This window comes from Nymphaea colorata, chromosome 1 (assembly GCF_008831285.2).
Source record: "Nymphaea colorata isolate Beijing-Zhang1983 chromosome 1, ASM883128v2, whole genome shotgun sequence".
In the NCBI taxonomy this organism is placed as follows: domain Eukaryota; kingdom Viridiplantae; phylum Streptophyta; class Magnoliopsida; order Nymphaeales; family Nymphaeaceae; genus Nymphaea; species Nymphaea colorata.
This window is the reverse complement of record NC_045138.2, coordinates 18,183,819-18,327,997: the sequence shown is the minus strand read 5'-3', so window position 1 is coordinate 18,327,997 and position 144,179 is coordinate 18,183,819. Positions and strand designations below refer to the sequence as shown.

General features: G+C 36.9%; 5 protein-coding genes and 1 long non-coding RNA gene across 14 annotated transcripts; all 6 read left to right on the top strand.

Annotated features, from left to right (window-relative positions):
• Window positions 1-501: 501 nt before the first annotated feature.
• Window positions 502-4,384, top strand: LOC116259106 (uncharacterized). Its single transcript, XM_031636750.2, has 6 exons — window positions 502-736; window positions 1,349-1,501; window positions 2,468-2,560; window positions 3,318-3,443; window positions 3,851-3,943; window positions 4,111-4,384. The coding sequence occupies exons 1-6, from the start codon at window positions 610-612 to the stop codon at window positions 4,176-4,178; spliced, it is 660 nt and encodes a 219-aa protein (XP_031492610.1). The 5' UTR covers window positions 502-609; the 3' UTR covers window positions 4,179-4,384.
• A 2,126-nt stretch (window positions 4,385-6,510) lies between these two features.
• LOC116259116 (PITH domain-containing protein At3g04780) lies at window positions 6,511-13,448 on the top strand. The gene is made up of 8 exons (XM_031636762.1): window positions 6,511-6,661; window positions 6,744-6,830; window positions 6,913-7,036; window positions 8,650-8,698; window positions 8,809-8,866; window positions 9,027-9,073; window positions 9,172-9,249; window positions 13,076-13,448. The coding sequence occupies exons 1-8, from the start codon at window positions 6,623-6,625 to the stop codon at window positions 13,122-13,124; spliced, it is 531 nt and encodes a 176-aa protein (XP_031492622.1). The 5' UTR covers window positions 6,511-6,622; the 3' UTR covers window positions 13,125-13,448.
• Window positions 13,449-17,246: 3,798 nt separating this feature from the next.
• LOC116259095 (ALA-interacting subunit 3-like) lies at window positions 17,247-23,785 on the top strand. Of its 2 annotated transcripts, none has more exons than XM_031636732.2 (9): window positions 17,247-17,494; window positions 20,924-20,982; window positions 21,143-21,217; window positions 21,331-21,447; window positions 21,537-21,607; window positions 22,082-22,382; window positions 22,510-22,799; window positions 23,409-23,465; window positions 23,557-23,785. In XM_031636732.2, exons 1-8 carry the CDS (start codon window positions 17,410-17,412, stop codon window positions 23,461-23,463), a joined length of 1,053 nt encoding a protein of 350 aa, XP_031492592.1. In that variant the 5' UTR covers window positions 17,247-17,409; the 3' UTR covers window positions 23,464-23,465; window positions 23,557-23,785. The 2 variants fall into 2 exon arrangements, with proteins under 2 accessions (XP_031492592.1, XP_031492602.1); XM_031636742.2 differs by having other exon boundaries at window positions 23,545-23,785.
• Window positions 23,786-58,678: 34,893 nt separating this feature from the next.
• On the top strand, window positions 58,679-61,298 carry LOC116259153 (uncharacterized). Of its 2 annotated transcripts, XR_004173871.2 has the most exons (3): window positions 58,845-60,424; window positions 60,652-60,809; window positions 60,899-61,298. It is a non-coding gene; the product is annotated as an uncharacterized LOC116259153 (long non-coding RNA). The 2 variants fall into 2 exon arrangements; XR_007572320.1 differs by having other exon boundaries at window positions 58,679-60,809.
• Window positions 61,299-71,899: 10,601 nt separating this feature from the next.
• On the top strand, window positions 71,900-135,458 carry LOC116251974 (uncharacterized). 7 transcript variants are annotated; one of them, XM_050077215.1, is made up of 4 exons: window positions 71,900-72,232; window positions 72,325-72,498; window positions 73,110-73,205; window positions 135,089-135,458. In XM_050077215.1, the coding sequence occupies exons 1-4, from the start codon at window positions 72,175-72,177 to the stop codon at window positions 135,127-135,129; spliced, it is 369 nt and encodes a 122-aa protein (XP_049933172.1). In that variant the 5' UTR covers window positions 71,900-72,174; the 3' UTR covers window positions 135,130-135,458. The 7 variants fall into 7 exon arrangements, 4 of the variants coding, with proteins under 4 accessions (XP_049933172.1, XP_031481953.1, XP_031481952.1 ...); XM_031626093.2 differs by lacking the exon at window positions 135,089-135,458 and adding an exon at window positions 74,923-75,333; XM_031626092.2 differs by lacking the exon at window positions 135,089-135,458 and adding an exon at window positions 74,401-74,699.
• On the top strand, window positions 132,592-140,220 carry LOC126409969 (pentatricopeptide repeat-containing protein At5g15300-like). The gene is made up of 2 exons (XM_050077212.1): window positions 132,592-132,954; window positions 138,680-140,220. The coding sequence occupies exon 2, from the start codon at window positions 138,861-138,863 to the stop codon at window positions 139,446-139,448; it is 588 nt and encodes a 195-aa protein (XP_049933169.1). The 5' UTR covers window positions 132,592-132,954; window positions 138,680-138,860; the 3' UTR covers window positions 139,449-140,220.
• Window positions 140,221-144,179: the final 3,959 nt, after the last annotated feature.

Genomic DNA, 144,179 nt, shown 5'->3' with positions numbered 1-144,179 from the left:
GATTTGCTTGAATAAAATCGAGGAACATAGCAAAGTCGAAGTAACAAAAAAAAGAAAGAACAAACTTACGATATTATCTGTTTATTTATTATTTTTTCTTTCATTTATACTAACTTGATAAACAACTTACGGATCAAACAGTTTTTACTTTGATACAATTCAAAAGATAAGTAATAAAATAAATATCTATATGTGTCTATGTACGCATATGTAAGGGATACGTTTAGAAATCTATAAAAATTAATATTAATCTTACTAACAGACATGGAGATATTATCAATATATTTTATGGAAAATCCTTATTGATTCATTTTCCTTTTGTTGTCAATCCACTTTATGATTGGAACTTATGCAATTGACTTAAAGGACATAATATTGTCATCCCAGACAAAGCGCAATCTAGCGTCAATAAAGTCGGCATATTTCACGAAATATTAACTAGAGATGCCACTGGCTTCCCCGCTATAAGATCTATCGTTCGTACGCGTCGATCTTGGAACCCCAGTGCTCCATCTCCCCACCAGTCCTCAATTAATTCTCCGCGGAGAGCAGGATTCCCGTCCTTCTTTTTAAGGAATCCTTCTCCTTCGTCTTCTTACTGGTGAGAGGATGGGGAAAGCAACAGCGATGCCGGCGACAGTGCTGGCCGGAATCTGTTTTCCGGCGTTCTTCATCCTTCTGTGCTGCGCCGCAGGAGCGCTAGGCGCCGAGTCGCCGATGTTTGCTCCTTTTATCGGTAATCTCTCCCTCTGCGCCTCTCGCTGTCTCTGTTCCTCTTCTTCTTCTTCTCTCGCTTGCTGATCATAATTTTCTGCCGGAGTTCGGTTTCCTTGTCCCGCTGTCCATCTACGAAGTGGACGGTGGCGATGTAGTCCCCGATGGTTCCATTTGCGTCCCATGTTTGGATCGTTATACTGCAAGTCAAACCGGACATCTTGGAGCTGTTTGCGGGGAAAAATGATTCTGCGGTTTATATGAAACAAGAAACACTACATGGTGATGTTAGATTTATTTAAAAAGTGAAAGATATTTGATCAACCATGTGAAATTGGAGTTATATATAGTTCTAATCAAAGGTATCTCTGTCTTCATGTTATTCCAATTCTAAATGAAACATGTTATTGAAATTTTAAATGAAAAGTTTGACATAAACGGCTGGGCTAATAGTTGGTAAAAGTGAAGTCGCTGGTTCGGTTCTTGATGGCGTCAACTCTTTACATAGCTCAAAGCAGGCGTGTAGATACTGATCGAGATCAAATTCGTTTTTCACGTCAAACACGAAGCAATATTTACTCTCCTGGATTTTTTTCTCATTTTTGTGTTGTTTTTTTTTCTTTTGTGGGGGCAGACAACGTGTGTAAAGCCGTGAGTTGTGGGAAGGGAACTTGTAAATCCTCCAGCAGTAACTTATTCATCCCATACGTCTGCGAGTGCGAAGATGGGTGGAAAAGGATGGTCAACACCACCGGCTTTGAGTTCATGCCCTGCATCATCCCTAACTGTAAGAAAAACTCCTCTCTCTCTCTCTCTCTCTCTCTCTCTCTCTATATATATATATATATATATATATATATATATATATAGTTTTTCTATGTGAAAAATTAAGCACAAGCAAGACTTTCTTAATTATGTTTCATTTTTCATATGAGATTAATTATTATTCAAATATTAAATACATTTGTTATTGAAAATATACTTAAATTACCATGTGGTATCTATGAATGTATGCATGCCATAGCATGGTAGGCAAAGGTGGTTTGTTTTCATGGATCATTTTCAACTGGATTTAGAGCAACAACCTAGGTCTAATTGGGCTGCTCCATATAATTGGATCCAATCCAATGTGTAACTGGACCCAGATCCAATATGTAAATTAAGGCTTCCACAGGTCTCTGCCCCTATTGTTAGGTAGGGTTTGTATCAATGTACACGAGAGTGCTGTTCATAAATCTTTTCAGATTTGGGCCCAAAATTGACATTTATTTCATTTTGCGGCTTTATTCCACACTTTCTGCCAACTGTTTAGCAGCAGAGATATACGTTTACCAGAATTTCTTTAATTCAGATGAGGGCGACTTGCCACCTGTTGTTCTCAGATGGTTACATAGCTTTCCACCGTCATAGATGGAATTGCCGTAACAAACAATGAATAGTACTCATAAAACCTGCACATAAATTTCTAAAATTTAAAATTGTCTCATGGAGATGAGAAAGTTGCAGGCTTCTCAGATATCTTAATCGGTAACCTTTTTTGGCGTCTTAATGTGTAAGAGGTCAGTGATTGAAATTTAGTAATTATTAAGTGTAGTGACGGTGGGCTTTCCAGAATGATTTTATCGTTCTGCAAGTTCTAGGTAATCCACGCGTTTCTTGTCTAAAGTTTCAGCATTATATACCCGCTTGACAAGTTTCTTTTCTTTGGCCTTTGTTTACTCAAGACTGATGAAACTTGTCTACATGATTTCAGGTACTGTGGACTATTCCTGTAATCAGCAGTCTCCACCTCCTCCTCCGGCAGTAGTACCGCAGTTCCAGCTTCCAAATTCTTCAATTTTTGACCGTAATTTTCTCTCTTTTTGTTGTTTTCTTCTAGTAAAATATGTATGAAACACATTCACATTGTTTATTTTATGGGGTGATGGTTGCTGTAACAATTTGAGCGTACGCATAAGCTTGATGTATAATGTGCATCGGCTAGTCATTCTCTATTAAAGCTATTACCTTCATTGTCAGCAAGATCTAGTACTATTAAATATAACCACTTAGTTCCTGTCTATGTTGCTATGCTCCTCAACATTATGGAGCAACTCATTGCAAAAGTGCAATTTTAGTGCTACCATCGTTTTGATAATATGTGTGAAAACTATCACCATGAAAAGCACTCATCTTCATGTTGACCAGTGCTGCAACCATCCCCAGGACGTCACTGGCATATATATGATACAAAATGATTTAGGCATGCATCCTAAGTGATTATGTACTCTTTCCTGCACTTGTTCATCGCACATCAACAAATACAATCTCATCAGCACCATCACCATCATCGTTATCATCATGAAGAAGAATTGCAGGAATCATTGACAGAGACAGAGCTTCTCACTTGATTCTATAATTTAGTTTTATTTTTAATTTAATTGGTAATCGTTCTTGAATCAAGGGGATTTATCCATAGATATTTTTATTTGAGTTGAGTTCATAATTGTTCGATATGTGTAATCTTCAATTACAGACATTGTCCTCAAAAGTGTTCCTTCAGATGCGTCTCATTACCAAACCAATGTATCAGCTGTTAACGAAGAATTTTTTGCTTCTTGCAGCATGCAAATTTGCTTACTGTGGAGAAGGAACATGCATGAAGAACTCAACATTTGGTTATACTTGCCAGTGCAAAGAAGGTGCTGCCAACCTTATGAAGTTGGACAGCCTTCCATGCATGACTAAATGTATGTATCCATCTCTGTTGATTATCTCTATGATGCTGTTTTGCTTCTGTACCTCTATAATATTTATGAATCCATTATGAAAAGTATGAACATATAGGCTTAATCAGTCCCTGCAGCACCATTCCCATATGATTGCAAAATTCCAGTAGCTGCTCTGGTGCCCTCTAATTGCTGAGATGCATTATGCAAGTCCAGCTATGGCGAAGCCATTTCTGCATACACTCTGCACACATGTCTATTTCACCGTGCCTCTGAAACAGTGCCCAAATTGTTATTCTTTCTAGGCGGCCAACTTACCTGAGATGAAATTTTGCTATCATAGACAAAACTTTAGTTTGTAACGATATGCAGTGCAAGGTCGTTCTTTCTTTATCCATTTGCTAATCTATTGGCTGCATTTTATGCAGGTAATCTTGGAGCTGACTGTTCAGGCACTGGAATTGCAATTGGTAAACAACCGCCATCATCTGAACCAGTCACCAGTCCAAATAGCAGCAAAGGTTAGTCATACACTAACATAGTGCCATACATTGTTCCCTGTATTTTCACCGCATATCCAGTCGATGAATATGTTATTTTCATTACAAGCTATCGATGTAAAATAGCATTCTTGGTCCATACCATTGGTGAAAGATGCTGACGGTTCATATTGTTGCAACTGATTTAGGCCTGTCAAGAAGCGTGAAGTGGTTCATTACATGCGCACTGGTTGGACTCATGGTTCCTGCTGTATGAAAGTGGTCATTATCACTCGTTCTTGTACAAAATTGTGTCACCATATTGTGAGAGATGGCTTTTGCTAGTGCCATTATCATGTCTTTAGTTTTTACAATTGAGTTTTTTTTACCATCTTGAACAGGCTTGCCGCACCACATAGAGAGCATCTGTATTCTGTTAGTTTGGTCGCATAAATGAGTTCATTTTTGGGTTCTTTTCGGAAACCTTCGACCTCTCTTTTCTTTTCCTTTTGTGTGTGTGTGTGTGTGTGTGTGTGTGTGTGTAGTATATTCTCCGGATACATCTGGTGCCCATCTCATTTCATAGACCAAATATGAAGCTAGAAGCCCTTTCGCTTTTTCAAACTTACGGAACAACAACCTCTAAAATAGCCCCTTGCAACAGCACATGGTTTCGCTTATTCACTGTGCACCGTAATCGCAAAGCTCACCACCATGACTCCCTTAGTTGTGTTTCACAAAGCTTGCATTCGATTGACTTCAAAAGTCCACAGCAACAAAAAATGAAAATAAAGTTCCAAGAAAAAAGATTGTCAAATAGGATCCACTTTGCCACCATTTAGAATCTAACTTGACCAAATTACTTCAACAAACATTACTTGTCTAAGAATATGTATCTCGACCATGACTTTGCTCAGGCTGATGTTACAGCAATGACTAGCCTTTAATAAATATGGCATAAATTTGTCTAGGATGTAAGGTTCTTCAATGCCCTGATTGATGGTTAAAAATTTCAGTTGCTCTAAGCAAAAGAATTGAAGGTACTTCCAGTTTAGATTCGTAGAAATCAGCCAACTTGAACTGTGAAAGTAGCCAACTTGATAAAGAGAGATCACAAAATCAGCGGTTGGATGTCGATTGCTAAACGATCAAAAAGCTACCCAGTATAATGCCCCAGAAGACTCAGCTTACTGCACTCTCATCTTCCCAAATGAATCAGAACCCCAGGGAACAGCAGAAGCAGAGAAACATTGACATGGCAGTAAAATGAGAAAAAGAGAAGATGGGCATTGACCAGAAGGGATTTCCAGAATGCTTTTCATGATTTAGCCTTGCAGGTTATTTATCCGGTTGAGATTGTTCAAAGGGGATGACTTCAAATGAAGGAACTGATGCTCAATCTGGGACCTGCAATTGAGAAGACTTTGAAGAGTACTTAATATTGCTATAAAAAAAAAAAATTAAAAGTCAAAAGAATGGGAAAGAACCAGGTCATATAGTCATATTACATAGTGTTCCCACTTTCTCCACAGCAATGTCAAATGTCATATGGGCCATTTGTTTCCTTTATAAAATATGATCATGGTGCTACTTTGACAAGACTGTAGCATACATGATATTCATTGCTAGCTGACTAAGAAAGGAACTGGGTGTCCATTCATTTCATCTCCATGTTCTTGCATTTCCATCAGTTTACCGACTACCAAGAGTTGTGTAAGAGAATGATCTGACCGTCGTCGATAGGTTCGTCTTCATTTACAGTCAAACGTAAATTGGTTGCTCAGCATCTTATGTGCTGTGCAATAGAAACTACACATATACTCATTATAGGGTTGTTAAAATAGCTTAATTGGCATTTCAAATTATAGTAAAAGCATTGAAGACTTTGATCGACACTCGATAGAATAAAGATAGTAATAGAGATCTAGGCATTTTAACTTCTTCTTCATAGGGTTATTGAGATTTACAGTTCTACATCGACTCCATTTCCATTCTCTAACCATTTAGATTGGAGTTTTCAAACATTTGTAGAGACTAAAGTTCACTTGCAAAGAATTTCGGTTTCGGTAGGTATGACAAATCTAATATCCAGACGTTGCATGCAACTGAAAACTGGTTTTCCACTGGCACAAACGAGCACTGCTGTCTCTTTTAGTGGATCGGCAAGACAATCCGGATTTCGAAGAAGTTTGTGTCCTTGCAATCCCATCCAGTATCTTCATGCTTAGAAATTTCATGATCCAATGCAATTTGCAAATGGACAATATAACGGAGAAGATACTCGAATAAAACTAAAAGTATCATTGATGCTAAAAACAACATATTTCTATTGAAATATTAATGCAACTGAATGTTTTGTAGGATTCCTGCATCAATAATTGTATTCTTATGTATGTTATACGCTCAAATTGTTTTAACAAAAATAAGTAAAAAAAAACTTTTCTGTTTTCCCCGTGAAAAAGAAGAAAAATTGGGAACGAGCTTAGTACCCGTTGTTCCGAACACCGGTGCAGTTTTCTTAGTCGGATCTGGATCTGGTACATAGAAATGGATTTAGGGACCATATCCGAGTAGCTTTGGCCAGTGAAAATTCGTGTAGGAGCAAGGGACTCGCAAATTTGCGTTTGGGGCAATAGAAAAGCACGTCACGTTTGTGGGCGGCAGAAAAGCGAGGGAAAAGATTCTCTCTCTCTCTCTGTGCTGCCTTCTCCCTCTCCCACCATGTCCGTCGAGGCCACCACTGCATCCCAAAAGAGCCAGGTGACTGTCTTCTTCTCCTCTTGTTTGCTACAAATCGCTCTCTCTTTCTCTCTCTCTGAAGTTTATTCTCTCATTTCTGTAGGTTGATTTGTTGGATTTCGTCGATTGGAGTGGCGTCGAATGCCTGAATCAGAATACCTCCCGCTCTCTAGTCAATGCCCTCAAACAAGTTCTCTCTCTCCCACTCTCTCTCTTATGGGGTGTTTCGCGTGTTTTGGTTATTTGTTTGTTTTCCCGATATCGGGTGGCAGGAATACAGGGAGGCTGATGAGTTATATCTGGAGAGCGACGCAGACGAGCAGCTTCTGATTTACATCCCCTTCAAACAAGTCATAAAATTGCATTCCATTGTTATCAAAGGGCCAGAAGAGGACGGTAGGGGATCTGAGTCTCCTTTTTGTTTAGCACGTTGTTTGTTGCCCAATTAGAATTATGTTCCCTTTCTGTACCATCTATATTGTGTTTTCCATTAATTACCTTTTGTTGTTTGGGTCAGTTTTTGCCCATTTGATAATGGGGATAGTGGTGGTCAGCAGATGGATTAATTGATTTTGTGATGCTCTTACGAAGACAGGATTCTCGAGTAGTTGTTCTCATCTTCCATGTTTAGAATATACTCGGGTTCCTTTAAATCACAGGATCTCTTTCTACCAGAGCTATGTCTTTTGAATGAGAAATGATTTTCAATCTCCTAGCATTTTCCCTTGCACCCTTGACTATTTCAGGGAATGTACTTTCTGATAACTGAAATCTGGTTTGGGTTCTCATCTACCAATTTAATTCTTGGTCTAATCGTAATAGCTTGGTGAAGTCGGTATGAATGTGGGAAAGACTGAGTGTTGTGTTTGTATTCTCCTACTTCATGAATATTTGACCCATAAGAATGCTGGGTGATCGATCATTGTCTTTTTCGTTCTATACTTTCGAACATTAGTTGCTCTATGGAGCCGTACCGGCCAGGAATGTGGGGTGTACCCGTATCGACTTATGTCTGGTAACTATTACCAGCTGCATGTAACTCTTTTGAAAGGGAATAGGACGTTTAAGAATGAATGCTTGGTTGCATTTAAGGATATTTAGAACATGGGTTAAAAATTTTGAAGCCCGTTTGATGTCAATCTTTTCCAAGCTCATCGTCAGTTTTCAAGTGTCTTATGTTTCTAAGAGCATAAATAACAAAGTCTCTGCTCTCTGGTTGAAGAGCACCACAGTAATCTTAAGTTTCAGAATTAAAAGCTTTGAGTAAGAAATTGCTGCTGGTTCAGTTGCTCCGATTATTCTGCTATTATCTTGCTTTTTTTGTTCAAAATTGTTCTTATGTGTTGTTATGGTGTGATCGATTTAAAAGGAACTTGTGCCAATACTATTACACCACTTTTCAGTTTGGGTACATCGCTGAATATTCGGATCTAGTGGTGAGAGTGTTGACATTTTCAAACACACCAATTGATGTTCCTAGTGACATTTCAAAGTTTTGATGGAGTCAGAGACAGATCTGATCTCCAGATAAAAAGATCTTCTGGATGTTGGGGAAATGATTAGCATATGGTGAAGCTGATAGCAGCTAGAAGAGCATAAAACATATGAACAGTTAAGGCAATAATTATGTCTGTGGTGTATCTGCGTTCACATGGATTATGCTTACATAGCTAGGTGGCAAAGCTACTAAGTCAATGCAACTTGATTTACTATTTTGCTAGATATTGTAACTAGAAGTCTTTGTGTTTCAGTTCTTGCATCAAATCCATGAAGTTGTCTTGCTGGTGCTTTTTGACTTTTTGTCTTTTTTTTTTATTCTTCACTTGTCATATCCTACGAGAGTTGTGATTAAAAATTTAACATGATGAAATATTGTTTATTCTCCATCAAAATCTAGCATATGGAACAGAAATTAGATAGATTTCAGTTGCTCTTTTCCTTTATACTTGTGTTAGAGTTTCAGGTGAATTATTTTGTTTTAAGACAGACCTTATGTTTTGGATGAACAGGTCCCAGAGTGGTAAAGCTCTTTGTAAACAAGGAAAACATGGGCTTCAGGTGAGTGGTGCTTCTTGACATGGTAATCAGGATACAGCTATATGACTATCGCATGTGATAGATTCCTACATTATTGGATGTGAATTGACAACATGTTCGATTTTCTGCAGCAATGTCAATGACTTTCCTGCCAGTGACTCAGCCATATTGTCGCCAGATAATCTTAAAGTAAGATGGCATGGAAGGCTTGGTATTATTTTAGTTTAACATAGAGACTTTCATCACTCACAAAATGGTGTCGAGTTATGAATGGAAGTATTTTTTTCATTATTGTGTTTTTTATAATCTTTATTTGTAGCCTTATTTCTTTTTGCATTTTCTTTTCCAGGGAAAACCTGTTACCTTAAAATATGTCAAGTTTCAGAATGTACGCAGGTAAGGATTATCTATGGCCAATGATAAAACATTTTGTTGGTGATTTTGTGGCGTTACTTGAATAGAAGTGATAGGCTAATTTAAATTGCGTGTTTCAGCTTGACGATTTTTGTCGAGAATAACCAGTCTGATGCAGACATCACCAAAATTCAAAAGCTTGTACTCATTGGGACAACGTGAGTTTTTTATGTTTTTCCTGCTTTTAGTTTGTAATGCTTCTTCTTGAACTCCTTCATAAATCTGGTCTATTTTTTGGTTGATGCGTATTACTTTTTTGGTCTTTTCTGGTTCCTTTTGTATTTTCAGTTCTTCTGTAATACTATTTTAAGTATTTGACCTCTAACACCTGTGACTGCACATCCTAATAAAAATTGCTTGGCAGAAAAGAAAAAAGACGGGTATGAAATGTACTGCTTCATTTTTGAGTTATCTTATTTCTTTTTTTTTCCTCAAGGACATCTTGTTGTGTCACGATTACATCCTATCAGATTATTTGATTATATACGTTTTCCTAGGCTCCACTTTGGAAGTTTTGGCCATCAGAGCTGTCATATTTGATCATGAATGTTTTCCTTTACTCCATTTTTAAGGGCAGTGAAGTTGTGGCCATTAAGCTATCATAGGTCCCATTCTGCTATTTGGTTGTGGCTGTTGTTGGCCTTTTCTTAGGCTTCATTGTAGTATGCATGGGCAAATAAAGAATACATAATTGTGATCTCTATCTCAGCTCAAGTTTAGTGTTGGCTGTTTGAAAAAATGAATTTTTTCTAGCCTGTAACCTTTCCAGGTTTCCCACAAGAAAGTTTATCCTTCCAGGTGTTTCTGCAGGTGTATGAATCTTTTTATTCTATGGATCCTGTTTTATAAGGAATAACTATGAGTTAGCTATTCTGTCTGAATACATGTACATGATGGAAATATAATCTGTTGCATATACTCATGTCTGGAGAGCCTAGTTGGCGTTTTGTCATGATTGAGTATGTTGATGCCTGGGGTGCTTGAAAGCCATGGATCCTAACGATATCTATTTATACATGCCTCAGAGCTAGGATCCAATCATCCAACTGTCCAAGGCTTCATCCAATTAAAGTATCTCAGTTTTGATTACATGGAATCCTCTTTATAAGCTAACTCTCCCTCAGACCTACTGACTTTTATTCTGGTTCCAGGGAAAAGGGGTGGGTCAAGGTTGGAAAGGAATCTCCATATTCTTAAGATCCCAAATCTGAGGGATGTACATACATTGTTTGATAACTGGATTAAAATTATGATGTTTTGATCATGTTATGATGTCTCTTCTGATATTTGATCATAATATGCTATTGTAAAAATAAGATGCTTGAAGGAATTGGAGATGGGAAATATGGCATAATGAGGGTTGGCATCTTGACACAATAGGAAAGAGGAGAAGAATAGATGCTTCAGATCAAGTTAGGGAGGGATGTTCTGCTTGTTGGAATGGATGCTTATTGACCTGGCAAGTTTCTGGTTCGTATTTGTGGAAAACCTCATCCATAAAGAGATGAGAGATCTTGGATTAGTTGGTTAGAAGAGTACTGTTTCTCTTTCATTTGTTTTTTTTCTTTCACTGGGTGATAATTTTTAATTTTTCTAGATAATCATAGACTTGATGTGGTAGTTTTTTCATGAATACATTTTTTTGTATAATTTTATGTTAGCCTGGAAAATGAATGATCCAGTTCCTGAATGTCTGCTGCCTCAGGCAAGATCAGTTCAAAGATTGATTCTACAGTGAAATGGTTTAATCATGTCTTTGATCACCTTGAAGATGGGACCAATTTAGCAGAAATTGTATAGCTTGCAAGGCTCAATGTTGAGGAGGTTGAGACTTGAGAGGCTGTCCAACTGATGTGACTGAAATCATGAGATGGGGCAAAATAATAGTTTTCAAATCTTTAGCTATGGATAGTTACCTAAATTTAGTAACTACTAGCATAGATGAAAAAAGGAATTCAACGTAATGAAGTGGGTCCTATGGACGTTGTTCTGCTTTTTTGGTTTTGCAACGCGTCGTGATGCAATATGCAATTAATGAATGTTTTGCTCCTTCACGAAGGTTGTGGATTCTTCACTGCACTGGCTCATCTTCCACTAGAAAGTGTTGGAGTTAAAGAGGCAGCAAATGCATATTATTAGGATTTGGATCTCTGTTGCAGAATATTTTTTATATTCTAAGTCACACAAAGGAGGAGTACCTGTATGGTACCGGTACGACACCGGTATCGGTACGGTTACGCCACTCGGTATGCCTAAGGTGCTGCATTGACCGTACCGGGTACAGTCAACGCACCGAAGGTCATTTTTGACCTTTTTTGGACACGGTCAACTTTGACTGAGTCCAAATGTGTCATTTTTTAATTTTAACGATTATTAGATTTTATCATTTAAAATCATTTTAACGTTAAAAAAACGAAAGTTCAAAACCCTTAAAACATGTTTTCATTTAAGGGTTTCTCTGTTCTCTTCTCACTGAGTGACGACAGCGGCGACCGGCGACGGCAGCCGGCGATCGGCGATGGCAGGAGGCGAACAGTCACAGTAATTTTTTGTTTATGTCCTTTTTCTTTTCATTTTCATCGGCTCCACCCCTGCCTTCGCCGCTGGCCACGACCGGCGACGGAAACAGCGACCTTGTGTCTGTTTTTTCTGTTCCCTTTGTTCCTCATTATGGTTTTAGTTTCTATTTTCTATTTTTGGTTCTAGTTTTTGTTTTTGTGTGTATTATCGATGTTTGGTTCCACCCCTAGGCTGGCGACGACCAGCGATGACAGACGTCTGTTTTTTCTGTTCCCTTTGTTCCTCATTATGGTTTTAGTTTCTATTTTCTATTGTCGATTATAGTTTTTGTTTTTGTGTCTATTATCGATGTTCTGTTCCAGCTTTGGAATTATTCAATGTGTTGATACTTGATAAATGTGTTTGGCAACCGGTTTGAGTTTCCTCTTGCAGATTTATCATCTCTGCGCCTTCCCTAGTTATTGGTGTGATATATCATTTCGTGAGAGGTTTCTTCTATTTGGAATGATCCATTTTTCTATTGGTTTTGTGTTGCGGCTCTTTTGCTAGGTGTGAATATGTTATCTTATTTGAAATTTTTTGACATATATACATGTGTGTGTACGGCCGTACCCCCGTACCCAAGTTTTTTAAAAATGGTCCGTACCAGCACCGGCACCCGTACCCGCACCCGTACTCGTACCTATGTGACATAGAATTATATTGGTATTTTAGGTAGTGTGAATATGAAAATATAAATATCTATGCTTGTTTAAATATTTAAATTTCAATATCAGAAGCCTAAATGGTAAACATGTCTCACAGCTTGCTAATTAAAACACAAAGCGGTGAAGGATAAAATGATATTCTGATGGGCCTAAATGGTAAAATTGTATACATAACTGATTTATACAGATGGGCGATGTCCATTGGTTAGGATGTGGTTTTATAAGTTTGATGTTTTAAAGCTACATTTATGCAGAATTGGAGCTATGAGTCAGATTGCTGGGATATCCATATCTACTGGTGTTCTCATGAATGTGGATGTGCTGCGTTATCCACTAGTAAAATAAAAGCATATTTAATTTCTTGAAGCTATTTGGATAAAATAAAAGCATATTTAATTTCTTGAAGCTATTTGGACTAGGACAGATCCTTGGGTTCTTGAAATTTCCTTTCATTGAGCTGTTATGAAATGATTTTTTTGGAAAAAATTTTACTAATTGGACCTCTTGAAATGTTTATGGTATATCATCATTCATTACAGATCCTAGGAAAAGAAATGTGGCCTGTATTTCTCTGTCAGATCTATTCACATGATCACTAAATATTCGTTGCTCACAATTCAGATTTAACAATGTGTTGCTTGATGAAAGTGGCCATCTTGTGTTTATTGAACTGATATTATTGACCACATGCTGTCTATTGGTCTTTTCGAGAATCATAGTTAAGCAACGTATAACTTTTGTTTACAATTTCTTTCAGGGTGGAGACAACTGACATGAAGGGGCTGAAGAAGATTGAAGAACATTGATTGCACAAAAGAATGCATTATACTCAAAGCCATACTACCGCAAAGTCAAATGTATTGTTTGTGATATGAAATTTCAGAAGGAAAAACGATCATATACTTTTGAAGGTTTGCTTTGTCAGCTGAGATGCAATACAAGTATATACATTTACTGGCATGGAATTGTCCTTCAAATTGATAGAAGTTTCCTTCTCGTTTGCTCGATGTATTCAAAACAATAAATGTACTTTATCCTCCTTTGTCCCATAAAAGACATGTTGACTTCTGTTGGAGGGGCATGGATGTGAAGATGCATTGACAGAATTTTTCTGAATTTTTGACAGAACACATTGGTGTTTTATTGATTAATCGTCAAAGGTGCGTGCATCTTTGAAAATTATATCATGCAAACCTGTGTTTTGTTGACTACTGGAAATTGCACGACGCTCCATATAGCAACTGTTAAGTTGGATGTCCTTAATATCTTCTTGTGTTTTGTCATTAGACAACTATGTTGGATTTGCTTCCTGCCGTTTACGATATGGATGGTATGGCACTTCTTCCAATTCCGTCGAACGATTGGATTTCCCCGGTGTCTGAATTCAGGTTCCGCTTGGGATTTTCTTGTGGAATCTGAGTACATGTTCATTTTCTAGATCAATCCTTCGTTGCATCTTCTGTTAAGAAAAAGGTTTTCACACAGAAATAAAAATTATGATATATATGAAAAGAGCTGCTCTGAAGTTTCAGTTTTGACGGCCATAATTGATGGGTTTTTGCCACCAGCTGCATGCGATAATTATTGTTTAGAGCTACGGAAATAGATCATTATCTGTTTAAAGCTATGGAACTAAAATAAGCATGTAAATGTCTTTTCTAGAGGTACTCTTGACGGGCAAGGAATGCTTGGAGATGCTTCAATTCCTTTGTATTTCTCCCTTTTTTCCTTTTTATTCCTTCTTTTCACTCCCTCGTTGGCGTGAGATGGGAAGCCGGAATCAGGGTATGGAATGTTTTAGTTTGTCGAAGTGAGATCCTGTCAGGGCCCTATATTTGTCCTGTGATGGTTTGTCATCAATATACTTTTCATGCCTATCAAAAGCATGTATATGTTGTATAAAACGCTAAAAGCATGTATATGTTGTATAAAACGCTAAAAGCATGTAAATGTTTTATAAAATATCAAAGAAAGGTGTTCGGTAACAGGAAGAATGCGTTCTTTATGTTAGGAGCGTGGTGTTCCAAAGAACCAGCATTTCTGTTACCAAATGCCGCCTGAACGACTTGGTTCTCTTCGACCATCAGATGGATTGATCTAGAACAGTGTTGTAAACTATCGGTATGTATGCCAATTCAGACCTTTTCTGTCATTGGCCGATGCTGGGCTGAATCAGACCATAAAAACCAACATTTTAATAAAATAAATGTCGATTCAAGTGTGTGCATTTGCAGATACAGTGTATTAATCAGCTTCTGGACACGAGTTGAAAAGCTATGAGATTCATGCAACATTAACGCAATGTTTCATGAATCTTTTCTTTCCCAATTTTTGAAACAGATTCATGAAATAGTAACAAACTATTCTCATTACCAAACAACCCTATATTATCTATCTATATTAACAATTTTTTTTCATCCATGATTCTTTGTGGCACATGATATACAGATGTTCATATCCAAGGGTCAGATTCAGTTAGATGTTCTCACGGATGGATGGCTGTGGATGGATGGCTGTGTAACCAGTTGAGAGCTCTACCTTGGGCTGTTAGGTGCACCAAGGTTGTATTGATCATCGTCACCTTTCGCTGGATCCAAATCGCCCTATACATGATCCGTATCACCTTTCGTGTGGTTCTTACCAGAATGCTAGGTGGATTTTCCCGTTATTTCTATATCTGGTAGATTAAGCACCCTTTGGTGCTAATCAGGCCCCATTTCAGCTTCCTTTGCAGGCTAAGCTGATTGGAACGCAAAACGAACCGACAAACAGTGTGATCCAAATCCAAATCCCAATCGGCATCGAATTGAATATGATGTTATAGGTCCGACACCTATTGCTTTGAACTAACAAAAAATAATAGTAAAAGAAACGAATCCGTTGCATGTAGTCTGGATATGTGGTGCAGATCGAAGAAAACATAGGTCTGAGATTGAATTTCGAAAGAAATCCAGAACTGAAGCCCACCAGGATGACTTTGAATCCATGTCTTTGGAGTCAATTTGGATCTTGACCCTAAGCCACCGGCAGTTCTTGAAACGCAGAAGGATTTTTCGAAGTTGAATAGAAGATTTGAAGGCTGAGAACTATTAAAAAGATAATTAAGAAGAGGTCAAAAAATATCCATTGTCTTGATAAGAATGTCGACTATCTGTTACCCTTGGTTCTCAGATCTGATCTGAAATCCAGGTTGCATGGAACCCACACTTTGACCGAAGGTATTGCTTCTGCGGCGTTGGCCATAATGGTCGTCACTTACGATCGTTGCCCATCGGTTGAAGTGCATATATATAATTCAATGCTGGAAAAGTCTTTCAAATTCATTCTAGAAGAGCGGATCCCTGAAAGAGATCCAAACAATACAGACCAGGAAAAAAGTTTCAGCTTAAGATTATGGAAAATTTTGAAAAATTCAAATGAAATCATAATTGCAATCCACTGAGATTTGGATCCATTTTATGTTTCGGAAGTTCAAATCTATAGGGATTTCATGCAAGATTTCCCCAAGGATAAAGTAACATCTTTTTTTTTAAAAGATAAATATATTTATTGAAAATCAAAGGCCTTATTTTCAAAACCATATTGGCCCAATATGATGGTTCTCATTTTCCACCACTTTTCTGAATTTCATTACTCGATGTATTTATTTTTTTCTAAGAATTATTATATATTTCTACATCGCTTTTCGAATCTTTTTCATTTTTTGATAAGTAATTGTATACTTCTAACGAAGGGAATTCTAAGGACGCGGTCTTTGAATATATGGCAACTAAGGCTCATTCGGAAAGGCTTCCGCGGCAGAAGCTTCCCTCTTCTCAACATTTATTTAATTCTTCAAGGTGGTCAACATGGACATGCTGATGCCGTCTCTTGTGTTTACCTTTATGCCATTCCCGTTACGGCAAATGACATTTCTAACTTTTTTCTTTGAAACCCCTTGCGAGAATAAAATATTCAGAATGCTGCCAGTAATATATAATCTTGGATCCTCAAAGGAAAGGGCAGATATTGTTAAAAATTTTCTTTTTGTGTGTGTGTTTGTGTTTTTTTTTTTTTTTTGCATGTTAGATTAAAGTTAAAGTGATCTCAAAGTATGACCTAAAGAAGGTTCATAATAGTCAGAGTAGAGGCTAGTAAGTAGTTAGTTTTTATTTGAGTTTCCAAGGCATCAAAGTGAATGAGACATCAATACACAAGTTTAAGCACCTTAGATGCAGTATCCCAACACATCAAAGGAGAACCTGTATCTTAATAGGATAAGAAATTGGGTGAAAACTTTATTTGTGAACACTAGAATTAAATAATCCTTCTACTCACTCAAGAAAGTTGTGTTATGTGTGGCAGTTTCTCTATATTTTTAGTGGTAACTTTTCCATCCTGGCTATTGACCAAAGCTAGAGGGTATAAAACAAAACACTTAAACGCAAAGCCTTTTAGTGTAAAGGATATAGTTAACAATTTGTGATTCCAAAGTTCTAACTTAAAACAATCACGGGTTCTTCCTTAGAAATTTAATCTAAATATTAAAGGTTAATCTCCAATGGAAAGGCAAACTCTTACCTGTTCATGGCAAAAAATATACACCATCAAAGCTTACACTCATAATTTTCTTCAATTAAAAGTCTTAATTTTAAGCATTTTAGCTAAGTAAACTGACCATCATCAGAAAATTTGGTACAACTTACCAACTAACTGGATACAACAAACTTCAGATTGGTCGAATTTTTCTTTTTTAAGGAAGGGTAAATGTGGAGACACAGGGAGCTATATGAAATAATTAATCAATTGAGACTTTTTATGGAAATGGAAATTTGGCAGCGGGAATGTTACAAGGAAAGGAACGACGAGGGCATCTCCAGTCATTTTGGGTTGTCAGACGGCTTAAACGAAAGGTCAAACAAGGCACCAAGAAGAAAATATTTACAATAAAGAGTCCCCATGATCTCCGATTTCTGTCTCTCCGTCGTACTTGTTTATTCGTTCATTTCGTCTCTGCTGTTTTCTTCCTTCGCCGGGGACCGGGACTTGGTGTTTCCGGCGAGCACCCGTTCTCCCCATTTTCAGATTTCGGTGGAGATCTAATTGGGCGGGATGAGCGCGTCAGGAGCTACAAGCTCGGGGAGCAACGGGGCGGCCGATCCCTCTGGCCCCAGGCGCAACTCCAAGAGGCCTAAGTGTGAGTTCTCCCGCCATAAAAGCTCTAATTGGGATATTCCTCGAATTTTTGTTGTTCTACGTTGACAATTCATTTGGCCTGTGATGTTCCTGACCTTTTCTGTTTTGAAATTATTGCTGATATCATTGTTTCCAACGGGCAATCTAGGGTTTGTGGGAGGATTTTTTTTTTTTTTGTTTTCTTTCCAGCCGATTTTCTTTTATCTTGATGGAGGACGAAAGAGTTTGATCTTCTGTAGGTGGTTTAGGTGAAAAAGGTCTGGGATTTGTACTAGAGAGGATCATTTGTTGATTTTCCAGGATATTAGAATAAAGATGACGAAACCTGCATCAGGAGGGTTATATGATATTTTTCCTGGCGATTTTTTTGGTTCCTTTGGCATTATATCGGTCATAAGAACCGAGTAAAGAAATTGATCCCGCTGATACGGTAAGACTAAAATAATTGGGAATGCTCAGATCAGGCGAATGGGACGTAATACCAAAAAGGTTTTGAACTTGCAAATTGTTGTTCCATATGCCTTTCGGTGAAAGTGTGGAAAATAATTGTGATAAGTGAATTTCCGATAACATGATTTATTAATTTTATTTGCGGTATTTCTAAGTATTGGAATCAAGCGAATCGAATTTCATGGGCTAGTCCAAAATGCAACCTTTCCTTTCTTATCGATTTCTGGAGATATATGACAGCTTAGGAATAAGGGGAGCTTCGTGATCAACTAATTGATTGGTCTAGAATCTAGATATAAGAAACGGAACTTCCAGGTTAGTTTTCATGCTCTGGTGTAAAAAAAGATATGCTTAACAAGTCGTATAAAGTTGCTCAAATTTTAAGTGAACGGCTTATAAGATGTGGCATGATTTATCGATTTCTCATACAACTTAAGTTGTCAAAGTTGGACATGAGCCAAGGCTTTGAAAGAATAATTGGAATTGGTCGAGACTGATTAATTTTTGGGTTGATCTCAGTCAGTCTACTAAAATACTCAATATAATATAAGCGCAGCTTTTAAATTGCCAAAACTAATATATATATAGACATTAGTCATTCACTTGTAGTGAATAGTCGGCTGCCTATGCCCTACCAACCATGTGGCTACGAACTAGTCAGCTGGCTACGGACTAGTTTGACTAGTTGAGTAGGTCAACAACACATATACAATTGGACGTGATTTTGTAATGACTCAAAAAACATGATAGAAATTTCTGCAGTCTTTAAGATTGCTATGTTATTCCAGTTAATCTTTGGTGAGAGTCCTTATGATCACTGTACGTTGATTAGATTTTTCGTTCCTCCTTGCATTAGAGGCTATTTGAGACCGATGTGTTGTTTTACATCATCATGTTACCTCCAGTAGCAAAGTCATCTGGTACCAGGTTCAATTGAATTACTTACATTAAATTAAAAGTATTCATTTGGAGGTTGTTTGTTATGGTGGCAATTAATATTTGAGCCTTGCCAGTCCTTCTTTGTGGTAAAAAATTTGTTGACAGGCATGTCTTCATTGATACAAAAGTTCATATTTGAATCATATTACCAGGACATTTTACCTTTTCATTTGGGAAAATATGGTTGGTAGGTTTTATGTGCATAATTTTGGAATCAAAATGAAATCCTAAAGGTGCGATCTGTTGGATTCCTTGGAAGCCATATCAAGATACAAATTGTCTGTGTTACCTCCATCCTTTAGGTTGTAGAAGTAGAGAACAAATTAGACATCATCTAACAAGGCTAGTTCATGAGGAAATCCTGAACAATTCAGGGGCTCAGTCGTATAACAGTGCGATCTTCATGACATTCTTGGCAAAAAAGCATGTGATGAAAAGATGCGAAAGATTATCTTAAAATGAAATACAAGCCTATGCTTCCATTCATGCTGTTGCTGGAGGAACATGTTCCTCTTTTTAGTTTTAATATATAATAAATGGATGCTCTGCCTGAATTTCCTATAATGGTGCTGAAGTAGTTTATCTATCAATGGCATTACAACTTAAAGATGCTATGGTATCTATATGTGGATCTGCAAGTTCCATCTACTATGCTTGACTGCAGTTTTTCAAGTAGTACTAGAAATATTGCTTGTTGGCTAAAGTAGCGATATTGCTTGCAATTAAGCTGGATTCTCGATTATCTATTTTCTATCTTACCTAAAAATCAAAAGAGAAATTGGTCCTTGGCTACAGGTATATTGTATATTTGAACCTTGAATTCCTTGTGTATCGAATATATTTCTCTGTGTGTATGTGTGTGTAGTGCTCACTTGTAAGTCCCTTGAGCTTAGAGCTCGTAAAGAATTTTTTGTAACCATGATGACCATTAGAGGGGAGGTAAATAATAGAGAAGGTGCCCGCAATCGGGGAGAGTGTGATATAGAACTCTAGATAAAATCTTCTATTCAATGAGTATCTTATGCCCATTTAGAGCTCTAGATAAAATTACTAGTCAGGCATATACCATGGACTCCATAAAAAGACATAGCGGAAGCTAGTCAGTCCTGTTCAACAAAAGAAAAAGGAAAAAGTTAAATATGGGAAAAAAGAAAGGAAAATGTCAAAGTGGGCATTTAATGACAACACTTGGTCAATATGCTGGAAGATAGAACAAAAATTGAACTTTTAGTGTTAATATAAAAAATTGGGGATCTTGTAGGTACCTCAATGTAGGTGTGTAGGTACAGCCAGCGCCTCGCCCCAGCATAGTTGCACTGTTAACTACAAAGATCTGAAGTTGCATGTATGGAAGTACAGACCAGGGTATCTCTTAGATGTATTGAGCATTGAAATACAAGAGAAAAGGTGTTGATGTATATTTGATGTTATTTTGGAATTCCCTAGTTACATGTAAACCCATAGGGTGGTTTACTTTGATCTGTCATATCAGAGTGACTAGAGTAGGTACTTGCTATTCTTCTGTTATTAGGCATTAGGAAGAGTATATAAAATTCATATGAATATGACAAGAAAGTAATTGAAGCATCTTATGTGTTTTGAAATCATAAGATGCTTTTCGTTTTTAGATGGTTGTCAAAATTAATCATAAAGGCATGTTCGCAGTCGGGAAATGAAAACTGCACAGTGCACAAATTTTTCAGGGAATCTGTAAATTTTTCTCATTGGCAATCGTTTCAGACATTGTAGCTTCATGTGTGGCCTCTGGATATTGGTGAAAGGTCCAACTAATTTTCAGAATCCAACCAGCTGTTTAAGATTAGTAGGTCCTTTCATGAGGGCTGCTTTGAAATTTTAAATTCAGTATCTGGAGACACAAATATACATTTTAAATACTTTAAACATTAAAGTTTAAACTTTAAAGTAGGTTTTGTTGCTTATCATGTATATTTGGTAATGTTTTGTAGAAATCCATTACTTAAGATGAGTTTGCTATTGGTAATCTTACTGATGGAAAGATATACTCTCCTGCTTTTTTCAGATTCAAGGTTTACTCAGCAAGAACTTCCTGCTTGCAAACCTATTTTGACACCAGGATGGGTAAGCTCAGCTACTTGTAGTGTTAGACTTCTTTTTAGTTTATCCAGTCTTTTGTCGTTGACTCATTACTTCCTAATAAAAAGGTTGTCGCTGTCTTTAATTGTGTTTAGTTTGCAGGTAGCTTTACCTGAAAGTTTTACCATTTCATTATGTTTGACAGGTGATCACAGCTTTCACATTCATCGGTGTGATCTTCATTCCAATCGGAGTTGCTTCATTGTTTGCATCACGTGGTGTAAGACAGTAATTTTGAGCTTTGATCTGCATCATCTTTTCCTGTGTTGTGAAAGCATTTACTTATGTTTTCTGTTTTTTACCCCTTCATATAGAATCTTGTTTGTGATTCAGGTTGTTGAAATCGTGTACCAATATGAAACTGCTTGTGTTCCTCGTAACTGGACAGGGAATGAGCTTAGTTTCATCCAAAATGGCAATGCTGACAAGACCTGTACTGCAAAGTTGACCGTGAGAACTTCTTAACCACTCTGCCCCTCTATAATTTTTATTTTTATTTTCTCAATATAATAATGGTGAATTAAATGAACTCCCTTCAGGTGCCGAGTAAGATGAAAGCACCTGTCTATGTGTATTATCAGCTGGATAACTTCTACCAGAACCATCGCAGGTCCTCGTTTGTTACTTTGTTGCATTTTCCATTATTTACAGAAAAGTGATGTCTTAGGTAGAATTCCTTTGAAGCAGAATCTTGTGGATGCCTTTAGCTGAAATTTTAGTCCCTTGCACTTTGAGTCTTGAAGATTAGTAATTGTAACTATTGACCAAAATATAAAAGGATAATTCACGAAGTGCTTCCCATATAAGTTTGCAGGGTTCCAGGTCTGTGCATGGCTGCCTATTTGACACCTCTTGGAGAGAGAGAGAGAGAGAGAAATAATTTTGCCTTAAGATGTTTGAGAGTGTTTGTATTAGAAGTTCATGCAGACTTAAAATCTGAAATTAAGAAATGATTAAGAAAGGTCAATTTTTTCAGGACTGCTTTCAGACTTTCAGTGGTTTACTGTAGGGCATAATATTTTTATCGGATCTCTTTATTATCATGTTCAGTTATTTATTGACTTCCAAATTCATGGTTGTTCAGGTATGTTAAGAGCAGGAACGACAAACAGTTGATGAGCAAGAAATATGAAAATACTACTACTAACTGCGACCCTGAAGCTAAGGGTTCAAATGGCCTTCCTATTGTTCCTTGTGGTCTCATAGCTTGGAGCTTGTTTAATGATACATATGGGTTTTCAATCAATAGCAAATCCTTGGAAGTCAATAAAAAGGACATATCTTGGAAGAGTGATCGTGATCATAAATTTGGAAAGGATGTTTATCCAAAGAATTTTCAAAATGGAGGTCTAATCGGCGGTGCAAAACTTAATGAAAGCATACCTGTATGTGCTGTGCATTTATTTATTTTTATTGATTGTGCATTTCCTTTTTTTTCTAGAATTTTGCGTCCTAGCGTATGGGCTTTGCAGAAAGCTTGGTCTGTTCTTGAACCTTATGCTGTACATGCAGTTGAGTGAGCAAGAAGACCTTATTGTCTGGATGCGAACAGCAGCCTTGCCAACCTTTAGGAAGTTGTATGGGAGGATAAATGTTGATCTCAATGAAAGTACCACGATAGATGTGGTCATACAAAACAACTATAACACGTACAGTTTTGGTGGCAAGAAGAAGCTGGTGCTTTCCACTACTAGTTGGCTTGGTGGAAAGAATGACTTCCTTGGTGTGGCATACCTTACTGTTGGTGGGTTGAGCTTCTTCTTGGCTCTGGTCTTCCTTGTGGTATATCTTGTCCACCCAAGGTTGGTAAAATTGTTATTTCTCATTTATACATTTGATTGCCTTTGTGTATTCTGCTGGGGCTTGCTCAATTGGTGCACTTTGAACCTAGAGATTCACAGAGAACTGTTGGTTTTCTTTTATGCACCTCGTTTATAACATTTGTAAGTAACTCTGATGGCTTAAAGGTTTATCCTCCTCGAGTATTCAAGGCATTAGCGACCTTATCTTTGAACATCTACGGATAATATCTTTCAACTTTTTTTCTTGAAAGGTGGTTTTCAATTTCTATGGTTTGGTGGCTTTCAGTATTTGTTTACTCCCTATTTTTGCTTGTCCATTAAGAAGGCCTTTGAGCACCATGAACGGCTTTCAGGTAGTTCATGTGAGCTGCTATATTTTTGAAAAGTAGCAGTTATTTTAATAAGACTTTCTGAACCAGGAAAGGAGTGCTTTATTCTCGCATTTTCTTTTTTCAGTTACTTTGGTTCCTCCAGATTTGTTTATTCTTTGTACCTGTCGCAGGAACAATTACCTGCTGTACTGGTTCACTGATTCATCATGCTGTGATATTCTCTTTCTGCATATCTTTTCCATGTTTGTGTGGATATCTGACGGTGATTTCTTTGCAGGAGTCTGGGAGACCCAAACTATTTGTCTTGGAATAGAACACCAGCATCCCATTGAAGGTAACTTCTGAGAGACATGCCTGGGGATGTGCATTTTTATGTCTGCACCAGTTACAACGCTCAATTAGCTTCCTAATAGACCATTGTGCAGTGTTTCCCAGTTCGTGGGCCTCTCTTGCTATGGACGGTTGGATGGGTAAAGGTGTACTTTATATATTTTTTTGTAACGCTGAAACACCATTATCACATGTGTAAAGGAAAAGTTCTAATCTTATAAATCCTTGTGAAAAACTTTGCGCTTCTTTGATATACAAACTGCCAATTGTACTCATGACATGAGGCGGCCATCCAGTTTAATGAGGCCTAATTTCTTTCATGTACTGATGGGTGTTGCAGTTTAGCTAGCCTGAAGCTAGCCCTGGATTGTTTATGGCATTTATGGTTTGCTCCTAAGGAAGGGCAAGATCGGGTGTAGCTTATATGAGGCGAATATGCAGAGTATTTAGAATCAATTGAAAAAAAAGAATCTTGCCTAGGCGAGATACATACACCTGACCAACCAAGCTAGACGATGGCTCAAAGACTTCCGCCAAAAGGAAAAGAAAAGGAAGGACATTTCCTTGTATATTAGGGCTGCATTGACAAAGATGGGGAACTTTGTCGAGCTGGATAAATTTCCACGAGTGGGCTACATAAAATACTTGTTTTTGTATTGACATTTTAAATTAAAATTTTATTACTAATTCTCTTTAATAAAAAAATTTCTAACTTGGCCCCTCGTTGTATATAGCATTGGTTTTTAGACGTTGTATATACATTGGTTTTTAAAAGGTTGTTCGACCGGGATTGCAATCTCTAATAATAAGATGCATGTTTATACTGCAGGTATTCTATCACCAATCACATGCAGGTATTCTATCACCAATCACAGGAATAACAACAAAAACGCACCAATTTGATTCCCAAGATCACACGATTTCATAAGACTAACTTAAAAGAGCACAACGCACACTTTTCAAGACCCTAACAAAAACAATAACTGAAAACAAACAACGTTCTTTCTTCTGAGATTGTCGTCGTGTACATATAGCAATGTGAGTTACGAACTTATTGCCCGGCATATATATATATACATATATATATATATCATACACACACACTCTTTTCTATTCCTTACCTATATATATATATATACTTTAATACTTTTAAGGGTACTTATATATATACACAAACACATTTAGGAACTTATTTTCCACCGGACCCAAGCAACTCGAGCAGGTGGAGGAATAGGTTGATGATGTCCATATAAAGGACACTGATTGAAACCCAACTGTCATCGTCTCGGCCGTGTGTTTTGAGGAGGTTGTTTGTATCGTGCATGATATATCCACTGAAGATGACTGTCCTGAGAATGCTGAAGATTATTGGGGAGATTTTGCCGTAGGGAAAAAAGATCTGATAAAAACAAAACACAACTACAATTCAACGCTTTGCAAAATAAATGAAAAGAAAATGGAAGGAAAAATTTTAGTTGTAGGCATACCGTGAGGATGCCAAAACAAATAAGAGACATCAAAGAAAAAAAGAGGAAAGACCCTTGAAATTGGGTGTCACTGCCCCAACTTGCTGCCCAAAATACATAGAGAGTGAAGCTCACAGCCAGCAAGACCGTTATACTCGCAGCCTCGAGGACGACCCTGCCTGCTCCAACCAACACAAAGGATTCAATGAAATTTTCACAAGAAAAGTTGCAGAATTTAACTCAAGTAACATTGATGATATGTGGCGATTCGAGGGTAGATGGTACAGTTCATGAAGAAAAACCTATAGTTGGATTGTAGGCCACACTTTTGTGGATATAGAATACTAGTGGACGATTGGGGGGGCATCCATACCTCTTTTCAATCACGACTGCCCGTTGATATAATATTGTGTGATGCATCAATGAAAATGGATCATGCGGCATGTTGTGAGAGACTATATATATATATATAACACTACAATTGTTATGAAATATCTTGAGTTTTGTATTACCAAAATATTGATATTACAAGATCTGTTATTTTATTAAAATAACATATTTCAGCTAATAAAATAATCAAGATAATATATGTTTCCAACAAATCATCCTTAAGATCGTACATCTTTTACCCATAAAGTATGTGATTTCCGATATACCAATTATATATATATATATATATATATATATATATATATATATATATATGATTATTAAAAGACACTCAAAAAATTATTTTTTATGCACTTGGCTGGACAGAGATTCTAATTGAATTACCGAGCGGAGCAGGCGCTCGGTCAAGCTGAAAATGGTCGTATTCAATCTCGCCATACGTGATCAGATCGTGATTTACTTTGAGGCCTGTTTGATTTGATGCCTCGAAAATTGACTGTAAAGTCAGAAAAAAAAAATTCAAAAATCGTAAATCCATCCTTGTTTATCTTTATCGTAGGTAGGATGGAAAAAAGTAACTGTTGAGCTCGTTTCGGGAAATAAGTTTCCGCAATATTCATGACGAGATTTCCAAGATGAAAGAGGAAAAGCCCGTTAGTTCTCGCCCAACCTGAAGCCTGTGCCACTGTAGCCTCACCGCAGTCGCATCCTCATCTCACCGATTCTCGGACGTCTTTGAATGCCATAGCCACCATTTTCCACCTGTCATCACCGTCCTCTCTCTATCTTCCTTTCACATTCCTGATTATGTGCCACTGCTTACCGTCATCTTTTCTTCTTCATCATCATCACCATAGCTTCTTCTTCGCAGGAGGTAAGATCAGGCCCAACCGTAGCTCAAACGACCTTTTGCTTTTCCTCGCAGCAGCCACACCTCAGGTATTTTGGGCCCTTCTCTGTCTCTCTCTCTCTCTCCCCCACGGACAGATGCCTAATCACTCCCCTGCAAATAGCAGGTTTTCTCTCAGTCTGATCTCTCTCGCTTTCTCTGTTATGGGAGAAGATGAGAGATCTCGTATTAGTGTCGTGCCAATCTATTCCCCAACAATCCTTCTCTTCATTGATATGTTTCTCTCTTTGGGTCTGATTTTCAGCAGTGGGTTGTTTTTTTTCTCATGTTGAAGAGAAAACAAGGAAAGAGGCGTCAAAGATTCAGATAAAACCGATCCATAAACCCACATAATAGATTTGATCTACTCCAAACTGAATCTTTCGAATGACACCAACATAGAGAAATACCCTCAGGGTTCCTTTTCCACCAGTAAACACAAAAAATATCACTGTAAAGAAACCCCTCCTTTGTATCAAGCATAAAAAAAACTCAAACAACTAAGATATTTCCGATTTAAAAGGGTTTCTAGTTGATATATGGTTTTTTTTGGGTCTGTTGTAGGACTGAAATCCACGTTGGACTGTCTGCAACAAGGACTTCAACAGACTGTTTTAAATTGTTATTGTTGTTATAATTGTTAGTATTAATGGTGCTGGTTGTGGCTAAGCTGTCGTTCCAGTCTTTTGTAGTCATACATTGCAGTTTTTGAGTTGGCTTGTGATTGTTCCAGCGTGGTTTCTCTATTATTTGTGTGCTTCCTCCAATAATATGTTGCATTGACAAAAAGGATGGTCCAAGTTTTTCTGTGCATGCCTTATAAGTAGGAGTGTACAAATGGTTATCCAAGGCCAAGGTTTCTGAGGTTAGTTTATCAAGAGGATTGAGCCACCGTCATGTTGTTTACAACAGCAATTGACCTATTTCAGAGCAAATGAATATTGAATATAGTGGATCTAAGTGCATGAGATATTTTTAATTGTCCCATGTGATGGAGAAATTTAGTAGGATATATCATTCTAAAACTATTTGTGTTTTAGTAGTAAAGAATATCATATGTAATTTCTGTTGGGAATATGAGTACCTAGAATTCTATAGACGTTGCTTTCCCTGCATAGAAGGCAAAAACAGGGACCTGGGTATAATAGTTTTCCATATTTTCCTATTTCCTGACGTCTTTTCTGGTTTCCAACGTTTTTTCATTGGTTCACGTTTTCTGGATCAAATTCAGACTCACATATCATATTTGGATTAGGATTCAAAGGGGACTTTTCTTTGTCTGTTTGCAAATCTGAATTCAAATTTGAATATGTGAATATATATAAAAAATGGATATCGTTAAAAGCATCTCTGATTTGAATCCAATCAATTCACATTCTGCACAACAACAACCAGAGAATAATAAAATCAACGAGAATAAAAAATTGCAAGTTTACAAAGTTCATGGAGAGAGGGGAGTTGGCTTACCGCTTATGATGGCACATGTCAATCCCACAGTGAAGCTCATGGAGACCGTGAACAAACTGAGAAGAAGAAAATTGAACACGTGCTTTCCGCGGCAAAACTTCACAGGGAATAAAACTGCATGCACCAAAAAGAAAGATTTTGATAAATTAAGTTGATGATTTTTCGGGAATCGAGAACTAGCATATGATTGAAATCTTTATTATTTCAAACTGTTTATGTGTACAAGATTGTCAATGGAGGTAGGTAATGACCAAAATACATTGGACAATGTAAAAAAGAAATATTTTTGGAAAGAATAAAAGGAGATTATGAAAATATTAAGTCTAAGATATATATATATATATATATATATATATATATATATATGTTTAAAAAAAATCTAAAAATACTCCAAACCCCAATGTTCTTGAGTGTGTGTTTTTTGCATGCACACCCGGAGCATGCAACTACATCTTGTGATTATTTAACAATCAAAAACTTTCGTTGGAAATTCCTTTAAAGGGAAGAAACTCACTGAAGAAACGTGTAACGAGGCTGACAATGCATATTGCCGATCCGGGGGTCATTGAGGGCAATAAGTCGGCGACCCGATGGACGGTCACGATAATCGAGCAAACCAAGAGATTGACGAGGAGCTGGAGGAAGAGGATTGAGTAGACCTTCATGGTGAATGGCCATGGAAGCCCACCGTCGCCCATCACCTGGTTGTCTAGAGTTTGTGTCACACTTACCTCGATGTCGTCACCTTCCATGTTGGTTGTCATCTCTACCATCGTGCTGCTACTTCTACCCTGATCATGAGAGTGATCGAGGGAGAGAGTGCTACCCTGATCATGAGAGTGTGTGCGTGTATATGAGAATTCATTAATAAAAATTGAGTGATGACTGATGAGTAGTCACGAAGAAGTGAAAAAAAGAAAAGAAAAGCAAAGAAAACAAAACAAGCAACGAAACCATAAAACAAACAGAGAAGAGAACACAAAACAGGGAAAGAATGAATATCTAATCTGCGGCCGACCGCAACGGGTTGAGATACACGCAAGTGTTCATCAAGTAGGAGAGAGTGCCGGTACGGCTGTGTTTCTGAACACCGTGTTGTTGTGCTCCTCTTAGATTCACCACTAACAACTGATAAGCAGTAACTGTAAAAGGGAGAAGAAGGCGCACAGTGAAAGGAGAGAGCAGAGCTGTTACGGGGAGAATGTGGCAGAATCAGCAACCAAACAAAGAATACATTCGCTGGCAAAATGAATGGCACTAGAGATGGTCAAAGGTGTTAGTATTAGTATGACTTGCAAGGATAAGACAGGCAAAGGCAGGACAAACAAGAGCATTCAATAGAAAAGCCAGGTGTGAAAGGGCCAAAGGAGGCAACATCGCAAGAGAGAGAGAGAGAGAGAAAAAAGATAGTATAATTGGGTTTAGTTTTAAATAAATATTTTATACTCAATGCTTTTATATTATTTTGAACATTGGCTACACTTTATTTAAAATTTTGATTTTGATTTATATATAAATGTACAAATGAGGATTAGATCACATGTAAATTGTGAAATCAGATTTCACATTCTAACTTGGATTCAGGTATGACTTTTTTTCTTTGGTTTGCATTTGACTCCAAATTTTAATATGAAACAGAAATATGACTTTTTACGTTCATATCTAAATTTGAATCCAAATTTTAGGTAAAGTGGCCAATTTTCAAATACAAGAACATTGGAGGGTAGGGAAAGCCTCGGCTTCTAGGGACTATTGCTTACTCCACAAACAACTGCTAGATGGTAGGCCTCCAATCTTTCATTATCACAAAAATCAAATGAATGTGCAAAAAATTGTGATTGCCAACTACAAGAAATTGTGAAACCAATTTAATTATGTGGTCAATTCAAAAGTGTCTTGTGGTTAAGTACTGTGGTTAAGTACTGAACTAAAATTTTATACTTATGTGCTTTTATATGTTATTTATTCATTTATTTTTTACATAATCTTTTTAAAATTAAGAGTTTTAAATAAGGGTAGTTATCCAACGGGATATTCGATTGATATAAAGATAATGGCCAGGCCCAACTTGCTTAAGCTGCCAACAAGTTTTCCAGGCTTGCTGGAGCCGGCCCACGCGTAGTCCTAATGAAAAGGATGTTTCCCAATAACTATCAACCTAATGGAGGATCGGATGAATGGATACGATTCCGCTTGTTATGTCACGATCCGAGGACCATGAGCTGACGGGGGGGTGCCCCACCTTCACCCTCACGACGTAGTTCTCGGAGGTGGTGACGCGGAGGCCGAAGGCCACCAGAATAGAGCGACTACCATCGGTGATGGTGGCGAGGCGAAACGTGCCGTTGAAAGCCATCAAGATGCCGGTGAAGGCGAAGGGGGAAGCATTTGGAGTTGATGTGGGGGAGGGAAAGGGTGGTGGAGCCATCGGCGGCATGGGATGCGGTGGCACAGGGGTCAGAGGCGGTGACCTGGAGAAGAGGTGGAGGAGGACTACGGACGTTAAGAAGACGGCCACCACTGTTAACAGAGAGGAAGAAGGTCGACGATCTTAACTGTCAAAGGAAAAAGCTTGACATAGCTTATATAACGTGAGCAAGGAAGGGTGGCAACAGAAACAAAAAAAAAAAAAAAGAAGACATGCTTATATGCTCATTACTGGAGATTAGTTAGGCACTCGGAGTTCGAATATGAAACAAGGGAAAAATGCATAAATCTGAGCATCGAAATTTGTACCATAGGTGGCGGGACGGCGAAGGTAGAGGGGCCGGGGCAGGCAGCGCCGGCGCGAGGGGAGATCTGCAGTAGGGTGAAGGCTGAGGAACCTCGCCAGTAATTGGTGGGCAAAATGCGTTCCCTGGCGACGGCGCGGCGGGAGGCTGGGGTGCAGTGGAGCTAAGGGCAGGTTTCGACGCTACTCCAAATGGGTTCCATTTCACTGTACGTGTACGTGAACATGGTTGAGATCGAGCTCGCGTTTGGTTTAAAATATTGGTGAACAGCACCAGAGACGTATCGACCAGTGACCCAATTGGGCTGCCGTCATGGTGATTGCGACAGCCACTTTAAGCTAACACAATTAGCTTTTCAACCTAATCAAGCGCGCGATTTCCAAACACCCACTTTATAATTAAAAAATATTAAAAAATTAACACATAACGTTAAGAAATAATAAAAGTGAAAGAAAAAAAAATCTCCCCAGTTATTCACACGCGTCCTTTGCTGCCATGGCTTCTCACGAGCCTTGACCTTCGCCATCATGGCGAGGAAGGTGCCCGGCAATTGCGAGTTTGCGAGGTGGGTTGACAGCGGCTTTCGAACTATGGCGAGGATGGACACGTCTACCAACTCTTTAGAGTGAGAAACGAGAGCTGCCACCTTTGACAGTTACTCCGACGAGAGCTGCCACCTTTGACAGTACTTTGCGTGTGAACAACCCTGCGAGGGATGGTCCTAAAAGATGTTTTTGTTAAGCAAAAGATGTAGGAGAAAAAAATTGGTTGCCAAAAACCATAACCGGTTAGGAAGGACTTCAGCACATAAGACTATTACAGACAGGGGCAGACTATTACAGCACAAAAAATTCTTGCTCCGTACCTCATTACAAATGCCTAAATAAAAGACAGTTGTGTCAAAGAAAGGGTTCTTGCCAATGATGAACAGGTGAGAACGGATATTTCCAATACCGTGAAGAGGTTGGTCCTTCGATATCCTCTGCAGCCAATCTTTGTTGTCGGCCCCTACGGTGGGCAGGAGTTGGAGTGACTACCATTTGGCCCAAAACGAAGCCACATTCTTGGGAAACCCTGATTCATCATCCATGCAGATCTTTCCTTGACTTACATGTGATGTGAAGTGGAGACGACCTTGATGGAGTGAGCCATTAATCTCTCTTGTCTCTGCTCGACCGACACCACTTGTAACTAGATTGTCAACGGATCCACTAGCCTCCATCTGCCAGGAACAATTCTGGTGAGGAGTCAGGCCCTTAGCTCCTTAAGGTCGTCAGGTGAGAGTGCTTGGAAACCTTCCACACAGGATTTCCAAGCAACTTGAGCATCTTCCACAACTGAAGTCACCATCTCAGAGTGAACATTGGAATTCCTGGTGGTCCACAGTTATGACAACATGTTTTATTGTTTACATAGAAAAGTCTAGAAAGTTACCATGATAAAATAGTTAAATGTTTTTAAATAACTAAAAATTAAGTTACACATAAAATAGTAATCAAATTCTTTACCCCCTTTTATTTCGATGCGAGGCTACAGGGAGATGGGTCTCCCAACCTTCATTAATAAAAAGCCAGAGCTGTACAAAAAGAATGAACAATCAAACCAAGAACAAAAACAAAACCTAATACGCTACTACTGTAACAGATAAAAGGAAACAACATCAGATCTTAAGGCGATACTAGGTGCAGAGGAAAAAACATCGCTGGACAGTCACAATAGAGCATCATTAGCAACAACACTATCTATAATTAGCATATCTAAGTAATCTTGTTTGTGCATATCTAAGTCCTCCTCACAGTTTTCCTAATATTAAGTTAGCCGCCATCCGTATGGTTCCAATGATGGTGTGTATAGGATTTTGGAAAAATCTTGTCAAGCCAAAAGTAGGTCAAGCCTCGTGTTTAACCATATTTTTCCATAACAAAAAGTCACGACTCTTTTGACCAATGGTATCCCCGTTAAGATATTTCCTTTCTCTTTTATTCAAAATCGGAAAGAACTCGCTGTCAAGAAAAAAGGGAGAGCATGGAGGAGTCGATGGGAGACAGTGGAGACGGATGCTTATCCGGCGGCACCGGGACCGGCGCTTGGCAACAACCGTAAAGGAGATTTTAATTTTTTGTCCAATCTGTTTGCTATGATTTCACACACGGGATTAATTTTCCTAGATTTTGGATACCAAAAACATTTACTTTTTTTTCGGACAATTTCCACCAACATTACATTTCTTTTTTATGTTAATATAATTACAGCCAGGAGGTTATGATATTTGGCAGTAAAATAATGGATTTATGCAATGTGAAACTTTATGAGAAACACAATTCTTTAGGGAAAATAAAATTTTAAAAAAGTATTGCTATTATTTGTAATACGGCTGAAAATATTTCAACTTAAAATGCACTGGGTATACATACGACAACGTATCCAACCAAGGAAACTAAAACGTATTTGAAATGAGTAAATGATCCATTGTTTAATTTTTTTTTGAAGTTTGTAAATCAATGACCTTTCAATTTTTTTTTCTCTGACTTGCTTATATTTGCAAATATCACAGATTTTGTATGCGGTTTGATAAGTGATTCTAAATCTCATTCCCATATCCAACTGAGATCCACCAATGATTCAAATCCCTTTACATATTATTTGCTTTGCCACGTTTGTTTTTAGCCACAAATGAATACTATCTGCAATATGAAGATCCCACTTCTGTTTCAGAATTACTTCCACATAAAAGTGCCAAGTGTCTACTTAAATTGTCTTAACGGACTTCTTCAGGTATATTCAGCAGCTAACTTTCAATTTTTCATATGATAAGAATGTAATTTACAATTGATACATGCATTGTATATTGACGAAGAAGGATTCATATATGTTGGATGCTAGATAGTTTGTCGGATAGTTAAGAATTATAAGTTAGTTATTGAAAATAACTTAAACCTTTAGTCATTGGACAACTTTTTGACATTTTTCGGGTTTGAACTCTTTTAATAACGTAACTGCTTTTCCTTCCAAGAGTATGAGGTTTATTTTTATGGCTTAATGTGACACCCTTATCATGCTTCAACTTGCATATCGATGTCGCCTCCCTTTTGCACCCAATCAAAGTAGATATGGATCGTCAATGGATTGGATTTGAATCCGATATACCCTTAAGTGAATATGGAAAGGTCATAATTGAATGCGATCTGAACCTGATTTTTAGGTTCAAATCAAAATTCAAATCTGAATTTTGAATCGAAGTTGACTCACTTTCAAAGTGTAAAAGCATTGTATATATATGATATTTATTTAAACTAAATCTGATCCTAATGGGAACTTAATGAGATGCCATTTTAATTCCCCATCCAATTTCTGGTTTCTTAATCATATATTTTTTTTCCATTTCTAATTTAGATCAAATATATATCTGATCCAAATCAAATATAATAACATCCTTAAAAAAAACCTACGTGCATCAACTCAACCGCCATCCATTGCGCCAACTCAACCGGAATACAGATTTCAACTCTGCAATTAAGCGATATTTTGAAGTGCCTAAATTTTCCGTATTATGAGTAGAATCGCGCCAGCCAGCACACCAGATGCACCGACATTCGCAACGCTGGTTTATGTCGGCGCCCGCGGAAGTAGGAAGGCGACCGAAGCTTCATCGGCAGCAACCCCGCAAAAGACTGCCTAGAATTTCGCACAACATGACGTCATGGGTATATGGGACCAGTGACGGGCGCCGCTCCGACTGAAAATGACGTCATGGCTAGCAACGAAAATGCCAAGCGTCTAGTTTAATTGTATCAATTGTCTGGTAATCCACGTTGTTGATGCTCGGACATACGCTTCAGTATCTAATCCCACTCTTGTGTTGCAGTAAATGAATAACCTTCCGTCCATGTATGGACTAATTGAGTGAAGTAAATAAAGTATCTTCAAACTCACTTTTGATCAATATCATTGAGATTTCTGCCCAAGCTTTGTATTTTCTTAATTCGAAGTGTGCAGTTCCACAATTGATTACTTTTTTTTTTTCTTTTCTTTGTGTGCTTTTCTTCAGTATGTAGAGAGAATTGAAGTTGGGAGCCCAAGAAGACGAGCTTTGACAAGGCCTCTTCTTTCGAGGAGGTGAGCAGATTTCTTCCCTAGCCATTCTCGATTCTTTCCCGTTTCTGGAGAAACATTACCATGATAGTTTCAGAATTCTCCCTGACTGCCCTTTCATTAGTCCACCTCCTTTTCTTCCCCTAAGCCAACGGTCGGTTAACCTTCTTTTCAGTTGAATCGTAGCCATCAATCAACCCTCCTTTCGCGATTGCATCAGGCTGCTCGGGTCCGATGTAAGCGTGAAAGGAAGGTCGATGGATGGCTGCGGTTAAACTGAACAGCTCAATAGACGGCCATTGGTTCCTGGGAAAAAAACGCAGGTGGACTTATGGGATGACATGTAGATTGCTTCATGTTGCGACTTAAGTTAAAATCTTTTATTGTAAAACAGGAAATATATAAAATCTTTGATGCATTTTTATCCAAACGATATTGTAAAACATTCTATAAGTGCATCAGGCTTGCTTCCATTAGAAACCCACTTAAGTTAATTATTGCATGTAGATTGTTTCTCTCTCGACAACATGTCATAGATGAGTCTGGTCTTTATCCAAACTTCGCAATCCAGTTCAGCATCAGCATCCCTTTCTAAGGGTCTTGGAGATCTCCAAGTACAGATTTCAATTGTAATCCCTATCTAACCTTACATGTTCATGTCATCGATGAATAACTTTTTTTTTATAGGAGGAAAGGTAGGAGTTTCTGCTTTCAATTGGGACTCTTTTATGGTATTAATAGTTTGTAGTAGTAGTAGTTGGAGATTAAAGAAACTGACATACAAACTTCTAAAAACATGTGTTTGTTTTTCTTCCTAATATGCTTTCATATGTTCCATTAGAGAAGGGCCTAAGGGTAAAATCATGATTTTATTTTGAGGGTCACGTGATTCTATGGGGAGAAAGTTTTTGACCAATGAAACAAACTTGCATGGGTAGCACCAGTCCTCTTTCTTCTGTCAATTTAGACTTTATGAGAAACTTAGGACCATTTTGCTGAAAATATCATCCATAAGAAGAACTTTTCATCAGCAGCAGGGATCAGATATTTGTCACCAACAGACATCATATTCTAGCATTCAAACATGCCGCGGAAAACTTCTCCCCACATCATGGGGGATCAGCCATGAATTCTCCTTCCTTTTGTGTGACATGGAGGAAGGAGAGGCAGAGGGGATGAGGGGGTGGGGGAAGAAGGAGAGGCAGATGGGAGGGGGAAGAAGGAGGATGGGAAACCGGAGGAGGAAGATGGATGGGCAGAGGAGGAGGAGGGTTTGCAATTTTTTTTTTAAAATATTTTTTAATATAAACGGGCCTAATCGGGCTGACCTGGGCCGGCCTATCGTAAAAAAGTATTTTTTTAATCAACCAAACTTTACCCTGTGTTTTTCATTAATTTTGGAAGAAATTCCAACCCAAAAAAGTTGGACCTAGACTGTCCTACTTTTTTCCACGGTAATTTTATCATTTTGTGCATCGTCCTAACAACTGGGAGCAGGGAGGAGTCGATGAGAGACATATGCTTACCGGACGCGCCGAGACCGGCGCTTGGCGACAACCGTAAAGGAGACTTTAATTTTTTGTCCAATCTGTTTGCTATGATTTCACACATGGGATTAATTTTCCTAGATTTTGGATACCAGAAACATTTACATTTTTTTTGGACAATTGGCACCAACATTTCCTTTTTTATGTTAATATAATTACAGCCAGGTGGTAATGATATTTGGCAGTAAAATAATGGATTTATGCGACGTGAAACTTTATGAGAAACACAATTCTATAGGGAAAATAAAAGTTAAGAAAAGTATTGCTGTCATTTGTAATACGGCTGATTAGATTTCAACTTAAATGCATTGGGTATACATGCATCAACGCATCCAATCAAGGAAACTAAAACATATTTGAAATGAGTAAATGATCCGTTGTTTAATTTTTTTTGAAGTTTGTAAGTCAATAATTTTTTTTTTCTCTAACTTGTTTAAATTTGCAAATATCACAGATTATGTATGCAGTTTCATACGTGAATCCAGACGTTTTATGATAAAGGATGGAAGATTAAGGAGCATTCCATATGTGGGCGAATATCAGGGCAAGTTGTACTTGTGGATTGTTCTATAAAAGTACAGTTGGGTGCTCCTTCGAACACGGTTTACTTGTATAAACAAAAGGGGGAAGACAACACCTTTTAATCTTAATGACGAAAAGATTAATAGAATGTGATCATCTTCCATTAGGCATCAGTTTAAGTGTTGAGTTTGTTAATGATTCCATTCTGTTTTATATACATTTTGTACAGCCTCTGATTTTGTAATTTTTTGGTAATATTATTCAGAGAAATAAATAAATAAATAAATATATATATATATATATATATATATATATATATATATATTCATGCCCAATATAAACATCAGGGACAAAAACCAGACTTTTTGATTTTTTTAGTTAGAAATTTAAATAAAATATAAACATCCTAATATATTTATAAAAGCTACTTTGATATAAAACTTGCTTTGACGCAAGTTTTTTTTTTTTTTATGAAAAATGTGGAATTTTCATTTATCAAAATATTGATGCTATGAGAGCCATTCATTTATGCTTATTATAAAAACACAATTTAAAATAAAAAAAAATGATCAATTTAATATATGTTTTGCATGAAGACCATACTAATAAGATAAGATTGCCAAAAAAAAAATCCTTAAGCATCACGTTTAAACAATCTGGTTTTACCTAATGGTCTGTTTTCTATCAATTTCTCATATATATATATATATATATATATATATATATCAGACCAATAGGTCAGAGATAAAAGCCTGACCCTTTAAATATTAAATTAAAGTGTTTTTTTTTAATTTAAAATTACCAATGTGATCTTATGCACAATATATAGTAGGTTGATTTTTTTTTGTTTGAATAGTGTTTTATAATAAGCAAAAATGAATAGCTCTCATAGCATCACATTTTGATAATAAAAAAATTAGTTTCCTTTGAGTTTGAACGAATCCTAAGATTCTATCAACCTGATCACCATTGACCTGTAGTTTATTGATAAAGGAAATAAAATATAACCAGCTCAGTTACAAAAGATAATTTTAAAATTACAAAATAATTTTTTTGAGTATAAATTATATTTTAAATAATAAAATATAACCTGGACAATTAAAAAAATATTTATAAAATTATCAAATAAAATATTTAATATAAATTATAATTTAAATAATAATATATATATTATTAAATTTAAAAAATAATAAAATTTATTTTTTTTAATATTACAGCACCTAGCTGGGAGGGCCCATCAGGTCCAAGGCCCCGGCTGGCGGCCCGGCCTAGCGCCAACCTCTAGGAAAAACCTGGGTCCCCTTTTCCACTATTTAACCCAAAAAAGATCACGGAAAAAAACTCCCTTTTTTGAATCAAGCACAAAAAAAACCTCCAACAACTAAGAGATTTCCTAAATATATATAATATTTTTTGTCTAGGACTAAAATCCAAGTTGGATATGAATAAAAGTATATCAAGAGGGAGAGAATGATCTTCTTGCTTCAGCTTATTGGTTGCCACGTAAAAGTGCAATATTCATAATTTTTATGTATTTTTATTAAGTAATTATTGTTAAGATACCATCCGAAGTATTTAATGTTTAGTTTTTATATATATTTGTTTGATTTTATCCAATTCACAAACAATTTCTGTTTAATTCGACTCAACCAATTGGCTGACCCATAAGTTTTCCATTGGATTCAGAGAACGATTTGAATAACATCGAACTGAATAATCATTTCTACCAGAGTTGCTGGAAAATTGGCACCTAATTTGTGGCTTATTCATGCGATTTAACAAAAAATCGGCCCCTTTCTTAAGGACCACAATGGGTCTCCTTATCAAATGGAACCTAATTCAGATTCAGCCCGAACCAGACAGCACTGGTAAATTCGCTTTAATTGAACATACAAGTTCCTTTTACAGTATTGACTCCGCCCATTTCTGTTCCTCCAACCGAGTCCGATATCTCAAAATAGCAACACACTCAAATTTCATGATTTCTCGATGACCAAACGCCGACCTCCAAAGAACCCAAACGAAAACAAAAACCTAGATTTTGCTATTAAAAAAGCCTCATGTGAGAAACTACTTATCTTTTTTTTTAAAAAAAAAATGGGAGTTAACAAATTTTCATGATTTCTCGATGTCAAATATTAGTAATTTCGTTTAGTATACGAGAAAAACATTGGTCCATTGCTTTATTCACTCTCAAGTTAACAACAGCGTCATCTCAACTAATTGAAAAAAAAAAAATACACTAATTAAAAATTGTTTCGTTAACCCTTGGCTAAAAAAAATCCTCGACCCTGACGCTCCTCCTCCTCAGCCCTTCGTCCTCTCCCCTCCTCCTCCTCCCCCCTTCGTCCTCTCCATCAACACCACCACCAGTAGCCGGTTTGTTCACTTCCTCTATGCCTGTAGGGCGTTTCCCTCACCTTCCCATCTGCGCCAGACCCCTCCAAGCACAGAGGGCACCGAGCCTCCTCATTCTCCACCACCACGCTTGCCGACACCTCCACAACTTCCTAAAAGGAGGACGAAATATATCATCGTCCAAACAAGGAGCCCCGTTGAGCTGCTGAGCGATTCATATAGAACAGGATCCTGAGTAATGGTTCGCTCTTTGGTGGCGGTGAGCCCTCTTCTTCTCCGGCCTCCAAGGAAGCTTGGAGGCATCGGCAAGCGTGGTGGTGGAGGATGAGGAGGCTCTGTGTGCTTGGAGGGGTTTGGTGCATATGGGGAGGCGAGGGAGACGCCCTGCAAGCATAGGTACCACGATGACTGCATCAACACCTGTCCTGTCTGTAGGTTTCAGATGCCGGTGGAAGCGAACAAGCCTGCTCCTGGTGGTGGTGTTGAGGGAAAAGAAGAAGGGGAGAGGAGGAGGAGGGGAGAGGACGAAAGGCTGAGGAAGAGGAGGGTGAGTGTCAAGGATTTTTTTTAGCAAAGGGTTAACCAAACAATTTTTAATTAATGTATTTCTTTTTTTTTTCAATTAGTTGGGATGATGCTGTTGTTAATTTCGGAGTGAAACTTCATGTTCCATTGTCGGCCAGCGCTGTTGGAGAGACGGTGATCGATGAGCTCGGGTGATTGTTTGCAGTTGTTCGGCAGAGCATAGATTTGTAACCGTGGAAGGATGAGCTTTTTCATGGTCGTGTGGGCAGGAAATGGCTTTCCGTTCCATTGGGAACGCTTACACGTCCTTCCCCGTGTTTGCTCGGGCTGCGTGTTCTGCCCCACAAAACCATGTGAATGGTGCTCCCCTTCTCTCACTGCTTCACCATAGCACCAGTCACATGTATACAGCTACCTTGGATATTTTTCAAAAGCATGTTGTCTGATTAATTTATTTTAACTTATGGGAAAATGGTAGTATCTTCAACTTCTTATAAAAATTAAGAGTTGAGTCCTAAATATAATCTCTTTTTCAGGTTTAACGTTTTCATGGACTTGGGTTAATATATATTCTCTCTCTTTCTCCTTTTTTCTCAAAAAAAAAAAATTAAAGAATGAAATGGAGCAATTAGCTAAAAAAGTTATCTTAAATAAAAGATAAGCATCCTAATATATTTATGAAAATTATTTTGATATAAAACATGTTCTGAATCTAGTTGTTTTCATGAAAAATATTGATTTCTTTTACCAAAATGTTGATGCTTTGAGAGCAATTCATTTTTGCTTATTATAAAACACTATTAAAACACAAAAAAAAAAAGTATATTATGCATCAACCTATTGTTAAGATCACATCGGTAGGGTTAGATTTCAAAAAAATACTTTAAATATGATATTTAAAAGTAGAAGAGAGTAGATCCTTGGATGAATGCCCAAAGAAGCTTGAGATTCTCTATTGTCCCTGTAAATAGTGGTGGTGCCTGGGGTAGATTTTTTATTTTATAGATGTATCACCAACTTGTTGAATTCCAATTGTTAATAAGATTTCTTTCTTAAATAAAAGACTAATAAATTGTTTTTAATCCTATATTTTTTATTTCTAAATTCTAATAAGATTTCTTTCGTCAATGAAGAAATTCATAAATTATGTTCTATTTTTACATTTTCATTTCCAATTTTGATAAGATTTCATTTCTAAATAAAAATATTCATAAATTATCTTTTAGTTTTACCTTCTACTTATTAAAATAAGATATTTCAAATAATAAAATGATCAGCATTATATATGTTTCTTACAAATCATTGTACAACTTTATCCCTAACTTATATGTCGTTTCAATTTTATCCTATATCTTGTAGTAATTTCTCATATACCAATTATATATATATATATATATTAAAAGATACAAGGTTACCTAACGTGGCATGAACTCACCAAAAAATTATTTTTTTATGTACTTGGCTCGGGATTCTAACTGAATTACGATTACGAGCGGAGCAGGCGCTCGGTCAAACTGGATATAGCCATATTCAACTTCGCCATTTGTGATCATGATTCATATCGTGATTTACTCAAGGCTTGTTTGATGCCTCGGAAATTACTGTAAAGTCACAAAAAAAATTGAAAAATCGTAATCCATCCTTGTTTAATTGTTTAATGTTTATAACTTTATCTACGGTAGGATGAAAAAAAGTAATTTTTGGGCTCGTTTCCCAAAATAAGTTTCCGCTATTTTCGTGACGAGGTTTTCAGGATGAGAGAAAAAACAAAAAAAAGTTGGGGCTGATCCGGATCTTCACCATCGCTTTATCATTTTCTCCCCTAACCTTAACCCTGTGCAGAGAAGCCTCACTGAAGTGGCAGCCTCATCCCCCCGATTCTCGGACGTCTTTCAATGCCATTGCCACCATTTTCCACCTGCCATCAACGTCCTCTCTCTATCTTTCTCTCACATTCCTGATTCTGTGCCACTGCTCACCGTCTTCTTCTTCTTCTTCTTCTTCTTCTTCTTCTTCGCAGTAGGTAAGATCAGGCCCAACCATAGCTCAAACGACCTATTGGTTTTCCTCGCAGCAGATTCACCTCTGGTATTTTGAACCCATTCTCTTTATCTCTCTCTCTCTCTCTCCCTCCCCCACGGACAGATGCCTAAACACTTCCCTGCAAATAGCAGGTTTTCTCTCATCTCTCGCCCTTTCTCTGTTACGGGAGAAGATGAGAGATCTCGTATTAGTGTCGTGCCAATCTATTCCCCAACAATCCTTCTCTTCATTGATATGTTTCTCTCTTTGGGTCTGATTTTCAGCAGTGGGTTGTTTTTTTTTCATGTTGAAGAGAAAACAAGGAAAGAGGCGTCAAAGGTTCAGATAAAACCGATCCATAGACCCACATAATAGATTTGATTACTCCAAACTGAATCTTTCAAATGACACCAACATAGAGAAATACCCTCAGGGTTCCTTCTAAAAGTATATGTGTTTTAGTAGAAAAGAATATCACATGTAATTTCTGTTGGGAATATGAGTCTTAGAATTCTATAGACGTTGCTTTCCCTGCATAGAAGGCAAAAACAGGGAGCTGGGTGTAATAGTTTTCCATATTTTCCTATTTCCTGACGTCTTTTCTGGTTTCCAACGTTTTTTCATTGGTTCACGTTTTCTGGATCAAATTCAGATTCAGATGTGAAAGTAAAAATGGAAGTCAGGTGAAACTCAAATTATGGAATCAAATATCATATTTGGATTAGGATTCAAAGGGGACTTTTCTTTGTCTGTTTTCAAATCTGAATTCAAATTCGAATATGTGAATATAAAATAAAATGGATATGGTTAAAAGCATCTCTGATTTGAATCCAATCAATTCACATTCTGCACAACAAATACCAGTGAACAACTAAGAAGAAGAAAATTGAACAGGTGCTTTCCGCGGAAAAACTTCACAGGGAATAAAACTGCATGCACCAAAAAGAAAGATTTTGATAAGTGCTGTTACTTCTACCCTGATCATGAGAGGGAACGAGGGAGAGAGTGCTATCCTGATCATGAGAGTATGTGTGTGTGTACGTGAGAATTCATTAAGAAAAATCGAGTGATGAGTAGTCACGAAGAAAAGAAATCAACAGAAAAAAAAGAAAAGAAAAGAAAACAAAATAAGCAAGAAACCATAAAACAAACAAAAAAGATAATAGAAAACAGGAAAATAATGAATATCTAATCAGCGGCCGACCGCAGCCGGTAGCCAAGGCAAAGTGCGAGATACACGCAAGTGTTCATCAAGTAGGTGAGAGAATCTTTCGGAACGGTTGTGTTTCTGAACACCTTGTTGTTGTCCTTCAACTGACAAGCTTTAACTGTAAAAAGAAAAAGAAGGCGAACAGTGGAAGGAGAGAGTATGAGCTGTTACGGAGAGAATGTGGCAGAATGAGCAACCAAACATAGAATACATTGGCTGGCAAAATGAATGGCACGAGGTGGTCAAAGGCAGTAGTATTAGTATGACTTGACAGGCAAAGAATGACAAACCAGAGCATTCGATCGGAAAGCCAAGTGTGAAAGTGCCAAAGGAAGCAACGTCGCAGTAGAGAGAGAGAGAAGATAGCATTTAGTTTTAAATAAATATTTTATATTCAATGGTCTTATATTTTGAACATCGGCTACACTTTATTTAAAATTTTGATTTAGATTTATATATAAACGTACAAATCAGGATTAGATTGGATGTAAATTGTGAAATCAGATTCTGACTTGGATTCAGGTAGGACTTTTTTTCTTTGGTTTGTATTTGACTCCAAATTCAAATATGAAACAGAAATATGACCTTGTACGTTCATATCTAAATTGGAGGCCAAATTTTAAGTAGGGTGGCCAATTTTCAAATATAAGAACGTTGGAGGGTGGGGAAAGCCTCGGCTTCTAGGGGCTATTGCTTACTCCACAAACAACTGCTGGACGGTAGGCCTCCAATCTTTCATTTATCACAAAAATCAAATGAATATGCAAAAAATTATGGCTTCAAGTGTCAGTTGCCAACTACAAGAAATTGTCAAACCAATTTAATTATGTGGCCAATTCAAAAGTGTCTTGTGGTTAACTACTGAGCTAAGATTTTATACTTATTTGCTTTTATATATTATTTATTCATTTATGTTTTACATATAATCTTTTTAATATTAATATTAAGAGTTTTAAATAAGAGTAGTTATCCAACGGGATTCTCGATTGATAAAAAGATAATGGCCGCTTAACCTGCCAAAAAGTTTTTCAGGCTTGCTGGAGCCGGCCCACTCGTAGTCCTAATGAAAAGGATGTTTCCCAATAACAATCAACCTAATGGAGGATCGGATGAATGGATACGATTCCGCTTGTTATCTCACGATCCGAGGACCATGAGCTGACGGGGGGAAGCATTTGGAGTTGATGTGGAGGAGGGAAAAGGTGGCGGAGCCATCGGCAGCATGGGATGCGGCAACACAGGGGTCAGAGGCGGTGACCAGTCTGGAGAAGAGGTGGAGGACGACCGACGTTAAGATGACGGCCACCATTGTTAACAGAGAGGAAGAAGTCGACGATCTTAACCGTCAAAGGAAAAAGCTTGACATAGCTTATATAACGTGAGCAAGGGTGGCAGCAAAACAAAAAGAAAAAAATGATATGTTTATGCTCATTGCTGGAGATTAGTTAGTCACTCGGAGTTCGAATATGAAATAACGGAGAAATGTATAAATCTGAGCATTGAAATTTGTACCATAGGTGGCGACGGCGAAGGTAGGGGGCCGAGGCAGGCAGCGCCGGCGCGAGGGGAGATCTGCAGTGGGGTGGAGGTTGGGGAATCTCGCCAGTAATGGATGGGCAGAATGCGCTCCCTCGCGACGGCGCTGCGGGAGGCTGGAGCAGTGGAGCTAAGGGTGGGTTTCGACTGCACTCCAAATGGGCTCCATTTCACTGTACCTGAACATGGTTGGGGTCGAGTTTGGTTTAAAATATTGGTGAACAGCACGAGAGACGTATGGATCAGTGACCCAATCGGGCTGCCGTCATGTGATTGCCACCGGCACGGCACCATGCTAAGGTAGCACAAATAGCTTTTCAATCTCAACAAGCCCCCGATTTCCAAACACCCACTTTATAATTAAAAAGAATTAAAAAAATTAACACGTAACGTTAAGAAATAATAAAAGTGAAAGAAAAAAAAACCTCCCCAGTGATCGCACACGCGTCCTTTGCTGCCATGGCTTCTCACGAGCCTTGACCTTCGCCATCACAGCGAGGAAGTTGCCCGGCAACTGCGAGTTTGCGAGGAGGGTTGACAGCGGCTTTCGAACCATGTTGTTGCTACCAACTCTTTAGAGTGTGAAGCGAAAGCTGCCACCTTTGACAGTCACTCCAGCGAGACTTCAACATTGGGCCCATCTTGCGTGTGAACAACCCAGCGAGGGATGGTCGCAAAAGATGTAGGAGAAAAAAATTGGTTGCCAATACACAAGGAAACTATAATCGGTCAGGAAGGATTTCAGCACATGAGACTATTACAGATGCCTAAACAAAAAGGCAATTGTGTCAGAGTCAGGGTTGTTGCCAATGATGAACATGTGATAAAGGATTTTTCCAATATCGTGAAGAGGCCAAGGAATCTTTCTTGGTCCTTGGATAATCTCTTGCAGCCAATCTTTGTTGTTGGCCCCTGACTCCCATTAGGCCTGAAACAAAGCCACATTCTTGGGAAACCCTGATTCATCATCCATGCAGATCTTTCCTTGACTTACATGTGATGTGAAGTGGAGACGACCTTGATGGAGTGAGCCATGAATCTCTTTTGTCTCTGCTCGACGGACACCACTTGTAACTGGATTGTCAACGGATCCACTAGCCTCCATCTGCCAGGAACAATTCTGGTGAGGAGTCAGGCCCTTAGCTCCTTAAGGTCGTCAGGTGAGAGTGCTTGGAAACCTTCCACACTAGATTTCCAAGCAACTTGAGCATCTTCCACAACTGAAGTCACCATCTCAGAGTGGACATTGGCATTCCTGGTGGTCCACAGTTATGACAAAATGTTTTATTGTTTACATGGAAAGGTCTAGAAAGTTAGGATGATAAAATAGTTAAATGGTTTTAAATAAATAAAAATTAAGCTACTCATAAAATATTAATCAATTTCTTTGCCTTTGCTTCGTCTTTTATTTCGATGCGAGGCTGCAGGGAGATGGGTCTCCCAACCTTTATTAATAAAAAGCCAGACCTGTACAAAAGGAATGAACAATCCAACCAAGAACAAAGGCAAAAGCTAATACACTACTGTAAACAGACAAAAGGAAACGACAGCAGATCATAAGGGAAAAACGTCTCAGTACAGTCAGAGTAAACGAGTGTGTGTATTTACAGATCTGTGAGCATCATTAGCAACAACACTATCTATAATCAGCATATCTAAAGAATTTTGTTTATGCTTAGAAGTCCTGACAGTTTTCCTAATATTAAGTTAGCCACCGTTCGTATCATTCGAGTCATGGTGTGTATAGGATTTTGGAAAATTTTTATCAAGCCAAAAGTAGGACAAGCCTCGTGTTTAACCATATTTTTCTATAGCAAAAAATGACGACTTTTTTGACCAATGGTCTTCACATTTACATTAAGACATTTCCTTTCTCTTTTATTCAAAATAGAAAAGAACTCGCTGTCAACGGAAAAGGAGAGCAGGGTGGGTGGAGTCGATAGGAGACGGTGGAGACGGATGCTTACCGGGCGGCACCGAGACCGGCACTTGGCGACAACCGCAAAGGATATTCTAATTTTTTGTCCGATCTGTTTGCTGTGATTTCGCACACGGGATTAATTTTCTTAGATTTTGGATACCAAAAACTTTTACATTTTTTTTCGGGCAATTGGCACCAACATTTCCCTTTTATGTTAACATAATTACAGCCCGGAGGTTATGATATTTGGCAGTAAAATAATGGATTTATGCAACGTGAAACTTTATGAGAAACACAATTCTATAGGGAAAATAAAAGTTAAGAAGAGTATTGCTATTATTGTAATACGGCTGATAACATTTCAACTTAAATGCACTGGGTATACATACGGCAGCGTATCCAATCAAGGAAACTAAAACGTAGTTGAAATGGGTAAATGATCCATTGTTTATTTTCTTTTTTTTGAAGTTTGTAAATTAATGGCCTTTCCAATTTTTTTTCTCTAAGTTGTTTAGATTTGCAAATATCACAGATTATATATGCCGTTTCATAGGTGAATCTAAATCTCATTACCATATCCAACTGAGATCCATCAATGATTCAAATCCCTTCACATATTATTTGCTTTGCCAGCACCAACCAGAAAGGGGAGGACACCTTTGTTTTTAGCCACAAATGAATGCTATCTGCCATACGAAGATTCCACTTCTGTTTCAGAATTACTTCCACACAAAAGTGCCAAGCGTCTAGTTTAATTGACTTAACTGACTTCTTCAGGTAATATACAGCAGCTAACTTTCAATTTTTCATATGATAAGAATATAATTTACATTGGATACATGCATTGTATATTGACGAAGAAGGATTCATACATGTTGGATGCTAGATAGTTTGTCGGATAGTTAAGAATTACAAGTTAGTTATTCAAAATAACCTAAACCTTTAGTCATTCCACAACTGTTTGACATTTAATGGATTTGAATTCTTTCAATCTTAAAGCAGAACAGAATTTCTGTGTTTTATCCTACAGACCAACAAGAGAGCCGAAGCCTTACCTTTCCTTCCATCCCTCTGGAGTATGGGGCTTATGTTCAATGACTTAATGTGACATCGTTACCATGCTTCAACTTGCATATTGATGTCGTCTTTTTTTTGCACCCAATCAAAATGAATAAGGATTGCCAATGGATTGGATTTGAATCTGATATAACCTTAAGTGAATAAGGAAACGTCATAATTGAATGCGATCTCTGAACCTGATTTTTACGTTCAAGTCTAAATTCAAATCTGAATTTTGAATCGAAGTTGACTGACTTTCAAAATGTAAAAGCATTGTATATATATGAGATTTATTTAAACTAAATCCGTTCCTAATCCGAACCTAATGAGATGTCATTTTAATTCAGCATCCAATTTCTGGTTTCTTAACAGATTTTTTTTGTTTCATTTCTAATTTAGGTCAAATATATTTTATCCAAATCAAATATAATAACATCCTTAAAAAAAAACTACGTGCACGCAACTCGACCGCCATTCATTGCGCCAATTCAACCGGAATACAGATTTGAACTCGGCTATTAAGCGATATGTTGAAGTGCCTAAATTTGCCGTATTATGAGTAGAATCGAGCCAGCCAGCATACCAGAGGCACCGATCTTCGCAACGCCGGTTTATGTCGGCGCCCGCGGAAGTAGGCAGGCGACCGAAGCTTCATCAGCAGCAACCCCACACAAGACTGCCTAGAATTTCCCACAACATGACGTTATGGGTATATGGGACCATGTGACGGACGCCGCACGGACTGAAAATGATGTCCTGGCTTGCAACGAAAATGCCAAGGGTCTAGTTTATTTGCATCAATTGTCTGGTAATCCACGTTCGTGATGCTCGGACCTACGCTTCAGTATCTAATCACAATCTTCTGTTGCAGTAAAAGAATAACCTTCCGGACTAATTGAGTGAAGTAAATAAAGTATCTTCAGACCTACTTTTGATCAACATCATTGAGATCTCTGCCCAAGTTTTGTATTTTCTTAGTTCGAAGCGTGCAGTTCCAGAATTGATTATCATTATTATGATTTCTTTGTGTGTTTTTCTTCAGTATCTAGAGAGAATTGAAGTTGGGAGCCCAACAAGACGAGCTTTGACAAGGCCTCTTCTTTCGAGGAGGTGAGCAGATTTCTTCCCTAGCCATTTTCGATTCTTTCCTGTTTCTGCAGAAACACTACCTTGATAGTTTGAGAATTCTCCCTGACTGCCCTCTCATTACTCCACCTCCTTTTTTCCCCTAAACCAACGGTCGGCTAACCTTCTTTTCAGTTGAATCGTAGCCATCAATCGACCTTCCTTTCGCGATTGCATCAGGCTGCTCGGGTCCAATGTAAGCGTCAAAGGAAGGTCGACAGATGGTTGCGGTTAAACTGAAAAACACATTAGACTGCCATTGGTTCACGGGAAAAAATGCAGGCGGACTAATGGGATGGGAGTGAAGGGTCTGGAAATTCAAAAATTTAAAGGAAATGATGGGACTGTTTGCCGGAGAATTCTCAAACTAGCATGGATGGTCGGGTGGAGTTTACATGGAAACGGAAATGAATGGAGAGTGGCCGGGGAAGAAACCCGCCAACTCCTCGGAAAAAGAGGCCTTGTCAAAGCTCGCCATCTCCCGCTTCTAACTTCAGTTCTCTTTGTAAACTGAAGAGAAACACGAAGAGAAGATAAGGAATCAACTCTGGAATTGCATACTAAGAACAATTCTCTCTATAAACCAAGAGAAACACAGAGAAAATAAGTAATCAATTTTGGAAACTGCATACTTTAAATAAGTCTGGAATTGCATACTAAGAACAACTCTCTCTATAAACCGACGAGAAACACGTAGAGAAAAACAAGTAATGAATTTTGGAACTGCATACTTTAAATTCAGAAACTATAAAAAATGGGCAGAGATCTCAGGATGCTGAAAAGTAATCTTAATCTGAGCTTAAACAGATACTTTATTTACTTCACTCAGTTAGAACATATATGGGCTGAAGGTTATATAGGAGTGTGATATTTAATATAATTGAAGGAGTATGAAGTGGGAGTTATATGGATATAGCTCTTTCGATCGGATCGTTAGCATGTTCAATTCGTGGTTGAACAGCACTGCATCAAAAACCCGTCTTGGATGAACAGTCACCCAAGAAGCAAAGCCAAAGACAACAAGACAATAACATGTGTTGAGGGGCTTGGAGATAAATAAGGAGTTAAAAGAAGTTGGCAATGTGGTGTAGGTTCGGATCGGGTATTTGGTTGAACCAATTTCAGTCGGGGCTGGGTTTGGTGAACCACTTTGGTGAATTTGCGTGGTTGAGCAAGGGATTCCTTTCAACGAACTGTTTGTAGATACCCTTGGAGGGATAGAGCAGATTGGATCACATATCATATGTCATCCATTATCGATTTGGATCGACCCTAACACATTATCTATATATCATCTTATCTACCCCTTTAACGATTGCTGAACATATTGGTGAAATACTGGACTCAATTTAACGATTTGGATCTGATATGGTTCGGGTCTGAACCCGAAGATTTTATGTATTTCTTATTTGGAACTCGGAGAAAGTTGGCGTTGTCAATGTGGGTATGATTTTTCGTATAGGAAGAAGGAAAAAGATAGAAACCAATAAGAAGCGAGAAGTCAAGCAAAGGAGAACTTGGCAGCCCTTGAGGCATAAATGAGGAGGTCCGGGTCCCATCTCACGTACCGCCAATGGCAACTCTTCTTCTCCAACCATACCGTGCCCACACTACCTGCAAAGCCTACAGACTGAACGGCCAGGATGAGCTAAACTTCAGATACAAAACTACAAAAATGGGAAGGAGGTCTAAGGTGATGCAGAAATGTAATTTTAATAAGAGCTTAAGAAGATACTTTATTTAAGTTGCTCAATTAGTCAATATATGGACTTAAGGTAATTCATTTACTACAGCAGAAAAGTGAGATTAGATACTGAAGTGTATGTCCGAGCATCACCATAATTACATGAAAATTTGAATATAAGGACTCAAATATTTTGAACCTATATATGGCAGTCAGTGTCTAGGCAAATATGAAAATTTTGGACGCATTCATTTTCCAATAATGAAGAAAGGTAAGTTATATAAAGCTCTCGAAGAATGGCTCACCTCTTCCTCCTTATGAATATCAAGGCTCAACATATGATCATGTCTTCTAACCTGTCGGCTTTCCTTCTTCTTATTATGCTTGAGCTATCTTGAGCTAGAGCTCAAGCGCCAAGTTTTCCTCCTTTAAGGTATCATTTGATTATTTTATGAAAAAATGTTTGGAGTTAAAATCTCTGGTATTTAATACTGGTTCATTTGTGCGGTGGAACTAAAAGTTTCAGGTTCCATAACCCAACGTCTGCCAATACTTGATATTTTTCATTCAGACCTCTTATTTTCATGTTTCATTCAATGCGGTATAAAAATTGGTTGTCTCTTGACTGTTGAAAAAATTACGAGCTAGCATTCCATCAATGCATTTTAGTAGGAACTCCCATGACCAGTGGCGGAGCCACATGGTGAGAGGTATGGACAACTGTTATATATATATATATAAACACCCCACGAGATATACTCTGACACTGTTGACAACAATCTAGTAACTTCTGCCCATGATCACCATATTTAATGATCTTAATTATTGGACAGAACCAATCCCACCCCTGCTCCAAAGAAGAAATTATCAATGGGAGAAAATTTTCACAATCAATTTTAGCATAAATAATTACAAACATTTCCATCCCATGCGAAAAGAATTCTCAAGAAAGATTAAACAACAATGACAATCCCGAATGAAGTTAAATAGAAAGAATGTTTTATATCAAAATAGTTTTAATAAGTATCTTAACATGTTTTTATTTTATTTGAAATAATTTTTTTAAGAAAAAAATTAAAGGGTCTAGTTTTCATCCCCGACCTAAGTGTCTCACTTCTACCAGTTTCTCTAAATATATGGGTGATTGGTAAAGGACAGACCGATAGGCCAAGGACAAAAACCAAGGCCATTAAATATGATATTTAAAGTGATTTTTTTGAAATCTAACCTTACCAAAATAACCATAAGTATATGTTGATGCAAAATATATATTAAGATGATCATTTTTTTGTTTTTGATAGTGTTTCTATAATGAGCAAAAATGAATGGCTTATATATATATATATGTCACCCAGGAAAATAGATGCAAAAGACATTAGTCATTTCTCTCCCTCTCTCCAGACACACACAAAAGATATCAGTCCCTCTGTTTTTAATACTTTCACTTTCTCCACTTGACCTTATAAATAATCACTAAATCTAAAATATGGTGAACTTATAAAAAAAGATGTTTTTTAATATACAATTCTATAATGATTTAACTCATCCTATATGCAATGCGCCCAAGTTTCAAACCTGGTGTTTTGTATATAAAAAAGAAAAAAAAACAATGAAATCAAGTTTAACAAACAAAATTATCATGTTATTTGAAAGGGAAAAAAAGGAAATTAAGGTAAGGATGTCAATGTATCTGATTCGGATTGGGGATATCCAAGAAAACCATTGTGAAAAAAATTGGATATTGGAAAAAAAGTTAATATCTGATTAAAAAATCGGATCAGATTCGGATTTGAGAAATGACATCCCATTGAATTCAGATATACATAAATATCTGATGGGATTTAGATATGGATTTGGATTGGATTTACTTTTAAACCAATATCATATATCTAATTCTCTTACACTTTGAATGTAGGCCAAATTCGGTTAAAAATTTGGATTCCGATACGATTTTTCTCCATTTGTATTTGAATCTGAAGTTGAATCTGAGTATGTGGATATCGAATAAAATGAATACAGTCGAGGGTATGTAACTCATTCGACTTCGATCCATTGACATCCCTAGATTAAGGACATCAAAGATCAACAAATAATATTGCACAAAAAAATTGGGATAGTAATTATTTCCAAAGGCATGATCGAGGTGGACATGATTTCCAATAAAAAAATTATGAGAAACTTATTTAGTATAAAATCAGTTAAGTTGTTTATCACCATCTTGAGGGTGTCTTTTTCTTACCATAAAACTTTGGAGGTTAACTTGGAGTCTACTTCCTTGTGTGTGTGTGTGTGTGTGTGCAATTAAACTTTAATGAAATTCACTTTTCTCTGACCTAGCTAGGCCATCCAACTCCGCAGCTTGTGCTGCTATTTGCAAATCTAATTGCGTGAGAACTTAAACCCTCTCTTCTTTCCCTCGCCAATAAGGCACAGAGTTGCATCCGCGTTTGATGTAGCGACAACATTGTCAATTAGGTACCTCGTTTTACCTCATATGGTAGCGATGTCAATGCATTTGATTTGGATTAGATGTCCAACAAAGCCATTCCAAAAAAATCAGATATAATGGAAAATTTAGTATTTGATTAAAAGAATAGGTCATATTTAGATTTAAGAAATGACATCTGATTGCATTTAGATATAAATTCAGATATAAATAAATATCCTATTAGATACATATTCGAATCGAAATATTTATTTTTAAACATATATCCCATATCCGATACTCTTACATTTTTAAAGTTGGTCAAATTCGGTTCAAAATTTGAATTTGGATAAAAATGTAAAATTCAGATTCAGATTATGAAATTGCAGGTTCGAATTCGGACGTGACTTTTCTTAGTTCATATTAGAATGTGAGTTTGTGAATATCTGCAAAAGTGGATGCGGTGAATGGTATATTTCAGTTGAATCTGATCACTTAACATCCCTACTCATACACCATAGAGATATAATGCTGGCTAACAATGGAAAACCTCATTTACCAAAAGCTTAAACAACTAAGTTAAGCCCTTTAGGACAGTAAATAAAGATAAATCTTAAAGCTAATTGTGAATATTTTCATTTAGGAATAAAAATGTTATTAAAATTGAAAATGAAAAGGTAACAAAAGAACATAATTTATGAATCTTTTCATTTAGGAAAGAAATCTTATTAGAACTTGGAAAAAAAATATAGGATTAAAAAAATAATTGATTAATCTTTCATTTAGGAAAGAAATCTTATTGACAATTGAAATTCAACAAGCTGCACATACATATATAAAATGGAAAATCAACCGAGGCACCACCACTATTCCTAAGAATGATAGAGAATCCCCAGCTTTTGTGGGCATTCCCACTCCACTCTTCGTGTCTCGTATCACTTTCATTTCCTTACTGGTTCATGCCCCTACTAAAAGCTTTCATTAGAGAGAAAGAAAAAAGAGTAAAAAAAATGGCTGAAAAACTAAGGACCACAGATTAGTTTTTAAACTTTAAAACTAAGGTCCGCCCTGGTGCCATATGACATCTTCCGTTGCGTAGGGTGGTGATTAAAGCACGCAACATAAATAGCTGGACAATGAGGTTGGTTTTTTGGATTGTTCCAAGAAAGGGATTATCACTTGCATGCACAAGTTTCTCTCTCTCTCTCTTTCATTGTTTTTTTTATCGCTATGAACATGGGGATTTTGGGTGAGGATCGGGATTGATGTTTAAGCTGGGATAAAATACTTCTCATGCTCATCAATAAAATTTTCGTGAACAAAAACCCTTTTGTGTGGAGTACCTTCCTCATGAGAAATTTGCCATTTGGTTCAACTTTCATGAATCAAGCTTTATAATGTATTTGAAGGGTGTTTGGAAAATGAAAACAGTCAAATGTAAAGAAGGTGAAGATTGCCCTGAGGGATTTTGGCGTCGATCATGGTCCATGCTAAACCATATACTCTAGTGCTTCATTGGTCCCCCTCAAAGCAACCAAAGCCATTTTTTTCAAGGAATAGGGCTGCCCTGAGCATTTGCCTTGCTTTTAAAAAGGCCATCAAGCAAAGCGCATAGTCAGGTTATATGTCAAACCACTTTGTGTATAAAGGAAGATCCTTCTTGTCCCTTGGTCTCGTATATTTTCAATGGAAAGCCCAACAAGCACATCATTAACGTTCGTAGTGGCGACCATTTACTATCGGAAATGGACAATGGACATATATGTTCAAAATCAGATTTTCTCACCGCCTTCAAGATCTCATGTTTTTGAGGTTCAACCATGGGAAAATTGCAAGTACTTCCTTCTAACCTCGCTCTTTATCGAAGTACAAAGTGGACTAGCTCAGCCTCAGACACTTTTGCAGTGGTCGATCTTGTTTCGGAAATAAAGGACTGTAAAAAACGTCATGCCGAACCATGTACTCTAGTGCTTCATTGGTCCCCCTCAAAGCAACCAAAGCCATTTTTTTCAAGGAATAGGGCTGCCCTGAGCACTTGCCTTGCTTTTAAAAAGGTCATCAAGCAAAGCGCATATTCAGGTTATATGTCAAATCACTTTGTGTATAAAGGAAGATCCTTCTTGTACGAAGAGACGGCGGAAGCAAGAGCGAAACGAGTTCAACGTCCCCATGCCCTAACGGATGGTATCTTATCTCAGGCGACGATGCCTGCATGCATGTTACGATTGTTCCGGCGAGTGGAGCCAACGTCCGTTAGGGCATGGGGACGTTGAACTCGTTTCGCTCTTGCTTCCGCCGTCTCTTCGTACAAGAAGGATCTTCCTTTATACACAAAGTGATTTGACATATAACCTGACTATGCGCTTTGCTTGATGACCTTTTTAAAAGCAAGACAAGTGCTCAGGGCAGCCCTATTCCTTGAAAAAAATGACTTTGGTTGCTTTGAGGGGGACCAATGAAGCACTGGAGTATATGGTTTAGCATGGAAGTTTTTTACAGTCCTTTATTTCCGAAACATGATCGACCACTCGCAAAAGTGTCTGAGGCTGAGCTAGTCCAATAAGATCCGTTCGGGGTCCAAGAAGGATCTGCCTCAGTTCCGATTGGAGAAGGAAACCTCCGCCTGAATCTTCAAAAAGGGGAGGAAGGTGACGGTACCCTCCTTCCCTTTTTGATAGTTATCAAACTTTTTAAGATGTGAATGACGTGTCGTTGGCTTCCTAGATCGTTGGCTTTATAGAGATTGGACTTTAGGGCTGCAGAGTGTTGGACCCATGCAAAGCTGGTGGCCCACCGCGGGAGAGTCGCTTGACCGGACGACATATCTGATGCGGCCACTAGCGTTTAATTTCACTCTCTATCTATCACAAAAACCAACTAGTAGTGCCCACTTATGATCACCGTCAGCTTCAATCCAGACCACTGGTTCTCACTCTTCTTCATGGTGGGTTGGGTGGCAGCTGCGGGGCTCCTTTCTCCCGCCATATTAAAATAGGGGCGTCCTTATTGCACCAGACTCCCAAACGTCAACGTGCAGTCCCGAAACTCATAAATTATGATTTTCCGTTGTCTCCTCCAGCCGGAGCACAAGCTTTGGCGTAACGGACAAAAGGTCCCGATCATTAATGGGCCCGGAACAATCGTAACATGTATGCAGGCATCGTCGCCTGAGATAAGATCATCGATCCGTCACAGTTGCAGGAATGTAGGAAGAGATTACATCTTCTGGAATAAAGGCAAAAGAAAGGAAGGTTCAAAATGTAATAAAAGTTAGTTCCTCCACTGGACACGCTTGTAACCTTGTTGACCTCAAAATAAAATAAACCAGGACGGAGTAAATAATAAATACATCCATAATAGACCCTGTCAAAATCAACCTCCTCTATAAATGAGGAAGGTTGGGGGATGAAAACGAAGAACCAAGAGAGAGAGAGAGAGAGAGAGAGAGAGAGAGAGAGAGATCCTTGTGCTTGTGCTGGGAAATGATGTCAGAAGAGGTAAGAAGACAATCTAGACTTGACAATGTTGTGCTCCAAGTTTTTTCTTTTGTTTTTTTTCCTTGTCTTTGATTGCACTATCTTCCCTAGATCTCTTGCGAGCTTAAAATTTAATTAAGTGATAGATTAACAGCTTTAGCTTGCTCAAAGAGAGAATTGCTTTTAGGAGACAAACTCTCACCCTTCGCATTAATGAATATCTAGTTATCATAGCCTTTCTTACGAAGGTGGAAGATTGCAGTGAATGTGATTCACGGTCTTAAATAAAACTCAAGCTCAGTATAGTATAATTGGGATATTGTAATATAGTTTTAGCATCAAATTTTTATGGTAGAACCTTGAAACAGTAATGATCTGCTCCTATTGTCAAACGGCCTCTCCTCTCTTTCGTGCTAATAGGGTATAACACCTTGTAACCTAACCTAATGCTTATACAAAGTATACGAAGGTCAATTTGGCCACACCAACTTTTCTTCTTGAAGCCAATCTCAGAAAATGAAGGTAGAATGAGAAAGCAACATGAAAAGATGTAGGCATCTAATTTGCACCAAGTAGGGAACGTAAATTTCATTGATCATGAATATCTAGCTGAATTTCTTTAGTCCACATTATACGAAGAAGACAAATTCAACTTATTGCTAACTGGAGGAAGCCATTTGGGCTAACTCGATATGTAATGGCGGTTTCCGAAGCAAGTGTGCCAACTTGCGGGCTACCATCTTCCGAAGTGTTCTGTCTGGAGACAGTGACCTTCAGTTTTCTTTTTTTTCTTTTTTTTTTATTATAATTACTTGATTTTGTATGTGATTTTGTATGGTTGGGGCTGACGCAGGAGGGGAGCATCAAGGTCTATTTCTTATATTTTGGATTTTATTTATTATTCTCATTTGTTTGGATCCAGATCCAAGATTTGTTTTTAACCAATTTACAGATGGCTTTTTATCAGGGTAGAAGTAACAGCACGGTGGTAGAGATGACAACCAACATGGAAGGTGACAACGTCGAGGTAAGTGTGACACAAACACTACACACCCAGGTGATGGGCGACATTGGGCTTCCATGGCCATTCACGATGAAGATCTAATCCATCCTCTTCCTGCAGCTCCTCGTCAATCTCTTGGTCTGCTCCATTGTCATGACCATCAATTCTGTCACCGACTTCTTATCCCCAGTGACCCTCGGATCGGCAGCCTACAATGCCAGCCTCGTCAGAAGTTACTTCGGTGAGTGCCACTCTCATTTTCCACTTTGCTCCCTTCGAAGGAATTTCCAATGAAGGTTTCTTACTGTCAAATAATCACGAGATCGAGTTGCATGCATCTCGTTGCATGCAACAAATACACCTAAAAGAAGGGGTTGAGGTATTTTTAGAATTTTTTTATAAAAAATATATATTTTGGACTTAATATTTCATAATCTCCTTTCATCCTTCTAAAATCTTCCTTTTTATATTTTTTCTGATATATTTTGATCATTACATACCTGTGCGTGTAAATTGTGCACAGGGGTGTAGACTAAATAACCCACATTTCACAAAATAGATTCATCCTGAATCATATACTAGTTCACTCACATGGTAGTTCTTGATTGCCGAAAAATTCATCAACTTAATTTAACTTCTCTTTTTTGCTCGTGCAGTTTTAATTCCTGTCAAGTTTTGCCGTGAAAAGCAACTGCTCAATTTTCTTCGTCTCAGTTTGTTTACGGTCTCCATGAGCTTCCCTGTGGGATTGGCCTGTGACTTCGTCAGCGGTATGCCAAGTCTCCTCTCTTTCTGAACTTTGTAAACCAGCAGTTTCAGTTTCTCGTTTATTTTCTTCTCGCTATCAAATGTTAGGCTTGTATTGCATATTCATTTGTAATTCTTTGATTATGGTCTTCGTGCTTGACTTTGTAACATGTTGTTTTGGTTGAAATGTAAATGCATAATGTTACTATCTTACACATTTATTCTTGTCTTAAACCCATCTGTAGTGGTCATTGTCTCATGCTTAGCTGCTTCTCAATGTATAAGTTTAAAATCTTGGCTTCAGGTGCATGCATAGATGTTTGAATCGTGTTTGCGTTGAGGGATGTTCCACAAAACTTTCTTTATTGCTGCATTTTGATTTTGGCGATTTTCTTTTCCTTTTCAAAATTTCTCCTCCTGTTATTGTTTCCTAAGCTTTCTTCTCCTATGTATGAAGAGTGTGTGATTCTTGTCGATGTGCCTCCTCTAACCAACGACATTTAATGGTGAATTAGACGTTCTTCTGGTGTTTGTTTCCATGGCATAGAAAACTTTGGGGTTCTTCCAGTGAGCGAGGGAGAGAGAAACCGCGAAAAAGGAAGCGGTTTATCAAACGAAACTGCTCATTTTTCTCGACTTAGCGGGCCGAGTGGGAATCGATATCAGCTGTTTGATCGAGCGGTTGAAATGAGCGGTTTAGCATATTGCTCTTTGCATTTCCACTTGTAACTTCACCGATTTACAATTTACGCTTAGATGATCCAATGGCTACCCAAACGATTTATCTAAATCCGTAGCATAGTGCCCTTTGAAGGGGATAGAGAAAAAAAAAGAAAAATACCGACTTCCTTTTCACCCAAAGATCATCCACTGCCAAACTTTAAAATGATTCAGAGGAACATCACTAAAGCACTTCCACCAAACATTAACAAATAGAAGCTCGTGATACCAAAGATGCCATTATAACTTTTCGCCTTGAAGATCCACACTGGTCCTTCATTAAACAAGGTCACTGGTAGGATCGGACTACCAATGCAATGAAAACCGTCTCACTTATCAGTAACCAAAAAGAAAACTCCCCACAATCAAATACAGAACCAAATCATTAGAGACCCCAATAAGGAAAACAGATTCCGATACAGTTAAACATATCAATAGCAACACAAACCCAGAGAAACACAAAATGTGTTGGTCACCTTATAACATTAAACTCAGAGGATGAGAAAGAACGAGAGAGAAAGAGAGATAGCGTACTAGAGAAGAAAGAAACGAGGCGGATTCATGACTGAGGAGGCGTACCTTCGAAGGGTTTCCCCTTCGCCGAGTGACTTCCTTCTCCTTCTTTGGGCGGAGAAGGGAAGTGGGAAGATATTTGCAAGATCGTCAGGACAATCTTAGCCGTCCGTGAGCACAAGGAGAATCGATGACCGTCCGCTGTCCTTGACGTCACCCCTTCCCCAACTCCCCCGTTGATCGCTCTCTCCTGTGGACGCTGCCTGCCTACGCTGTGGAGGTTCCCCTTTCTCTAACTCCCCGCGGACGCTCTCTGCCTCGCTCAACGGAACTTCCCCCTTCCCCAACTCTGACCCCCGGAACCGAGCTCGGGGAAGATCGGCATCTTCCTCACCGGCAGCCAACCTTGATCCCCACCCAGGAGAAACCCTCCTTCCTCTTTGTCGAAAGTATTTCGGTGCTAACAATTTGCTAGTGGTAAGGATGCATCCTCACACCTTGGCGAGAATCGTCTTCCCCGCCTGTGCCCATCAAACAGCTGGCACCATCTGAACCCAGGCAGCTGCTTGTCTGCCTCCTAAGTAGCAGCCGAGCTTCCAGTCGACACTCATCTCAACCCCAACAACATACGTCGAGTCACTCCCCCATTCCAGCCGGCCCCTATCATCACCCCAGTGGTAAGGCTGTCTGTGTCCCCTGTTCCAGCCGGCCCACATCTTCACTCCTGTGGTAAGGCCGTTTGCCTCCCATGTTCGAGACGACGACCATCTTCAATCCGGTGGTAAGGCCGTCTGCCTCCCATGTTCGAGCCGACCTCCATCTGAACCCCTGATTTCCACATTATTGGTTTTTCCTTTTATTGATTCGAAGCTAATTTCTGTTCTCAAATCGAGTCATTGAAAGTTCCTGTTGGATAATCAGAATATGTGGAAACAAACATGGCTTTTGCTTATCTCATATATAGCTTATGTACTCATTGGTTTTTGTTTTGGCTTTGTTCATCTTTATAACCAAAGCAGCTAGTTTCTGGAAATGGGAGATGGATGCTAGAAGCACATAGCCTCGCATCCATGGAGACTGGAGAGTAAGTTTTTTGGCGGTTGCCTCCCAGCCCATCGCAGGAAGCAACGGTCTTATTTTTCATCCTGGAATTTCCGTCCGACCTATCAAGGGGAATTCTAGAAAGATGTTTCAGGAATCGGCCTCAACGGCTCTTGTTTGATAAACAGGATGGATTTCAAAAAATTGATTTTTATTTCTTGGTGTATAGTAAATTTCCAGGCCATCAAGCGGCCCAACTGAAAACTTGGATTTTCATTCCGGATGAACAGTTGATTTGCCGGGGCACTCACATATTCCCTGTCTTAACAAAGCAACAAATGGTCCCTCACATAGTTTCAGTTTCTCGTTTATTTTCTTATGCTACAGAGACATCTTCTGGCCTCTCACAGTCGCCGCACCAGCCATTTTCATTGATACACCAGACAATATTATATCGGACAGTATTGTAACCGGCAGTCGTGATTGAAGAGAAGTATGGATGGCTGGAAAATTTTACCTTTCCTATCGTTGAGTAATATTCTATCAACACAAGAGTGTGACCTATAGGTTTTCCTTCATGATCCATATAATGTTTCATGCATTCAACCAATAGTAATATGACGCCCCTTCGAATCGTCACATATTATCAATGTTGCTTAGTAAAATTCTGCAACTTTTCCTGTGAAAATTTCATTTAATTTTTTCTGTTGGCTGGAGCAGGCAGGATTGTCCTCGAAGCTGTGAGTGTAACGGTTTTGCTAGCCGTGAGCTTGACTCTCTATGTATTTTGGGCAACAAATCGGGTCCATGACACACAATTTGAGGGGACTTTCCTCTTTTGCTCTTTGATGTCTCTTGTTTGCCTTGGCATCATGAGGGTATGCCTGCAACTAAAATTTTCATTCCATTTTCTTTTGATTTATTTTGTCCAAAGCATTGAATTGCGGTTGTGCTTTGTTTTTATCAGGTCTTTTTTTCCTTTGGCAAAATCATCCCCATAATCTTCAGCATTCACAGGACAGTCCTATTCAGTGGATACATCATTTATGATACAAGCAACCTCCTCAAGACACACAGCCATGACGATAACAGTTGGGCTTCGCTGGGTGTCATCTATATGGACATCATCAACCTATTCCTCCAGCTGCTCGAGTTATTTGGGTCCAGTGGGGAATAAGTGCATAAATGCTTTGATATATTTGAGTGGTATATATACATAATTACCCTTAAGAGGTTGTTTGATTGCTGTCCATTGGGCAGAATCTCTTGTAGATCGCACTATTGTTCTGTCTTCATACAATACGTTCCTCTTGTCTAGTGTACATGGTTTTTCCATTATAGAATAAACTCACAGGGTTAGATCTGCATAGCTGGTCTATGTCGCAAGTATGAACATAGTAAATTGGTCACTTGTAAATGTTTATTTCACATTAAAGTTAACTTAGCATAAGCTGAAAAATTAAATGAACTGAATTCAAGGTGGAACCTTCCAATTTCAAGCCATGACCAGTGCCAATTTAGCTAGATTTTGACATGGGGTGCAACCCGTTGATTCGTCATTGTAAAAAAGCAAAGGAATTAAATATTAAATTTATGAACTGCTTCTAGATGTAGTAGAAACATGGAATATAAAGACAACGACATATAATTAAAAAGGCAGGCCTTTTTTTTTTATCAAAAGCAATGTCAAATTAATATCATGACCTGGAAAAAAATCAAACCACAATATATATAGATAACGAGTAAAACCAGTCCCATTTTGGGGCTGCATGTCTTCTCTATTTCCTAAAATCCACCAATCTTAGGGTGGAATGAGGGTTGCCAAATGAGAAAATGAGAGATAGAAAAACAAAAAATTGAGAAAGAGTATGTGAGAGCGTGAAAAAGAAAAGAAAGGCATAGAAAAGACAATAAAAAAATGTAATTATAAAGTTCAAAAATATAGGAACAAAAAGGAACATAAAACTATGATGTACCAAAATTTATGACGTATAAATGCTACATTATTAATCTTCAAATCTATTAGATCCGATTTACTAGTTGAATTTTTGTAACATTTTAATCTTATCTCAAGAAGCTACTAGGTAATACACAATATCATCCCACAAAGGCACAAGAGAACCAGCCGAAAAGGGCACATTATTTCTTCCTGCAACTATTTGAACAGATGAACCCGAGTTAAGGTATTACTGGACATGTTAATGGGCCGGTATCATTCAGATGCCAACCGTAATTGGAATATGTTCAGTTGGATCTGGTGAAAAATATGATAAACCGGGTTTTGCTATGTTGGTATTGGAAGTGGCCCATGACAATCCGTTGAGATACGTTTGCTCCTTTTAGACCTGAGAAACAAGCCAGCAAATCCAATAATGCACGTTTATGTACAGTATGAAGACACTAAAGTGGCCCCATTATGAAGTTGACAGGATCTGCAAGCACATGGCTCAACTGTGATGAGGCTACGGGTAAGATGAGGTTCTCTTTTACAGTGAATTCACATTCTATGTACATCTGTTGTGGCGAGTTTTGTTTCACAAATCATGCTTAATCATGCCTGTTTATGAAAAGGGATCTTTGAAACATGGGTACAGAGTTCACCCAACCTTGTTTGTCAGCACAATAAAATAACTCAGCAGCAAGAAAACAGTAAGGCTCTTTTCTTAGAATATAACTTGATCTTTATGTTCAAAATTTCCTGTTCAAATTTCCTATCATTTAGTTGACTGTTACCTTGCGACTCTCCTCCCACTATCCCCATCATGTAAGTGCAAGGGATTTTCACTCACATTTCCTTTTCAAGTCCAGAAGGAAAGAAATATAAGACAAACTCTCTACTAACACGAGCGCAAGAGCACAGGCCAAACCCAAGGATGATATTTTTGACAATGTTTTAGATCATATTTTATGAGATACGCGTTAGGTATGAAATATCCTATAATTATACTGAAATGTTTTAAGCAACAGCCACTGATGAAAGGTCCAGAAGAAGAATATACCTGTGATCCTGTCTCCAAGCTTGGGAATATCATAAGAGGTGTTTTGGTAAGAGAATCCCACCCCAACAGGCGACTTTAATAAGAGCAAATTGGCCTCTGCAAGAGAGACAGAAGTATGAACTAATTAAGGTTCTCAAAATGGACGAAAAAAATAAATAAAACTAAGAAGGGAGCAAATTGGCCTCCTCGCAGTCGTGTGGCCGTGGAGGGAGTTGTTTACTGCAAATCCTGCGCTTACAAGGACGTGGACACTCTGGTTGGCACCACTCCTATGCTCGGTCTATATGATGACTAAGACTCACAAGATTCTTATATGACATCCAGTTTCTTGTTCTTCAGCGTTGTTTGAGCTGAGCTCCCCTTTACTGCTCTGTTTTCTGATGGTGTCCGTCATAGAGAGACAAGTCAGTCTCGAGGGGCTGATGCCTGTTTGAACAGTGAAATATTAAAAAAGCTAATGAGAAAGCCATTTCGCTTGCTTCAGGTTCAATGGTGAAGCGGTTTACAGCAAAGAGAGAGAGAGATCTTTTCTGTTTCCTTGCTCTCTGTTTTAAGGAGCAACCATCAAGCTGGTCTGCAACAACTTGAGGGTGCCCATGGTGTGTACATCAGTACATGTGTGTATGTGTGTGTGAGAGTTAGGCTAGGCATTGGGCCGTGCAGCCGCCGGGTACCTAGTACCCAGCCCGAGTGGGCTCGATAAGCTCGATTTGGGCTCGATAGTTGTTTTTAAATTTTTTTATTAATTTTTATATATATTTGTAATATTTTATTACAATTAATTATATTTATATATTATTTTATATTTAACGGGGCTATGGCACATGCTTTTTTTGAGTCGTGCCGGGCCCGAGCCTGGTTTCTGGATGTTGGGCCGGCCCAATGCCCGTAAAAATGAAAAATAAAGGATGAACAAAAGAAAGAAGAAAGAGAGGAGAATGGAAGATCAGCAATAAAAGCATGACGATGGCGACGTCATGGCCAGAGAGATGAAAGAGGGGAGTTCTGCAAGTAGATAGGTTGGTTCCTTGAACCTTCAAAATGAAATTGTAAATAAGTTACCGAGCAGAGCCTAGCCGCTCCGGCAGGTTCGACGGCAAATTTTGTGACCCGGGCCTGGTCCATTCAAGCTGGGTAATCACTGTTATGAGCTAAACCAAGGGAAAGTCCAATCCATACTAATTTACAATTTTATTTTGTTAAATATATATTGTCATTATAATTATTATATTCCTATATTATATTGATATATTTTATTATGATCGGGTCAAGTCAGGCTCTGGCCTGGGCCCAACTTTTTGGTTCGGGTGAAGCTCAGGCCTAAATTCAATGTCTACTTAACTAAGTTGTTGATGGACCAAAACTTTAATAAATTAAAGGAGGCACGAACTTTTATTAGGTTTTACGTTTGCAATACAATTTGATTTTGAACCAAGAAAAACATATGTTGCTAGGGTTCTAAATGATTCGGATTCGGATAATTCGAATACATATTAATGAATGAAGTCAATGAGACGATATATAAAAATGGAAAACATAGTTGCTAGGGTTTATTTTTAGTGACTTAATATGACGCTTTTATCATGCTTGCATATTGATTGCACGCCTCTTTTGCATCCAATCAAAACAGATAGTGATCCTCAATGGATTGGATTTGAATCCGATACACCTAAGTGAATATGGAAAAGTCATAATTGAATGCGATCTGAGCCTGTTTTTTACGTTCAAATCTGAATTCAAATCTAAATTTTGAATCGAAGTTGACAGACTTTCAAAGTGTAAAAGCATTTTATATATATGATATTTATTTAAACTAAATCAGATCCTAATCCGAACTTAATGAGATGTCATTTTAATTCCGCATCCAATTTCTGGTTTCTTAATCAGATTTTTTTTTTTTCCATTTCTAATTTAGATCAAATATATTGGATAAATCAGATTAATCAGCCAAGGGTCTAGTTTATTTGCATCAATTGTCTGGTAATCCACGTTCGTGATGCTCGGACATACGCTTCAGTATCTAATCACACTTCTGTTGCACTAAAAGAATAACCTTCCGTCCATGTATGGACTGATTGAGTGAAGTAAATAAAAAATCTTAAAACCTACTTTTGATCAACATCATTGAGATCTCTGCCCAAGTTTTGTGTTTTTAATTTTTCTTAGTTCGAAGCATGCAGTTCCAGAATTTTTTATCATTATTATTATTTCTTTGTCTGCTTTTCTTCAGGATGTAGAGAGAATTGAAGTTGGGAGCCCAACAAGACGAGCTTTGACAAGGCCTCTTCTTTCGAGGAGGTGAGCAGATTTCTTCCCTAGCCATTCTCGATTCTTTCACGTTTCTGCAGAAACACTACCATGACAGTTTGAGAATTCTCCTTGACTGCCCTCTCATTAGTCCACCTCCTTTTTTTCCCCTAAACCAACGATCGGCTAACCTTCATTTCAGTTGAATCGTAGCCATCAATCAACCTTCCTTTCGCGATTGCATCAAGCTGCTCTGGTCCGATGTAGGCGTGAAAGGAAGGTCGATGGATGGTTGCGGTTAATCTGAAAAGCACATTAGACGGCCATTGGTTCATGGGAAAAAAAGCAGGCGGACTAATGGGATGGGAGTGAAGGGACTGGAAATTCAAAAATTTAAAGGAAATGATGGGACTGTTAGCCGGAGAATTCTCAAACTAGCATTCCTGATGGTGGGGTGGAGTTTACATGGAAAACGGAAACGAATGGAGAATGGCCGGGGAAGAAACACATCCGCTACCTGCATTCAAGTGGATGAGAGAGTTCCTTACAAACACATCCGATTGACGCCCCAGGTTTAGAGCACGACAGTGCACTTGGTTACCGACAGAAATAGATCCTAACTTCGAGCATGCCTTCAGAAGAAAAGGGAACGTGAAGCTATCTGGTTTCACATGAGATTTCTCCATCTGGGAGTACAGAAAAATGGCCTCAATGGCACCGAATTTTGAGAGAAACCTCTGATCATGGTGTTCCAGATGAAAACCTCCGGTCTCAGGACATGGCCGAAGATATTCCGGGCGTAATGCATGTTGCCAGGGATGGTGATGACACAGGCAAAACAAGCTCTCGCAGCGCAGAGGCATCGCTGTTGAAGCCATGGACAACCATGTGAGCATGAATTTGCTTGAGCGTGGGGAGGGTGGTGATCTTCCTCCAGATAGAGCTAATGGCCCGCTTGGTTGCGGGGTTTGCCTTCGATTTGCGGAGGGTGGTGATCTTCTTCCAGATAGAGCTAATGGCCCGCTTGGTTGCGGGGTTTGCCTTCTATTTCCTGATGATCATAACTCAATCCCCTCCCCTGCGATGGCAGAGAGATTTTTGGATTAGGCGGAACTAATCCGCAGTAAATGAAAAAAACTTGTAAAATTAAAATAAACATTATGTTAAAAGCAAGTCAAATAGCTACAATTATGAGCAGTAAGTTAAAATTGGTCTCAAAAAGTACATCGGTTTGATCAAAGTTACGACTGGCCACACAAAAACTGATCAAATAAATGTAGTTCATACTTGTCCAATTTTCTATGTCCATGTTATGGATAACATGCATCTTTTAACAAATTCTATCATTAGCTAAAATCATCACAATTCAAGCTGCTGATTTGTCTCAATTGTTTCCTCCCTTTAACAAATACCTTCTATCAGTGCATGTAAAAAAAATATCACAATAACCATAGCATTGCAACTATAGGTTTTTGGCATGTCTCAGTTATATTCCATTTTAAACGAATAGATTTTATTAAAGGATCCTATCCTAAATAACTTCTAGCAAAATATGTAGAACATAATCTTGTATTGCTAAACATGTTTTAACAAAAAGTGCATTAATATGTTCAATATCTTGAAGAACTTGGAAAGAAAATCATGAAGATTTTCTATGTTTTGCAAGTCTCTCTGAAAGAGCACTTCCTTTGACAAATACAGAATATCAAGAATTAGAAATGCATTTTAATAGAACTGAAGGTGAAGCAATAAACTCAGCTTTCAATATAAAATACGTGAAACAACTTGTGTTTTCAGCTCAGCACGGTCAGCTGTAAAATGCTCACTCACGATGATGGAAAAGAATTAAGATGTGGAGAATTGGCTCACAGATCCTACAAAGAAAATGTCTACGTACTGAAAAACCATATAAAGAAAGGGCTTAAATGCTCCATTAACAATAAAAAATAATCAATGAGAGAACAATTAATGAAACACTACAAAAAATTAACACGACATAACAAGCTAATGTATGGCAAGCATGGAACCGTTAACTAAATGGAATATAAAATACTAGTCTATCCTAAGACAGACTTGAGGAGCCTAGTTTCACGTTTTCCTAAGCAATAACACTACTGAAACATACTCCAAAATTGATTGAAACAATGTTGAACAAACTAAAATCAAGACAGACCAATTGAAGTAGCACAGACTTGACACAAGAAGTTTTAACATACTCAGCACAAACAAGTCCTAAACTATATATGGAATTGAAATACAAGGAAACTCTAGGAAAATGAAGGCTAACTTCAAGCAACTTGAGCTTCCCAGGATGCTAGGTATGGACTTCAAGCGCTTGGCTCTATATTTTGCTTATGATATCATTTTTTTTTTAAATCCAAGGATTCCATTCAATCAATTGCATGTGCTTTGATCCGAATTTCCGAATGTCAGAAAAAGAGAAAGGGAAGGGTTTTTACCATAAATCTCTACTTTAGCGGTTTAGTCCATGCTCCTTATCAGCAATTCACCTGAGATAAGATGAGATGAGAGAGGATCTGGACTGTGCAGGAAGAGGGAGAGAGAGTAGGGGAAGCTCCACATTCCCTATTTCAGTCCTCGCTATTTTTCTTTTATTATGTTTTATCTTTCATTTTTAATCTTTTAAATCATTTACATCCAACGGCAAAAAGTTCCTAATGGTAAAGCCCTCTTTTTTTTTCACTTCGCTAAAACCCTCTTTTTTCGTTTAGATTCCCTATTTCACTCCTCCCTTCCGTTCTCTCTCCCTCTTGAGGTAAAGCCCCCCTTTTTTTTCACTTGGCTAAAAGAACGTCAGTAAAAAAACAAAGGGAAAACATCAATAAAATATTTAGTGTCGTTCTTTTGACGCTAAAGAAAACTGAAGACTATATCGTTAAAGACTTTGTTGACATTAATAGCAACATCAGTTAAAATTTACTATTAGTGACATGGATAAAGCGTCATAAGAAAACCTTGTCGATGAAGACCCTCACAACAGAATTACTCATTAAATATCATTTATTTAATAAGGCACTACCATCCCCAACGTTTAATATACTTTTATTTCTCCAATTTACCTTATGTGACACGGTATAAACACGCCGGTTTATGACTCTTTTTTTGTTTTTGTAGTGAACCCAATTGACAACTATCTCTACACTAACACCATTAATAGGGGCAAGGCAAAAGGGGGTACTTCCACTCTCATCTAGGCGGCAGGATTTTATTAGTACTCCTATTCATTATTACTAGAAACCTTACATCTTTTGACATACTGAACTCGTTCTTGCAAATAGTTTTGTGAATAGCCACAAAAATTGTGGAGGCTAATTGGATGCATTGCCTAGGTCAGATAAAAGTGACTCTTATTAGTCTGTAAACACACACACACAAAAGGAAACTCCAAGCAAGCCCCCAAAGACTTAAGGAGAAAAGAGAGAGAGAGAGACTCAAGGTAATGACAAAGAATTTGTCTGAGTTTATGATAAATAAATTTCCTGTTACTTTCCTACTGGGATGTCTTGATCATACCTTCTGAATAATTTATTCTGATGCAATGTTACGCATTGATCTTTGATAGCCTTAATCTTCTTTTTTCACTTTCAAATAGTGCACACGCTAATTTTATTTGTCGAGAAGCTACATATGCAATTTCATCCGTCAAATGATCATGGTCATATCCTGACTTTATTATATTGCTTCTGGATACAGAAAACCAGGTATGAAACACGGGAAACATATGAACCCACTTTGGTTGGGGTCATCAAGAATTGTGTAATACCTTTAAGCATTTGATGGGTGAAAATTTGTTCTCTCTGTCTGTTGTCGAGCTTTGAAGTCTTGAAGATTCTCTTCAGCTTGGTTTCCTGTTATGGTTCATGACTGCAGCGTTGATGGCAACGCTCCAGGTATCGTGTTTCCCTTTTATGGTTATTGCAAGAGTTCTAGTTATGGAAGAACATGTCCAGTTCTTGGATTCGAAGACATGGAAATTGGTAGTTCACAGTTACGGAGTGATTGTTTTAATTTGCCCCGGTGATGGCATCGACTGTACATCCCGGAAGGGAAAAAGAGTCTCTGCTATATACGTGTACTATTAATTGATATGTTTGTGAGGTCCCTAAGCGACCTTGGACCTTAGGAAAGCCGGAAGGATGGGTGGCTTAGCCTCTTGCGAACCACGAGCAGCAGCAAACTGTAACCAGCAGAATCTAGATGAAGAAAAATGAGAATTTTTGTTTAAAAATGTCTTTATGATGACAGGTAGCATACGGATAGGTGAACTGTGTAAAAGACACATCGTCAATTTGATTTTTGCAGATGCTACTCTCTCAAAACTGTAAATAATGGGATCGTAACATTTCTTAAAGGGTGAACCATACCCCACCCAAATCCCCCATGCAATCATGCAACCCATAACTTGAGGAGTTGGGAAAGGTGGTCATTGGGCATTTCCTTAAGCAATGAGTTATTAGCTTTCTATTTACCAGAGATGATGTCACCTTTGTAGCATGTACTTGGCAAGACATCTGGTGTCGCATATCTTCATCTTTATCTCTTGCTATTTCAGTCGTTGCATGTCTAATGAAGGTCATGTCTAATGCAATGGCAGAATCATAAGTTGTGAAAGTTTTCTTTTGTTGGACAAATTAATGTCTCCTTATAACATATATGTGGAGAAAAACATTTTCAATTAATTAGTTATATATTTCTTTAAGCAAGTTATGACTAATGCAATCGCAGAATCATAATTTGTGATAATTTTCTTTTGGTGGACAAATTAATGTCTCCTTATAACATATATGTGGAGAAAAACATTTTCAATTAATTAGTTATATATTTCTTTAAGCAAGTTATGACCTGCATGAAATATGAAACTTCCTGCTCTCAACAGGGTGAGTAACTTGTTTCAACAAATAAGAAAATCATTTAGGTAGACACTGAACCATGACTCGAGATTTTTGTTTGTGAAGTAGACAGCTGATGAAGACCGACAATTTTGAAATCGAACGACCATCATGCTGCCTTATTTTATTTTTTTTAATACTTTCTCTCTCATCAATCCAACTTTTCCTCATAAGACTCCCTCGCTTTCGCCTCTTCCTCCTTTTCACCATGACCGGAGTAGGGGCGGAGCCATGATTTTATTTTTAGGGGTGGGCTGAACAGTCTAACCTTTAGATCTAGAAAAGACCAAAAGAAGTAAATAACATATGGCATGATACTTTTTTTATTTTTTCTTTTATTCATCAAATTCCTTCAGATCCCATTTTCAATATAGTTGGATTACTAGAATCCAAGTTGTTTCCAAAGTATGGCATTGGTCCTCGTGATATGCCTGTAGTTCCAATATACTTAGATGCCCTTTTGAAATGCATATCACGAGGAGACCAACTCTGCTAGAAGTCTACCAAACTGCAGCTTATGGATACGAAGAAAGAACTTATATATTTTGAAAATGCCATTTATATTATGATTGATGATTGGATGAATAATAAATTAATACATCGTACACTGATAATGCAAAACAAAAAAGTGCTTTGATGTGCAGCGTCCAAACTCAATTATCATGATTTAAATGATCGTGAATTTAGACTTATGACATAATGCTGCTGTCAGAGCTGCACTATCTGTTGCAGCAATAAAAGTTAAACTCTTTTCAATCATAAAGAACATTATAGTGAATTAGTGCCAATATTGTCAACCATCAAATTCATTCCTCCCCATGATTAAAATGCTTTGCATATCTGTTTCTTTGTACGAGACTGTAATTGTTGAATCGGTTTTTTGATATGAAGGTAGCAAAGGACTTCTCCATGCATGTGCCTTTTTTATCATTTTATTCCTTTATTTCCCATTGTCATAGATTTAGTTCTTGATAACGCATCAAATGATAATGCCTCCCTCCTAGCAATCTTCAATAGAAGAACAAATCAGGCAAGAGAGCATGTACTGGAGGATAACGCACCAACAGCTAACGGCTCAGCTCATCCTTCCATAAAATCAGCCGTCAAAAATAGTGTAGGAAGGACCTAAAAATTTCTAATGAAAATGACAAATCGACGCCAACTATTAAAGCACCAGATCAGATCAGGCACAATAAAAGAAACCAATGCCAGCTGGGAAGACGTTTCTCCAGCCCACACAATCTCAAGCGTATTAGGAGCAAGTGATAAAACTAATAAAATCAAGACGACGGTTTTCCTATTCAATAAAGGAGAAAGTTAAGAAATCAACCAATATAATTTGCAAAACTGGCATGAGATTTGAATTCAAATTTGATTCCAAAAACTTGTATATATCAATCAAAAAAAGGGAATGGGCTACATAAAATACTTGATTTTATAATGACATTTTAAAGTCAAAATTTATTACTAATTCTCTTTAATAAAATTTTTTTTTCACCCCTCGTTGTGTATAGCGCTGGTTTTCAGAAGGTTGCCCGATTGAGGTTGCAATCTCCACAAGCTGGAGCATCATTAATAAGATGCATGTTTACATTGCAGGTATTCTATCTTCCAATAATTTGATTGGGGTTTGCTGGAGGCTCATTTGGTAAAAAAGAGAAAAAGAATAATAAAAAAATAAATGGCATGATAAGACGACCTTAAAAGAGCACAATGCACACTTTCCAAGACTCCAACAAACACAATAACTGAAAACAAACAACGTTATCTCAACGTTATCTCCACAGGCATGATAAGACGTTTGATGGCGGCTTGTGAGCCTGCCCCTTTTCCTCCGCCTCCGTCTTTCCCCCGTCTCCGCCCCCAGTTGCCCTCACCCTTTTTCTTTCCCTCTTCACCGTCTCCGCCCCCGAGTTGCCCTCACCCTTTTTCTTTCTCTCTTCCCCCGTCTCCGCCCCCGAGTTGCCCTCGCCCTTTTTCTTTCTCTCTTTCTCCTCCGTCTCTCCTCCTTCTCTCTTTTGAGTCTCCTCTTCGTAACCACTGCTTTACCCGTTTCTCCCCTGCTCTCTCTGTTGCACTCAACACCCATGTCATTGCTGCTGCAAGGTGCAAGGAGCTCCATTGCCATTAGTAGCTTTTTTCCAGGTGGGGCACAATTCTCATTTTTCTCTTTCTCTTGTTTTCTCTCTGTCTCCCTCCCTCTATTTGTCTCTGATTTGCACTTGTGGACGCCGTAGCTGGTGACTTCCACATTGGAGGACTCTATGTAGAAGTAGCGGTTCTTGTCTGTCATCCCTTCCACCACCATCGGCACCCTTTTGTTGCAAACCAGCTTGACGGTTGCTCCTCTAAAACGGAGAGAAAGGGAAACAGAAAAGAAAGCATAAGACAGAGAATGCGTTCATTTTTTGGTCTTCCTTCTAGCTCTCTTTCATTTCAACGTTTGGTTGCTGATGTTGGAGGCATGCTTTTGTGAAAAGAAACAGAGAAAAGAAAGAAGAACAATCTCCGAATTTCTTCACTTTTTGTTTCTCTACATTTTGATGCTAGGATTAGTTTAGTAAAACCCAAAAAGATTACACACCCTCTGTCTCTCTTTGCTATAAACGGCTTCACCATTGAACCTGAGGCAAGCGAAATGGCTTTCTCATTAGCTTTTTGAACATTTCACTATTCAAACAGGCATCAGCCCTCGAGACTGACTTGTTTCTCTATGACTGACACCATTAGAAAACAGAGCAGTAAAGGGGAGCTCAGCTCAAACAATGCTTGCTGTAAGAGTGAAGAATAAGAAACAGGATGTCGTATAAAATCTTATGAGTCTTAGTTATCGTACAGACTGAGCATAGGAGTGGCACCAACCATAGTGTCCACGTCCTTGTTAGCGCAGGATTTGCAGTAAACAACTCCCTCGATGGCCACACGACTACGAGGAAGCCATTTGTTCACTTCTTAGTTTTAATTATTTGTATTTTTCCATTTTGAGAACCTTAATTAGTTCATACTTCTGTTTCTCTTGCAGAGGCCAATTTGCTCTTCCTAGAGTCGCCACTTGGGGTGGGATTCTCTTACACAAACACCTCTTCTGAGGTTCCCAAGCTTGGCGACAGGATCACAGGTATATTTTTCTTCTGGGCCTTTCTTCAGTCGCTATTGCTTAAAACATTTCTTTATAATTATAGGGTGTTTCATACCTAACACGTATCTCATAATATATGATCTAAAACATTGTCAGAAATATCATCCCTAGGTTTGGCCTGTGCTTTGTATTCGTGTTAGTAGAGAGTTTGTCTTATATTTCTTCCCTTCTAGACTTGAAAAAGAAGTGTGAGTGAAAATCCCTTGCACTTATATGATGGGGATGGTGGGAGGAGAGTTGCAAGGTAACAGTCAACTAAATGATAGGAAATTTGAACATAAAGATCAAGTTATATTTTAAGAAAAGAGCCTTACTGTTTTCTTTCCGCTGAGTTATCTTATTGTGCTGACAGACAAGGTTGGGTGAACTCTGTACCCATGTTTTAAAGATCCCTTTTCATGAACAACTGTGGGCTTCTTGATACAGTTGCCTTCATACAGTGCTAATAGCTAGCTGTATTGAAGACAACCAAGGTCCACAGTCTGCAAAGCAGTAAACCTGGTGATGGGCCAGTACTTGTTGTCTACAAAAAACCAACGAGTGACAAAAGGCTTTGTCTGCTTCAATCATGGATGGGATAAATGGGAAGGAAATGTTGCCTGCACCATGTTGGTAACATGGTTAGTGCAAAGAAGTGGCATGAATAAAAAGCTAAGGCTTCTAACTCTGAGAAGTCTTGGCCTTTTGAGTGAAGTCAAGTGGAGTGGGGCACTGGCCCTATTAGCTTGTAACCTGAAATTGCTTCCCAAATTGAGAACTGCTAGCTCACATACCCGCTTGATCTGAAGTTCATGGATGGGTGAGTGGTCCTACAAATGGTTCACAAATATCAGTCAGCCAGCATTTTACTGGATCTATGGAGACATGGGCCTGGATCCAAATGTTAGGCGACCCCTTCACAAGGACCAAATTCTTTGACATGGCCTTTGGGTCTCCAAAACTTCAGAACAGAATCTCCATGGCGGCTTGATTAAGCATGATTAGTGAAATAAAACTTGCCAAACAGATGTACATAGAATGTGAATTCATTGTAAAAGAGAACCTATTTTACCCGCAGCCTGATCACAGTTGAGCCATGTGCTTGCAGATCCTGTCAACTTCATAATAGGGCCACTTTAGCGTCTTGATACTGTACATAAACGTGCATTATTGGATTTTCTGGCTTGTTTCTCAGGTCTACACAGAGCAAACGCATCTCAATGGGTTGTGATATAGGCCACTTCCAATACCAACACAGCAAAACCTGGTTTATCAATTTTTTCACCAGATCCAACTAAACATATCTCAATTGCGGTTGGCTTCTAAATGATACAGGCCCATTGATATGTCCAGTGATACCTTAACTCGGGTCTGTTCAGAATAGTTGCAGGAAGGCTGAATGTGTCCTTTTCGGCTGTTTCTCTTGTGCCTTTGTGGGATGATATTGTGTATTACTTATTAGCTTCTTGAGTTAAGATTAAAATGTTACAAAAATTCAACTAGTAAATCAGACCTAATAGAAATGAATATTAATAACGTAGCATTTATATGTCATAAACTTTGGTACATCATAGTTTCATGTTCCTTTTTGTTCCTATGTTTTTGAACTTTATAATTACATTTTTTAATTGTTTTTTCTATGCCGTTCTTTTCTTTGTCACACTCACATATTTTTTTCTCAACTTTTTGTGTTTCTATTTCTCATTTTCTCATTTAGCAACCCTCATTCCACCTAAGATTGGTGGATTTTAAGGAATGGAGGAGACATGGAGCCCCCAAATGGGACTGGTTTTACTCGTTATCTATATATATTGTGGTTTGATGTTTGTCCGTCATGATATTACTTTGATATTGCTTTTGCTTAAAAAAAAAGCGTGCCTTTTTAACTATATGTAGTTGTCTTTATATTTCATGTTTCTACGTCACGTTTGTATGGTATAAAGCCATTTCTTCTTACAACTTTTAAGGCCTAACTAGTTGATTTGTCTCAGTTTAGCTGGTTCCTTACCTTGGACTAACGTGTGAAACTGAAGCACTTAATTAGTTCCCCTTTCCTATCGTTCTCCATTAGCCACCAGACCAAAGTTTTGAATAGTCGTATTTAACTATGACAAGTTGAGACTTCATAAAGCACGAAAGAAGCTAGGAAGCAAAATCTCATAATTTTGGACCAGAGTTGCAGAACTTGCGACATAGAACATCATGGTTCAAGATAACAAAACAGAAGTGTGATGGACAAGACATTTTGCATGTTCAGTCTCAATGGGCAGCAATCAAACAAATATACATAATCAAATATATGAAATCATTTATCAAATTATCCCCCACCGGACCCAAATAATTCGAGTAGGTGGAGGAATAGGATGATGATGTCCATATAGAGCACATTGAGTGAAGCCCAACTGTTATCAAGGCCATGTGTCTTCTTGAGGAGGTTGTTTGTATCGTAGAAGATGGATCCACTAAAGATGACTGTCTTGAGAATGCTGGAGATTATCATTGTTATTTTGTGGAAGGTGAAAAAGATCTGGTAAAAACAAGGACTTCTCAATGCTTTGGGCAAAATAACTTAAAAGAAGTGAAAGGAAATTTCTAGTTGCATGCATACCCCAATAATGTCAAAGCAAATAAATGCGATCAAGAATCCAAAGAGGAAAAACTGCCAGCAAGACCGTTACACTCGCAGCTTCCAGGACGATCCTACCTGCCCCAGCCAACAGAAAGAATTCAATGAAATTTTCACAGGAAAATTTGCAGAATTTAACTCAAGCAACATTGATAATATGTGATGATTCGAGTTGCTTGAGTAAAATGTGAAAGTGGGGTGTAATAAATTAACGTAAAAAGAAACGTGGCTGCGTGGTGGTGAGGGAAAATTAAAAAACGTAAAAACAAAATGAAATTAAGTTGAGTGGATGAAAAAAAAAGGATGGAAAATAAAATATGAAATTAAAGCCAAGCCGAGTCGAGTTCGACTAACTCAAACTCGACTCGTTAACGTACTCGAGTTTATATTTAAGCTTGAGCTTGACTCGTATAAAAAACGAGTGGAGCTCGAGTCGAGTTTACTCCAGCGAGTTCGAGTCTCATTGTGCAGCCCTACCAAGCAGAGGAGAGGATGTGGCAGAAAAAAGGATAACCGTTACCGAGAGGTGGAGGAGGATGACCGACGTTAAGAGAGGCGGCCCCCATCGTTAACAGAGAGGAAGTACTAAGTTGGTCGACGATCTTAACTCTCCAAGGAAAAAGTAAACACTGGTGGGCAGCAAGAAAAAAAAAAAAAGAAACTAAAAATTTGACATGTTTATGCTCATAAGCAGAGATGACTTAGCCACTTGAGTTCGAACATGAAATAACTAAAAAATGTATAAATCAGAGCATTGAACTTTGTACCATAAGTGGCAGTGGCGAAGGTAGGGGGGCACAGAAGGCAGCATCGACGAGTCAGGCGTGAGCGGGAGATCTGCAGAGGGTGGGGAATTTAGACACTAATGACTACCATCTTACCAATAAGGTGCAGTATATATGGAATGGGCTTCGGTCATGTGTAATAGGCTCCGGTCATGTGTAATAGCTTGCCTACTTTTCTTAGCAAATAAGGACGACAGTCCGAACTTATTTGCCAGTCGTCCTTTGACTTACTTGACAGTCAGACGTCGGAGTCCCTTCTTGGCAAATAAGATGTGTCCTATGATTTATTTGGCAATTAAAGGACTCGACGTATCCATATTTGAAAATTAACAGTCCCATGTCCGACTGTTAAATAAGTCAAAGAGATATATTAATGAAAATGCTGAGATGTCGGGCTCAACCTATCCTATATAGACAGCACTATTTAGTATAACTGTGCACATCATGGCCCGTCTCTTAGGTTTTACTGATATAAGTACGGACCAGCCCGTCAAGGCCTGATCCCGAGTTCGGCAAAAAATTTCAACACTGAAACTTGGTCAGGGATCTAGGACCTGACCCGAGTAATGTTATGCCGCATTCCACTTCAACCCAAATCTCCCAATTAAAACCTCAAATAAAACTTATTAAAATCGTTAAAGGTTATTATAACAGCAATAATATATTAATTACCAAATACAATTTTGAGTTTACTTTCGAAATGAACATAAACTTTCCTGACCTTTATTTCTTAAAGACGGAAGACAGAAAAGTTAAATTTAAAGGACTTGCTTTTCCCTTATCGCATGTCTCTCTTTAAGATACACCTTACAATAACCAGAAAAGAAACAGTTATCTTACAATATATAAATAAACAAGGAGAACTATGTGAATAGGAAAAGATTGCACATAAACCAAATCCATCTGATTCTTATTTGTGTCTCCTCACAGAAAGAAGATATTTGCAAAAATCTTCTTCTTGAAGAAGGTTCATATCATTGAAGTTCAATTCCTTTAGTTCCATCCGGCTTGGATTCATTGTGACATGATTTCTAGATTCGGAGCTAACTGATATAAAGTTTAGCTTTATCTGAGGCACACGTTGAGTCAGAAATTTCCTCAACAACAATTAGGTGTTCCATGGCGAATAGAACCTCAACACTTCTTGTTGAGCATGATTCTTGTTTGAAATGGACATCAAACTATTTGGCATCACCCTCTTCCTGATTTGATGCTTTTTGGTCATGTGTTCTTCTTCCATTGGTTGGCCGAAAATCTGGATTGCGATCCCAGCATTGCTTTTCTGTGTGGATACTGAAAACAACTTGACTATGCAATCAGAAGCTACTTGAAAAGTTCTTTTTAGTATACACACACAAAAGCAGTGCAGGGATTGCTATCAGGATTTCCAGCCAACCAAAGGCAGAAGGACACATGACCAAAGAGCATCAACTCAGGAAGAGGGTCATGCCAGATAGTTTGATGTCCATTTCAAACAAGAATCGTGCTCAAAGTGTTGAGGTTTTATTGGCCATGGAACACCTAATTGTTGTTGATGAAATTTCTGACTCAACGTGTTCCTTAGATAAAGCTAAACTTGATCTCAGTTAGCTCCAAATCTAGAAATCATGTCACATTGAATCCTAGCCGGATGGAACAAAAGGAAGTGAACTTCAACGATACGAACCTTCTTTAAGAACAAAAGGAAGTGGACTGCCACCACACCTTAGGCAGGATTCATTTTTTCCAATTGATCCTAAGTACTCTACATACTCGCCTCGTAAGGTTACACCTGATCTTGCCTGTCGTAGGGAAAAAACCATAAATGAAAAACAATCCAGGGCTAGCTTCAGGCTCATCTAAACTGCAACAACGGTTACTACACGAAAGAAACCAGGCCCGATTAAACTGGATGGCAGCAGGGGCGGAGCCAGGATTTTTTCTAGGGTCGGACCAAGACGATTTGCGGGCCGGGCCAAACTAAAAAAAATTGATTTTTTCAATGTAAACCCCCCCCCCCCCCTGGATGGCAGCATCACCATAGATTGGAGTACAATTGTTAGACCCTTTTCTATTTTGTTAAAAGTTATCTTAAATAAAAGATAAACAACATAGTATATTTATGAAAATTATTTTGATATAAAACATGTTTTGAAACAAGTTGTTTTTATGAAAAATATTGATTTTTTTTAACAAAATGTTGATGCTTTGAGAGCAACTCATTTTTGCATATTATGCCAGAACCTGTCTCTAAGATCACATTGGTAAGTTATTTATATTTAAAACAAAAACACTTTAAATATAATATTTAAAGGGAGAATTGAGTAGATCTATGGATGAATGCCCCAAGAAGCTTAGGATTCTCTATCATCCCAGTGAATAGTGGTGGTGCCAAGGGTGGATTTTCCATTTTATATGTGTATCACCAGTTTGTAGAATTCCAATTGTCAATAAGATTTCTTTCCTAAATGAAAGATGAATAAATTATTTTTAATCCTATATTTTTTATTTCCAGGTTCTAATAAGATTTCTTTTCTAAATGAAAATAAACATAAATTATGTTCTATTCTTACCTTTTTATTTCCAATTTTAATAAGATTTCATTACTAAATGAAAATATTGATAAATTATGTTGTAGTTTTACCTTTATTTATTGTCCTAAGGTCTTCCATTATTAGCGAGCATTATATCTTTGTGGTGTATGAACAGGGATGTCAACTGATCGGATTCAACTCAAATATACCTTTAACCGTATCTGATTTTGCAGATATTTTCAAACTCACATCCTAAAACAAACTAAAAAAAGTCACATCTGAATTCGAACCTGAAAACCATATTTGGCCAGCTTTAAAAATGTAAGAGTATCGAATATGGGATATAAGTTTAAAAAAAATAATTTGGTCTGAATCCATATCTAATAGGACATTTATTTATATCTGAATTTGTATCTGAATCCAATCAGATATCATTCAAATATGAACTGTTTTTTTAATCTGATATTAAATTTTCCTTCATATCCAAATTTTTTGGAATGGTTCTGTTGGACATCTGATCCAAATCAAATACATTGACATCCCTACATACGAGGTGAACCTGGGTATCTAATTGATAGTATTGTCGCTATGTCAAACACGGATGCAACCCTCTGCCTTATTGGCGAGGGGAAGGAGGGGGTTTTAGTTCTCATGCAATTAGATTTGTGAATAGCAACACAAGTAGTGGTGGAGGGTTGGACGGCCTAGGTTGGTCAGTTAAAAGTGAATATATATACATATATATATATATATATCTATATATATATATATATATATATATATGCCCTCAAGATGTTGACAAACAATTTAACTGATTTGATACTAAATAAATTTCTCATAATTTTTTTTATTGGAAATCATGTCCACTGTCATCATGCCTTTTGAATATAATTACTATCCCAATTTTTGTGTGCAATATTATTTATTGATGTTCGATGTCCTTAATCTAGGGATGCCAACATATCAGATTCAAATGAGATATATACTGTATCCATTTTATTGTATGTTCACATTCTCAGATTCAAATTCAGATTGAAATTCGAACGAAAAAAATCATATCTCAATTTGAAATCAGATTTCACAATCCAAATCCAATATTTTATATAAACATCTGAATCCAACTTTTTATCCGAATTTGGCCTACATTCAAAATGTAAGAGAATTGTATACATGATATTGGTTTAACAATAAATCCAATGCAAATCCATATTTAAATCCCATCATATATTTATGTAAATATGAATTCAATTAAAGATGCAAATCCATATTTAAATTTTTTTCCATATTCAATTTTTTTCAGAATGGTTTGGTCGGATATCTCCAATCCAAATTGGATACATTGACATCCTTACCTTAATCTCCTTTTTTTCCCTTTCAAATAAGATGATAATTTTATTTGTTAAGAAGCTGTATAGATATATTTCTTCACTTGATTTCATTGTTTTTTTTTTGGTATAGAATACCACGTTTAAAACTTGGGCACATTGGATATATCCTTAAATACATTATTAGCCAGCATTATATCCTTGTGGTGTATGAGCAGGGATATCAATAGTTTGGATTCATCTCAAATATTCCATTAACCATATCAGTTTTTTCAGATATTTACAAACTCACATCGTAATACAAACTAAGAAAAGTCACATCTGAATTCGAACCTAAAAACCAATTTCATAATCTGAATCTAAATGTTACATTTATATCCAAATCTGAATTTTGAACCGAATTTAACCAGCTTTAAAAATGTAAGAGTATCGGATATGGGATATAAGTTTAAAAAAATATATTTTGAGCTGAATCTGTATCTAATAGGATATTTATTTATATCTGAATTTGTATCTGAATCCAATCAGATTTCATTTCTTAAATCCAAATATGATCTGTTTTTTAATTAGATATTAAATTTTCCTTCATATCCAAATTTTATGGAATTGTTCTGTTGGACATCTGATCCAAATCAAATACATTGACATCCCTACATATGAGGTGAACCTCGGTATCTAATTGATAGTGTTGTCGCTACGTCAAACACGGATGTAACCCTCTGCCTCATTTGGTAATTAACAGTCTGATGTCGGACTGTTAAATAAGTCAAAAAGATATATTACTGAAAATGTTGAGATGTCGGGCTCATCCTATCCTATATGGACAACAATATGTAGTATAACTATGCACATCAAGCCTTGCCTCTTATGTCCTAACGTTATATGAACGGACCAGCCCGTCAAGGCCTGACCGAGTTCGATGCGTAAAAATGTCAACACAGAAACTTGGTCTGGGATCTAGGACCCGACACGAGTAATTTGTACCCGCATTCTACATCAACCCAAATCTCCCAATTAAAACCTCAAATAAATCTTATTAAAATTGTTAAAGGTTATTATAACAGCAATAATATATTAATTACCAAATACAATTTTGAGTTTACTTTTCAAAATGAACATAAAATTTCCTGACCTTTATTTCTTAAAGTGGGAAGACAGAAAAGTTAAATTTAAACGACTTGCTTTTCCCTTATCACAAGTCTCTCACTTTAAGATACACCTTACAATTACCAGAGAAGAAACAATTATCTTACAATATATGAACAAGGAGAACTATGTGAATAGGAAAAGATTCCACATAAGCCAAAACTATCCAATTCTTATTCGGATCTCCTCACAGAAACAAGATATTTGTCAAATCTTCTTCCTAAACAAGGTTCATATCATTGAAGTTCAATTCCTTTTGTTCCATCCGGCTTGGATTCATTGTGACAAGATTTCTAGATTTGGAGCTAACTGAGATAAAGTTTAGCTTTATCTGAGGCACACGTTGTGTCAGAAATTTCCTCAACAACAATTAGGTGTTCCATGGCGAATAGAACCTCAACACTTCTTGTTGAGCATGATTGTTGTTTGAAATGGACATCAAACTATATGGTATCATCCTCTTCCTGATTTGATGCATTTTGGTCATGTGTTCTTCTTCCATTGTTTGGCCAGAAATCCGGATTGCAATCCTTGCATTGCTTTTGTGTGTGGATACTGAAAACAACTTGACTACTCAATCGGAAGCTACTTGGAAAGTTGTTTTTAGTATCCACACATAAAAGTACTGCAGGGATTGCTATCTGGATTTCTAGCTGACCAAAGGCAGAAGGACACATGGCCAAAGAGCATCAACTCAGGAAGAGGGACATGCGAGATAGTTTGATGTCCATTTCAAACAAGAATCCTGCTCAAAGTGTTGAGGTTATATTGGCCATGGAACACCTAATTGTTGTTGAGGAAATTTTTGACTCAACGTGTGCCTTAGATAAAGCTAAACTTGATCTCAGTTAGCTCCAAGTCTAAAAATCATGTCACAATGAATCCAAGCCGGATGGAACATAAGGAAGTGAACTTCAACGATACGAACCTTCTTTAAGAACAAGATAAACAATCCAGGGCTTGCTTTTGGCTCAGCTAAACTGCGACACCAGATACTACATAAACTTCAATTAAACTGGTCTGCCGCCTCACCTTAGGCAGGATTCATTTTTTCCAATTGATTCTAAGTACTCTACATACTCGCCTCGTATGAGCTACACCCGATCTTGCCCGTCGTTGGGAACAAACCATAAATGACATAAACAATCCAGGGCTAGCTTGAGGATTATCTAAACTGCAACACTGGTTACTACACAAAAGAAGCCAGGCCCGATAAAACTGGTTGGCAGCCACACCATAGATTGGAGTACAATTGTTAGACCCTTTTCTATTTTGCTAAAAGTTATCTTAAATAAAAGATAAACATCCTAATGTATTTATGAAAATTATTTTGATATAAAACATGTTTTGAATCAAGCTGATTTTATGAAAAATATCGATTTTTTTTACCAAAATGTTGATGCTTTGAGAGCAACTCATTTTTGCATATTATATAGCACTATTAAAACAGGAGGACGGCAGCCAGAACTTATCTCTAAGATCACATTGGTAAGTTATTTAGATTTAAAAAAAAATACTTTAAATATAATATTTAAAGGGAGAATTGAGTAGATCTATGGATGAATGCCCCAAGAAGCTTAGGATTCTCTATCATCCCTGTGAATAGTGGTGGTGCCAAGGGTGGATTTTCCATTTTATATGTGTATCACCAGTTTGTAGAATTCCAATTGTACGTAAGATTTCTTTCCTAAATGAAAGATGAATAAATTATTTTTAATCCTATATTTTATATTTCCAAGTTCTAATAAGATTTCTTTTCTAAATGAAAAGATACATAAATTATGTTCTATTCCTAACTTTTTATTTCCAATTTTAATAAGATTTCATTACTAAATGAAAATATTGATTAATTATGTTTTAGTTTTACCTTTATTTATTGTCCTAAGGTCTTCCATTATTAGCCAGCATTATATCTTTGTGGTGTATGAACAGGGATGTCAACTGATCGGATTCAACTCAAATATACCCTTAACTTTATCTGATTTTGTAGATATTTTCAAACTCACATCGTAATACAAACTAAGAAAAGTCACATCTGAATTCGAACACCTGGAAACCAATTGTATAATCTGAATCTAAATGTTAAAATTATATCCAAATCTGAATTTTGAACCAAATTTGACCACCTTAAAAAATGTAAGAGTATCAGATATGGGATATAAGTTTAAAAAAAATTATTTGATCTGAATCTGTTTCTAATAGGATATATATTTATATCTGAATTTGTATCTGAATCCAATCAGATGTCATTTCTTAAATCCAAATATGATCTGTTTTTTTAATCAGATATTAAATTTTCCTTCATATCCAAATTTTTTGGAATGGTTCTGTTGAACATCTGATCCAAATCAAATACATTGAGTTTCCTACATATGAGGTGAGCCTCGGTATCTAATTGATAGTGTTGTCGCTACATCAAACACGGATGCAACCCTGTGCCTTATTTGTCAATAAACAGTTCGATGTCAGACTGTTAAATAAGTCAAAGAGATATATTAGCGAAAATGTTTGAGATGTCGGGCTCATCCTATCCTATATGGACGGCACTATGTAGTATAACTGTGCACATCAAGCCCTGCCTCTTAGGTCTTAATGATATATGTACAGACCAGCCCGTCAAGGCCCGACCAGAGCTCGACACGTAAAAAATTCAACACAGAAACTTGGTCTGGGATCTAGGACCCGACCCGAGTAATGTTATGCCCACATTCCACTTCAACAGGAATCTCCCAATTAAAACCTCAAATAAAACCTATTAAAATTGTTAAAGGTTATTATAATGGCAATAATATATTTATTACCAAATACAATTTTGAGTTTACTTTTTGAAATGAACATAAAATTTACTGACCTTTATATCTTAAAGAGGGAAGATAGAAAAGATTAATTTAAGCGACTTGCTTTTCCCTTATCGCATGTCTCTCTCTTTAAGGTACACCTTACAATAACCAGAGAAGAAACAATCATCTTACAATATATAAATAAACAAGGAGAACTCTGTGAATAGGAAAAGATTCCACATAAACCAAATCTATCTAATTCTTATTTTGGTCTCCTCAAAGAAAGAAGATACTTGTCAAATCTTCATCTTAAAGAAGGTTCATATCATTGAAGTTCAATTCCTTTAGTTCCATCCGGCTTGGATTCATTGTGACATGATTTCTAGATTTGAAGCTAACTGAGATAAAGTTTAGCCTTATCTGAGGCACACGTTGAGTCAGAAATTTCCTCAACAACAATTAGGTGTTCCATGGCCAATAGAACCTCAACACTTCTTGTTGAGCACGATTCTTGTTTGAAATGGACATCAAACTATCTGGCATCACCCTCTTCCTGATTTGATGCTTTTTGGTCAAGTGTTCTTCTTCCATTGGTTGGTCGGAAATCCGGATTGCAATCCCTGCATTGCTTTTTTGTGTGGATATTGAAAACAACTTGACTATGCAATCGGAAGCTACTTGAAAAGTTGTTTTTAGTATCCACACACAAGAGCAGTGCAAGGATTGCTATTCGGATTTCCAGCTGACCAAAGGTAGAAGGACACATGACCAAAGAGCACCAACTCAGGAAGAGGGTCATGCCAGATAGTTTGATGTCCATTTCAAACAAGAATCGTGCTCAAAGTGTTGAGGTTCTTTTGGCCATGGAACACCTAATTGTTGTTGAGGAAATGTCTGACTCAACGTGTGCCTTAGACAAAGCTAAACTTGATCTCAGTTAGCTCCAAATCTAAAAATCATGTCACAATGAATCCAAGCCGGATGGAACAAAAGAAAGTGAACTTCAATTATATGAACCTTCTTTAAGAACAAGATAATAATCCAGGGCTCGTTTTGTCTCCGATAAACAGCAACACCAGTTACCACATAAACTTCAATTAAACTGGACTGCCGCCTCACCTTTGGCAGCATACAATTTTTTCAATTGATTCTAAGTACTCTACATACTCGCCTCGTATAAGCTACACCTGATCTCTCCCGTTGTTGGGAACAAACCATAAATGACATAAACAATCCAGGGCTAGTGTCAGGATCATCTAAACTGCAACACCCATTACTACACGAAAGAAACCAGGCCCGATTAAACAGGATGGCAGCCTCACCATAGATTGGAGTACAATTGTTAGACCCTTTTCTATTTTGCTAAAAGTTATCTTAAATAAAAGATAAACATCCTAATGTATTTATGAAAATTATTTTGATATAAAACATGTTTTGTATCAAGCTGATTTTATGAAAAATATCAATTTTTTTTTACCAAAATGTTGATGCTTTGAGAGCAACTCATTTTTGCATATTATATAGCACTATTAAAACAGGAGGACGGCTGCCTGAACCTATCTCTAAGATCACATTGGTAAGTTATTTAAATAAAAAAAAACACTTTAAATATAATATTTAAAGGAAGAATGGAGTAGATCTATGGATGAATGCCCCGAGAAGCTTAGGATTCTCTATCATCCCTGTGAATAGTGGTGGTGCCAAGGGTGGATTTTCCATTTTATATGTGTATCACCAGTTTGTAGAATTCCAATTGTACCTAAGATTTCTTTCCTAAGTGAAAGATGAATAAATTATTTTTAATCCTATATTTTATATTTCCAAGTTCTAATAAGATTTCTTTTCTAAATGAAAAGATACATAAATTATGTTCTATTCTTACCTTTTTATTTCCAATTTTAATAAGATTTCATTACTAAATGAAAATATTGATAAATTATGTTTTAGTTTTACCTTTACTTATTTTCCTAAGGTCTTCCATTATTAGCCAGTATTATATCTTTGTGATGCATAAACAGAGATGTCAACTGATCAGATTCAACTGAAATATACCTTTAACTGTATCTGATTTTGCAGATATTTTCAAACTCACATCCTAATTCAAACTAAAAAAAGTCACATCTGAATTCGTACCTGAAAACCAATTTCATAATCTGAATTTAAATGTTACAATTGTGTCCAAATCTAAATTTTGAACCGAATTTGGCCAGCTTTAAAAATGTAAGAGTATCGGATATGGGATATAAGTTTAAAAAAAATAATTTGATCTGAATCCATATCTAATTGGACATTTATTTATATCTGAATTTGTATCTGAATCCAATCAGATGTCATTTCTTAAATCCAAATAGGAAATGTTTTTTTTATCAGATATTAAATTTTCCTTCATATCCAAATTTTTTGGATTGGTTCTGTTGGACATCTTATCCAAATCAAATACGTTGACATCCCTACATATGAGGTGAACCTGCTTATCAAATTGATAGTTTTGTCGCTACGTCAAACACATATGCAACCCTCTGCCTTATTGGTGAGGGGAAGGAGGGGGTTTTAGTTCTCATGCAATTAGATTTGTGAATGGCAACACAAGTTGTGTTTGAGAGCAACTCATTTTTGCATATTATATAGCACTATTAAAACAGGAGGACGGCTGCCTGAACCTATCTCTAAGATCACATTGGTAAGTTATTTAAATAAAAAAAACACTTTAAATATAATATTTAAAGGAAGAATGGAGTAGATCTATGGATGAATGCCCCGAGAAGCTTAGGATTCTCTATCATCCCTATGAATAGTGGTGGTGCCAAGGGTGGATTTTCCATTTTATATGTGTATCACCAGTTTGTAGAATTCCAATTGTACCTAAGATTTCTTTCCTAAGTGAAAGATGAATAAATTATTTTTAATCCTATATTTTATATTTCCAAGTTCTAATAAGATTTCTTTTCTAAATGAAAAGATACATAAATTATGTTCTATTCTTACCTTTTTATTTCCAATTTTAATAAGATTTCATTACTAAATGAAAATATTGATAAATTATGTTTTAGTTTTACCTTTACTTATTTTCCTAAGGTCTTCCATTATTAGCCAGTATTATATCTTTGTGATGTATAAACAGAGATGTCAACTGATCAGATTCAACTGAAATATACCTTTAATTGTATCTGATTTTGCAGATATTTTTAAACTCACATCCTAATTCAAACTAAAAAAAGTCACATCTGAATTCGTACCTGAAAACCAATTTCATAATCTGAATTTAAATGTTACAATTGTGTCCAAATCTAAATTTTGAACCGAATTTGGCCAGCTTTAAAAATGTAAGAGTATCGGATATGGGATATAAGTTTAAAAAAAATAATTTGATCTGAATCCATATCTAATTGGACATTTATTTATATCTGAATTTGTATCTGAATCCAATCAGATATCATTTCTTAAATCCAAATAGGAAATGTTTTTTTTTATCAGATATTAAATTTTCCTTCATATCCAAATTTTTTGGATTGGTTCTGTTGGACATCTTATCCAAATCAAATACGTTGACATCCCTACATATGAGGTGAACCTGGTTATCTAATTGATAGTTTTGTCGCTAAGTCAAACACATATGCAACCCTCTGCCTTATTGGTGAGGGGAAGGAGGGGGTTTTAGTTCTCATGCAATTAGATTTGTGAATGGCAACACAAGTTGTGTTGGAGGGTTGGACATCCTAGGTTGGTCAGTTAAAAGTGAATGTCATTACAGTATATATATATATATATATATATATATATGCCCACAAGATGTTGACAAACAATTCAACTGATTTGATACTAAGTAAAGTTCTCATAATTTTTTTTATTGGAAATCATGTCCACCTTCATCATGCCTTTTGAAAATAATTAAATCACAATTTTTTTGTGCAATATTATTCATTGATGTTCGATGTCCTTAATCTGGGGATGCCAACAGATCGGATTCAAATGAGATATATACTCTTGACTGTATCTATTTTATTGGATGTTCGCATTCTCGGATTCAAATTCAGATTGAAATACTAACGAAGAAAAATCATATCTCAATTTGAAATCAGATTTCACAATCCTAATCCAATATTTTATATAAACATCTGAATCCAACTTTTTTACCGAATTTGGCCTACATTCAAAATGTAAGAGAATTAGATACATGATATTGGTTTAAAAATAAATCCAATAAAAATCCATATTTAAATCCCACTTTATATTATGTATATATGAGGTCAATTATATGTCATTTCTCAAATACAAATCTGATTTGATTTTTTTATTAGATATTAATTTTTTTTCCATATCCAATTTTTTTCGGAATGGTTTGTTCGGATATCCCCAGTCCAAATTGGACACATTGACATCCTTTCCTTAATCTCCTGTTTTACCCTTTCAAATAAGATGATAATTTTATTTGTTAAGATGTTATATAGATATATTTCTTCACTTGATTTCATTGTTTTTTTTGGTATAGAATACCAGGTTTGAAACTTGGGCACATTGCATATATCTATACATTATTAGCCAGCATTATATCCTTGTGGTGTATGAATGGGGATGTCAACTGATTGGATTCATCTCAAATATACCTTTAATCGTATCTGTTTTTAAATGTTACATTTATATGAAAATCTGAATTTTGAACCGAATTTGACCAGCTTTAAAAATGTAAGAGTATCGGATATGGAAAATAAGTTTAAAAAAATATTTTGATCTGAATCCGTATGTAATAGTATATTTATTTATATCTGAATTTGTATCTGAATCCAATCAGATGTCATTTCTTAAATCCAAATATGATCTGTTTTTTTAATCAGATATTAAATTTTCCTTCATATCCAAATTTTTTGGAATGGTTCTGTTGAACATCTGATCCAAATCAAATACATTGAGATTCCTACATATGAGGTGAACCTTGGTATCTAATTGATAGTGTTGTCGCTACATCAAACACGGATGCTACCCTGTGCCTTATTTGTCAATAAACAGTTCGATGTCAGACTGTTAAATAAGTCAAAGAGATATATTAGTGAAAATGTTGAGATGTCGGGCTCATACTATCCTATATGGACGACACTATGTAGTATAACTGTGCACATCAAGCCCTGCCTCTTAGGTCTTAACGATATATGTTCGGACCAGCCCGTCAAGGCCTGACGCGAGTTCGACACGTTAAAATTTCAACACAGAAACTTGGTCTGGGATCTGGGACCCGACCCGAGTAATGTTGTACCCGCATTCTACAACAACCCAAATCTCCCAATTAAAACCTCAAATAAAACTTATTAAAATTGTTAATGGTTATTATAACAACAATAATATATTAATTACCAACTACAATTTTGAGTTTACTTTTCAAAATGAGCATAAAATTTCCTGACCTTTATTTCTTAAAGTGGGAAGACAGAAAAGTTAAATTTAAACGACTTGATTTTCCCTTATCGAAAGTCTCTCACTTTAAGATACACCTTACAATTACCAGAGAAGAAACAATTATCTTACAATATATAAACAAGGAGAACTATGTGAATAGGAAAAGATTCCACATAAACCAAATCTATCCAATTCTTATTTGGTCTCCTCACTGAAAGAAGATATTTGTCAAATCTTCTTCTCAAAGAAGGTTCATATCATTGAAGTTCAATTCCTTTTGTTCCATCTGGCTTGGATTCATTGTGACAAGATTTCTACATTTGGAGCTAACTGAGATAAAGTTTAGCTTTATCTGAGGCACACGTTGTGTCAGAAATTTTCTCAACAACAATTAGGTGTTCCATGGCCAATAGAACCTCAACACTTTTTGTTGAGCACGATTGTTGTTTGAAATGGACATCAAACTATCTGGCATCACCCTCTTCCTAATTTGATGCTCTTTGGTCATGTGTTCTTCGGCCATTGATTTTCCGGAAATCGCGGTTGCAATCCTTGCATTTCTTTTGTGTGTGAATACTGAAAACAACTTGACTACGCAATCGGAAGCTATTTGAAAAGTTGTCTTTAGTATCCACACACTAAAGCAGTGCAGGGATTCCTATCCGGATTTCCAGCCAACCAAAGGAAGAGGAACACATGACCAAGGAGCATCGACTCAGAAAGATGGTCGTACCAGATAGTTTGATGCCCATTTCAAACAAGAATCGTGCTCAAAGTGTGAGGTTCTATTGGCCATGGAACACCTAATTGTTGTTGAGGAAACTTATGACTCAACGTGTGCCTTAGGTAAAGCTCAACTTTATCCCAGTTAGCTCCAAATCTAGAAATCAGGTCAAAGTGAATCCAAGCCTGATGGAACAAAAGGTAGTAAACTTCATTTATATGAAACTTCTTTAGGAACAAGATAAACAATCGAGGGCTCGCTTTTGGCTCAGCTAAACTGCAACACGAGTTACTAAATGTAAGAAATCAAGCCCAATTAAACTGGACGACCGCCTCACCATAGGCAGGATTCATTTTTTCCAATTGATTCTAAGTACTCTACATACTCGCCTAAGTTACACCTGATCTTGCCTGTCATTGGGAACAAACCATAAATGACATAAACAATCCATGGCTAGCTTCAGGCTCATCTAAACTGCAACACCAGTTACTACACGAAAGAAACCAGGCCCGATTAAATTGGACGGCCGCCTCACCACAGATTGGAGTACAATTGTCAGACCCTTTTATATTTTGCTAAAGGTTATCTTAAATAAAAGATAAGCATCCTTATATAATTATGAAAATTACTTTGATATAAAACATGTTTTGAATCAAGTTACTTTTATGAAGAATATCTTTTTTTTTTTTTACCAAAATGGTGATGCTTTGAGAGCGACTCATTTTTCCTTATTATAGAGCACTGCTAAAACAGGTGGACCGCCTCCTCAAACTATCTTTAAGATCACATTGGTAAGTTAGTTAGATTTCAAAAAAAAACATTTTAAATATAATATTTTAAGGGAGAATGGAGTAGATCTACGGATGAGTGCCCCAAGAAGCTTAGGATTCTCTATCATCCCCATGAATAGTGGTGGTGCCATCAGTGGATTTTCCATTTTATATGTGTATCATCAGTTTGTTGAATTCCAATTGTCAATAACATTTCTTTCCTAAATGAAAGATGAATAGGTTGATTTTAATCCTACATTTTTAATTTCCAAGTTCTAATAAGATTTATTTTCTAAATGAAAAGATTCATAAATTATGTTGTATTCTTACCTTTTTAATTCCAATTTTAATTAGATTTCATTACTAAATGAAAATATTGATAAATTAACTTTTAGTTTTACCTTTATTTATTGTCCTAAGATCTTCCATTGTTGACCAGCATTATATCTTTGTGGTGTACGAACAGGGATGTCAACTGATCATATTCAACTCAAATATACCTTTAACCATATCCAATTTTGTAGATATTTACAAACTCACATCGTAATTCAAACTTAGAAAAGTCACGTCTGAATTCGAACCTGGAAACCGATTGCATAATCTGAATCTAAATGTTACAATTATAACCAAATCTGAATATTGAACCAAATTTGACCAGCTTAAAAAATGTTAGAGTATCGGATATGAGATATAAGTTTAAAAAAAATTATTTGATCTGAATCCGTCTCTAATAGGATGTTTATTTATATCTAAATTTGTATCTGAATCCAATCACATGTCATTTCTTAAATCCAAACATGACCTTGTTTCTAATCAGGTATTAAATTCTCCTTCATAGCCAAATTTTTTGGAATGGCTCTGTTGGGCATCTGATCCAAATCAAATACATTGACATCCCCACATATGAGGTGAACCTCGGTATGTAATTGATAGTGTTGTCGCTACGTCAAACACAGATGCAACCCTGTGCCTTATTTGTCAAAAAACCGTTCGATGTCGGACTGTTAAATAAGTCGAACAGATATATTTGTGAGAATGTTGAGATGTCGGGCTCATCCTACCCCGTATGCACAGCAGTATGTAGTTTAACTGTGCACATCAAGGCCTGCCTCTTAAGTCTTACCGATATAAGTACGGACCAGCCATCAATGCTTGACCCGAGTTCGGCACGTAAAAATTTCAACACAGAAACTTGGTCAGGGATCTAGGACACGAAATCTCCCGATTAAAACCTCAAATAAAACTTATTAAAATTTTTAAAGGTTACTATAACGGCAATAATATATTAATTACCAAATACAATTTTGAGTTTACTTTTTGAAATAAACATAAAATTTCCTGACCTTTATTACTTAAAGAGGGAAGACAGAATAGTTAAATTTAAACGACTTGCTTTTCCCTTATCGCATGCCTCTCTCTTTAAGATACGCCTTACAATAACCAGAGAAGAAACGATTATCTTACAATATATAAACAAGGAGAACCATGTGAATAGGAAAAGATTCCACATAAAGCAAATCTATCTAATTCTTATTTGGGTCTCCACACAGAAAGAAGATATTTTTCAAATCTTCTTCTTGAAGAAGGTTCAGATCATTGAAGTTCACTTCCTTTTGTCCCATCCAGCTTGGATTCATTGTGACATGATTTCTAGATTTGGAGCTAACTGAGATAAAGTTTTGCTTTATCTGAGGCACATGTCGAGTCACAAATTTCCTCAACAACAATTAGGTGTTCCATGGCCAATAAAACCTCAACACTTCTTCTTGAGCACGATTTTTCTTTGAAATGGACATCAAGCCATCTGGCATGACCCTCTTCCTGATTTGATGCTCTTTGGTCATGTGTTCTTCTGGCATTTGTTCGCCGGAAATCCAGATTGCAATCCCTGCAATACTTTTCTGTGTGGATTCTGAGAACAACTTGACTACACAATCGGAAGCTACTTGAAAAGTTGTTTTTAGTATCCACTCACAAAAGTAATGCAGGGATTGCTATCCGGATTTCCAGCCAACCAAAGGAAGAAGAACACATGACCAAAGAGCATCAACTCAGGAAGAGGGTCATGCCAGATAGTTTGATGTCCATTTCGAATAAGAATCGTGCTCAAAGTGTTGAGGTTCTATTGGCCATGGAACACCTAATTGTTGTTGAGGAAACTTCTGACTCAACATGTGCCTTAGATAAAGCTAAACTTCATATTAGTTAGCTCCGAATCTAGAAATCAAGTCACAATGAATCCAAGTCGGATGGAACAAAAGGTAGTGAACTTCAATGATATGAACCTTCTTTAGGAACAGGATGAACAATCCAGGGCTGGCTTTTGGCTCAGCTAAACTGCAACACCAGTTACTACATGAAAGAAACCGGGGCCAATTAAACTGGACTGCCGCCTCACCATAGGCAGGATTAATTTTTTCCAATTGATTCTAAGTACTCTACATACTCGCCTCGTATGAGCTACACCCGATCTTGCCCGTCGTTCGGAATAAACCATAAATGACATAAACAATCCAGGGCTAGCTTCAAGATCATCTAAACTGCAACACCGGTTAATACACGAAAGAAACCAGGCCCGATAAAACTGGTTGTCAGCCACACCATAGATTGGAGTACAATTGTTAGACCCTTTTCTATTTTGCTAAAAGTTATCTTAAATAAAAGATAAACATCCTAATATAATTATGAAAACTATTTCGACATAAAACATGTTTTGAATCAAGTTGTTTTTATGAAAAGTATCGATTTTTTTTTACGAAAAGTAGATGCTTTGAGACCAACTCATTTTTGCATATTATATAGCACTATTAAAACAGGTGGACCGCCGCCTCAACCTATTTTTAAGATCACATTGGTAAGTTAGTTTGATTTAAAAAAAAAACACTTTAAATAAAATATTTAAAGGGAGAATGGAGTAGATTTGTGGATGAATGTCCTAAGAAGCTTAGGATTCTCTATCATCCCCGTGGATAGTGGTGGTGCCAAGGGTGGATTTTCCATTTTATATGTGTATCACCAGTTTGTAGAATTCCAATTGTCAATAAGATTTCTTTCCTAAATGAAAGATGAAAAAATTATTTTTAATCCTATATTTTTTATTTCCAAGTTCTAATAAGATTTCTTTTCTAAGTGAAAAGATACATAAATTATGTTCTATTCTTACCTTTTTATTTCTAATTTTAATAAGATTTCATTACTAAATGAAAATATTGATAAATTATCTTTTAGTTTTACCTTTATTTATTGTCCTAAGGTCTTCCATCATTAGCCAGCATTATATCTTTGTGGTGTATGAACAGGGATGTCAACTGATTGGATTCAACTCAAATATACCTTTAACCGTATCTGATTTTGCAGATATTTTCAAACTCACATCCCAATACAAACTAAAAAAAGCCACATCTGCATTTGAACCTGAAAAGCAATTTCGTAATTTGAATCTAAATGTTACATTTATGTCCAAGTCTAAATTTTGAACCGAATTTGGCCAGCTTTAAAAATGTAAGAGTATCGGATATGGGATATAAGTTAAAAAATAATAATTTGATCTGAATCCATATCTAATAGGACATTTATTTATATCTGAATTTGTCTCTGAATCCAATCAGATGTCATTTCTTAAATCCAAATACGAACTATGTTTTTAATCAGATATTACATGTTCCTTCATATCCAAATTTTTTGGAATGGTTCTGTTGGACATCTGATCCAAATCAAATACATTGACATCCCTACATATGAGGTGAACCTGGGTATCTAATTGATAGTATTGTCGCTACGTCAAACACTGACGCAACCCTCTGCTTTATTGAAGAGGGGAAGGAGGGGGTTTTAGTAGTGGTGCAGGGTTGGACGGCCTAGGTTGGTCTGTTAAAAGTGAATCTCATTTCAGTATACATGTATATATATATATATATATACCCTCAAGATGTTGACAAACAATTTAACTGATTTGATACTAAATAAAATTCTCACAATTTTTTTTATTGGAAATCATGTCCACCTTCTTTTGAATGTAATTACTATCCCAATTTTTGTGTGCAATATTATTCATTGATGTTCGATGTCTTTAATCTAGGGATGCCAACAGATCAGATTCAAATGAGATATGTACTCTTGACTGTATCCATTTTATTGGATGTTCACATTCTCGGATTCAAATTCAGATTGAAATTCAAACGAAAAAAATCATATCTCAATTTGAAATCAGATTTCACAATCCAAATCCAATATTTTATGTAAACATCTGAATCCAATTTTTTAGCCGAATTTGGCCTACATTCAAAATGTAAGAAAATTATATACATGATATTGGTTTAAAAATAAATCCAATGCAAATCCATATTTAAATCCCATCATATATTTATGTATATATGAATTCAATTATATGTCATTTCTCAAATCCAAGTCCGATTTGATTTTTTAATTAGAGATTAAATTTTTTTCCATATCCAATTTTTTTCGGAATGGTTTGGTCGGATATCTCCAATCCAAATTGGTGACGTTGACATCGTTACCTTAATCTCCTTTTATTCCCTTTCCAATAAGATGATAATTTTATTTGTTAAAAAGCTGTATAGATATATTTCTTCACTTGATTTCATTGTTTTTTTTTTTTTGGTATAGAATACCAGGTTTGAAACTTGGGCACATTGCATATATCTACACATGTAGGATGAGTTAAACCAAAATGATTAATGCAAATTAAAATAATTATAGAATTGTATCTACATATTAAAAAACATATTTTTTTTATAAGTTCCCGGTATTTTAGATTTAAAGATCATTTATAAGGTTAGCTAGAAAAAGAGAATGTATTAAAAACAAAGGGACTGGTGTCCTTTTTGAGTGTGGGAGTGTGGAGAGACGGAGAGAAATGATTATATATATATGAGCCATTCATTTTTGCTCATTGTAAAAACACTATTGAAAACACAGAAATGATTAACTTAATATACATTTTGCATCAACTTATACTTAGGGTTATATTGGTAAGGTTAGATTTTAAAAAAATCACTTTAGATATCATATTTAATTGGGCTTGGTTTTTGTCCCTGACCTATTGGTCTGGCTTCTACCCATCACTCATATATTTAGAAAAACTGATAGAAGCTAGACACTTAGGTCAGGGATGAAACCTAGACCCTTTAATTTTTTTCTTAAAAAATTATTTCAAATAAAATAGAAACATGTTAAAACTTAAGATACTTATAAAAACTATTTTGTTATAAAACATTCTTTATGTTAACTTCATTCGGGCTTGTTATTGTTGTTTAATCTTTCTTGGGAATCCTTTTGGCATGGCATGGAAATGTTTGTAATTATTTATGCTAAAATTGATTGTGAAAATTTTCTCCCATTAATAATTTTTCTTTTGGGGCAAGCGTGGGATTGCTTCTGTTCTATAATTAAGATCATTAAAAATACTCATATTTGGTGGGACCCTTATATATATATATATGTATATATATATATATATATATATATATATATATATATATATATATATATATATATATATATATATATATATATATATATACACATGTTTGAAGATGCCCATTTGAAAATAAAGAAATTTTAAGAGACTGGTGTGGGCAGTTGCCACACTAGTCACCATGTGGCTTCGCCACTGGTCATGGGAGTTCCTACAAAATTGCATGGATGGAATGTTAGCTTGAACAGTTTCTTTTTTTCAACAACTAAGAGACAAGAATGAATTTTTATGTCGCATTGAATCAAACATGAAAATAAGATGTTTTGATGAAAAATATCAAGACCAGGAAGTTTTAGTTCCACCCCACAAATGAACCTGTATTAAATACCAGAGATTTTAATGCCAAATATTTTTTCATCAAATAATCAAATGCTACCTTATAGGAGGAAAGCTTGGCTCTTGAGCTCTAGCTCAAGCATATAAGAAGAAGGAAAGCCGAGTGGTTAGAAGACATGACCATATGTTGTGCCTTAATATTCATAGTGAGACAGAGGTGAACCATTCTTCGAGAATTTTATGACATACCTTTCTTCATTGTTGGAAAATGCATGCATCCAAAATTTTCATACTTGCCTAGACACTGACTGCCATATACAGTTTCAAAATATTTGAGTCCTTATACTCAAATTTCCACGTAATTATGGTGATGCTCGGACATACATTTCAATACCTAATTTCACTCTTCTGCTGTAGTACGTGAATTTCCTTAAGTCCACATATGGGCTAATTGAGCGATGTAAATAAAGCATTTTCGTAGTTTCGTAACTGAAGTTTAACTCATTCCGGCTGTTCGGTCGGTAGAAGACCTTTCCGCCGCTACCCTCCCGATGGGCTTATGCGTATCACACCAACCTGTAGAGAGAACCAAATCTGTGACCAAGGGAAATAAAGGAATAAAATGATAAAGAAAGCACATGCATGGAGAAGAAGTCCGTTGCTACCTTCATATCAAAAAGCTCATTCAACAGTTACAGTCTCGTACAAAGCAACAGATATGCAGAGCGTTTTAACAAATCATGGGCAGCAATGAACCTGATGGTTGACAATATTGGCACTCATTTACTATAATGTTCATCATGATCTGAAAAGAGTTTAGCTTTTATTGCTGCAGCAGATAGTGCTGATCTGACAGCAGCTTTCACAATTTCTTGTAATAACCACTCCATAGTTTCATTGGTCTCTGCTTTCATCTCTTCTGTACCCACAGACTAAGATGAGCACAAGCAGCAGAATCAATAGAAAAATTATTTAACATTTACCAACCTTTATGATATCCTAAGCTTCCCCGAATGCCATCTTGATGTATATCTTCCGAAATTCCCCTCAGAAAAAAATGGTAGTTTCTATTTTTTGAACTTTTAGGTGGTAACCAAGTATAATACAAAGAAGCTGAAGAGTATAACAATCAAAGAAATATCAAAAGCAAACATAGCAGATTAAACTAAAGCTACGATTAAACTTTAAAGTTTGCTACAAAAGAACTGCAACCCATCTATCACCTTGAGAAGCACTCTCAAACTGAAACGAATTTGTAGCCGATACCGAATTGCCTTCTGCTTTTGATAATCATATTGCTTGAAGTAATCAGAAATTTTTGCCAGGACACACATTTCAGGAGCTGGAAGGTTTTCACACTTTCCAAGTAGGATGAAACTCGGGGACAATGAGCTTCTTCGTACGAGGTCCATATGAAGCTCTTCGTAATTGAATTTTGTTTTTGCTTCATATTTCATTTTTTTAACTTGCTCTGTTGTCTTCGCAATGCACGTTTTCGTTGGTGAAAAAAATCACAAAATGGGAAAAGGAAAATCAAGCCAAACATAATGGTTACATCCTTTTGGAGACAAAAACCTCTCAAACACAAACTCTGGATTCGCCGCTGGAGGAAATTAAACGGACTTGCATCAAACTCATGCAAGAAATACACACACACACACACACACACACACACACACACACAGAGATATATATATATATATATATATCTTATCTTGGTATAAAAAAATCCCAGTTTTTATTGTAAAAAAATCTGCTTATTATTAAAAAAAAGATGACAAGCTTGAAGCCCTCTGTAGTAAAATTAGTTGAAAGTTTATCAGTGGTGAATGAATCAGGGGAGGGCTGTGGGATTTCTCAGAATTCCTGAGCCTCATTCTCTGAGGCGTCTTTCATATCTCCTCACATTGTCGGGTCGGAGGTCTGCTAAGTCAATTCAATAAGATCCTTTATTCAAGGAAGTCATTTTGAATTTTGATTAACATAAAAAACAGAAAGAAAGAAAAGCACTTCCGACTCTCATATTTTAAACCATAATTATGAGAAAATGTTGAAGAAGAGAAAAGGGGACAGTCATGTTGCTGTGGAAAAGAATGCTTTAGATGGAAAAATGTGCAGCACAAGAAGCAAAATGAATGCTGCTTTGGAAGACGCAATTGGCCCTTTCTCCTTTTCCATTCCCCATCTTTTTCTCAAAAATATGATTTAAAGAAAAGAGTAAAAAATGATATGATTTTTTGTTTTTTATGTTAATCAAAATTCAAAACAAGTTTCTCTTCCTATTCGTGGGTGTTCCCCCAACAAGTGCTTGTAATTTACAAGCATGCAGGGTTAGAAAATTACGGAATTCCACCGTCCGATCTGGGCGAAAACACCAAAACTTATTATTATTATGAGAATGCATCCATACAGCACCTCTCAAAGCTTTACAGGTGGGGAATCAATGACTCACCAAGATGGATTTTTGGCTAAACTCAAGGCTATTCCTACAACCTGATTGAAGGCAAGTATCCCCTACCCACCATCTTTCCCATCCTCCTAGGACAGGGCTTGTTTTTTTATGTATTGAAACAATGTCCAAGCTTCAATTTGCATACCCGCACATTTATTTTTGCAGTACAAAAGATTGATGTCATGGGAGTTCGAATGGAAACTAACCGCCTATCTGCCCCATCCCCACCATTGCACCAAAACGAACTTTTGATGCAATTCTATTCAACCATGAAGTGGACATGCAAATACCGAGATGGAAAACAGCTATATTTCTATATCTCACACTTCATTATATATATATATATATATATATATATATATATATATATATTATAAAGAGAGAGAGAGAGAAGTTGGTAAAAGTGAGACCATGTAAGTTAAAGATCAAAAACAGATATATTAAAATTAATTATTAAAATATTCTTTTACAATCTAACACTATAATTATGATTTTAGGAGTAATTTGGTGAGAAACATAAGACAAAATGTTTTGAACCTGACAGACTCTCAACCAGCACAGAGTTAAGTGGAGAGTGGCAGAGCAAAAAACCAAAATTTATTTCCCATAATTATGAAAATGTCAATTTAACATGCAGAAATTTTAAAAAATATGGTTTTGGCCCCGATAGAATTTGCGTTTGGGTAAAGTGCATCTATTATGTCATGTGAATCAAAAAAAGATAGGTAGGTTTCCGTGGCTTGTATTTGAAGTAGGTGCACACCAATCGAGTCCACGGTCAGTGCAGGCAAGGTTGTACAGACTGCGCATATGTCTTAAGTGCTACCACAGTTTGGACTGTCGTCACCATATCAGATACACAATCTTGCCGGAACTGAGCAAGGACTCGATCGATTTGCACCACTTCAAATGAAAGCCATGGAGACCCCACGATCGATTTGCACCACTTCAAATAAAAGCCATGGAGACCCGCGGTCTCCTTTTATTCATGTGAGACAAACCCTCCCGTGACTCCTCATCGCCTGCTGCTAAGAATTCATTTACATTGAATTGTATCTTCAGAGGATTGAATTTGAAAGCAAGAGTGGAGCTATAGTTTCAAAATTTTAATAAAGATCTAAATATAATTGTCAGATATTTTATGTAAGTTAAATTACAATTTTCTAAATTTATATATAAAATCTTGAAATTTCTAAAAATGTGAGGGAAGGTCATGGCCCCTGCCATCCCGCCCTGCTGCATCAGAAACCCATCATGGTGTGATGTCCGAGGCCGGATGTTGAAAATATGTAATCTTCTGATCGTACATGCAAGTAAATTACAAGCACTAGCAGGAAAACAAATCACCGCTGCTCAGCCCGATAGCGGAAATCCGGACCTGGGCTCAATCCGGTAGCAGAAACCTGGGCCCGAGTCTCACCCGACCCGGGTCCGTTTGATAATAAAAAAATATTTTTTAAAATTATAAAATATCTTTTGATAATAAATAACATATTATTAGATTAAAAATAATAAAAAATTAATTTTTAAATATTACAGAGCTGGATCAGCTCGGGTCCCATCGAGAGCCAAAGCATCGAGCCCCCGAACCCACACCTGGGCAGAGTACCGGGTAATGATGGGGCCAGTACCGGTACCTAATGGGGGCGGGCCCGGTCGACTGAGAGGGGGAAAGACCGCTCACATGAAGCTCAGACATCCTCCAACGTACACCGAGAAAGTGCGTTCCTTTAGAGCAAGATAGAGAGGGAGAAGAGATGAAAGAGAAATGGAAGAGAGACAGGGATAGAGAAGAGAGAGAGAATGACGGGTTCCTACCAACAAGTCCAATGTATGGAGCAACTATATGAAATCGTACACATTAAAAATCCAGGTCAAGTAAAGGGATTAAAGAGAACATTGCGTGCCCATTGATCACCCAACGAAAAAGAAAGAAAAAAAAAACCAAATGTAACACAGCTTAAGAGTTTTTGACAATTTTAAACTCTTTAAAATTATATTTTTGTGCATAAAATAATACATAAATATAATTTAATTACAATAAAAAATATACAGTTATATATATAATAAAAATTTAATAAATATAAATTATCTGTTTAATTGAGTTGAGTCGGGCCCACCCAAGCTAACTTGGTGCTCAATTTCTGGGCCCAATGTCCTAGCATAACGCTAGCTGTTGGCTAGTGCGAGCAGAACTTGTTTTTGGATCAAATGGCTCCTTTCTCTAAAGTGGCTGCCCTTGACACTTAGTTTGAAACAAAACAATTGTTCAGGGCTGCTTTTGTTTTCTTAAGGTAGTGTTTGATGATGAGAAATACGTTTTTGAAAATAAGTTTTCAGAAATATATTTCTAAAATTGGTTTTTGAGAAATAAAATTCTAGATTTCCAAAACTATGTTGTGTTTGTTAATTTGAAACTATTTTTCTGAAAATAAATTTCTGCGTTTGATGACAAAAGAAGAAGAATCGGTGGAAATGGAAAAGTGCCGCCTTCCCTTCGTCTGCCTCCGCCTCCTATCATGTTGTGCGTTCTGATTTCGGATTCTGAGACGTTCTAATATGGGGTTTCATATCTAGTGATGATAATAATTACAAAAAAATGGTGTTAGACTGATAACATCGCTCCTGCATCCACGGCTCCTCCAGCTATTGAAATTCAAGGCATGTGTCGAGACAAGAAGAGAAGGTCGGTTTTGCTCAACTTGTATAAAATTTAGTAGTGGTTTCGAATATGAAAAATGATATAGTTAATGACAATAATTTGTTGAAAGATGGTTGGATTTGGTTGCTATCCAGCATTAATACATTATTTGCTGAGAAATGTTGGCTGGCATGTGCACCCTTCTTGCTTTGTCTTCAGAAAAGAAGGCCCCAAACTCCGTTCCACATGAGGAGGATCACGGGTCCGGGCGGAATCAATAAGGATCCAAGATAAACGACGTGATGATCACTGGGCCTGATGGATCTACTAGTTTTGATCGGTAGGTACCACGCTCAAGTGTAGATTCAAATCTAAAAGTAGATTCAATCTCCTCAAAAGTAGGCCAAGCCCAAGCTTAATGATCCAATTTGGATCCCGATCTGGACCATGCAGTTAGCCCGTAAAAAATGTGGCTGCTGGACCTTTTTCAGCTTCGATATTTATACGCGACTCGATTGCATCTCACTGCCGAAAGCTGGATGCCATAAGAGTGAATACCATGGCAGTTTCTTCGAGTCAAAACCAAACACCTAAAAGGTTATCAGGTTCTAAAACCGTGTGGGACTCATGAATTTTCTCCCTTAAATATGGAAAGAAAATGACTCATTACTGCTTTATTTTTCAGTTGTCTACCACTGATCTAGAGCTAAAGGAGTTAGTAAGAGCAGGATTCTTTATGTGAATCACCAAAGAAGTTAGTAAAGCCCTCGTATAGTTCACTGCTAGTTTCTATCAACTGTATCTATATATTGACTATACGAGGGTTTTACTAACTTCTTTGCTGATTCAGATAAAGAATCCTGCTCTTACTAACTCCTTTAGCGGTAGACAACTGAAAAATAAACCAGTAATGAATCATTTTCTTTCCGGGAGAAAATTCATGAGTCCCACACGGTTGTAGAACCTGATAACCTTCCATTTGTTTATAATATATATATATATATATATATATATATATATATATATATATATATATAGAGAGAGAGAGAGAGAGAGAGAGAGAGAGAGAGAGAGATTGGTAGAAATTATGCCATCACGGACAAAAGCCAGACTTTTTAAATTTTTTGTTAGAAATTTAAATAAAATATATTTATAAAAACTATTTTGACAATAAAACATTAATATCGGTTGAATCAGATTTGGTTTTAAGAATGATATCCACTCAGATTTAGATTTGACATATATAAAAGTATCCGATTATATTAGGATTCAAGTTAAATTTATTTTTAAATAAATATCCTATATCCAATAACCTTACAATGTGAAAAATGGCTGGATTATGTTCAGAACTCGATTTGGATGCGAAAGTAGAAGTCAGATTCAGGTCTGACTCAGAAATTGTAGAATCAGAATTTAGATGTAACTTTTCATTATTCGTTATTCAGATCTGAATTTAAATCCAAATATATGAATGTGCATTAGACAGGAAAGATCAAATCCAAATGTATGAATGTGCATTAGACAGAAAGATGGAAAGGAGGAAGAAGTCGTACAACACGCACGGGGCTGATAATGTGCATTGGACAGTTGATGCACGGGCCAGACCTTTACAAAGAAGTTGTCTGACCGACATAAGGCAAGGGAAGCGGGGGAGATAGAGAGACGGCTGCGTGGGTGAGGTCGGGTGGGCCAAGTCAAGTCGGAGTGGAAAGTGGAAAGAGGGAGGGAAATACATATTATTAAATTAAAAAATAATAAAAAAATAATTTTTAAATATATTACAGGGTTGGATCGGCTCCGGTCGAACCCGAGCCGAAGCATCGAGCCCCCGGACCCACACCCGACTGGGCAGAGGACCGGTAACGACGGGGCCAGGTACCGGTACCTGATGGGGGCCGGCTCGGTCAACAGAATGGGGGAAAAGACCGCTCACATGAAGCTCAAACTTCCTCCAAGTAGAGTAGGGACCACAAAAATTAAATAGGACTTGACATGCGGCTTTGAAGAGAAAGGGAAGACATGAAAGGGCAAATATATATATATATATATATAGGAGAAAGAGAATGACGAGTTCCTACCAGTCCAAATTAAAAAGACGGGTTCTACCAACAAGGGCAATGTCTTGGGTAACTATGTCGAATCGTACACATTAAAATCTAAGTAAAGGGATTAAAGTCAAAGAGAGCATTGAGTACCCATTGATCACCCCAAAAGAAAAAAAAAAAAACAAATGTAGCAGAGCTAGAGTTTTTGGCAAATTTAAATTCTTTAAAATTAATATTCAAAATATATTTTAAGAACAAAAAATATATAAATGTAATTTAATTATAATAAAAAATATATAGTTATATATATTAATAATAAAAATTTAATAAATATAAATTATCTGACTTAATTGAATTGAATCGGGCTCACCCGAGCTGACCTGGTGCTCAATTTCTATGCCAAGTGAGGCCTGATGCCCAAGCATACCACTAGTTGTTGGCTAGTGCGAGGAGAACTTGTTTTTGGGTCAAATGACTCCTTTCTCTTTCGTAAAAGTGGCTGCGCTTGACACGTAGTTTGAAACATTAGAATCGTTCACGGCTGCTTGTGTTTTCTTAAATGAATTTAAAATTGTCAAAGGCTCTAGTCTTTGTTACATTTGATTTTTTTTTTTTTGGGTGATCAATAGGTACACAATGGTCAACGGGTGTCAAAAACTCTAGTGGACCCCAAAAATTGTTTTCCTACCTTTTGGGGCGTTTGGGTGGAAGAGTGAAGACTTGCGTGACATAACCGAAGAAGGATTTGGGGCGTGACATGAACCAATTTTAACGATGCTGGTAGAGATATTATTGGTCTCAGGCGGGAAATTTGATTTTGTCGGTCAAATATTTACACAATTGAAAGTTTACTAGATTTTATTTTTCTGATCTAAATGATGGAGATAATAAATTGGTTTCAGGCAGGATACGATGAACAACACCCCAACTTTCGGAAATTGTGGTATTCATATTCAAACTAATCGGTCATAGTTTCAAGAGCACATAACTTGATTTTGTTGTATAAAGCAATGTTATTCGTATCGTACGATACGTATCGTATAGGTCAAGAAGACCTATACGATACATTGTTTAAAGACTATACACATCTGTATCATACGCGTATCGCACGGTGGCCACATCGCATGATACAGGGGAAAAATTAAAAAGGGCGGACCCCTTTTTTATGTCTTGTTTTAGAAGAGACGCTCCTCTCTCTTTTTTTTCTTATTTGTAAACGCTACAAGAGACGTGGGAGGGGGAGATTTTCTCCATTTGCATCAAGTTTTGTCGGTGAAGAAGCTTTCTTTCTCATTGTGCGGAGTCTAGGGACGGTGGGAAGCTCGGAGAAAGAGGGTTTTTTGGATTTTAACAACAAGAAGGTAAGAAATAACCCATTTTCGCCATCAAATCGTTCATTTCTCTTATTTCCTACATTTATTTGTATGTTTTTACTTGTTTTGTGAAGATATAAAGTCGGATTCTGCATGGAAGGTGTGAAAGGGTGAATCCCAAAGATAGGTTAAAAGTTATGTGCATTTATTGTAAGCAAATCATATCAGGAGGGATCTCTCGCTTTAAACACCATATAGCTGGTACACACAGTGATGTGGCTCAATGCAATGGCTCCCAAGAGAACCCATTGCCAGCGTATGTAAAACACCAGTGTCAAGAGCTTCTTAATGCAGTGAAAGCAAGTAGTATTGAAAAGGAAATGAAAGATGCAGAGGAAGGATATGGGGACTCACATGAAGAGGAAGAAAGTGAAGGTGAAGATGTTCAGCTTGAAGAAGAAGATGTTGGTGTCAGTTTGGGAACAACTAAAGGGAAAGGCATTGTGCATGGAGGTGGTTCTTCTGCAACTGCAACCAGAATAAGAAGAGGCGCAAGTATAAGTTCAGTTTCACGAGAATGTGGCAGGAGTCATGGTCGTACTGGTGGTGGTAGAGTCCCTACTATGAGGTCGAGCAATATGTCTGGTTCAATCAAGAATTTTTTCCCAATTATACTACTGCTGGTGATCAGCCTGAGATTCGTATAGCCATGCAATCAAAGGATATTATTGAAACAGCAGATGGTTATGATGCATCCATTCCCTTCAATGCAGCAAACTCTTATCATTTTCAGCCTATAACAAATGCGATTGCTAGTGTAGGCCGAGGGTATAAAATGCCCTCTTTTCATAAATTGCGAGGTAAAATTCTCAACAATGTAGTTAGAGACGTTAAGACATATTGTGATGAACTAAAATTGAGCTGGAAAGCTACAGGATGCAGTGTAATGGCAGATGGGTGGACAGACATGAACAGAACATTGGTAAACTTCCTTGTATATTGCCCTCTTGATACTATGTTCTTAAAATCTGTTGATTTGTCTGATAATCCTAAGACTGCTGATGTGTTGTTTGGGATTTTTGATAAAGTTATAAAAGAAGTTGGACATGAAAATGTCGTACAATTTATCATTGATAATGCAACAAATTATAAAGCTGTAGGTGAAATGTTAGTAGCACGATATGAGATATTTTATTGGAGTCCATGTGCTGCTCACTGTGTAAATCTTATGCTTCAGGATCTTGGTGAAAGAGATGATATGAAGTTGACAGTTCATAGATGCCAAGAAATCACAAAGTTTATTTATAATCATTGATTCGACCTGCACAAACACGGTTTGCTACAAATGTTTTGACAGTGTAGGGTATAGTCAAGCAAAGAACTTCTCTCAGGTAGATGTTTTCAAGTGATGATTGGGCTGCATATCCACATGCCTATAAAAGAAAGGCTACGACAGTTGTGGATAACATCTTCGATGCTGATTTTTGGGAATCATGTGTGCACTTATTGAAGATTTGTGTACCTCTAGTGAAAGTCCTCAGGTTAGTTGATAGTGAAGATAAACCTTCTATTAGATATTTATATGAACCTATGGACAGAGCCAAGGAGGCCATTAGAGATAATATGAAGGGAAAAAAGAAGTTGTACATGCCTATATGGAAGATTATAGATGAACGGTGGCCTAGACAATTTCATCGCCCACTTCATGCAGCATCCTACTATCTAAATTTTGCTATTAGATATATTCCCACTTTTAAGAAGGATAGAGAGGTCGAGTATAGCATGTCGGATTGTATTGACGTATTAGTAGGTGATAGTAAAGAACAAGACGCTATCCATATGTCGATCAACAAATATGATACGGCTTCTGGTACCATGGCGAGAGACACAACAGTTCGATGTCGGACAACTATTTATCCAAGTATTAGAAAAAGAGACTTTATGGTTTTTGTTGTTTAGCTTTTATTCTACCTTCTCATATATTTATTCTGACAACATTTTTACTTTCCAGCTGTTATTAGATTTGTGGTGGGAAAGGTATGGGCCTGATTGCCCAGAATTAAGGAAGCTTGCAATTAGAATCCTCAGCCAAACATGTAGTGCAACTGGATGTGAAAGAATTTGGAGTGTATTTCAGCACATCCACAGTAAGAAGAGGAATAGGCTGGAACATAAAATGTTGAATGACCTTGTTTATGTTCGTTATATATGAAGTTGAGACAAAGGTAAACATTTGTTATACAAAATAACAAATTCTAATATACATTTTAATCTCTAACAATTTGTTAAATTTTTCTCTTGTTAGGCAACTAGAGACAACATCTATGAGGAAACATCACACTCAATATGATTCTATCTTCATTGACCATTTTGATATATTAGATTCTTGGGTTGAAGAAGAACCATCTGCAATACTTGATGAGGACGATCTTGATTTTTTGAACGTTGAAGGAGCAGCAGAGATTATTGATGAAGGAGAGGCTGGGGGGGAGCAATGGAATATTGGTGACATTCCATTTGCAATAAAGGGGAAAGAATAAACACTTAATGAAGAAAATGAAGTTGATGATGAAGAATGAAGATGATGATGCAGATGACGATTGACGACGCTTTTTGTTTTGAGTTTTGGAAACTATGTCAATATGTTTTGATTTTTGACTTCTGAACTTATGAATTGTGATGTAATTGAATACTCTTAGCCTCTTAGGTTGCTTAGTATGTTATTTTGATTTTTGAATGTTTGTTTTCTTATTTGGGAATGTCTTGTTCATATGCATACTTCATAGTTCATACTTCATATACATGAATGAATGATGAATGTTCATTTAAATACATTTTTCTTGATTTTTTCTGATTTTTACTAGTTTTTTTTTGGATTTTTTTAGAAATTTTCTGATTTTTTTTCTATTTTTTATAAATTTTAAACATTTTTTATAAATTAAAAAATTAATTTTACGATACATTTATGATACGATACCATATGGCATATAGGTCGGCCCGACCGATACATGATACGATACGGTAGTGATAACAAATGTATAAAGGATACTAAACAAGTTCAGAAAAGGTAAAATGGAGCAGATTCAAGAGAAGTTGTTGGAATTCAGATCCAAGTTTTCTCTTTCTCACTTCTATGGATTCTAAATGCCACAGGCTCATAGCTAATGATATGACTTTCACTTTTCAAAAACATGATAAACATGACTTCCACTTTCAATGCCAGAGTATTTTTTCTTACTAGCTTGGCTGTGCACCAATCACACAGCGTTTGGGGTCCACTTGTCCTTGTTGATCACCTGGCTCGAAGACTCATGGAAACAAATCTTGTGAATATTTCACCCATTTTGGTCTTTGAAAATCATCGAAGTGAAAGAAAAGCGAGTCAATGGGAGGAAGGGTGGTGTTTGGATTGTGTTTGCAAATGCGACAACGTTGGACTAGTTTCACACACTCATGGGACACATGAAACTTTTTTCCAATGGGAAGTAGGGGATCACAATTCTTAGACAGCATGTATCACAGTCCCTACTTCCCCTCTCCTATACATCCCAAAGAGTCCTTGCGTATGGACTTTATTTTGTGGTCTATGTGTGAAACTAGTCCAAGGTTGTGGAAATTTCATTAATGAAAAAAAAAATCACATATTTTTTTATACATCACTTTTTTTTAATGGAAAAATATGTCATGAAACCCTCATACTTCTAAGGGTCTATGATGATTCACTGAAAGGTCACCATCTTTTTTTGTACCCTCAGACTCTCTAACTTGAGACGAAAGAGTGCATTGGACGTGACAATGACTACTTGAAGGTTTAAACACATTTGTACCCTCATACTCTCTAACTTGAGACAAAGAGTGCATTGGAAGTGACAATGACTACTTGAAGGTTTAAACACATTAAGAGTGACTCAATGGGGCTACTAATGGATGATCACCGGTCACGAGTCCCTTTCTAACAATACCTCATTTCTAGGAGCTCCATCCTATTCTTTCCATTTTATGACGCAAACAAAAATTTGTGATGTATGTATAAATACGGATGCAGCTCTGTGCCTTATTGGAGAAGGGACACAAGGTCAGATAAAAGTGAATCTCATTAAAGTTTAATTATACACACAAGGAAGTAGGCTCCAAGTTATTCTAAGAAGACATATATATATATATATATATATATATATATATATATATATATATATATATATATATATATATATATATATATATGTTACAAACAATTCAATTGATTTGATACTAAATAAATTTCTCATATTTTTTTTTATCGGAAATCAATCCACCTCGATCATGCCTTTTGAAGTATTTTTTCTTACTGGCTTGGCTGTGCACCAATCACACAGCGTTTGGGGTCCACTTGTCCTTGTTGATCACCTGGCTCGAAGACTCATGGAAACAAATCTTGTGAATATTTCACCCATTTTGGTCTTTGAAAATCATCGAAGTGAAAGAAAAGCGAGTCAATGGGAGGAAGGGTGGTGTTTCGATTGTGTTTGCAAATGCGACAACCTTGGACTAGTTTCACACACTCATGGGACACATGAAACTTTTTTCCAATGGGAAGTAGGGGAACACAATTCTTAGACAGCATGTATCACAGTCCCTACTTCCCCTCTCCTATACATCCCAAAGAGTCCTTGCGTATGGACTTTATTTTGTGGTCTATGTGTGAAACTAGTCCAAGGTTGTGGAAATTTCATTAATGAAAAAAAAAATCACATATTTTTTTATACATCACTTTTTTTTAATGGAAAAATATGTCATGAAACCCTCATACTTCTAAGGGTCTATGAGTGATTCACTGAAAGGTCACCATTTTTTTTTGCACCCTCAGATTCTCTAACTTGAGACGAAAGAGTGCATTGGACGTGACAATGACTACTTGAAGGTTTAAACACATTTGTACCCTCATACTCTCTAACTTGAGACAAAGAGTGCATTGGAAGTGACAATGACTACTTGAAGGTTTAAACACATTAAGAGTGACTCAATCGGGATACTAATGGATGATCACCGGTCATGAGTCCCTTTCTAACAATACCTCATTTCTAGGAGCTCCATCCTATTCTTTCCATTTTATGACGCAAACAAAAATTTGTGATGTATGTATAAATACGGATGCAGCTCCGTGCCTTATTGGGGAATGGACACAAGGTCAGATAAAAGTGAATCTCATTAAAGTTTAATTACACACACAAGGAAGTAGGCTCCAAGTTATTCTAAGAAGACATATATATATATATATATATGTTACAAACAATTCAATTGATTTTATACTAAATAAATTTCTCATAATTTTTTTTATCGGAAATCAATCCACCTCGATCATGCCTTTTGAAGCTATGTAGAGTTGTATACATATACAAAGTCAAATATATCAAAGCATTTACGCACTTATTCCCCACCGGACCCAAGCAAGTCGAGCAGGTGCAGGTAGGCCTAGGCGCCGGGCCAGGCCGCTACCGAGTACTGGTACCCGGCCCACTCCGGGACCAGGTCCGGGCCAATATTTTTGGTATCGAGCTTTTACCCGTTGTGCCCGGCCCGACATCATAACGGGCCGGGTTAACCAAATTGGCCCGTTCGGGCCCGTTCGGCCCGATAACTTTAATCAGCTTCGAACTTCCAAAAACATTTCGATGCATTAGGGTTTTTGTTTGGAAAGAGAGAGTTGAGCCACCGCCATTGTCACCGCACCGCCGCCGGTCTGCCATAGCTGCCGTGGACCTCCGGTCTGCCACCACTGTGCAGCTTTGGGGTTCGACCGTGCGATCATGAGTCGTCACTATCCACCATCTCCGTTCACCCTCCAGTGGTCTGACTTCTTTCAGTGAGTATGCTGTTATAGCTCAGCTCTGTACTGGAATGCATGAAAAATCCATCTAGAATATCAATGACCGTTCAACTGCTGTGCGTTTTAAGTTTTAACTTGATTTTTGTACCATTCGGACTGCCTTTTGTGGAAAATTCTTGTGGTTTGCAGTCTGCTGTCGAAGCCGTGTATTATTACTGCATTTTTTTTTGTCTGACCATTTGGTTCTTGGGTAACTTCTGTCTCCTTGTTTATGTTAGTTTTGTTAAGGTTGCATATTTGAACATAATAATGTAGGAAAGAGTTGAATTTGTGTGGTTTGCAGTACACTGTCGAAGCCATGCAATATGATTTTTTTCCAATTTTGCAGAGCTTCAAATCTCCTTCAAATGCTAGTTCTTTGCTACTTAACGGAACTCGTGATTGTGCATTTCATGTAGACGCATGATATTCTGCTATACTATTTAAGCAATAGTTGATGACCTAATTCAAATAAAAATTTGTGTGGTTGCAATCTGTCGTCAAAGCCGTGTATTATTACTGTATTTTTTTTCTGACCATTTGGTTCTTAGGTAGCTTGTCTTCTTGTTTATGTTAGTTTTGTTAATGTTGCACATTTGAATGTAATAATGTAGTTAAGAGTCGAACCCTCATGGGAATTTCTTGCATACTTGCTTGATAAAAATTACTTAATTTTTCAATTGTTTTACAGCAACATGTCTTAGCGCTTGTGTGGTAATTCAAATAAAAGATTTTCATTGGCCATTTTGATTATGGTCTGACTTCTTTCATTGGCCATTTTGTCATAGCGCTGTCTCACACTCAATCTGCATCAGAGCACTACCAACGGGAAGATGAATCTCTAATTGGTCAGGCATAGTGCTTAAATAGTGCTATAAAATAAGTGAAACAAGGTACAATTGTCCCAAATCTTACACAAGGAGTGGCCTCTAGAGCTGTTACACCTTCTTACTGCTAGACTTACTTTACCTCACCTTGCTGAATATGATTTTTTTTCAATTTCGCAGAACTTCAAATCTCCTTCAAGTGCTAGTTCTTCGCTACTTAATTGAACTTGTGATTGTGCATTTCATGTAGAGGCATGATATCCTGCTATACTCTATACTTTGCATTCAGGTAATATTTTTTTATTTATTGGTTGGTCTGATCATAATTATTGCTTTTTTATTAGTTGATTTGATGGCATTTTGGGTGTACTACTATTTTAGCTTTATCGACATTTCTTGAGCAACTCATCAATTATTATGTAATTAGTGAATGACTTGTTTTTAATAGCTTATTGCTTCACGCGAACATTTTATGTTTGAACTTTTGTTTGTCTTTTATTTCATAGTTGATGGCCTATTTCATTGGACTGGTTTAACGACCAAATATTGGTTTTAGATTCTGTCTGATGACTCTAAACTACGGATCTCTATATTGACATTATTGTCATCCACATACATTTTCTTACGTGCAAGTTCTTCCAGGATGGATTCATAAACTTTTGAGTTCCATATTTTTATGTTTTGCCCCCCAAGTATGGTGCTTCTTTGGAAAGCATCCTACTGTCCTATGTTCATTTCAATTGAAAAATGTCTGTTTTTTGGTCTTTGAAGGTGAATTTTCATTTACACTGAAAATATACATATAATTTGTGGATCATGTTTTGAATGTTTTGTCAAGAGGCTTGATGACAATAGTAAGCTCCAAATACTAATCAATGACTTTACTGATTCATGTTCTTAATGTTCAATATGTGGCTTGAGAATAGTAATGCCAAGTGACTTGTGCTGATTAAGAAGTTTCCTGAAAACTATAAAATGATCTGTAGTGGAAGTTGTTAAAGTTAAAAATGCATTGTTGACTCTAATACTGCATAACTTCCCTACATATTAGATTACTTCTATGCTGCTTAAAATTAAATCATTTCGTTTTTAAGAGTTGAATCATTTCATGTGCTTAGGTTGTTTGGGTTCCATTCAAATAGTAAGTTATGTCTTTTCACTCTGGGAATGAAGAATATCGTCTGATGGCAGATATGGAGGAGAATGAATCATTTTTATCTACTAAAAATGAAGTTGAATCCAAGAGGAAAAGAACTTCAAAAGTATGGAATGACTTCACATTTGTACAATTTAAGGAAAAAGAGTATGCAAAATGCAATCATTGTAGTGAACGATTTAGTGGACATAGTTGTAATGGTATGAACCACTTAAAACGTCATAGAGATACTTGTGCAAAAAAAAAAACAACATTTGAAGGAAAACAACGAACTTTGGCAATTAGAGTTAGTGAATTTGGTGCCCCTTTTTTATGTCTACATAAATTTGATATGGAGACTATAAGAAAATGTATAGCTAAGTGTGCAATAATGCATGCACTTCCTTTTAGTTTTGCAGAATATAAATATATAATGACGATATTTTAGAGGCTTACAATTCAAGATTTGTTCCATTTTTCAGAAAAACACTTACAAAAGAAGTTCAGTTAATGTTCAAGATTAAAAAAATGAGATATCAATGACTTTTAAATAATCACGTGCAACGGGTTTCATTGACATTTGATGTGTGGTCCTCACAAGAGACATTAGGATACTTATGCTTGACAGCCTAATATATTGATACAGATTGACAATTGCACTCTCATATACTTAATTTTGTACATGTGCCTCCACCATATATTGCAAGTTGTACATGTGACGTTTTATTAGAATGCATTACTACTTAGTGGGAAATTCAATTGAAGTTATTTTCAGTTACTACTGATAACTATTCAGCAAATGATAGTGGAATAAGTTTACTAAGAAGGACCATAGAAGGAAAAAATAATCTTTCATTTCCATTGAAAAGGGAATAGTTTCATATTCGTTGTGGTGCACATATTATAAATCTCGTGGTTAAAGATAGTATGAATGATATGGATGATACAATTTCAAAAATTCGTGAGAGTGTCAAATATGTGAGGGAATTACTAAAACATTTACATGCTTTCAAGCAATGTGTAAAGGCAATGGGTTTAGATGAGAAAAAAAGTTTAAACTATTATGTTCCTACTCAATGGAATTTTACATTTATAATGTTGAGAGATGCATTGTTATTCAAAGATGTCTTTCAACATTTGGCAGTGTGTGAATATAATTATGCATGCTTGCCTTTCTGAGGATGAGTGGTCTCATGCATCTTATTTATGTCAGTTCTTAAAAGCATTCTACAATACAACAAATATATTCTGTATCTCTAAGCAGGTAACATCTAATCTTGTAATTGAAGAAATTTTATCAATTTACCATCATTTGCGTATACATCGTGGAACATCAAATGAACATATAAGAACATTGATATGCAAAATGCAAGAAAAATTTGACAAATACTTCAAGAGATACAATATTCTCTTTACAATTGTATTTGTTTTAGATCCTATGTTCAAGTTGTCATACTTAAAGTATTTGCTTGGTTTGAATAAAAGTGATGCAGTGGTCAAATATGAAGATATAGAGAGTATCTTTCATGAATTATATGTTTACAAAAATATGTATAATAATAGTGACACAAATAAGGAGGGTTGGCATACCGCTGATGAAGGCACAGGTCAATCCCACACACAGAAAACACAATAGCTCTTCCTCTCCCCCTCCTCCTCCCCCACACACACAGAAAACACAATAGCTCTTCCTCTCCCGCTCCTCCTCCCCCACCATTCTCTCCTTTCCTCTCTCTCTCTCTCTCTCTCTTCCTCTTTTTTAATTCCTTCCTTGTTGCTGTTAATGATATTTCTCTCTCTCTCTCTCTCTCTTCACATCTTTCTGCGGACTGACTTGAAGAAGCGTACAGTGACATGGAATTTGTCAACATTCGGTCTCCTTCCCTCTCTCCCGCATGTGCCGGATAAGATCCCCTCCACGTGGGAGCTTTTCTGTCTCGGATCAGACAGTTCCCTTCCTTCTTCCATATCACTCTAGCGACTTGGCCTCTGAGAACTTTTCCATGGTTTTTATTTTACCTTTGGGAAAACTTTTCTCATAAAAAAAAAACTAAAAAACCATGAGTGGAGTCATAAGATCTTGTCTCCTTACGGGGAAAACTTACGAGCTATGATAAATTTCTGATCTCCTTTTAAACGGCAAAACCGTATCAAAGATCTCGTCGATTCTCTCTTCCATTCTTTCCTTCTGACTTTGCGAGTGGGTTCTCTCTCTATAATTTAAAAAAATATTTGTTTGCTTCATTTTCTTTCATATTATCCGTTCTGTGTCTATAAATTAAAAAAATATTTGTTTGCTTCATTTTTGAAATGTGTAAGAATAATCCGTTTTCTCTCTCTATAAATTAAAACAATATTTGTTTGCTTCATTTTTGAAATGTGTAAGAATAAACGAAAAAAGAGGGGCCCGCTGGCAAAGGCAGAAGAAAAGAATGGAAGAATCGACGGGATCTTTGATACTGTTTTGCCGTTTAAAAGGAGATCAGAAATTTATCACGGTGCATACAGTTTTCCTCGTAAGGAGACAAAATTCCATTTTAGAGAACCCCGATCTTTTGTCTCCACTCATGTTTTTTTTTTAGTTTTTTTTTTTAATTTTTTATGGGAAAAGTTTTCCAGAAGGAAAAATAAACACCATGGAAAAGTTTTCAGAGGCGGAGTCGCTAGAGTGATACGAAAGAAGGAAGGGAACCGTCTGATCAGAGACGGAAGAGCTCCCACATGCCGAGGGGATCTTCTCCGACACGTGCGGGAGAGAGGGAAGGAGACCGAATGTTGACAAATTCCATGTCACTACGCTTCTTCAAGTCTGTCCGCAGAAAGATGTGAAGAGAGAGAGAGAGAGAGAGATATCATTAACAGCAACAAGGAAGGAATTAAAAAAGAGGAAGAGAGAGAGAGAGAGAAAGAGAAAGAGAAAAGGAGAGAATGGTGTTTTCTGTGTGTGTGGGGGAGGAGGAGGGGGAGAGGAATAGCTATTGTGTTTTCTGTGTGTGGGGGAGGAGGAGGGGGAGAGGAAGAGCTATTGTGTTTTCTGTGTGTGGGATTGACCTGTGCCTTCGCCAGTGGTATGCCAACTCTCCTCTCTTCCTGAACTTTGTAAACCAGCAGTTTCAGTTTCTTGTTTGTTTTCTTATGCTCTGTTGTTGATGTGTAGAATGTCAATTGATCGGATTCAAATCAGATAAACTTTTAACCATATCCATTTTTTTGGATATTCACATATTCGAATTTGAATTCAAATTTGAATACAAAGAGAATCCTATTCCAAATATGATATCTGATTCCATATTTTGAGTCTAACTTGAATCCCTATTTTACTTTCATGTCTGGATCTGAATTTGATCTAAATCCAAATCCAAATCCGATTAGGCATTTTTGTGTATCCGAATCTTCCTTTGCGATATGGATATGCTATTTTAGCTCCCCCTCAACCCCATCGTGGACCAATAAAAAAACGTTGGAAACCAGAAAGGAATACTTTAGGAAATAGGAAAATATGCAAAAACTACTCAGACTCAGGTCCCCTTTTTTGCCTTCTATACAGGGAAAGCAACGTCTATAGAATTCTAAGTACTCATATTCACGACAGAAATTACATTTTATATTTCTTTCTACTAGAAACACATACTTTTACAATGATAGATCTACTAAATTTCTCCATGACATGGGGCAAATTAAAATATCTCATGCACTTAAACCCACTATATTCAATATTCATTTGCCCTGAAATAGGTCAACCAATGTTTTGTTGTAAACAAGATGACGTAGATCAATCGTCCTGATAACTAATTGCAGAAACCTTAGCCATGGATAACCATTTGTACAGGCCTACTTATAAGGCATGTACACAAAAACTAGGATCATCCTTTTTCTCCGTTCAACTTATTGTTGGAGGAAGCACATAAATAATAGAGAAACCACACTCGAACAAGCACAAGCCAACTCAAAAACTGCAATGTATAAGAGCAAAAAACTGAAACAACAGCTTAGCCTCAATCAGTACCATATTAATAATAACAATACAACAACAATAACAAATTACAACCAGTCTGTTGAAGTCCTTGTTGCAGACGGTCCAACTTGGATTTTCAGTCCTGCTACAGACAAAAAAAATTATATATCTATGGATTCTCTTAGTTGTTGGAGGCTTTTTTGTGCTTGATTCAAAAAAGGGGTTTCTTTACAGTGATCTTTTTTGGGTTAAATAGTGGAAAAGGGGCCTTGAGGTTTTTCCCTATGTTGGTGTCATTCGAAAAGATTCAGTTTGGAGTAGATGAGATCCATTATGAGGGTTTATGGATTGGTATTATCTGAATCTTTGACGACTCCATCCTTGTTTATCTTAACATGAAAAAAACAACCCACTGCTGAAAATCCGACCCAAAGAAAGAAACATAATCAACGAAGAGAAGGATTTTTGTGGAATAGCTTGGCACGACACTAATAAGGTGATCTTTCATATTCTCCCATAACAGAAAAAGGGCGAATAGATGGTTGGGCCTCATCTTACCTACTGCGAACAAGAAGCTACGGGCTGAGGGGAAGAAGAAGAAAACAGTGAGCAAGATAGAGAGAGGACATTGACGACAGGTGGAAAATGGTGGCTATGGCATTCAAAGACATCCGAGAATCAGTGAGATGAGGCTGCGACTGGCCTCTCACAATACGCCGCATGATCCACTTTCATTGATGCATCAGACAGTATTATATCGGACAATATTGTAACGGGCAGTCGTGATTGAAGAGAGGTACGGAAGGCTGGAAAATTTTACCTCCCCTATCCTCGACTAATATTCTATCTCCACAAGAGTGTGACCTACAGTCCAACTACAGGTTTTGGTTCATGAACCATGTACTGTTTCATGCATTCAACCAATAATGTAGCATCTACCTTCGAATCATCACAGATTAACAATGTTACTTGAGTTAAATTCTGCAACTTTTCCTATGAAAATTTAATTGAATCTTTTCTGTTGATTGGAGCAGGCAGGGTCATCCTGGAAGTTGCGAGTAATGGTCGTGCTGGCTGTGAGCTTGATTCTCTATGTATTTTGGGCAGCAAGTCGGGGCAGTGACACCCAATTTCAGGGGTCTTTCCTCTTTGGTTTTTTGATAGCTTTATTTGCTTTGGCATCCTTGGGGTATACCTGCAACTAGACATTTCCTTCCATTTTCTTCCCAGTTATTTTGCCTAAAATGTTGAGAAGTCCGGTTATATTTTGTTTTTATCAGATCTTTTCACCCTTCGGCAAAATCACCGCGATAATATTCAGCATTCTTAGGACAGGTGTCTTCGGTGGATACATCATCTACGATACAAGCAACCTCCTCAAGCCACACCGGGACGGTAGTAGTTGAGCTTCAGTCAGTGTCCTCTATATGGACATCATCAACCTATTCCTCCACCTGCTAGACTTGCTTGGTTCTAGTGGCGAATAAGTTCGAAAATGCTTTGATATATTTGACTCTGCATATGTATATACAACTATGCATAGCTTCAAAAGGCATGATTGAGGTGGACATAATTTTCGATAAAAAAAATTTATAAGAAATTTATTTAGTATAAAATCAGTGGAATTGTACCATAGAAATTTCGAGGCTAACCTGGAGTCTACTTCTTTGAGTGTGTATAATTAAACTTTAATTATAAGAGATATCCTAAGCTGTACTTCCTTACATGCCACTTCAGATCTTTGTTGTTAACAGTGCACCTATGCTGGGGCAAGGCGCTGGCTGTACCAACACACCTACGTTGAGGCATCTACATGATCCCCAATTCTTTACATATTAACACTAAAAGTTTAATTTTTGTTCATCTTCCAGCATATTGATCAAGTGTTGTCATTAAATGCCCACTTTGACATTTTCCCCTCTTTTTTTTCCATTTTTAACTTTTTCCTTTTTCTTTTGTTGAACAGGACTGACTAGCCTCCACTAGGTCTTTTTACGGAGTCTGTCGTTCATGCCTGACTAGTAATTTTATCTAGAGCTTTAGAAGGGCATAAGAAATTCATTGAATAGAAGATTTTGGATGGGTTTCCTATCACTCTGATGAAAAATGAAAAAGTTTGGAGTTCTTCACACTCTCCCTGATTGCGGGCACCTTCTCTCTTTTGTACCACCCCCCTAATGGTCATCATGGTAACAAAAAATTCTTTACAAGCACTAAGCTCATGGGACTTACAAGTGAGCACTACACGCACACACACACACAAACATATTCGATACACAAGGCGTTCATGGTTCAAATATACAATATACCTGTAGCCAAGGACCAATTTACCTTTTGATTTTTAGGTAAGATAGAAAATCACGAATCCAGCTTAATTGCAAGCCCAAACCTTTTTCAAGCAATATCGCTACTTTAGCCAACATATCCCATTATTGTTAGTTCACAGCTTTCCTGGACAGTGGTTCTTCTTTATTGCAGTCAAGCATAGTAGATGGAACTTGCAGATCCACGTATAGATGCCATAACATCTTTAAGTCGTAATGCCCTTGATAGAAGAACTACTTCAGCACCATTATAGGAAATTCAGGCAAAGCATCCATTTATTATATATTAAAACAAAAAAGAGGAACGTGTTCCTCCAGCAACAGCATGAATGAAACAATAGGCTTGTATTTCATTTTGAGATGATCTTTCGCATCTTTCATGAGATGCTTTTTTGTAAGAATGTCATGAAGATTCCACTGTTATACGAGTGAGCCCCCGAATTGTTCAGGATTTCCTCCTGAGCTCTAGCCTTGTTAAATGATGTCTAATTTGTTCTCTACTTCTACAACCTAAAGGATGGAGGTAAGACAGACAGTCTTTATCCTGATATGGCTTCCAAGGAATCCAACAGATCGCACCTTTAGGCCTTCATTTTGTTTCCAAAATTATGCACATAAAACCTATCAACCATATTTATGTCTGGAGTACTCCGCATACTCACCTCGTATAAGCAACATGTGATCTTGTCCGTCGTTGGGAACAAACCATAAATGCGATAAACAATCCGGGCTAGCTTTAGGCTCAGTTAAACTACAACACTGGTTACTACATGAAAGAAACCAGGCCCAATTATAGTGGACGACCGCCTCACCATAGGCAAGATTCCTTTTTTCCAATTGATTCTAAGTACTCTACATACTCGTCCCATATAAGCTACATTTGATCTTGCCCATCGATGGAAACAAACCATAAATGCCATAAACAATCCAGGGCTAGCTTCAGACTCAGCTAAACTGCAACACCAGTTACTACACGAAAGAAAACAGGCCCGATTAAACTGGATGGCTGCCTCACCATAGACAGGGGTACAATTCTCAGACCATTTTTAATTTTGCTAAGAAGTTATCCTAAATAAAAGATAAACATCCCAATATATTTATGAAAAATAGTTTGATATAAAACATATTTTGAATCTAGTTGTTTTTATGAAAAATATTGATGTTTTTTTTCCATAATTTTGATGTTTTGAGAGTCATTCATTTTTTGCTTATCATAAAACACTATTAAAATCAAAAAAATAATTAATATACTATATATTGTGCATCAACCTATCTTTAAGATGACATTGGTAAGGTTAGATTTCAAAAAAAAAACTTTAAATATAATATTTAAAGGGTGAATGTAATAGATCTATGGATGAATGCCCAAAGAAGCTTGGGATTCTCTATCATCCCGCTAATAGTGGTGGTGCCTGGGATGGATTTTTCATTTTATATATGTGTCACAAGCTTGTTGAATTCCAATTGTCAATAAGATTTCTTTCCTAAATGAAAGATTAAGAAATTATTTTTTAGTCCTATATTTTATATTTCCAAGTTCTAATCAGATTTCTTTCCTAAATGAAAAGATTCATAAATTTTGTTCTATTCTTACCTTTTCATTTCCAATTTTAATAAGATTTCGTTCCTAAATGATAATATTCATAAATTATATTTTAGTTTTACCATTATCCTAAAGGGCTTAACTTAGTTTTCTAGGCTTTTGGTGGACGCGGCCTTCCATTATTAGCCAACATTATATCTATGTGTTGTAAGAATAGGGATGTCAATTAATGGGATCCAATTTAAATATACCTTTGACTATATCCGCTTTTGCATATATTCACAAACTCGCATTCTGATACAAACTAAAAAAAGTCACATCTGAATTCGAACCCGAAATCCAATTTCATAATTTGAATCTGAATTTTAGATTTGTATCAAAATCCAAATTTTGAACCGAATTTGACCAACTTTTAAAACGTAAGAGTATCGGATATCGGATATATTTTTAATATGTTTAAAAATAAATAATTCAATCTGAATCCGTATTTGATGGGATATTTATTTATATCTGAATTTGTATCTGAATCCAATCAGATGTCGTATCTTAAATCCAAATATGATCTGTTTTGTTTAATGAGATGTTAAATTTTCCGTTGTATCCAATTTTTTTGGAATGGTTCTGATGGACATCTGATCCAAATAAAATATATTGACATGCCTACATATGAGGTGAAAGGAGGTACCTAATTGACAGTGTTGTCGCTACGTCAGCCGTGCGCTACTTCAAACACGCTATGCCTTATTGGCAAGGGAAAGGATGGGGTTCTTAGTTTTCATGCAATTAAATTTGCAAATAGCATCACAAGCAGTGCTGGGAGTTGGACTGCCTAGCTAGGCCAAATAAAACTGAATCTCATTAAAGTTTAATTACACACACGACACAAGAAAGTATACTCCAAGTTAGCCTCCAAAGTTTTATTGTAAGAATATATATATATATATATATATATATATATATATATATATATATATATATATATATATATATATATATATATATATATATATATATGCCCTAAATATGGTGAAAAACAATTTAACTGATTTTATACTAAATAAGTACCTCATATTTTTTTTTATTGGAAATCTTGTCCACCTGCATCATGCCTTTTGAAAATAATTACTATCCTGTTTTTTCTGTGCAATATTATTCACTGATTTTCGATGCCCTTAATGTAGGGATGTCAACGGATCAGATTCAAATAAGATATATACCCTCAATTGTATCCATTTTATAGGATGTTCACATACTCGAATTCAAATTCAGATTCAAATACGAACATAGAAAAATGATATCCAAATTCAAAATCAGATTGTATGCTCCTAATCCAATTTCTTATATAAACATCCAAATCCAAAATTTTAACTGAATTTTGCCTACATTCAAAATGTAAGAGAATTAGATATATGATGTTGGTTTAAAAATAAATCCAATCCAAATCCATATCTAAATCCCATCAGATATTTTTGTATATCTGAATTCAATCAGATGTAATTTCTCAATCCGAATCTGATCCGATTTTTAAATTAGATATTAAATTTTTTCGATATCCTTTTTTTTTTTGGAACGGTTCGGTTGGATACCCCAATCCAAATCGGATACATTGACATCCTTACCTTAATATCCCTTTTTTCTCTTTCAAATAACATGATAATTTTATTTGTTAAAAAGCTACATAGATATAGATTTCTTCACTCAATTTCATTGTTTTTTTTTTGTATACAGAACACAGGTTTGAAACTTGGCCACATTGCATGTATCTATACATGTAGGATGAGTTAAACCAAAATGATTAAAGCCAATTAAGATCATATAGAATTGTATCTGCACATTAGAAAACATCTTTTTTTAATAAGTTCATGATATTTTAGATTTAAAGATCATTTATAAAGTTAACTGGAGAAAGTAAAAGTATTAAAAACAAATGGACTGGTGTCTTTTGTGTGTGTGTGTGGAGAGAGGAAGAGAAATGACTGATGTCTTTTGTGTGTGTGTGGAGAGAGGGAGAGAAATGACTGTTGTCTTTTTATCTATTTTCTTGTGTGATATATATATATATATATATATATATATATATATATATATATATATATATATATATATATATATATATATATATATATATATACACTTGAGGTTATATTGGTAAGGTTATATTTCAAAAAAATCACTTTAAATATCATATTTATTGGGCTTGGTTTTTGTCCCTGGCCTGTTGGTCTGGCTCCTACCAACCACTCATATATTTAGAGAAACTGGTAGAAGCCAGAAACTTAGGTCAGGGATGAAAGCAAGACCCTTTAATTTTTACTTAAAAAAATTATTTCAAATAAAATAGAAACATGTTAAGATATTTATGAAAGCTATTTTGATATAAAATATTCTTTCTGTTTTACTTCATTCGGGCTTGTTATTGTTGTTTAATCTTTCTTGGGAATTCTTTTCGCATGGCATGGAAATGTTTGTAATTATTTATGCTAAAATTGATTGTGAAAATTTTGTCCCATTGACAATTTCTTGTTTGGGGCAGGGGTGGGATTGGTTCTGTTCTATAATTAAGATCATTAAATATGGTGATCATGTGTAGAAGTTACTGGATTGTTGTTGACTCATGGGAATTCCTACAAAATTGCATGGATGGAATGCTAGCTCGAACAGTTTTTTTTCAACAGTTAAGAGACAACAACGAATTTTTATACCGCATTGAATGAAACATGAAAATGAGATGTCTGAATGAAAAATATCAAGTATTCGGAGACATTTGGGTTATGGAACCTGGAACTTTTAGTTCCACCCCCGACAAATGAACCATCATTAAATATCAGTGATTTTAATGCCAAACATTTTTTCATCAAATAATCAAATGCTACCTTAAAGGAGGAAAACTTGGCGCTTGAGCTCTTGCTCAAGATAGCTCAAGCATAATAAGAAGAAGAAGGAAAGCCGAGAGGTTAGAAGACATGATCATATGTTGAGCCATGATATTCATAGTGAGACCGAGGTGAGCCATTCTTGAGAGCTTTATATAACTTACCTTTCTTCATTGTTGGAAAGTGCATGCGTTTTTATATTTGCCTAGACACTAACTGCCATATATGGTTTCAAAATATTTGAATCCTTATATTCAAATTTGCACGTAATTATGGTGATGCTCGGACATACACTTCAACATCTAATCTCACTCTTCTGCTCTAGCAAATGAATTACCTTAAGTCCACATATGGACTGACTGAGCGACGTAAATAAAGTATCTTCTTAAACTCTTATTAAAATTACATTTCTTTATCACCTTAGACCTCCTTCCCATTTTCATAGTTTCGTAACTGAAGTTTAACTCAGCCCGGCCATTCGGTCGGTAGAAGACCTTTCTGCCGCTACCCTCCCGATGGCTTACGTATATTGGGACACGTGCAGTCGGAAGTATCATGCCGGCACTTCTAAATGACGCTATTGGATTTTTGGGATTAAAGAAGCTACCTGTTGCTGCTGCTACTGCCAGCAACACCGATGATTCGAATGCAGTTATATAGCCATTGCCATTCGTGCGCATACACACACACATGTATATATATATATATATACACACACACATGAACAGAGAAATCAGCTGTTTCATTTGGTTACAGAACATGAATAGGTGGTGAAGACTTGTTCAACCACATGCACTAAACTCCAACTAAATTATAAAATAACACCAATATATGATCCATTATTATAACACACCAACCCGTATAGTGAACCAAATCTGTGACCAAGGGAAATAAAGGAATAAAATGATAAAAAAAAGCACATGCACGGAGAAGAAATCCGTTGCTACCTTCATATCAAAAAACTGATTCAACAGTTACAGTCTCGTACAAAGCAACAGATATGCAAAGCATTTTAACGAATCATGGGCAGCAATGAACCTGATGGTTGGCAAAGCACTATAATATTCTTCATGATCTGAAAAGAGTTAGCTTTTATTGCTGCAGCAGATAGTGCAGCTTGCACAGCAGCTTTCACAATTTCTTGTAAGAACCATCCATAGTTTCATTTGGTCTCTGCTTTCATCTCTTCTGTACCCATTGACTAAGATTGAGTACGAATATCAGAATCAATTGAAAAACTATTAACATTTACCAACCTTTAGGACGCCCTCTGCTTTTGATAATCATATTGCTTAAGTAATCACAAATGTTTAGCAGGACACACATTTCAGGAACAGGAAGCTTTTTTCACTCTTCCCAAATAGGATGAAACTCGGGGACAATGAGCTTCTTCGTACGAGATCAACAGGAAGCTCTTCACAATTTGCTTCATATTTCATTTTTTAACTTGCTCTGTTGTCTTCACAATGCACGTTTTCGTTGGTGAAGAAAATCAGAAAATGGGAAAACGAAACTCAAGCCAAACATAATGGTTACATCCTCTTGGAGACAATAACCTCTCAAACACAAACTCCAAATTCTGGCAATTCTGGCAAAACGTGTAGTTTAAATCAGGACCAAGAAGTTCCACGAATAAACAGAAAGAGAACACAATGCAAACTCAGAGAAATCCCCAAATCCAAAAATTTGTCACATGAATCAATATGAAGAAAAAGAAGATGCGGACGAGGGAGAGAGAAGAGGAAAGGACGGGGATTACGAGAGATGCACTTCGTCATAGTCGATCGCCGCTGGAGGAAATTAAACGGATCCACATCAAGCTCATGTAATATATATAATATATATATGGTATCTTGGTATAAAAATAAGTCCCAGTTTTTATTGTAAGAAAACCTGCTTATTATTAAAGAAAAGATGACAAGCGTGAAGCCCTCGTTGAAAAATTAGATGCAAGTTTATCAGTTGTGAATGAATTGGGGGAGGTTTGTGGGATTTCTCTGCATTCCTGAGCCTGATTCTCGAAAACGCAAGATCAACCATGTGCACTTAACAAAAAGCAAGAAATTATACTAGTAAACTTAACCAAGGGTTTATTAAAGACTCTCGTTTGATGCAACACATCGTTAAAAAATAGAAGTTGCAGGGCCCGGCACCTGTCAACGAATTATCAACATTTGGCCAATGAAAGCTATAAATTGTCAACAAATTACCAACATTTAGCCAAAGAAAATTATATAAAAATTGAATATATTGAAAATGTCAGCAGTATATGAGACTGAATCTAATAAAGAACATAAATCACACCATTCTTGTAAAGAATTGAGCACCTCAATCCATTGCAATATAAAATCATTTAATCATTGGGCCTGGTTACATATGTTTCGAGAGCAAATCTGAATAATCCTCTAAGGGTCTATAGACAAATGAAAATCACTCAATTAGTGGCCTAGTTACATATGTTTCACTAACAAATCTGAATAACCCTCTATGTCCACCATGATTGCAGTCCTCGTCTATGTCCACCATTATTGCAGTCCTGCTTGCTCTGCTTGCTCTTGCACTTGCAATGGCCCAATGACAAACTTGGATTTCACCTATAAGGAAACACAAGTGGCGCACCTGCAAGAAGGATGGTGCCCCACGCCACTGCCGTCTATGTAGAGAGAATTGAAGTTGGCAGCCCAAAAAGACGAGCTTTGACAAGGCCTCTTCTTTCGAGGAGGTGAGCAGATTTCTTCCCTAGCCATTCTCGATTCTTTCACGTTTCTGCAGAAACACTACCATGACAGTTTGAGAATTCTCTTTGACTGCCCTCTCATTAGTCCACCTCCGTTTTTTCCCCTAAACCAACGATCGGCTAACCTTCTTTTCAGTTGAATCATAGCTATCAATCAACCTTCCTTTCGCGATTGCATTAGGCTGCTCGGGTCCAAAAGGAAGGTCGATGGATGGTTGCGGTTAAACTGAAAAGCACATTAGACGGCCATTGGTTCAAGGGAAAAAAAAGTAGGCGGACTAATGGGATGGGAGTGACGGGTCTGGAAATTCAGAAATTTCAAGGAAATGATGGGACTGTTTGCCGGAGAATTCTCAAACTAGCATGGATGGTCGGGTGGAGTTTACATGGAAACGGAAACGGATGGAGAATGGCCGGGCATGAAACCCGCTAACTCCTCGGAAGAAGGGGCCTTGTCAAAGCTCGCCATCTCCCGCTTCTAACTTCAGTTCTCTTTGTAAACTGAAGAGAAACACGCAGAGAAGATAAGGAATCAACTCTGGAATTGCATACTAAGAACAATTCTCTCTATAAACCAAGAGAAACACATAGAGAAAATAAGTAATCAATTTTGGAACTGCATACTTTAAATAAGTCTGGAATTGCATACTAAGAACAACTCTCTCTATAAACCGACGAGGAACACGTAGAGAAAAACAAGTAATGAATTTTGGAACTGCATACTTTAAATTCGAAACTACAAAAAATGGGCAGAGATCTCAGGATGCTGAAAAGTAATTTTAATCTGAGCTTAAGCAGATGCTTTCTTTACTTCAGTCAGTTAGTCCATGTATGGGCTGAAGGTTATACAGGAGTGTGATATTTAATATAATTGAAGGAGTATAAAGTGCGAGTTAAATGGATATAGCTCTTTCGATCTGATCGTTAGCATGTCCACTTCATGGTTGAACAGCATTGCATCAGAAACCCGTCTTGGTTGAACAGTCACGCGTGCACGTCTCTGCTTTCCTTAGGAGGGAAGGAGAAAGAGAGGGATGTTGTGTCTGGCAAAGCCAAGACAACAAGGCACTAACATTTATTGAGGGGTTTGGAGATAAATAAGGAGTTAAAAGGAGTCGGAAATGTGGTGTAGGTTTGGATCGGGTATTTGGTTGAACCAATTTCAGTCGGGACTGGGTTTAGTGAACGCTTTGATGAATTTGCGTGGGATTCCCTTCAACGAACTGTTTGTAAGTAACCTTGGGGGGATGGAGCAGATTGGATCACATATTATATGTCATCCATTATCGATTTGGATCTACCCTAACACATTGTCTATATATCATCTTATCTACCCTTTTAACGATTGCTGAACATATTGGTGAAATACTGGACTCAATTTAACGATTTGGATCTGATATGATTTGGGTCTGAACCCCAAGATTTTATATATTTCCTGTTTGGAGCTCTGAGAAAGTTGCGTTGTCAATATGGGTCATATGATTTGTCATATAGAAAGAAAGAAAAAGATAGAAACCAATAAGGAGCGAGTGGTCAAGCAAAGGAGAACTTGGCAACCCCTTGAGGCATAAATGAGGAGGTCCGGGTCCCATCTCAGGTACCGCCAATGGCGACTCTTCTTCTCCAACCATACGGTCTGCCTTCTTCCTGTCCCCCCTTTCAATCGTGGGACGGAGAGAGCCTGACTGCGGCTGACTCCCCTCTCCCAGTGGCGTGGGGCACCCTTATAGAAATTCTCATTTTTCAAGGAGCACAACATATATAACTAAGTAAATAATCATAAAAAATCTATGTAAAAATAAATAAAAATTTTGTTGTTAGCACGCTAGCCTATATGTAGCCCTCTCCCCTTTCAAACATGAGACGGGTGGGGGGAGGGTGGCTTATATAGAGGAGGGAGGGAGGAGTCAGCCGGAGTCAGGTTCTCCCCGCCCCACGATTGAAAGGGGAGAGGGGAAGGAGGCGGTAGGCTTCACAGGTATTGTGGGCACCATATGGTTGGAGAAGAAGAGTCGCCCTTGGCGGTACCTGAGATGGGACCCGGACCTCCTCATTTATGCCTCGAGGGGTTGCCAAGTTCTCCTTTGCTTGACCACTCCCTCCTTATTGGTTTCTATCTTTTTCTTTCTTCCAATATAATAAATCATATGATCCACATTGACAACGTCAACTTTCTCCAAGCTCCAAACAGGAAATATATAAAATTTTTGGGTTCAGACCCGAGCCATATCAGATCCAAATCGTTAAATTGACTCCAGAAATATATAATTTTTTTGGGTTCAGACCCAAACCATATCAGATCCAAATCGTTAAATTGAGTCAAGTATTTCACCAATATGTTCACCAATCGTTAAAAGGGAAGATAAGAAGATATATAGATAATGTGTTACGGTAGATCCAAATCGATAATGGATGACACATAATATGTGATCCAATCTGCTCCATCCCTCCAAGGTCGTTGAAGGGAATCCCTTGCTCACACCACGCAATTCACCAAAGCGGTTCACCAAACCCAGCCTCGACTGAAATTGGTTCAACCAAATACCCGATCCGAACCTACACCACATTGCCAACTTCTTTTATCTCCTTATTTATCTCCAAACCCCTCAATAAATGTTAGTGCCTTGTTGTCTTTCGCTTTGCTTCTTGGGTCCCAGACACAACATCCCTCTCCCTCCCTCCCTCCTAAGGAAAGCAGAGACGTGCACGTGTGCATTCTAATCATAGCAGTGAGGAGTGCTGTTCAATGGTTTTGATGGTTCCTCCCAAGTCCGACGCCGGAAATATGTAATCTTCTGGCCATGCATGCAAGTAAATTACAAGCACTAGCAGGAGAACACCTAGGAGGAGAAATGTATCACTGCTCTAGACTGAAATGTGTCCTCAGCGGATTGCACTTGGAAACTTTTCTGCTCCCATTCGTGGGTGTTCCCCTATTAGTGCTTACAATTTACTTGCATGGTCAGAAGCTTACATATTTCCTGCATCAGATGTGGGATAAACCACCGCATCCATTTTAACATCATCCTTCATCATTATATATATATATATATTCTCTCCCTTTTATTAACCAAATCTCCCTTTTATTAACCAAAGATCAAAGCTGACATAAAAAGTGAGAAATTCATGCAATAAACCTAGACTGAAATTATAGTGCTACGTGCAACGGGGATGGAGTGGATCTATGTATCCGGAATAGGATCAAGTTGGCCCCTGCGAACAGCTTTGATGCCCTATATCCCTTCAGCCCTTTGAGCAAAATGCGGCAAAAGGAAGGAAAATCCACGGACCAACCCCATCGTCTCCACCTCGTAGGAACTATGAGATCACCCCATGGACACCTTCGGCATCCAGGGATCAGAGACCGACCATATACCCTGTTCAATAAGTGGAATGCATTAGTTGTCCATTCTCTATTTTTGGTTTGAGATGGGTTGCTCTTTGGAGCGCACAATATGATGAAAGTTGTGTGTGTTCGGGGGGAGTGCCCACAGAAACTTGGATTTCTCTATCATCCCTGGGAATAGTGGTGTTGCCTCAGGTGGATTTTGCACTTTATGTAGGTATATATTGTTGAATGTTAATTGTTAATAAGATTTCTTTCCTGAAAGAAAAGATTGATAAATTATTTTTTAATCTTACATTTTCTAATTTCTTATAAGATTTTTTCTTAAATGAAAAACTTCATAAATTATGCTTTAATCTTAGCTTTTGAATTCCAATTTACAGTAAGATTTCATTCCTAAATGAAAAGATTCATAAATTATCTTTTAGATTTTAAAGTGTCCTAAGGAGTATTCCCTAGCTGTTCAAGATATTGGCAAATGTGGTTCTCCATTTTCGCGTATGAGGTGTGGGTTGATACCTAAGTGACAGCATGCCGTCAGTACACCAAACACCGACAGTGTTCTAGACCTTATAGGTTAGGGAAAGGATGGCATTTGATTTTCATATGAGGGTTGTACATAATTAATACTCCTATGCCGTACCAGATTTTACATTGTTTGACATATAAAACTCATTCATGCAATTAGATTTACGAATAACAGCACGAATTATGCATGGAAGTTGGATAACCTAGGTCAAATAAAAGTAAATTTCATTAAAATTTAGTTACACACACGCAAGGAATAAGGATGTAAAACTCGGACTCGGAGTAAGCCTCCCAAATTTTATAGTAAGAAAAGAGAGAGAGACAGCCTCAAGGTAATTTCAAGCAAATTTTGTGATTTTATTCTAAATGAATTTCTCGTAACTTCTTTTTTTATTGGAAATCATGTCCAGCTGGATAATGTCATTTGAAATAATTTACTCCCAAATTTTTTGTGCAATATTATTCTTTGATCGATGATGTCCTTAATCACCCTTCTTCACTTTCAAATGACTTGATAATTTTGTTTGCTAATAAGCTACATATATATAAGTTTCATCTGTAAATGATCTGAATAATTTATAAGGTAAACTGGAGAAAATAAAACCACTAAAAACAATGGGACAGATGTCTTCTGTGTCCCTGTTTATGAATATATATATATATATATATATATATATATATATATATATATATATATATATATAAGACCAATAGGTCAGGGATAAACCCTTTAAATATTAAACTTAAAGTGTTTTTTTGAAATTTAAAATTACCAATATGATCTTAAAGATAGGTTGATGCACAATATATAGTAGGTTGATTTTTTTTTGTTTTAATAGTGTTTTATAATAAGCAAAAATGAATAGCTCCCATAGCATCAAATTTTGGTAATAAAAAATCGATATTTTTCATAAAGACAACTAGATTCAAAACACATTTTATATCAAAATAATTTTCATAAATATATTAGGATGTTTATCTTTTATTTAAGATAACCTTTTAGCAAAACATAAAAGGGTTTGACAGTTGTACTCTCGTCAATGGTGAGGCGGTCATCCAGTTAAATCGGGTCTGGTTTCTTTCATGTAGTTATCGGTGTTGTAGTTTAGTTGAGTCTGAAGCTAGCCTGGATTGTTGATTGCATTTATGATTTGTTTTCAACAACAGACAATATCAGGTGTAGCTTATACGAGGCGAGTATGCAGAGTACTTAGAATCAATTGGAAAAAAGGGATCTTGCCTAGGCGAGTTTCATGCACCTGACCAAGTTAGCTGATGGCTTAAAGCCTTTTGCCAAAAAGAAAGGAAAAGGAAAGACGTCACCATGTATATTAGGACTACATTGACAGAAATTGTCGAGCTGGATAAATATGTAGCTGCGAATGACCTACATAAAATACTTGTTTTTATATTGACATTTTAAATTTTAAATTTATTACTAATTCTTTTTAATAAAAAATTTCTAACTTCGCCCCCTGGTTGTGTATAACAATAGGGTGCATAACAATGGTTTTTAGAAGGTTGCCCCATCGAGGTTGCAATCTCTACAGACTGAGAGACTGAGGCTGGAGCATCAATTAATATGATGCATGTTTGGGCTGCTCTATATGCAACCACAGAAATAGCAACAAAAACGTCCACATGTTCAAAGGTAAAATTAAGGCAACCAGAGTTACGTTTCTTCGAATAATTTGATTTGGGTTCGCCCGCCAGGCTCTTTTGGTAAAAAAGAGGAAAAAATAAGAGGGCATCATAAGACGAGCTTATAAGAGCACAATGCACACTTTACAAGACTTTAACAAACACAATAACTGAAAACAAGCAACGTTTTGAGACTGTCATTGTATACATATGGCAATGTGAGTACATATATATTAATATTTTTAGAACAAAACACGTCTTTTTTAGTCAAGTTTTTTTTATCAAACACTGTCTGCACTACAAGATAAACTTGGTAGACGATTAGAGAGGAGTATAAATTATGCTCTGTTCCATATGGGCTCGAGCGGAACAAAACACGCCTCCCTCCTGCCCTCGGCCTGCCCTTGCCCCCAACCCCCTTTTCTCTTTCTCTCCTCTTGTCTCCCTCTCCGCCCCCGAGCTGCCCCTTCTCCTCCGCCTTAGCCCTCCAGCTGCCCAAGTCTTTTTTCTTTCTCTCCTTTTCCTCTGTCTCCGCCCCTGAGCTGCCATCGCCCTTTCTTTTTCTCGCCCTCTCTTGCTTCCCTTCTCCTCAATGTCTCTTCTGAGTCTCCTCTTGGCCAACTGCTCTACCCCTTTCTTCCCGCTCTCTCTGCTGCTCTCTACGCCCATTTCATTACTACAAGGAGCTCCATTGCCATGAGTAACTTTTTCCAGGTGAAGTACACTTCTCATTTTTTCTCTTTCTCTTGTTTTCTCTCTCGCTTCCTCCCTCTATTTGTCTCTGCTTTGCACTTGTGGACGCCGTAGCTGGTGACTTTCACCTTGAAGGACTCGATGTAGAAGTAGCCGTTCTTGTCTGTCATCCCTTCCACCACCATCGGCACCCCTCGAGTTGTTGCGGACCAGCTTGACAGTTGCTCCAGTAAAATGGAGAGAAAGGGAAACAGGAAAGAAAGCATAAGACAGAGAATGCGTTCATTTGCTGGTCTTCCTTCTAGCCCTCTTTCCTTTCAACGTTTGGTTGCTGATGATGGAGGCATGCTTTTGTGAAAAGAAACAGAGAAAAGAAAGAAGAACAACGCCCGAGTTTCTTCACTTTTTGTTTCTCTACATTTTGATGCTAGGATTAGTTTAGTAAAACCCAAAAAGATTACACTATCTCTGTCTCTCTCTCTCTCTCTTTGCTGTAAACCGCTTCACCATTAAACCTGAAGCAAGCAAAATGGCATTCTCATTAGCTTTTTGAACATTTTACTATTCAAACAGGCATCAGCCTTGAGACTGACTTGTCTCTCTATGACAGACACCAATAGAAAACAGAGCAGTAAAGGGGGGCTCAGCTCAACCAATGCTTGCTAAGAGTGAAGAATAAGAAACAGGATGTCGTATAAGAATCTTATGAGTCTTAGTTATCATACAGACCGAGCATAGGAGTGGCGCCAACCAGAGTGTCCACGTTCTTGTAAGTTCAGGATTTCCAGTAAACAACTCCCTCCACGGCCACACGACTGCGAGGAGGCCAATTTGTTCGCTTCTTAGTTCATACTTCTGTCCCTCTTGCAAAGGCCAATTTGGTCTTCCTAGAATGGCCAGTTGGGGTGGGATTCTCTTACACAAACACCTCTTCTGATATTCCCAAGCCTGGAGACAGGATCACAGATAAATTCTTCTTCTGGGCCTTTCATCAGTGGCTATTGCTTAAAAACATTTCTGTATAATTATAGGGTGTTTCATACCTAACAGGTATCTCAAAATATATGATCTAAAACATTGTCAGAAATATCATACTTGGGTTTGGCCTCTGCTTTTGTGTCCGTGTTAGTAGAGAGTTTGTCTTATATTTCTTCCCTTTGGACTTGAAAAGGAAGTGTGAGTGCAAATCCCTTGCACTTGCATGATGGGGATGGTGGGAGGAGAGTCGCAACGTAACAATCAACTAAATGATAGGAAATTTGAACATAAAGATCAAGTTATATTCTAAGAAAAGAGCCTTACTGTTTTCTTGCTGCTGAGTTATCTTATTGTGCTGACAGACAAGGTTGGGTGGACTCTGTACCCATGTTTTAAAGATCCCTTTTCATGAACAACTGTGGGTTCTTGGTACAGTTGCCTTCATACAGTGCTAATATCTAGTTGTATTGAAGACAACCAAGGTCCACAGTCTGCAAGGCAGTAAACCTGGTGATGGGTCAGTACTTGTTGTCAGAAGTTTGTACTCAAAACCAATTAGTGATAAAGGGCTTTGTCTGCTTCAATCATGGATGGGATAAATGGGAAGGACCATGTTGGTAATATGGCTAGTGCAAAGAAGTGGCATATATAAAAAGCTAAGGCTTCTAACTCTGAGAAGTCTTGCCTTTTGAGTGAAGGGAAGTGGAGTGGGGCACTGGCCATATTAGCTTGTAACCTGTAATTGCTTCCCAAATTGAGAACTGCTAGCTCACATACCCGCTTGATCTGAAGTTCATGGATGGTGAGTGGTCCTACAAATGGTTCACGAATATCAGTCAGCCAGCATTTTACTGGATCTATGGAGACATGGGCCTGGATCCAAATGTTAGGCGACCCCTTCACAAGGACCAAATTCTTGGACATGGCCTTTGGGTCTCCAAAACTTCAGAACAGAATCTCCATGGCGGCTTGATTAAGCATGATTAGTGAAATAAAACTTGCCAAACAGATGTACATAGAATGTGAATTCATTGTAAAAGAGAACCTATTTTACCCGCAGCCTGATCACAGTTGAGCCATGTGCTTGCAGATCCTGTCAACTTCATAATAGGGCCACTTTAGCGTCTTGATACTGTACATAAACGTGCATTATTGGATTTTCTGGCTTGTTTCTCAGGTCTACACAGAGCAAACGCATCTCAATGGGTTGTGATATAGGCCACTTCCAATACCAACACACAAAACCTGGTTTATCAAAATTTTCACCAGATCCAACTAGACATGAAGATTAATAACGTAGCATTTATATGTCATAAACTTTGGTACATCATAGTTTCATGTTCCTTTTTGTCCCTATATTTTTGAACTTTATAATTACATTTTTTTATTGTTTTTTCTATGCCGTTCTTTTCTTTTTCACACTCTCACATATTCTTTTCTTAATTTTTTGTGTTTCTATTTCTCATTTTCTCATTTAGCAACCCTCGTTCCACCTAAGATTGATGGATTTTAAGGAATGGAGAAGACACGGAGCCCCAAAATCCACTCCAATTTCTTTCACAGGCTGATGCGCTGCATGGTTGACTTAAAATTTTGATTGCTACACTTTGAAGCACAGGAACAAAAGAACCGAACATCTCCCACCAAACCCCTATTATAATTAGAAAACAAAACAAAATTAAAAAAAAAAGGGCACAACCAATAATGAATGTTGATTGCATAATAGAAAAACTAATAAAATGAGACACTTACGTGGATGTGCAGTATGAATAATTGTCATGGCTAATCCCTTGTGAAACAATGTAGGATCCTTGTTATGGTATGTGACCAACTCATTAGCTATTTCAGAAAAGTTTTCAAGAGGAACAAGCTTTTTTGTCACTATATCCAAACCCTCACGAACTTCTTCATCCATTGTGACCATTTTTTTCTAAAATAAAAGAGGATTTAAAAAAGCAGCTGCAGCATGTACTGGATTGTGCAAGTTACGAGCCCATCTCCTATCAATGATTTTCCAATATGACATATATTTTTCCTTATTGTCCTTACTTGCAGCCTTTATAGCTTCTTTAGCTCTGTCAAGTGTCTCATATAAATATCCCATAGTGGATCCTTCTCCATCTACCATTTTCAATACTTTCACTAATGGTTCCACAAACATGATTATTTCTTTTCCCATATTCCAAAAATCTTCATTTTGAATAAGATGTGTAATATCTCTTGCATGATCTTTTTCCACTTCTTCGACAAGTCTCCAATCATTTGAGGCAACCATGAACCTCAAATTTTCTTCTTGTTTTAAAATAGAATGTAAACAAATGAAATGAGAAGCAAACCTTGTTGCACCCGGCCTTTTCAACTCAGCTCCCTTTGTGTAAGTTCTCATTACATCTAGAGCTTGCTGCTTATTGTATATGAATTTAACAATTTGTCTAGCTTTTGTCATGATAGATGCTACATTTTCCAAAGTATCAATATCTTCAAGCATTAAATCAATGCAATGAGCAGCACATGATGTAGTAAAAATATTTGAATACCTTTCTTCAAGGATAAGTTTTGCCTTTCTGTAATTGCTTCCATTGTCTGTCACAATCTGTATAACATTTTTTGGCCCTATTTCTTCAATAGCTGAAGATAAAAATTCAGTTATAAGTTCTGCATTCTTAGGAACCTTTTCTATATGTTTTGCTTTCCAAAATATTGTACATGTTGGACAACTTACCAACAAATTTATGTATGATCTGCTTCTAATTGTATCCTTCCAAATATCTGACATGATAGTACACCCATAATGTGCCCATGTAGATTTCATTTCTTCAATATATGCATCAACCTCTTTCCTTGCATCATCTAGTAGCTTTTTTCTCGTTGTTTCACTACTTGGTGGAAAGTATCCTGGGCCATGCTGACAAAATTCTTGAAATCATTCGATCGAAGTAAGTTGAACGGCAAATTGTTCATAGCCATAGCTTTAAAGAGGAGCCTATCAATATTATCCTTTTCTTGTTTCCTGAATATGTTTGAAATTGTCTGAAGTTGTCCTCCTTCTTTAGTCAATGAGTTTGAAGTTGAACCGGAAGAACCTAAATGTGGTCCACTTGCACTTGAACTTATTCGGTAGCTTGACATTTTTCCCTTTTTTGTAGGCTTCTCGTTCATACCTTCAAAAGCTTTTAGTGCCATTTGTTTGACATTGTCTGACACTTGATGACATATAGCAACATCATGACATGAAAGACCAGCTAAATGATACTTAAACCGAGTGATTCCTCTTGTATATTCTTCTCCACAAAAATTGCAAGCCAATTTTCCATCTTCTTTTAATTGTGCATGTCGCCAGAATATGTCCTTGCCTTTAGGCATGATTAAAATATAAAATTTATCACCACCACCTAAACCATTCAACAAATTAACAGACAGTGAAGAACGCTTCATCTAACAAGTTTTAGAAACAAAAGAAGACGAGATGGAGACGAAGACATGCATTGAATCATTGATGCATACGACAACAAGAAAAAAGAAAAATCGAACAGCACATGTATACTATAGTCTATACGTTGTAAAAAAACGAAATGGAAACTTGGAAAGACTAAAGAGAACCTTTCACCGCTCCAATGAAAAAGAGATGGAGATTGGAGACGAAGGAAGTTGAATCTCGAATGCCCTCCTCTTTAGCCGGATGAAAACGAGAAGAAGACGATCAGACGAAACCAGCCGAATCTCGAATGCCCTCCTCTTCAGCCGATTGAGAGGTGAGGTCGAGGAACGGACGAAAGAAGAAGTTCTCACCTCACTCGAAGAAGAAGACTCTGCCCTGCCCTGTTACGCCTCTCTGTCTCGCAACAAGTTTTCGATTTCAAGTTAACCCTAAGCCCTCTTTTCTTATGTTAATTGTTAAAATACTTTTTTGCCACTAAAAGGTCAAACAAGTTTAAAAAAAACCAACGTCTTAAAAAATATTACAAGCTATGCCATTTTGCACTCGCACGTTAAAAGAAAATGCAAAAAATCGTTTTATGCGCGTTTTATATGCGTTTTTTAAATTTTGCCGTTTTTTTCAAAAAAACGTGTCTTTTTGCCGTTTTTTTGGTCTGGAACTTTTTTGACGTTAAATACGCGTTTTTTTTAATATAACGCCGTTTTTTGTGACAATTAAAACTTCTTGTGTCAAGTCTGTGCTACTTCAATTGGTGTGTCCTGATTTTAGTTTGTTCAACCTTGATTTTAGTTTGTCAAAGGAAGTGCTCTTTCAGAGAGACTTGCAAAACATAGAAAATCTTCATGATTTTCTTTCCAAGTTCTTCAAGATATTGAACATATTAATGCACTTTTTGTTAAAACATGTTTAGCAATACAAGATTATGTTCTACATATTTTGCTAGAAGTTATTTAGGATAGGATCCATTAATAAAAGCTATTTGCTGAGACATGCCAAAAGCCTATAGTTGTAATGCTATGGTTATTGTGATGTTTTTTTTACATGCACTGATAGAAGGTATTTGTTAAAGAGGGGAAATAATTGAGACAAATCAGCAGCTTGAATTGTGATGATTTAGCTAATGATAGAATTTGTTAAAAGATGCATGTTATCCATAACATGGACATAGAAAATTGGACAAGTATGAACTACATTTATTTGATCTGTTTTTGTGTGGCCAGTCGTAACTTTGATCAAACCGATGTACTTTTTGAGACCAATTTTAAATTACTGCTCATAATTGTAGCTATTTGACTTGCCTTTAACATAATGTTTATTTTAATTTTACAGTTTTTTTCATTTACTGCGGATTAGTTCCGCCTCCGCCAAAAATCTCTCCGCCATCGCAGGGGAGGGGATTGAGTTATGATCATCTAGGAAATCGAAGGCAAACCCCGCAACCAAGCGGGCCATTAGCTCTATCTGGAAGAAGATCACCACCCTCCGCACTCTCAAGCAAATTCATGCTCACATGGTTGTCCATGGCTTCAACAGCGATGCATCTGCGCTGCGAGAGCTTGTGTTTGCCTGTGCCATCACCATCCCTGGCAACATGCATTACGCTCGGAATATCTTCGGCCATGTCCTGACACCGGAGGTTTTCATCTGGAGCACCATGATCAGAGGTTTCTCTCAAAGTTCGGTGCCCATTGACGCCATTTTTCTGTACTCCCAGATGGAGAAATCTCACGTGAAACCAGATAGCTTCACGTTCCCTTTTTCTTCTGAAGGCATGCTCGAAGTTAGGATCTATTTCTGTCGGAAACCAGTGGACTGTTGTGTTCTAAATCTGGGGCTTCAATCGGATGTGTTTGTAAGGAACTCTCTCATCCACTTGAATGCAGGTAGCGGCAGCTTGGAAGTTGCCCGCCAATTGTTTGATGAAATGGCTCAAAGAGATGTTGTTGCTTGGTCTGCTCTCACAGTTGGGTACGCGAGGAAGGGTAAGATCGAGGATGCACGCGACTTGTTTGATAGAATGCCTGATTTCATGGAATGTCATGGTCACCGCATACACAAAATGCGGCGATATGGAGTCGGCTCGTCGACTGTTCAATGAGATCCCTCAGAGAACGCAATGATTTCTGGATATGTGCTTTGTGGGGATCAGAGCCGAGCAATGGAGTTGTTCGAGGAGATGCAGTAGGCGGGTGAGAGGCCTGATGAGGTTACCATGTTGAGTCTACTTTCGGCTTGCGCTGATGTCGGGGCCTTAGACATTGGTAAGAGGATTCACACTGTTTTGGAACAAGGTGATGCAGTCAATGAATTGCGCGTCGTTCTGGGAAACGCACTCATAGACATGTATGCAAAATGCGGTAGCATAGTTGATTCGCTGAGGGTGTTTAACCAGATGCATGAAAGAGATGTTTCTTCCTGGAACTCAATAATTGTGGGGTTGACATTTCATGGCCATGCCGAGTCGGCTCTCTCCCTCTTTGAGGAGATGCAAAGGGAGAAAATGGTTAGGCCCAATGGGATCACGTTCGTTGGGGTTTTGGTTGCTTGCAGCCATGCAGGCAAGGTGGAGGAGGGCCGTCGATGGTTTGAAATCATGAGAAATAATGTGTGATCCAATCTGCCCCATCCCTCCAAGGTCGTTGAAGGGAATCCTTTGCTCAACCACGCAATTCACCAAAGTGGTTCACCAAACCCAGCCCCGACTGAAATTGGTTCAACCAAATACCCGATCCGAACCTACACCACATTGCCCCTCAACACATGTTATTGTTTTGTTGTCTTTGGCTTTGCTTCTTGGGTCCCAGACACAACATCCCTCTCTCTCCTCCCTCCTAAGGAAAGCAGAGACGTGCACGTATGCATTCTCATCAGAGCAGTGAGGAATGATGTTCAATGGTTTTGATGGTTTCTCCCATGTCCGACGCCGGAAATATGTAATCTTCTGGCCATGCATGCAAGTAAATTACAAGCACTAGCAGGAGAACATCCAGAGTTATATAGGAGGAGAAATGTATCACTGCTGCTAATAGTGTATCTAGATTGAAATGTGTCCTCAGCTGATTGCGCTTGGAACCGTTTATCCTCCCATTCGTGGGTGTTCTCCTACTAGTGCCTTACAATTTTACTTGCATGGTCAAAAGATTACATCAGATCTGGGAGGAAACCACCGTAGCTATATATATATATATATATATATATATATATATATATATATATATATATATATATATATATATATATATATATATATATATATCAACTAGAAGTCAAAGCTGACATAAAAAGTGAGAAATTCATGCAAGAAACCTAAAAGGAAATTATAGTGGTACACACAAGGAGGATGGAGTGGATATATGGGTCGACTGGGGAAGAGGATCAAGTTGGCCCCTGAGAACAGCTTGATACCCTATTTCCCTTCAACCCTTTGAGCAAAATGAGGCAAAAGGAAGGAAAATCTATGGACCGACCTCATCATCTCCACCTCGTAGGAACTACAAGATCACCCCATGGACGCCTTTGGCATCTAGGGGTCATAGACCGTTCATGAATACCTTGTTCAATAAGTGGAACGCATTAGCTTTCCATTCTCTGTTTGGGCAGTAGAGGTCGGAGAATGGCAATCACTCATTCTTTAAACCAGCATCTTTTGTTTTGAGACGAGTTGCTCTTTGGAGGGCACAATATGATGAAAGTTGTGTGTGTTGGGTGGTGTGGCCACAGAAGCTTGAGGTTCTCTATCATCTCTAGGAATAGTGGTGTTGCTTCGGGTGGATTTTGCACTTTATATAGGTATCACCATATTGTTGAATGTTATTTGTTAATAAAATTTCTTTCTTGAAAGAAAAGATTGATAAATTATTTTTTAATCTTACATTTTCTAATTTCTTATAAGATTTTTCTCCTAAATGAAAAACTTTATAAATTATGCTTTAATCTTAGCTTTTGAATTCCAATTTACAATAAGATTTCATTTCTAAATGAAAATATTCATAAATTGTCTTTTAATTTTACCTTTTTTAACTGTCCTAAGGAGTATACCATAGTTGTTCAAGATACTGGCAAATGTGGTTCTCGATTTTTGCCAGTATGTCATCACTACACCAAACACAGACACAGTTGTAGCATATGAGGGTAGACGTAATTAATACTCCTATGTCATACCAGATTTTACATTGTTTGACATTGAAGTCATTCATGCAATTAGACTTGCGAATCCCAGCACGATTTATGCATGGAAGTTGGACAACCTAAGTCAAATAAAAGTAATTTTAATAAGAGCTTAAGAAAATACTTTACTTAAGTCGCTCAATTAATCCATATATGGACTTAAGGTAATTCAATTACTACAGCAGAAAAGTGAGATTAGATACTGAAGTGTATGTCCGAGCATCACCATAATTACACGAAAATTTGAATATAAGGACTCAAATATTTTGAACCTATATATGGCAGTCAGTGTCTAGGCAAATATGAAAATTTTGGACGCATGCATTTTCCAATAATGAAGAAAGGTAAGTTATATAAAGCTCTCGAAGAATGGCTCACCTCTGTCTCGTTATGAATATCAAGGCTCAAAATATGATCATGTCTTCTAACCTGTCGGCTTTCCTTCTTCTTATTGTGCTTGAGCTATCTTGAGCTAGAGCTCAAGCGCCAAGTTTTCCTCCTTTAAGGTAGCATTTGTTTATTTGACGAAAAAATGTTTGGAATTAAAATCTAAGGTACTTAATACTGCTTCATTTGTGGGGTGGAACTAAAAGTTCTAGGTTCCATAACCCAACGTCTGCGAATACTTCATATTTTTCATCTAGACATCTTATTTTCATGTTTCATTCAATGCGGTATAAAAATTGGTTGTCGTCTCTTAACTGTTGAAAAAATTACGAGCTAGCATTTCATCTAGGAACTCCCATGACTAGTGGTGGAGCCACATGGTGACAGGTGTGGGCAACTAGTTTACACTAGTCTCTTTAAATTTCTTTATTTTTAAATGACCATCTTTATATATATATATATATATATATATATATATATATATATATATATATATATATATATATATATATATATATATATATATATATATATATATATATATATATATATATATATATATATATATATATATATATATATATATATATATATATATGTTTTTTCTGGCTCTAACACTGCTGACAACAATCTAGTAACTTCTGCACATAATCACCATATTTAATGATCTTAATTATAGGACAGAACCAATCCCACCCATGCCCCAAAGAAGAAATTATCAATGAGAGAAAATTTTCACTTTCAATTTTAGCATAAATAATTACAAACATTTCCATGCCATGGGGAAAGAATTCTCAAGAAAGATTAAACAACAAAAACAATCCCGAATGATGTAAAACAGAAAGAATGTTTTATATCAAAATAGTTTTTATAAGTATCTTAGCATGTTTTTATTTATTTGGAATAATTTTTTAAAGAAAAAAATTAAACGGTTTAGTTTTCATCCCTGATCTAAGTGTCTCACTTCTACCAGTTTCTCTAAATATTGGTAGGAGACAGACCGATAGGCTAGGGACAAAAACCAAGGCCATTAAATATGATATTCAAAGTGATTTTTTTGAAATCTAACCTTACCAATATAACCTTCAGTATAAGTTGATGAAAAATATATATTAAGTTGATCATTTTTGTGTTTTCGATAGTGTTTTTATAATGAGCAAAAATGAATCGGTCATATATATATATATATATATATATATATATATATATATATATATATATATATATATATATATATATATTTGATGAAAAATATATATTAAGTTGATCATTTTTGTGTTTTCGATAGTGTTTTTATAATGAGCAAAAATGAATCGGTCATATATATATATATATATATGACGCTGGAAAATAGATGCAAAAGACATCAGTCATTTCTCTCCCTCTCTCCAGACACACACAAAAGACACCCATCCCTTTGTTTTTAATACTTTCACTTTCTCCACTTAACCTTATAAATAATCTTTAAGTCTAAAATATCGTGAACTTATAAAAAAAGATGCCTTTTAATATGCATATACAATTCTATAATGATTTTAATTTGCTTTCGTCTTTTTCGTTTAACTCATCCTACATTATAGATATATGCAATGCGCCCAAGTTTCAAACCTGGTGTTCTGTATACAAAAAAGAAAAAAAAAAGACAATGAAATCAAGTGAAGAAATCTATATCTATGAAGCAACTTAACAAATAAAATTATCATGTTATTTGAAAGGGAGAAAAAGGAGATTAAGGTAAGGGTGTCAATGTATCCGATTCAGATTGGGGATGTCCAAACAAACTGTTCTGAAAAAAATTTGATATGAAAAAAAAATTAATATCTGATTAAAAAATCGGATCAGATTCGGATTTGAGAAATGACATATGATTGAATTCAGATATACATAAATATCTGATGGGATTTAGATATGGATTTGGATTGGATTTACTTTCAAACCAATATCATATATCTAATTCTCTTACATTTTGAATGTAGGCCAAATTCAGTTAAAAATTTGGATTCGGATATGATTTTTCTCCGTTCGTATTTGAATCTGAAGTTTCCGAGTATGTAGACATCGAATAAAATGGATACAGTCGAGGGTATGTATCTCATTCGACTCCGATCCATTGACATCCCTAGATTAAGGACATCAAAGATCAACGAATAATATTGCACAAAAAAATTGCGATAGTAATTATTTTCAAAAGGCATGATCGAGGTGGACATGATTTTCAATAACAAAAAATTAAGAGAAATTTATTTAGTGTAAAATGAGTTAAGTTGTTTGACAC

What these genes read in the sequence shown, in the direction of transcription:
- LOC126409969 (XM_050077212.1), top strand. Translation starts at nt 138,861, where the DNA reads ATGGTTGTCCATGGCTTCAACAGCGATGCATCTGCGCTGCGAGAGCTT.
- LOC116259106 (XM_031636750.2), top strand. Translation starts at nt 610, where the DNA reads ATGGGGAAAGCAACAGCGATGCCGGCGACAGTGCTGGCCGGAATCTGT. An exon ending in GATGTTTGCTCCTTTTATCG is followed by an intron (nt 737 to 1,348) that starts GTAATCTCTCCC and finishes TTGTGGGGGCAG; the next exon opens with ACAACGTGTGTAAAGCCGTG. An exon ending in AAATTCTTCAATTTTTGACC is followed by an intron (nt 2,561 to 3,317) that starts GTAATTTTCTCT and finishes TGCTTCTTGCAG; the next exon opens with CATGCAAATTTGCTTACTGT.
- LOC116251974 (XM_050077215.1), top strand. Translation starts at nt 72,175, where the DNA reads ATGTCATTGCTGCTGCAAGGTGCAAGGAGCTCCATTGCCATTAGTAGC. An exon ending in CATTAGTAGCTTTTTTCCAG is followed by an intron (nt 72,233 to 72,324) that starts GTGGGGCACAAT and finishes TGGACGCCGTAG; the next exon opens with CTGGTGACTTCCACATTGGA. An exon ending in GCTTGGCGACAGGATCACAG is followed by an intron (nt 73,206 to 135,088) that starts GTATATTTTTCT and finishes CTTGTTTCTCAG; the next exon opens with GTCTACACAGAGCAAACGCA.
- LOC116259116 (XM_031636762.1), top strand. Translation starts at nt 6,623, where the DNA reads ATGTCCGTCGAGGCCACCACTGCATCCCAAAAGAGCCAG. An exon ending in TAGTCAATGCCCTCAAACAA is followed by an intron (nt 6,831 to 6,912) that starts GTTCTCTCTCTC and finishes ATCGGGTGGCAG; the next exon opens with GAATACAGGGAGGCTGATGA. An exon ending in AAGGAAAACATGGGCTTCAG is followed by an intron (nt 8,699 to 8,808) that starts GTGAGTGGTGCT and finishes GATTTTCTGCAG; the next exon opens with CAATGTCAATGACTTTCCTG.
- LOC116259095 (XM_031636732.2), top strand. Translation starts at nt 17,410, where the DNA reads ATGAGCGCGTCAGGAGCTACAAGCTCGGGGAGCAACGGGGCGGCCGAT. An exon ending in TTCTACCAGAACCATCGCAG is followed by an intron (nt 21,608 to 22,081) that starts GTCCTCGTTTGT and finishes ATGGTTGTTCAG; the next exon opens with GTATGTTAAGAGCAGGAACG. An exon ending in AACTTAATGAAAGCATACCT is followed by an intron (nt 22,383 to 22,509) that starts GTATGTGCTGTG and finishes CTGTACATGCAG; the next exon opens with TTGAGTGAGCAAGAAGACCT.